This window comes from Anomalospiza imberbis, chromosome 6 (assembly GCF_031753505.1).
Source record: "Anomalospiza imberbis isolate Cuckoo-Finch-1a 21T00152 chromosome 6, ASM3175350v1, whole genome shotgun sequence".
NCBI classification, from domain to species: domain Eukaryota; kingdom Metazoa; phylum Chordata; class Aves; order Passeriformes; family Viduidae; genus Anomalospiza; species Anomalospiza imberbis.
The window spans coordinates 959581-1095657 of NC_089686.1; the positions used below are offsets into that span (position 1 = coordinate 959581).

A 136077-nucleotide genomic window follows, 5' to 3' on the forward strand; every position below is an offset into this window, starting at 1 on the left:
AGCCCAGCCTGGTGCTGCGGGGCCGGGGCACCGGCACCGCCCGGATCACCCCCGGTACCGGCACCGGCACCGCCCGGATCATCCCGGTACCGGCACCGCCACCGCCCGGATCATCCCGGTACCGCCCGGATCATCCCGGCACCAGCACCGGCACTGCCCGGATCATCCCGGTACCGCCCGGATCATCCCGGTACCGCCCGGATCATCCCGGCACCAGCATCGGCACTGCCCGGATCATCCCGGTACCGCCCGGATCATCCCGGTACCGGCACCGGCACCGTCCGGATCATCCGCGGTATCCGCACCGGCACCGCAAGGATCATCCCCGGCACCGCCCGGATCATCCCGGTACGAGCACCGGCACTGCCCGGCTCATGCCGGTACCAGCACCGGCACTGCCCGGATCATCCCGGTACCGGCACTGGTACCGGCACCGGCCGCATCCCTCCCGCACCGCCCGGACCAGGCTCCCGGCCCTGTCCCGGCACGGGCTGGGCGGGACACGGGGGCAGCTCCGGGCTCTGCCCAGTTTCCTTCCCCCGGGGATGGAGGAGCTGAAATCCCTTCTCCTGTCCGGGAAGGCTGGGAGAGCTGGGAATGCTCCTCTGGAGAGGAGAAGGCTCCAGGGAGAGCTCAGAGCCCCTTGCAGGGCCTGGAGGGGCTCCAGGAGAGCTGGAGAGGGACTGGGGACAAGGGAGGAGAGACAGGACCCAGGGAATGGGAGAAGGATGGATGGGAGATTGGGAATTGGAAATTGTTCCCGGGGAGGATGGGGAGGGGCTGGGCTGGAGTTCCCAGAGCAGCTGTGGCTGCCCCTGGATCCCTGGCAGTGCCCGAGGCCAGGTTGGACACTGGGGCGCCTTGGGACAGCGGGAGGTGTCCCTCTGAGGTCCTCCTGGAGCCTTCTGCAGGCTGAACAATCCCAATTCTCCCAGCCTTTCCACGGACATGTCCCATTTTCCAGAGCAATAATAAGAGTTAAAATCCCAGTGCTCTGATCCTCTGTGTGCTGGAGCTTGTCCATTAATAATAAATTAAAGCAGTGTGGGGGTAACAAACAGGATTTGAGCCTAAACAACCTGGAAAAGTGGGAGAGAAGGGGCAGCAGCCATGGAATGAGGAGATTCCATGAGAGGTGGGAGCAGCTCCAGAGGCTCCAGCACTGAGCACCAGACAAACCAGGATTCCCCAGGTTTATTTCATTAAACAGCTTCACATCCAATGGAATCATCACAACAATGCTTGGAGAGCACAAGAACAACACCCTGGGAACTGCCAGAGAATCCCCGCAGGGCTCGGCTCTCATCCTCTGGAACTCAAAGGCCACTTTTGTAGACAAAACAAAACCAGGATGTTGATGTTAAAAAAAATATATATAAATATTTACAGGTAAAACCACAAATCTACAGGGATCAGTTCTTACCCCCAACCAAAGCACTCTGGCCAAGCCTGAGTACAAAATTCCCTGTAGAATTATTAAATCCTGCTAAAAATCTGAGTTTTCCTTGGGTTTAAAACACAGCACACTACATAAGGCAAAAAAAAAAAAAAAAAAAGGAGAAAGAAAAAGGAATTCTCACGCAGTCCTTTCTGTTTCAGGTCAATGGAAAGAATTGAAGGCAATTTGGGATGTTCTCCATAGTTTCCTACAGTGAATGGGGATTTATGGATGGGAAGTTCACTGAAGCAATATTATCTCCCAGAAACAATATTTGTAACATGGACAAAAAATCCATCAGTTTCTGGGAGGAAAACATGCCTAGGAGGAGCTTGTAGATTATTGTCTCTGACAAAGCAGAAATTCTGAGCTGTATGGAGACAAATAAACTCATTTAACCCGTTGTAAAGTGCAATTTGAGAGACAAGGAACTGGAACTGGAACTGGATGAAAATTGGGAATTGTCACATCTTAGCTGCAGGTCCCTGGTTTTGCAGCTCCCAGCCAGGCATTCCCATGGGATTGCTGAGTTCCCACTCAGCTTTACCCTGATTGTCGTGCCTGGTCTCCCTCTGCCCAGGCACTGAAGGGACAGGACAGAAATGGGGATGGAGTGAATTTAAGGGACACGGTCCCAAAGCTGATCCCTCTCCAGGTAAGCAGCTCAGCATTAACAGCAGGAAAATTCTTTAGGCATTTCTCCTGCAGAGTAAAAAACAGTTTCTGCTGCTCTCTCCAGTGAGGCAATGTCACATCCACAGCACAGGGTCAATCTGGGACATCATTCACCTCCTCTGACCTCATTCCAGTGGAAGGATTCTCCATGGAAAGGGGTGGAACAGGGTGGTCTTTAAAGCCCCTTTCACCCCAAACCATTGTGGGGTTTTTCATTCCCACTGCCTGGAGAAAGGGAATGAAATATTTTGCAATTTTCAATGCTTTGACTTCCATAAATGGAAGATGTTGGTATAAGTAATCACCGTAATATGGATTTTTTTTTTGTTGTTGTTCTGATTTATAGGGTTTTTTTAATTATGTTTTTGTTGTTTATGGATTTTTTTTTGTTGTGATCCATCCATCCCTGGCAGTGCCCAAGGCCAGCTGGACATTGGGGCTTGGAGCAGCCTGGGACAGTGGGAGGTGTCCCTGCCATGGCAGGGGTGGCCCTGGGTGGGTTGTAGGTCCCTTCCAACCCAAACCATCCTGGGATTCCATGATTCCTTCTCCTCCCCACACACAAACATGGAAATACAGCCAAGGAGCCCCTCCTGTCCTGGAATAATGAAACCAGGCTTTTATTGCTGTCACTGGAATGAATCCCTGTGGGTCAAATTAACAATTCCAGCATTTTCAATGCAGTTTATCTTGTTTACATTTGAAGTCCTGCTCAGTTCCACCAAATCGGAAGGAGACCTGCAGGATTTTATGGTCTGTGCAATCACCTGGGATAGCTGAATGATGTTTTATGGTGACAACACTCTCCTGGAATGGTGAAATCTCAGTGGCTGGAATGGAAGAACTGGAGCAGCCCTGGCTGCAACCAGCTCTGCAGGAATTCAGGACAAATCCAGAGCACTCAACCCTCCCCATTTAGCAAAATCATAAAGAAACGGCTTTTAAAGCAGCTATTTCAAATATTATTGCACATTTCAAAATAACACTGTGTGGGCTTGGAAAACAAACACCAAACTTGTTAAAATAAAGGGAAAGGAAACTCTGGAGGCAAAAAATCCTTAGTACCAGGCCTGGCAATGGGCAGCCACCACAGAAATTTAAGGTAATTGAGATCAGAAGACAACCCAAAAAGTGCTAAATTAGTTAAATTCCATTTTAAAAGATGGTTATAACCCACAGCATCGCTTTCTGTCTCTCTGGCCCAGTTTTCACTGAGCCCAAGGCTGTGTGATTAACCCAGTGGGACGGTGGTTAACCCCAGGAGCTGCCCCTCGGCAGGACACACGTTTGGGATGAGCCCTGTCTGAACTCCCTGCACTGGTGTGAAAGGCAGAACTGCCTGAAGAACCCGAGCTGGGATCTCCCCGTTTGTGAGAATGGGAGCAATAACCATAACTCTGAAAACCCCCACTAAATACCCAACAGGGAGCTCGTTCCACAGGGGGTGAGACTGCAGAGCTACAGGGGCACGGGGGGATGGAGCAAAGAAGAAACCAAACCAGCGGAACAATCCAAACATGCTTTATGCACCGAAACCAGGAACAGCCCCGGGGGTACCCCTACATTTAGCACCATTGTGAGATGGGAACACTCAGAGGAAGCAATCACACAATCCTTGAAAAAAGGGGAACACGGACACGAGCGCGCTCGGGAGGATGGGACGGGCTGGCTTGGAGGCTTTGTTGGGGATCATGCTAGGAGTGCTGCTGCTGCTGTGATTTCTCCTCGCATTCCAACTGAAAGCACACGGCAGGATGAAGTCAGTTCATCTAGCACTCGTTTCTCCACCAGCAGAAAACAGAAGGGAAAAAGTTAAAAATGCAAATTCTCTTCGTCAGATCCAAAAATGTCCCGAGGAGGCAATAAATTTGCCTTGTAAATGTCTCCAAGGATCATCCCAGCCCTCCTACCAGGAAGCAGGTGACAAAGGAGAGTACAGGCAACATCCTATGGCATTTATTATGTACAAACCTTGAGATACAGAAACAAGGCAGCCCTTGAGTTACTGGTGATAAAAAACGCCGTGAAGCTCTGGCGCTTCCCCGTGCGCAGCCACAGCCCGGGGTCAGCCCCGCTGCGCTCGCCCCGCACGCTCACCCAGCTCCCCCAGCACGGGGAACGCCGCGCTCCACAGGAGGAAGAGACAAAAGCTCTAGAAAGGGTTGGATGGACGCACTTCCAGCTGGAGCCCAGCTCTCTCCCGAATCCACAGCCACGAGCAGGGCGCCAAACGCCGCCGGACACCGAGCTCCCGCCCTCCGCCGCCGCAGCAGCAAAGGGTCCCTGGGGAGGAGCGGCTCCCTGCTCGCTCCCGGCCAGGCCGAGCTGAAGGCGGAGCCGCGGCCGGGCAGCGGGCTCAGCTCCGGCCGGCCACGGCCGAGCGCTCAGCGGCCTCAGAGGGCCGTGAGGCCGAAGTTGCAGCGGCAGTACATCATCCCCGCCGAGTCCAGCCACGAGTCCGAGATGGGCTCGTACCTCTGCACCGTGTTCAGGTAGGAGGAGCCCGAGTGCCCCCCCACCACGTACAGGTGGTTATCGATCACCGCCGCCCCCACGCCTGCGGAGGAAAGGACCGACATCAAACCCTGTGGGAAGGCACCGGGGCTTTGTCCCCAGCTGGAGTCACCCCCCGCCACCCCCAGAGTCCTCACTGGCTAAAGAAAAGGGGTGTAAATGAGGAGTCCTCTCTGTTCGGGTCACACACCCCTTTTGTGCTGCTCTCACCCCCTTCCCTACAATAAACAACCTCCTGCTGTCCCCCTGCCCCATCAGGGAGGCTGTGGGACAGATCCACACAATGTCCTGAGCTGGAGGGACCCCAGGGATCATCCCAACCCTGTCCCTGCCCAGACCCCCAGCAACCCCACCCTGGGCATCCCTGGCAGCGCTGCCCAAGGGCTCCTGGAGCTCTGGCAGCCTCGGGGCCGTGTCCATTCCCTGGGGAGCCTGGGCAGTGCCAGCACCCTCTGGGGAAGAGCCTTTCCCTAAAATCCAGCCTGAGCCTGCCCAGCCCAGCCCCAGCTGCTCCCTGAGCCCTGGCCCTGGCCCAGGGAGCAGAGATGGGAGCTGCACCACAACCCTGCACCCCTGAGTCTCCACAGTGAGCACAGAACTGCTGCAACTCGTCACTGCTGAAACCACTGAAAAAACAGGAGGTAGAGTAGAATTACTACTTCCTATAATTTTTGTTACGGCTCAGCATTAATAAACCGAACTTGGAGAAATCAAGATCCTTTTACAGGGAGGTGAGGTGACCCTCACCACAGACGGAGTCCCTGCCACTCTCCCTTGCAGGCTTTACCAGCTCAGAGGTTCATCTCTGCCATGTCCCACCTGTCCTGGGCTCCTTCATGGGCCGGCACACCGTCCACTGGTTCTGGTGGGGGTCGTACCTCTCGATGCTGGACAGGTGGGACACCCCATTGTGTCCCCCCACCACGAAGATGAAGCCCAACATGACCCCCACCCCAAAGTTTATCCGTTTGTCAGCCATGGAGGCCACGGTCTCCCAGGAGTTCTTGCTTGGATCGTAGCGCTCCATGCTGCAAAGCAAACACAGCGGTGAGCCCGGGAGCTGGGGATGGGATTCACTCCTGGAGTGGCACAGACACAGCAGTGAGCTCAGGATGGGATTCACTCCTGGAGTGGCACAGACACAGCAGTGAGCTCAGGATGGGATTCACTCCTGGAGTGGCACAGACACAGCAGTGAGCTCAGGATGGGATTCACTCCTGGAGTGGCACAGACACAGCAGTGAGCTCAGGATGGGATTCACTCCTGGAGTGTCACAGACACAGCTGGCTCTGCCCAGGATCTCAGGGATGGGATTCACTCCTGGAGTGTCACAGGCACAGCTGGCTCTGCCAGGCAGAATTACCACACAGGAATAATGGAACACAGAGGAAAGGGCTGGAGCTGAGGGAAAATTCCACGGTGCAGTTGTTTGGTACAACCCAACAGCAGCACCCAGAAATTGTTATCACCTGGGAAGCATCACTCACATCCCAGGGCACCTCCACAACCAAAGCAGCCCAACAGTGTTGGCAAAATTCAGTTTTAACCTATTTTTATAATATATTCAGTCAAAGGTTGGGCTCAATGATCTTAAAAGACTTTTCCATCCCAAATGCCTCTGTTATATTTCTCCCTGACACAGCAACTGGTTCAGCCTCTCCTATGTCCTCCCTGTCCTGGATCTTCAGGTCACACCCTAAAACCAAAAGGTTCCTCAGAGCTGAAAGCTCCTTCAGGATGTCGGGTGCAATTTTTTAAAATAAGAATTTAAAATGTATATCACATAAATAACAATCATTAAGATAATATAATAATCTATTAAAATAAAAATGTTGTGGGAAACTGAACACAACGCAGAGCTGAAGTGTATTTCTTTGGCTACACAGCAAATCCAAAACTGCCTTAAGGTTGGCCTGAAAATAACATTCAGAGAGAAAAAGCACGTGGAGAGTGTATTTATATTCCTCAGGAGAAGCTGCAAAGAGGCTGCTGATCAAAACACTGAGGGCAGGAGAGGTTTCAGGATCAAAGGGAAATGAACTCTCATCGCTATTAATACTTTTGATCACTGTACAGATGGTCAGTCATTAACACACTCATGGCTCAGAGCTGTTCCTGCCCAAGCACGGAGGGGCAGGAAAAAGGGGAAGAGGAGATCAGCAGCAGCAGCACAGACTTTGGAAAAAGGGGTTCATTACCCAGTGTGAGCTTGATTTAATGCCAGAGCTTGGAGGAGCCTGGTGCTGCATGGCATGGCTTAGTACTCACCCCTCCAATCATAAATAAACCCAGGATTATTCACAGAATATGGAACACCCTGAGTTAGAAGGATCAGAGTCCAAGGATCCTTTTTCTAATAGAAAGAAGAACCTTTTCCTAATATCCAACCTAAACCTCCCCTGAGTCAGCCTCAAGTGAAAAAGTCAATGCAATTCATCACTACAGTGTCTGGTACCACCCTGCTGAACAACCACTGTGTCCCTTCCCAGGAACAAGAGTTTCATTCTTTTTTCAGCTCTTACACTTATAGTTTATTATTTTCCTTCCTGGAGGGACATTCAGCTGATTTGTTCCATTTTATTGATGGAAACTGATCCCTTTGGATAACTGGATGTCCCTGGACATCCAAAGGGAACAGAGGAGTTAAAGAACATGGTGGTACCAGGAAAACTCCTTGGGAATGCAAGGTCTGAAACAACCCCCGGAGTCAGACCAGCAACCCCCCTCCTCAATTCTGCTATGAGCAGTAACACTAATTCAAGATGCCACCAGAATTATGTATTTATTGTGTGTGTACTGAGCATGAGAATACTCCTGTTCACCTCAAATCAGGGCTGTCATGGTAAAACTCACCACCCACCCTCAGACTTTGCAGGCTTGTGCTCCAAGGCTCAGTAATATGCAGGCATGTCTTTGTTTTTACCTTTTTGGTAAAATTACCTTTTAGGTGATCTAAAAAAGGGCCCAAACAAGGTGGAACACACAAAGTGAAGCAAAAATAAAGATCTCCTGTTTGAATGATGGGACTGATGTGACAGAACAGGGATTAATGAGGCCCAGGATCTATTGGAGATTATTTAATTGGTTGCCCAGGGGGCTTGGTGGTGCCCAGGTGGGTCACCCCCAGCACGTACCTGTTCATGTGGGCAGGGGAAGGATTAAAAAAGCTGCCCAGGGTGTTTTGGGTCACCCCCAGCATGGACCTGTTCATGTGGGCAGGGGAAGGATAAATGAGCCTGCCCAGGGGGGTCACCCCCAGCATGTACCTGCTCATGTGGGCAGGGGAAGGATTGAAAAAGCTGCCCAGGGTGTTTTGGTGATGCCCAGGTGGGTCACCCCCAGCACATCCCTGCTCATGTGGGCAGGGGAAGGATGTAAAAGGCTGCCCAGGGGGCTTGCTGGTGCCCAGGTGGGCACAGGGTCACCCCCAGCACATACCTGCTGATGTGGGCAGGGAAGGATTAAAAAAACTGCCCAGGGGGTTTTCTGGTGCCCAGGTGGGTCACCCCCAGCACATCCCTGCTCATGTGGGCAGGGGAAGGATGTGAAAGGCTGCCTGTGGGGTTTGCTGGTGCCCAGGTGGGCACAGGTCACCCCCAGCACGTACCTGTTCATGTGGGCAGGCCCGTAGCCCCCGATGGCATAGATCATGCCGTCCAGCACGGCAGCAGCGAAGCAGCTCCGTGTCCTGCTCATGGGGGCCACCAGCTGCCACTCCTTGACCTTGGGGATGTACTTCTCCACGCTCCTCAGGTAGGACTGGCCGTCGTAGCCGCCCAGGGCGTAGAGCTCCCCGGCCAGCACGGCCACGCCCAGCGTGCTGCGGCTCTCGAACATCCTCTCCAGGGAGCTCCACGTGTTGGTGTCGGGGTCCCAGCACTCCACCGAGCTCTCGTGCTTCCTGTAGCTGATGCCCTGGCACACGTGGGTGGCGATGCCTCCCACCACGTACATCTTCTGCTCCAGCACGCACACCCCGAACTCGTAGCGGGGGATGCTCAGAGGGGCCAGCCCGATCCACGAGTCGTTCTGGGGGAAGTACATCTCCATGCTGCAGGGGGAAACAGGGAGCCAGTGAGCCAGAGAACAACTGGAACCGCTGACAGCGTGACCCAAAGGGGGGAGAAAACGCACCAAAATTAAAAACCTAACCAGCCACAGAAACGGGAGAGAGAAAAGCAAATTAGAGAGAGGGAAGCACACATCTGCATTTACAAATACACATTTAGAAACTACAGCTTGCAGTTTATAAATATGTATTTTACGTGCACTCTGTAATTTAAACAAAATGTCAACGTAGCACAAACTAACCTAAAAAATATGTCTTTAAAACAGCTTATTTCTTTTAAACAGCATTTTAAACCTTAAATGTAAATCTTAAATGTAAACCTTAAATGTAAATCTTAAATGTAAATCTTAAATGTAAACCTTAAATCTAAACCTTAAATCTAAACCTTAAAATACCCTTTTCTTTTAATTATACTCAGTGTGAGAACACGGTGGGTCTAGCTTGCCCCATATAAAGTGCAGCCAATCTACCTGAATAGTTTAATTAATAAATTAGCTAAATAATTAAGAGGCTGTCTGGTACAGAGGAAACGTGATCTGTTCAAAAACCATACAGGAGCGTGAGGCCCCCGGAGAGCTGACAGGCACCAAGAGCCCAGAAACAGGAGCTGCTGAAACACCAGAGAACAGAGATTAAATATATTCTAATAAATATATTCACCAAAAAATTGAAAATAATCCAAATTATACTGGTAGGCTATATTTTTATAATCACTGAAGAAGGTGGGAAAGAAGCAGAGCTGAAGAGTATCAGAGAATGACTTTAATCACTCAAACATTTTTTATGAAGCACTAATCTCCCTTTAATTTTTTAAGTCTATAAACCCAACAATTCCCAGCCCCAACATCTGGTTTAATATCAGTGACTATCACTGGGAAAATTAACTTTAAATGACTTTGATACCTCTGAACAGAGGGAAAAGAACACACAGCTCTCCCCAGGTTCTCACATGTGTTTCTCTCTGCAAGCACAGAACTGTCCCAGAACAGGAGATCCCAGAATATTATCCAGAATCCGGCTGTGGAACCAGTTCAGGCTGTCTGCCTGGGCACAGGGAACACTCCTGGGGCTGCTCAGGGCACCCTGAACATCAAAGCTCTGTCAGTGTAAGTATAAATGTATAAATGTATATTTGTGTATGAACAACCCACACACAGTTTAACCAGCAGCTCTGGGAATGTTAATCCCATGTTCTGAGCACACCCAGCCACACCAGCTTGGGGCATAAAGCTGTTTTTCTCTCTTTTTTCTTCCTTCTGCTCCCAGGAGGAGCCTCAGGGATGCTCTCCAGGAACGGAGGAGGTTCATTCTGGAATGCAGGTGAAGGAGGAAGGGCATCCACCTGTTCCTGCCAGCACAGACACCTGCCCAGCAGCTGGGATTAAAGCCATGATCACATCATGGCCCAGAACTCCTTCATGGAACCCCAGGATCCCTGGGGCTGGAAAAGAGCTCCAAGATCAGAGTCCCAGCTGTGCCCAATGCCCACCCTGTCCCCAGCCCAGAGCTCTGAGTGCCACCTCCAGGAATTCCTTGGGCACCTCCAGGGATGGGCACTCCAAACCTCCCTGGGCGGCCACTTCCATTTTTTCCTTGAAAGAATTCCTCCTGAAAATATCCTATAATCCCTCAGTGCAGACAAAGGCAGAACTCAGATCTGTCCCCCTCTGTGGCTGGATGGAAAAATCCAGCAATTCATTCCAAAATCTGGGAATGGCAGCCACCAAATAACAAGGGATAACTGCTGGGGAGACAACTCCTGCTCCCAGAGAGGAACTTTTTGTCCTAAATCACATCCCAGGATCAACAATGCAATGGAAATCTGGACTGAAACCCAACCTGGCATTACTGAAATATGTTTAGATTAGATTGGATATTTCATCAAAATCAGCCCCAAAATCTTATCAAAGTGAGCCCCAAGCTGTAACTCCCAGGTACAATTTTCCATGGGGAAATTCCTGCTGCTGTCCACCCTGAGCTCCCCTGGCCCAGCCTGAGGCTGTTCCCTCTCCTCCTGTCCCTGTTCCCTGGAGCAGAGCCCGACCCCCTGGCTGTCCCCTCCTGGCAGGAGTGGTAGGGAAAAGTCTCCCTGAGCCTCCTTTATTCTCCTTCACTCTGCTCTGATTAAGTCTATTTTAATTCCAAGGATTTTTTAATTATCAGGAAGCATATTTGTCAGATAGCAAGTTAATTTTTATGATTTGTTTGAAATAATGACAAATAAGGGGGGAAATTAAGTAAAATGAAAATACCTGGAAGGAAAAATAAGAACTGTACAAACTTAATTAACCACGTTATTAACTCAATCAACAGAACGGGAATTATTCCAGAGCTTTTTTGTTTGCACAAACAAAACTCTCTAACACTGCAAATTGCTCATGAAATAAAAAAGCATTTTGAACTTGGGGCTCATCCTTGTTAAAAAAGGAAAACCTGCTGGAGAGCTTTTATGGAGAAACTCAGGGCTCATCCATGTTAAAAAAAGAAAACCGGCTGAACAGTTTCTATGGAAGAACTTGGGGCTCATCCTTGTTAAAAAAAGAAAACCTGATGGACAGTTTCTATGGAAGAACTGGGGGCTCATCCCTGTTAAAAAAACATGCTGGAGAGTTTTTATGGAGCAACTTGGGGCTCATCCCTGTTAAAAAAAACTGTTGTAGAGTTTTTATGGAGAAACTTGGGGCTCGTCCTTGGTAAAAAAAGAAAACCTGCTGGACAGATTTTATGGAGAAAATGAACAACCACACTCTGCAAACTCTGGTGGGACTCCCAGATCTCTTCCAACCCCGGAGACTGGGGGGATCCCAGCTCCCAGTGCCCGTGTGCCCTGCCCGGGGGTGCCAGGCAGTGCCCCGGGGCCGCTCCTCACCTCTCCAGGCAGGCGAAGAGCCCGGCCTTGCCCCCCACGGCGCAGAGCACCTTGGGCGCGCAGCGGGGCCGCGTCAGCAGCATGGTCTGGTGGGACAGTCTGTGCTCGGGCATGAAGTGGTACTTGAGGGCCTCGTTGAGCAGGTGCTTGCAGGTGTGGTCGTCCCGGATCAGGTGGTTGGCCTCGTAGAGGCGCGTGAGGAACTTGACGCTGAGCAGGGGCAGGCGCACGCAGTGTAGCAGCTGCGCCAGGTACTTCTGGCGCTCCTGCACGTCGTACTTGATCCAGGACTCCAGGGCGTAGAACACCGTCTCCTCCGTCACCACGTTCAGGCAGTCGCTGGACACGATCTCGTCCAGCTCCGAGTGCGTCAGCTCGAAGAACTCCTCGGTCTGGCACACGTCCTCGAAGTTCTGGCAGATGAACTTGTTGGCGGCCAGGTAGAGCTCGTGGCAGCCGTAGGTCTCGGCGAAGCGCGAGATGCCGATGCAGTTGCCGGGGTCCAGCTGGCTCTCCAGGAAGGCGCAGCACTCCTTGACCACCAGCTTGACCTGCAGCAGGTTGGCGGCGGGCAGCAGCGACTCCACGGTGTCCTGCGAGATGAAGACGGTGCCGGTGTAGGCGTACTCCACGATGGCCTGCAGCGCCGCCTCGTCCACGCACTGGAACTCCACCTCGGCGTTCTCCTTCTCCGACAGGTTCCCGGTGAACATGGCCTTGAAGTAGGGGCTGATGCTGGCCAGCACCACCTTGTGCGCGTGGATCTTGGCCTCGCCCACGCGCAGCACGATGTCGCAGAGCTCCTGGTGCTGCCGCAGGAGGTTGAGGCCCTGCAGGAGCTGCTCCGAGTGCAGGGGGGTCAGCTTGGCCAGCAGGAACGGCGGCGACGACGGGTCCATCTGGGACAAACAGAGTTTGGGAGGTGTCACTTCACGTTTATGTAACTGAGACATGCCACACGTAACAGCTGAAAGGCATTCTTCCACCTTGGCTTTTGACTTAATAAGGTTCCTTACTTCCCAATTCCCTTTTCAACCCTTACCTGCTGCACCTCTTCATGCAAGTGAAATCCAGGACCTTCAAACGTTCACAAATAGTCTATGCTAGATTCGACTCTGAATTAAAAAAACCCACAACCATCACTTTTTTTTTGTTCTGGAGTAAAATATGATCTGATTGTTGGGGTGCCTGTGCAGGGCCTGGAGCTGGACTGACGGTTCCTGTGGATCCCTTCCCACTCCGTGATTCTACATCAAGGGTTTGAGAGAACCGAACGGTGGCTGAAATAGAAACAAACACAGATAACTAAAGAATACAACTAGCTTATTTGAGACGAAGTTCTAAAAGTTCTTAAACTCCTTTTGTGCAGTTCAGTTCCTGGGGAGCAGCCCAGTCCTGCTGTGCCTTTGTCTGGCCAGGCTCTGGCAGGGAGCAGCTTCCCATTCCCATTCCCTCTGCCAACCACCCCCACAGAGCCAGTGGGGCTGGAGCAGATTCCTGTGCTGTGGGTGCACAGAGGAACGCAGGAGCAACGGGAGATCCTCACACCACGCCAGGAAATCCCTGCTGGGACGGGCTCAGCCTCTGGAGAGCTCAGAGCTCCCCAGGAGAGCAGGGGGACAGGCTGAGCCCCCCGGAATCCTCAGCACCTCCCCAGCAGTGGCAGCTGCCCACGCTCCCCAGGAGTGCAGAATCCCCACTCCTCCACACAGCTCCTCTCCCCAAAGCCCCGAGCACATCGTGACAGCGGAGCCCGCGGGTAGCTGCCCTAATCACAGGTAGCTGCTCTAATTTCAGCTCCACGAGCACTGCCAGGGTGCAGCAGCTCTTTGTTCAGCCCCCAGCGCTGCACTGCTCAGAGGTGGAGGGTAGGAACGTGTCAGGATCCTGGGCCACAGGGAAAGAATCCCATTGTTCTCCAGGGAATGCTGCAGCCCCCCCACTCCTGAGCACAGCAGCTTTTCATTTGCTGCATGATCCGCAAGATCCTGCTCCTTTTAGCTTCACAATAAGTTCATCATTTGCACAGCTCCTTAAATGACACCTCACTTGCAGGTGAGCCCACTTAAAAGTGCTTAATTTGAAATAATCAAATGGGTTGCCAACGTTTAAATATAGAATACAATAGCAGTGACAGGGAAGGGAAGGGGCTGAAAAACCTCTTACCCACGAAGAGATAAATAAGCTCTCCTATTATCACTCTACACTGGAAAAAATAACTGAAAGAAACTAATTTAGGCGCACCGGCAAAAGGCAAGATCAGAGACAGCAGTATTTTCCCTGTCACAATTTTGGAGCACAAATTATATGTGGAAGAATTTAAAAATTTAAAATAATAAAAAAAAGAAGCTGTCCAGCAGCTAAAAGAATGTATTCCCCTTTTGTGCTTGTGTTCAGCTCCTAATTTGATCATACAAACACAGAAAAACAGGAAATACAAGGCACCACCACACGGAAAAAGGAATGGTACCAGTCCAGCTGCAAAACCTGCCAAAACACCCATAAATAACCAATAAATCAGCATTAAATCTTCGTGTACCACCCTGGTAGAACCCCTCACCCCCCTGCATGCCAGGCTCGCCCACACCGTGGATTTGCTGTTATTTCTTTTAGTGCTTAGCAAGAAGTCAGCGGCAGGAACATGAAGCAGCCGTGGAATTGCATCCCAGCCCAGCGATCCGTGCTCGGGACACCAAACGGGCACCCCCGGGCTGTCAGATCCTTCCAGCCTGTGCCTCAAACTTACCTCCAACAGCAGCAGGGACGGGAAATAAAGAGGAAAACCGGCGCAGCGAACAGCCGAGCTGCGGGAAGTGGGCGTGCTGAGAAGCAGCAGAAGAGCGGCGGGCCCGGCTCTGCCCTGCCCCGAGCGGGGACCGGGCGCGGTTTGGGACGGCAAATCCGACAAGCCGGCCAAGGCACGCAGAGCTGCAACTCCTGCCCTCCCCGCGCTGTGCCTCCCTCAGCCCGGCGCCGCGGCTCCGCGCTCGGCCGGGGAACGGCGCTCGGAGCGCGCAGGGCTGCGAACGGTGGCCCTGCCCAGGGTCCCGAGCCACCCCGGCTGCCTGCGCCTCCGCCGCTCCCCCCGCGCCGGGCCGGCCCCCCGCGCAGCCCGCCCGGGGACACGGCTCCGCCGGGAGGCGGCACCGCGGCTGTGCCCCGGCCGTGCCCCGGCAGTGCCCCGGCTGTGTCCCGGCCGTGCCCCGGCCGTCCCCGCTCTCACCTGTGCCGGGGTGCCCCAGGCCCGGCCCGGCCCGGCCGCGCCGCCGCCTCGTTCCGCCGCTCCGCCACCGCCCGTCCGTCACTTCCGGCCGCCCCGCCCCGCCCCGCGCGCCCCGCCAATCAACGGCCGTGGCGCCGCACACACCCACGGCCGCCGGTCACCCGGGCGGAACCACTCCGCGCACCGCGCGGGGGCCACGCCGCGGTTCCGCTTCCCCGGCGGTTCTGCTACAGCCCCGTCCCCGCCGCTCGCGCGACGCTGCTCTCCGCCTCTCCGCCTCTCCGCCACCGCGTCCCCGTCCCCGTCCCGCCCGCAGCGGCCTGAGGCGAAGCAGGGGAGGTACGCGTGTTCCCCCCGCTCGCCGCGGCGTGGTCGGCCCCGCGCCGGCGCGGCGCGCGGCGCCCCCTGGCGACGGCGGCGTTGCCGGGCGGGGCCTGAGGGCGGCCCATGGCCGCGGCCTCGGGCCATGGCGGAGCCGCCGCCCGGAGCCGCCGCTCCGCGGGGCCGCGGCCGGGCCTGGGAGCGCGGCGGCTCCGCGCAGGTCGGTGAGGACGGCACGGAGCCCTCCGGCCCCGCTCACAGCGCTTCGGCCACGGATCCCGCTGGCCCCGCTCTGAACGGTTCGGGCGCGGATGCCCCCGGCCCCGCTGAGGACGGGCCGGGCACGGAGCCCCCCGGCCATGCTCACAAGGGTTCGGGCACGGAGGCTCCCGGCCCGCAGGAAGACACGGAGCCCCCCGGCCCGCAGGAGGACGCGGCTGCCCCGCTGGGGCCGGAGCTGTCGCTGGTGCCGCCGGAGCTCCGCGCGCGGCTGCTGGACCGCCGGGACTACCGGGGCCGTGCCCGGGCCGTGGAGCAGCTGCGGCGGGCGCTGGAGAGCTGCAGCCCCGCCGCGCTGGGCGCCGCGCCCGCCGCCGCCCTGCTGGGGCTGATCGCGCTGCTGGACGCGCTGCTGCACGACCCCAACTTCGCGGTGGCGCGGGGGGCGCTGGAGGCGACCCGGCTGCTGGCGCTGCGCCTCGGCCGCCGCGTCCCCGCCGTGCTGGCCCCGCTGGTGTGCGCGGCCGCCCGGGCGCTCGGCGACGCGCAGCCGGCGATGCGGCGGGACGGCGGCCGGCTGCTGCTGCGGCTGATGGCGGCGGCCGGCCCGCGGCCCGTGCTGCGCCTGCTGCTGCAGGAGCGGCTGCTGCGGCACCGCAGCGCCCGGCTCCGCGAGGAGCTGCTCAACACGTGCATCGCCGCGCTGCTCGCCTACCCCGCCGCCGAGCTGGACCTGCCCCAGCTGGCGGCCGCCCTGGCGCCGGCGCTGCTGGACGCCAAGCGCAGGGTCCGGCACGCTGCCATGGAGGCGTTCGCCGCGCTGGCCTCGGCCCTGGGGCCCGGCAACGCCGGCGCGCTGCTCCGCGCCCTGGACGCGGTGGAGCTGCGGGCCGGCGGCGCGGGGGTGTTGCACGCCGTGCAGGCCCGGCTGGCCAGGAACGTGCTGCCCAGGCTGGGCGAGCAGGGGCTCGTGGAGTACGGCGTGCCCTTGCCCTCCTCCGGCCGCTGCCGCGGGCCCTGCCCGCCGCCCGGCGCCGACACCGAGTGGCTGCTGATGGGCAGCAGGAGCCGGAGCGCGCACGGCCGCTGCGGGCACGCCGCCTGCCGCGATGCCCTGCACGGCCCCGCCGGAGCCCAGCGCGGACTGAGCCCCAGGAGAGTCCTGAGCGCCGGCAGAGCGCTCAGAAACAAGCTGCCCTGGGAGAGCGAGCCGGCTGCGGACGGGGAAGGTGGCTCGGGGGTGAGGATGCCCGTCACGAAGGGTGTGGAGCAGGTATGTAACTCACTGGGTGCCTTTATCCTTGAGGCATTTCCAAAGGGAGGATGGAGAGTTGTCGGGGGCTTGTTAAGTGAGAGATGTTTGGGAGGTCTGGCTGCTGTTTCATGGATCTGTACACCCAGATTGCTCTGGGAAGGTAGGTTTGGGGATTCGTTATGTCAGATTCAACCAAGCAATTTAGCAGACTACTTATCACTTACAAAAAAAATGTATGAATCTTTTCTCGAGGTTAGCTGGACTACCTGAGACACTCCTTAGGTCTGACAGTAATGACATGACTCTGATACGTCAACAGTGACAGGTGATGAGCACAAAACTGGGGAAAACAGCCTTTATTTGTATGTTTGTGTTTAAAAGCGTGGGACTGACTGCAGAGAGTTTCCTGTTTGGGGGAAAACTGAGCAACTCCTTCAGCTCAGGCTCTGCAGGCAGAGCTGCGGGATGGGGCTGAGCCAGGGCTCTTTGGGATAAACCTGGTGGCTGCCAAGTGCATGTGTGGCTCTTGCTCCTTGGGCTAATCCAGCCAGGAAAAATGTAGGCCAGGCTGGAATAACCATGCTGGCTGAGTTTGGGTGTAATCACCTACTGACCACGTCTGCAGCTGGAAAGGAGAGGAACCTCTGGAAAACTGTCCAGGTTCTTTTTCCTTTGCCAGTGGTTGTGTGACGTGTTTTGGATACCACACATGGGAGTGTATCTTTGTGTGGTGGTTTTTCTGTTGTGTTTTGGGTGGTTTTTTTTAAGTGGACACTTTTGATTTATCAGAATTGATCTCCTGTGAGGGAGCTGAAGCAAACAGAGCTCCTCAGGAAATCAGAGGCTGTGCGGAGCAGATTCCTCAGTGCCACATTTGCGTACTTGGATTTTAATTCTCAGTTGCTTGGTAACTTGCTGCTGGGCTGGATGAGGTCATGGACAGTGAGTGCTCCTCTGCAGCCTGGCTGTGGGGCAGGCCCTTAACCAGATAAACTCAGTTCATGTTTCTGTACAGTCAAACCTTGAAGTTCATGCCTAGACTTGAATGCTCATCTCTTTCCTTGGTGCCTGTGTTACCTCTCCTGAGGCTCCTGAAGACATCTGGGTCTTCCTGAGCTGGTGAATCAGTTCCCTTGGGGTATCAGCAAACAGAGTCAGGACAACAAGATGTGTAGAAAACACCTCTGGAGCGAGAAGGGTTTCCTTTTTGGAACAGTTTTTCAGTATTAACTAATGCAGCTTGTAAAAAAGCCCAAAAAGACAGTGCCAGTGTTCTCTTGGGAGGTTGGGCCAAGCCCTGTGCTGCTGCTGTTTTTCTGCAGCTGTGAACAAAAAACAAGTTAATACAGGCACCAGCGCCTAGCTGGGGCTTGGAAAGGAGGAAAATTCCCTGCCTGGGACAGCCCCTCTCCAAGGAAGTCAGAGAGGGGCTCTGGAAATGGACCTTTTCTGAAAGGAATGAACCCCTTGTACATGTGGCTGTGTTTATCTCTGTAACGTGGGAGGAGTTTCCAGCCCTGCCGAGGGGGAGAGAAAGCAAGGAGCTTATGGGTTCTGTTCGGTTGGTGTGTAAAGTGCCTTTAGAGGTGGGGTAAATCACCGATTCCTGGAGTGGTTTGGGCTGGAAGGGACCTCAAAGCCCACCCAGGGCCACCCCTGCCATGGCAGGGACACCTCCCACTGTCCCAGGCTGCTCCCAGCCCCAGTGTCCAACCTGGCCTTGGGCACTGCCAGGGATCCAGGGGCAGCCACAGCTGCTCTGGGCACCTGTGCCAGGGCCTGCCCACCCTCCCAGCCAGGAATTCCTAAATCCCAATATCCCATCCATCCCTGCCCCCTGGCAGTGGGAACCCGATTGGGCACAGGATGAATTGGAGTCCTGTTGGCCAGGCCCCCGTTACTGTGAAGGAAACTTGAAACACTGGGGTGGTTTAATAGTGGAATATTTACCTGATTGTCGTAGTTGACACCTTTGCTGTTCCATCTTCACATCCTGATCCTTTGTCTCATCACATCTGACTGAAGCTCTCTGGGGCAGGGGACACTGTCCTGTGATGCTGGGGACCACAGGGAACAGCTGGAGCTGGGCCAGGAGGGATTTAGGTTGGATTTTAGGGAAAGGCTCTTCCCCCGAGGTGCTGGCACTGCCCAGGCTCCCCAGGGAATGGGCACGGCCCCGAGGCTGCCAGAGCTCCAGGAGCCTTTGGACAGCGCTGCCAGGGATGCCCAGGGTGGGGTTGTTGGGGGTCTGGGCAGGGACAGGGGCTGGGATGATCCCTGGGGTCCCTCCAGCTCAGGACATTGCGTGGATCTGTCTTGGATGCAAGGAGGTGAGTTGTGTTTTCAGTCTGGGAATGTAAACCTGGCTGGTGCTCCTGGACTGAAGACATTCCAGGAGCTGTGTGTCAAGCTGCTGTCCCTGGGCCATCCAGCAATCAGCATCTGTGTGGGGACTTAGCCCTGGATCTGCCCTTAGCTCCCTCAGTAAGGAAAATGCATTTTTCATGCATAAATCTCAGCCACTTGACTGGTTTCTGGACATGTCAAATATTAATTATTAATTCAGACATTCCTTTGAAATGAAATTGCTTAAAAATTAACTTTTGGAGTCATTCTGTGGCTGAAAGGATGCATGGAAGTAGCTTAATGTTTAAAGCTGTTTCCCTGCCAGATTTTTAGGGTCATGTTACAGGGTGATGGTCCAAGGCTGTGTCTAGACTTTCCTGATCAGATAAGGTGTGAGTAAAACATGTGTAAGTTAATATGTACTAAAAATAAAAGGTAGATAAGGCACATTGACCTCAGGGGTTTGTCTGGCAGCCTCTCTGCGGAGCTGTGGGTTCTCCATCCCTGCAGGTGTTCAAGGGCAGGTTGGAATATCGGATATTGCAGGGTGAGGTTACCCCTGGGACACACAGACCCTGCAGGCCCTTCCCTGCTGCTGGAGGTACCTTCTGGTGCCCAGAGGTTCCTTTTGGGGGAAACAAGAGCATTTGAACATTTCACTGGACATTTAAGCCCTTCCACAAAGTTCATGTGAACTGTGGGATCTCCCCTCACTTCGTGTGGAAATCTCATTTCCATACTGATCTGATTACTGGAGAACGTGATAGCTGGGCTTTGTGGAGTGTTCAAATGACCTGGGAAATCTGATTTATGGAACAAAACCTCTTTGTTTTCCAAGGATCAGAGGGACACAGAGGGTGACCAGTGTGTGGGATGAAGGTGTCCCTCTGGGACCTGAGCCCTGGTTTTTCTGGAGCTGGGAGAGGATTTTGGGGAGATATTGTTCTGTCTTTGTGTGGTGTTGGTCTCTTTCTGGGAGAACATTGCTGATGCTGCTGGTGATGGATTAGGAGCACCTTTGGTGTCTCCCAGTGGCACAGCTCCACGGGGAAGGGATGCAGGGAGGGAATGTTTGCTGTGATTCCAGCTTGGACACTGGGGCTTGGAGCAGTCTGGGGATGGGATGAGATGGGATTTAAGGTCCCTTTCCACCCAGATCATTCCAGGATTCCATCATAGGTCACTCTCGAGGGCTGTGCTTTGATAACCAAGTTACCAATTCCTGTGGTGGATGGATTCAGGTATTTTCCAGCATTTGTGGAATGTAAAGGAATCTGAATCCTTTTGAGAAATCCCTTTGCTAGGCTCTGTTATCTGCTCCAGGGAAACATCTGGCAGCTTTGGGTCTGCTGTATTTCCCACCACCAAGCCTGTGTTTAGTGAATTTGCAATGCTGCAATTATAATTTGGGTACAAGGAAGCAGAGTTTTCACTCCTGGAGCTGGGATGGGAGCAGCTGAGCAAAGCTGTACAGTCACGACAGTGTTGGAATTTACTCCTTCTGCATATGTTGCTTTATCTGTATGGAAAAATGGGATGAAAGTTTATCCTCTACCAGCTCCTAAGCAGAAAATTCCCTCTATCCCAGCTGAAACCTGGCTGTGGTGATTTGTACAAGGAATATTTGTTTATGGACTGAAGGATCTGTGAACGGGGTGATGTTTGGTGATTGCAGGAGTGGGAATGCCAAGGTCTCACATCTTTTATCCCAACTTGTAATAACCTGGAATAAACCGCTTCAGCATTTTCCTCCTCTTCTTTTCCTCCTGTGTCCCTCAGAAAGGAGAGGAGAGTAAATCCAGCTTGGGAATGATTTAAATCACTGATTTCACTAATTAAATCAGAATCTATTTAAAGCATGACCTTTTCTTTGTTAAATATAGGTGTTATTGAGATTTTCTCCCTACCTGTAGCCAGTTCTCAGTAGAAGCTGCTGGTGTTGCCAGGCACAGTTTTAGACTGGAGTGTGTGGTTTGCAAGAAACTGTTCCATTCTGGGATTTTGGGGTTCTCCTGTCTATTTAAACACTTCCCCATGTAAAGCACATAATTCAAATGGTCAATGTTTAATTTTTAAAATTTAATTTTTAAAATAGTTCAATTCTCCACCAGTTTATTTTGTTGGGTTTTTTCCCCTTTCAGTGTGAAAGGGCAAACCTTTAACCTGTATTTTAGTAAGACCTGCAAACCCGCTAAAATGCTTTCTAATGCTTAAAACATTTGAATATTGGGTAGGTGGGAAGGAAAGGCTTGTGTGGCAATGTTTGTAACTGTGCTGTTTGCACGGAGCAGGGCTGTGCTTTCATTTCACACACAGTTTTTTTTGCTTTCCCCCACAGCTGGCTGCAGCCAATGATTTCCTCCACTCCCCGAAGCTCCAGCCCTCGCAGGGGAGCCCAGGCAGTGATGAGCTGGTTTTCAGCAGGAGCAGAGCTTCCAGGACTTCATTCCAGCCCAGTGTGGAGCTGAACTTGGAGCACTCTGCCCTTGCTGCTGGTGAGTGGGGGCACAGGGACGTGCTGCAGTGCCAAGGCAAGGCAGATTTTAGTGTCTCAGTGCGGGAAATGCATCTGTAGAGAAGAAGCCCATCACAGTATGGGGGAGAGACGTGTTGTCCCAGTGGGGAGCAAAGATAGAAGTGGGTTTTTGATGGAATCCACAACAATGCCTGCCACCCTGAAGTTATCACAGAAAACCAGTCAGCCAATTTGCATAGATCAGTGGCCTCGAACAGAAAAAATTGAATGCTCTAAAAAAATTAGTAAGTGAACAACTACAAAAAGGCCACATCAAACCTACAAATAGTCCCTAGAATTCCCCAGTTTTTGTCATTCACAAGAAGACTTCTGATTCCTAGAGATTACTCCATGACCTAAAGAAGACCAATGAAATCATAGAGGACATGGGGCATTTGCAACCTGGACTTTCTTCTCTTTCAATGACTCCCAGAGACTGGCCTCTTGTTGTCTTGTACATTTCAGTAGCCAGAAGGATCTGGAAAGCCTGGGCAAGACCAGACCTGAGGGATTGTGTCCCCATGGCCCTGGGCTCTGTCCTTGTCCCCTTTGGGGAGTCCTGGCCTTGCCAAGTTTGCTCCCTCGCCGTGGTTGGGTTTTAAGGTGTTTGTTGCCTTTCATTGTCACATACTCAAAGAGGGGATTGTTCCAGGGGGGTCTTTTGCCCCCCTGCAATTCCCAGCTGGAGCAGTGCCCTGGAAGAGCAGCCAGTCCTTTTCCCTTTTTCCCTCTGAGCTGCTTTCTGAGGTTGCTTAGAGACTCTGGAATGAAGTACTTGGAGCGTATTTGAGTTTCACACTCAGAGCTACGCAGAGTCTGCATTCCCTAGAAAATATTACTGGATATTCTCTGTTGCACACCATGCGTGGAGTATTGATTTGGTTCTTTGTGTTCTCTTTTGGAAGGTGCTCTGGGCTCTCAGCAGCCCCAGATTTCAGGGAAATGTGGGACGCTTGGATACCCACAGGCACGTGGGAAGAGTGGCAGCGTGGGCTCTGATTTGCAGTTTTTGGGACTGAATAACTGTCAGCAGGACAAAGGTACGTGGCTTCTGCCAGTGGCCTAAGGTAGGACATGTCACTCTGGAGTTGTCTCTTTGTTCCTTTGCTTCCCTAAGAAAAGGAAACTGCTACTGAAAGGTTGTTCAGGCTCTGTCCAGATGGCTGCTCCTTCCTGTGTGAGTTAATTAGTGGTTGTTAATTCACAGCCCCACCTTTGATCTCTGACTGTGTCAGGGTGTTAGAGAAAAGCTGCTGCTGTGGAAGGATCACAGCAGTGTTTGATCTACTTGCATCACTCTGTTTTTTAAATATAGTTCTCCAAAACATGCCTGAGAAATCGATTCAAGGCTTAAACTCACATTTGGAGGGGAATGCAATTTGCAGAATGAAGTTGCTTGATTTGTCTGCTTGCTTGGACAAAACCTTCAGGCTCTGACTGCCTAGCAGTGCATTATTTAATGGGAAATTATTCATATGGTAGATGATTTCATTGGAAATTATTTTTATGGTGCATTATTTCACTGGAAATCGTGGTGTATTATTTCATGATAGATTCTTATTACAAGACCCAGTTACCACAAGCACTGTTCTCTTTTCCTTTGCTCAGTTTGTTCCAGCCTCAGTTTTTCCAGCAAGACCCAGAGAAGTTTTTGCACTCAGGCAGAGCCCACCATGTCCTTCCAAGGTCCCAGTGCCAGCCAGGGCACCTTCATCCTGCCCTCCTTCCCCCTGTCATCCCCCAGGAACAGCCCCAAGCACCTCTCTGCTCCTGCTGCCCCTGCAGGGAAGTCCCAGGAGGATCCCAGGAGCCTCTCCAGTTCCTGGCCTCTCAAAAGCTTCCAGGGGCTACCTAAGCCTGGTTGCCAGAAGCAGCTGCTCAGCCAAAAGCCAGGAGACAGCACAGGTGGGAATGTTCTCAATGTGATAAAAAGGGATTTGGGGGTTGTATTTTGAGGGCTTTTTCAGTGGTCAGAAAATCCACAGTGGCAGGTGGGAGGGAATTGGGCAGTGCCTCAGGTGCAGTTAGGAATGGAGGGATTTACTGATTTGTTTACTTATGGCTTCTCTTCAGAAGTGGAGCCTTTGCATTTGTCATGAAGCAAAAGATGCTACAGCTCTGCTTTTCTTAATGTCTCAGGGCAAGGTCTGTCTTCCAACTCAAATAAACCCCAAAATGGAGCACTTTTAGGGAAAGTCAGTACAGAAATTCCTGTTGCTGTTCAAACCCTAATTAAGCCATGTGCAAGAAAAGGGTTACTCAGTGCATTTTGCCTTTTTGCATCTTCATTTGAATCATGGAATCCCAGAATGGTTTGGGTTGGAAGAGATATTAAAACTCATCCAGTTCCAACCCCGTGGGTAAAAATACCTTTATTCTCTGTTTAGGTCAAGCTGCTTCCTAAGCACTCAGGAGGTTTCTGAAATAAAGCAACAGTTTCCACACAAGATTTTGCACTGATTAAAGAAATCTGTTTGAAATTTCATCTTCACTGAGACCCACATTTTTGTGCATATATAGGAAATTTCCAACTGAGTGCTTTGGGAATTTCCTGCCCCTGGAATGTGTCTCTGCCTTGTAGATGTATTTATTGCTTGCTTTATTATTGTATTTATTATTTGTTATTGTATTTATCACTTACCATCTGTTTTCCATATGCATTTTGATTTTTTCTGGTTCTTTGGAGTACCTTTGTTGTTAGAGCACCTTCCATGGAAGTTTGGGGATGAGTGTTTTTCTCTTAATTAAGAAAGTTAATTAATTTTTAAAGGGACTAAGGGCATGTGCATGGACTTTGGTGTCCCTTCCAGCTGAGGATATTTTGATGCTGTGTTAGTGTGCACATGCATGAAATGCTCATTTATACTTTCCTAAAGGAAGGAGACGCTAAAATAGGAATGAACTGATACCTGAGCCTGCACAGGTGTGTTTCTAACACTCATTCCGTGGCAGAAGGAGCTTTGTCGATCCAGAAGTGAGAGGTGAAGTTTGTCCTGGCGCTGTCCCTGACAGTCCCTGTGTGTTCCAGGGGACAGCCCGCTGGAGAAGCCTGCCCTGCAGCTGGAGAAGCCTGCCCTGCAGCTGGAGAAGCCTGCCCTGCAGCTGAGGGCCGCCCTGGGCAGAGCCCCGGGGCCGCAGGGGCTGCGGGGGGCCCGGCCCGTGCCCCCCATCCCGCGCCTGCCCAGCCCCCGGGAGCCCCCCGGCAGCAGGGAGGGCACGGAGCTGGCAGCGGGGCTGGCAGAGCTGCACCTGGAGCCCGAGGAGGTGGACCAAGAAGAGGTGGGTGAAATGGGATAAATGCACTTTTAACAGGGTTCCCATTCCCTGGAAGCGTTCAGGGGTTTGGAGCACCCTGGCGTAGTGGAAGGTGTCCCTGCCCGTGGGACAAGGTGAACTTCCATGTTCCTTCCATCCCAAGCCAGTCTGGGATTCTGTGACTTCCTGGCTTTGCCTTTCTGTCTGTACCTTCCACCCTCTGGTTCCCACTGGAAGGAACCTGAGGTGTGAAACAGAGGAGGAATTTCTAATGTGAAAAATATTCAGCAAAAAGAGGGGAGAATGCTGCAGCATGAAGCTCTAGTAATGACAGATTTTCCTGCTCATTTGAGTAGGATCTCTGATTGCTGGGCACTGCTTGCATGATTTAGAGGAGGTTTAGATGGGATATTGGGAAGGAATTCCTGGCTGGCAGGGTCTGGGATGAATTCCCAGAGCAGCTGTGGCTGCCCTGAATCCCTGGCAGTGCCCAAGGCCAGGCTGGACACCGGGGCTGGGAGCAGCCTGGGACAGTGGGAGTGTCCCTGCCATGGCAGGGGTGGGATGGGATGACCCTTAAGGTCCTTTCCAAGCCATTCCATGGTTCTGTTTTTAGTAAGTGCAGATTTGCTGGGAAAAGCCTGAGATCCCACTGTGTGTGCTGGCTGCCATCAAACCCTTCCTTTAATCCACTGAGCAGCACGGAGCAGTTGGTGTGTTCCAGCAGGAATCTGTCCCCGCAGAGGGAAGCTGGGGTACAGCCCTGCTGTGCAGCTGTGTTTGCTTGCAGGATAATTATTCTTGTGAAATAAACCAGGCAGCACTGACAGAAGCAGAGGACACAGCCTTAAGCTGTGCCAAGGGAAATACAGGTTGGGTATCAGGAAAGAGTGATGAAGCTCTGGAATGTTCTGCCCGGGGAGGTGGTGCAGTCACCATCCCTGGGTGTGTTTAACAAAGCCTGGATGTGGCACTGGCTGCCAGGGTTGAGCTGAGCTCTTGGGGCTGGGCTGGACTCGATGATCTGGAAGGTCTCTTCCAGCCCAGGGACTGTGTGTGAAAGCAGGAGGGGGATCATTGTAATTCCCCAAAAGCCGTGTGTGTGCTGATCACACTGCCGGGCAGGGCCTTGTGCAGCCCGTGGACTGAGCCGAACCCTCAGAAACAGACTTTATTTAGCTGAAGAAAGCCTTTTCCCTCTGCAGTGAGTGCCCCCTGTCATTTTTCCCCGCTGTCCAGATGCAGAATTCCCTGAGGTCCCTGCGGAACAGCGCGGCCAAGAAGAGGGCAAAGCTGAGCAGCAGCATCGCCGACCTGGAGAGCCCCGACTCGGCCGTGAAACTCGAATTTTCCGGAGACTGCCCCTCCCAGGGCTCCTCCCCCAGTGAGAGTGGAATTTCCAGCCAGGAATCCCTGGGCTCCCCCGTGGCCACGCTGCCCCCCAGGAGGAGAGTGATGTGAGTGTCGCTTGGTGTCACCTCAGCCTGGGAATCCCCACATAGCCTTACTTAAATCATGGTATTAACTGCTACATGTTTTATATAGGATTGCTTGCTTAATAGCCCGGTTTTTCTATGTGAATTATGTTCCTCTCTAAAAAGACAAGAGCTGCTAAATGACATTATTCTATTTTTTTCTGGCTTCTAACGTGAAGCTGCAGTAGGCCAGGGCAGGGAGGCAGTGCCAGGGGCAGTAAATATATGATAAATACATTCCCTGGCACTGCAGGAGCATTGCCAGAGCTGAACAGGGGAGTGAGAAGGACAAGAGTGAAGAGGGAGGATAAGGTTGGGTTACTACAGCCTGGAAATGGAATTGGGTTTGTTGAGAAGAGGAAGACAATGCAGATGTTTCTTATTGTGGATCAAGAGCTGGTTCCATTTATTCCTGAGAGATAATTGTGAATTTAAAATGCCTTCCCGGAGCTCTTCTAAATAGAAATTGGGTGGTGACAAATGCTGCTGTGATTGTAAAGGGCAGCAACCCAGTTGGTTATGAGCAGTATAAGCTATTGTTTAATGAAATAAAAAGTTTTGGGGAATTTTGCAAATTTTCCAGTCCAAAATCTCCTCTCTGCTCTAAGAGCCCATGATGAAGTTCTTGGTAGCTCTGCTCTGAAGATATTTTTGTGCGTACTAAAAGCATCTTTTATGGACTCACAGAATCCCAGCGTGGTTTGGGTTGGAAGGGACCTGAAAAATCACCTAATTCCAGCCCTGCCATGAGCAGGGAATCTTCCATATAACTGACATAGAACTGCATTAACAACAGAAAGCAAAACAGGGAACATAAAAACCAAATGGATTTGAGGCAGAAGGAGCCTGCAGTGATTCACAAACAGAAGGTTTTCAGTTGTGCAGCCCAGAACTAATTTATATTCACATCCCTTCCCCGTGTGCATTACTGCTGAATCACATTTTTAAAAATAATCTTTAAAATCCCACATTCAAATGCTGAAATCGTTCAGAAGTGAAGGGGAGCCCTGGGTGTGCTGGTTTGGGCTGAGCCACGCTCTGTACAGCATTGCCATGTCCATTATCCAGTGCTTGGTTTCACTGCATCCTCAGCCAGAGGAGTTCTGAGCCAGGCAGGAGGAGAGGGGACACCTGGCAGTCACCCTGAGTTGGGAGAAGTGACAGAGTCCATCCCAGGTGACACCGAAAGCCTTGGAATGCTCAGGAAAATGCCAGGGGTCAGCTCAGGGGGGTTGTGAGCACTGGCACAAACTGGCATTGCCTGTTCCCAAAATCTGTGGCTGGGCACCAGGAGTGGGGGTTTTGGGGTGTTTGCTTTGGGAAGGGTTTGGTTTGTCTGCTGATAAACTGCCATGGGTGATGGGATACAGGAGTTAGGGACATTCCTGGAGCATGGGGCCCACCTTGGAGCTTAAAAGAGTCTTTACTTGTGGGTGTTGCACTGGCTCTGGTTTCCATCTTTCATATCCAGAGAATCATTTGAAATTTTGAATCATTTAGAAGTTGTTCTTGTAGATAAGAGCATTTTCCTGGTGAATGTCTCTGCTGGCCACTGAGCTGTTCCCAGCTCATCCCTGTTGTGGCAGGAGGATTTGGTCACTCTCCTTGGCCAGGTTGGAACCAGCATCATCAATCCCAGGCCAAACAATTCTTTACTTTATGGGTGTATCCTAAATTTAGTCCTATTGCAAGGTTTCCTCATAAGGGTTTTCTTGAGGGTGTTCTTCATAATGGACCTGCTCAGCAAATAATTCCCACTGAATTCTGTTCCTGCTCAGTGTGAACATTTGTGGGAATACTGGAAATAGTTTTGCCATGGAGAAACTGAAATCTGTTCTTGTTTTTGGCCGGACTTTGACCGTTGTGTAGAATTGCACCTGTAAAATGTGTTTATCTGAACAGGTCAGACACTTTTCCAGCACTTGGCAGCAAATCCCATCCTGCAAAAGGATCTCCAGCAAGGCCCAGAGACACAGAGGGGGCAGAGCATCCCCCCAGCACAGGTATGTTCCTGTCAGTACTCACCTGAGGGACCAGTGTCCCTTGGTGTGGGCAGTGAGCCCACATCCCCCAGCCCTTAACAAAGGGAACTTCCAGCTGCTCTGGGGCCAAACTGGGATTTCAGGGTGCTCAGGTGAGGAGTTCCAGGCTTGCAAGCAGCTCATTTCCTGTGGGAATTGAGGTGAAGTGCTGTTGGTGTGTTTCACCCTCCCAGGGCAGTGCAGGTCCCTGAACTGTGGGGGATTGTTTGTGTTTAATCAGTTTTGGGTCTACTGGATGGAGGAAAGGAGCTGAGGGAGCTGTGTCCACGGGCTGTCCCTCCATCCTTGTCCCCAGTCCCTCTGCAGCTCTCCTGGAGCCCCTTCAGGCCCTGCAAGGGGCTCTGAGCTCTCCCTGGAGCCTTCTCCTCTCCAGGGGAACATTCCCAGCCAGGCTCCAGGCTCGTGTCAGTGGGATGTGAACACTCCTCATATGGGTGTTCAACAGATCCTGCTGGCTTCAGTGACCTGGCAGTAGCCTGGTTCAGGAAAGGGATCAGTTCAGATGTGGGGTGACATTTTAGGAGGGTGAAAGACATCCCAAAGCATAACCAACATGACTGACAGCGAATGCTCTCTGCTTTCAGGCCCTGCAGAGTCAGTGCCTGGTTTTGCACCGAAGAACAATCTGGGTTTCACATCTGAAGGTGTTGCTGTTGTTGGCAAAGGTACTACAGACCCCAAATCATCCCCTGTGCCTCTCTGAGTTATGAAATGAGGGAAAATGTGCCTTTGGAGAGTGAAAAAAGATCTGTACAATGTTTTAGATTGTTCACAATCCCCAGTTCAATAGGAACACAAAGAATTATGTTTGAAAGTGTTGCCGTTCCTGGATAGACAGTTCCAGTCGTGGCATCTCTAGAATGAGATGGCTTGATGTCCCTTCCATCCCAGAGCAGTCTGTGACCCCGTGTTCTGCCCTCCAGGTGTTGTTGGGAGCCCTCCTGCCCCAGCTCCCGGCCAGTCCGTGCCCTGTGTGGCCAATGGGGATGCCCAGGGTGCCAGGGAGGGGGCAGAGGCAGCCGCAGGGAGAAGCTTCCAGCAGGACAGCCCTTCCCATTGCCGTGCCCATGCAGGGAATGAAGGAGAGGTAAGAACTGCACGGCCTGGTGCCTTCTCACCCTGGGGGTGTGGGGGTGAAGCCTGCCCTGCTCTGTCACAGTCTCTGTGCTGGGGCTGCAGGAGCTGGATTGGAACGGCCAGAGCCCTCGAGCTGCTGCTCCTGATTTTCTTTTGGTGCCACCTGGATGGCAAATGGATGTGCCAGGAGCTTCCTGCCATGCTCAGGTCCCTGGAGAAGGGCTGCAGGAAGGAGTGGAGCTGGGAAATGCCCTCCCTGACTCCCACAGCACAAGCAGATGTGGAAGGAGGGATTGGCTGGTTGGATCAGGTCTGGTTTTCCCCAGGGATGAATTAATCCAGCTCCAATCAGAAGTTTTTCTTAAAAGCCTTCCTGAGTATTTGGCCATAATCTGGACTCTGAGGAGTGGTGCTATTTGTTAAAAACTATTTGCAAATGTAAATGGAGCAAGATTTGTCTGAGTGAAATGTGACACAAAGTCAAAAAACGTTGAAATGGAACTCTTTCTGCAAGCCTTGAAAATAACATTTGAAGAATACTAATACTTGAAGTTAATGATTAAGAGTGTCTTAATTTTCTGATTTCCCCTGAGCATGTGAACCCGTGGCAGGATCAGATGCAAATGAGTAAATTGATTAAATTTATTAAACTAAACTTAAATTTAACTGGATTAAATATATTTGCTGAGTTTTTCTGAGGCACAAAAGGTATCATAAACACAGGAGAGAGAAGGGTCAGATGAGAGAAAATCCTGCTTTTCCATGCTGACCTTGGCCAGCATCAGGAACTGGGGAATCAGGTCTGGGGTAACTTATGCATGGTTTTTTGTTTTGTTTTGTTGTTATTTTTTTGGGTTTTTTTGGTTTTTTTTTGTTTTTTTTTTTTTTGCAGATAAAAGTGACCTTGTCAAAATCTGCTCAGGAGAAGCTGAGGAGGAAGAGGAAAGAAGACAAAGAACACCATCATAAAGAGCAGCAGGAAGGCAAAGATGTGGAAGGGAAGGAAGAATTCCCTTGGGAAAGGATTAGACTGAGTATGAGTGAACCAGAGAAACTCACAGCAGAAAGTGAGGATGAGAGTTTGTCTTAAATGAATATTCCCTGTTCAATGTTGCTGAAATGGAAATTAGGGTGGGTAACACTGGGTTTTAACTTGGTTCTGATTGGTTTTATTGTAGTTTGGACATTTCCTTCTTTCCTAGGGTTTAATCTCTGTGGGGATTTATTGACATTGCCAAGAAATGGATCTTTGTCCTTAGAAAATGTGGCCTTGAACCCTTCCCTGAAAAGAACATCCAGTTTGAAGAGGTCAAAGTGTTCATCCTTGCTAGATTCTGGTAAGCTGGGACAGTAAACTCCTCAAATATTTGTGCAGTGGGACAGTTTCAAAATACAATTTATTTGTGCAGTGGACAATCCTGAGGTGCTCGGGAAGATCAGTACTGTGGGGCTGGAGGGGATTTAATTCCTCACTGGGAATTCAGTTGGTCATTTTTCGTCTAGAATCTGTTAGGGAGATTCATGAGACATCAGAGGGTTTTCATTTGATCAGGATCTGAAATGATACAATGCATTAACAGCAAACTGACTCCCTCCTGTCCCCAAAACCCCTTTTCTGGGTGCATTTTGGCATTGAATTACCTTTAAAATAACCAGTAGGAAAATGCTAAGAGTAGAAGCTTCTACTGAGGGTGCTCAAAGGTGGCCAGAATTTGTCTAGTGTCTCTTCAAGGTTTATGATGATATTAGCACACCATGCATCTGTTTTTACATTAAACAACCACTACCTTTGTGTTTGTGACTCTTAAAAGTGAAGGTTGTGTGCAAAATTGAATTTACATGAATGAAACTCTGACTGAGGCTGCCCCTGGATCCCTGGAAGTGTCCAAGGCCAGGGCTTGGCCTGGCATGGTGGTGATGCCAGAGGGGCCCCCGGAGCAGAGGCTGGGCAGAGTCCAAGGGTAAAGCAGGGATTTATTAAAAGCCCTCACAGGACACACCTTGGGCAGTGCAGGAGCCCAGCCAGGCTGCACCCAAGATGGAGCCTGGGTCAGGAGTTCCACACTTTTATAAGCTTTGGTCCCTTTCCACACTGGGGTTCACTGTCCAATTCCAGCTCCAGGCGCTGCAGTCCCACCCTCCCAGGTTGCTCTCCTCCAGTCCCTGCTGTTGGCACTTTCTGGGGCTGGAGCTGCAGCGGTGTCCTTGGTTCTGGGCTGGAAAAGGATTGCTGTGTGTGCCTGAGCTGTGAGGAGAGCGAGCTGCTGGCCTGTGTGTGGAGTTCAGAGTTATTTACCAGGGCAGGGCAGAGTCGGGGAACACGAGAGCTCAGACGGAAGGCATCAGTACCAGAGAGGTGGCCCTGCCCACGGGTGGGACTGCAGCTCCTTCCAGCCCAGAGCGCTCTGGGGCCGAGTGTCCTGTGCAAGCCCCGCTGCCTGGAGCCGCCCTTCCTGCCTCAGTCTGCAGAGCCACTGGTGCTGTGTCACTGTGCCCTGTCACTGCCACTGGTGCTGTGTCCCGTGTCACTGCCACTGGTGCTGTGTCCCGTGTCACTGACAGTGTGTCCCCTGTCACTGTCACTGATGGTGTGTCCCGTGTCACTGACAGTGTGTCCCCTGTCACTGTCACTGATGGTGTGTCCCGTGTCACTGACAGTGTGTCCCCTGTCACTGTCACTGGTGCTGTGTCCCGTGTCACTGACAGTGTGTCCCCTGTCACTGTCACTGGTGGTGTGTCCCATGTCACTGGTGCTGTGTCCTGTGTCACTGGTGCTGTGTCCCCTGTCACTGTCACTGATGGTGTGTCCCGTGTCACTGACAGTGTGTCCCCTGTCACTGTCACTGGTGGTGTGTCCCATGTCACTGGTGCTGTGTCCTGTGTCACTGGTGCTGTGTCCCCTGTCACTGTCACTGATGGTGTGTCCCGTGTCACTAACAGTGTGTCCCCTGTCACTGTCACTGGTGCTGTGTCCCCTGTCACTGGTGGTGTGTCCCCTGTCACTGGTGCTGTGTCCTGTGTCACTGGTGCTGTGTCCCCTGTCACTGTCACTGATGCTGTGTCCCGTGTCACTAACAGTGTGTCCCCTGTCACTGTCACTGGTGCTGTGTCCTGTGTCACTGGTGCTGTGTCCCCTGTCACTGTCACTGATGGTGTGTCCCGTGTCACTGACACTGACAGTGTGTCCCATGTCACTGGTGGTGTGTCCCATGTCACTGGTGCTGTGTCCCCTGTCACTGTCACTGATGGTGTGTCCCGTGTCACTAACAGTGTGTCCCCTGTCACTGTCACTGGTGCTGTGTCCTGTGTCAGTGGTGCTGTGTCCCCTGTCACTGTCACTGATGGTGTGTCCTGTGTCACTGACACTGACAGTGTGTCCCGTGTCACTGGTGGTGTGTCCCATGTCACTGGTGCTGTGTCCCCTGTCGCTGTCACTGACGGTGTGTCCCGTGTCCCTGATGGCGTGTCCCATGTCCCTGATGGCGTGTCCCTGTCCCTGACAGTGCGTCCCCTGTCCCTGTCCCTGACGGCGTGTCCCCTGTCCCTGACGGCGTGTCCATGTCCCTGACAGCGCGTCCATGTCCCTGACGGCGTGTCCCCTGTCCTGACGGCGTGTCCATGTCCCTGATGGCGTGTCCATGTCCCTGACAGCGCGTCCCCTGTCCCTGTCCCTGACGGCATGTCCCCTGTCCCTGACGGCGTGTCCATGTCCCTGTCCCTGACGGTGTGTCCCCTGTCCCTGACGGCGTGTCCATGTCCCTGTCCCTGACGGCGTGTCCCTGTCCCTGACGGCGTGTCCATGTCCCTGATGGTGTGTCCCCTGTCCCTGATGGCATGTCCATGTCCCTGATGGTGTGTCCCCTGTCCCTGACGGCGTGTCCCTGTCCCTGACGGCGCGTCCCCTGTCCCTGTCCCTGACGGCGCGTCCCTGTCCCTGACGGCGTGTCCCTGTCCCTGATGGCGTGTCCCTGTCCCTGACGGCGTGTCCCTGTCCCTGACGGCGTGTCCCTGACGGCTTGTCCCTGTCCCTGATGGCGCATCCCCTGTCCCTGACGGCGTGTCCATGTCCCTGATGGTGTGTCCCCTGTCCCTGACGGCGTGTCCCTGACGGCTTGTCCCTGTCCCTGACGGCGTGTCCTGTCCCCAGAGGAGCCGTGCCCGGTGCGGGGCCGCTGCCGGGAGCCGCCGGTGACGCAGAGCCCCGAGGTGCTGGACCCCGCCGAGCTGCTGCCCTTCCCCCGGCCCGAGCCCGCGCTGGCAGCGGCGCTGGCACTGCTGGCCGACCACGACTGGTGCGTGACAGCGACGGGGCTGGGCGGGGCGGGCACGGGCAGCACTGACGGGACCACAGGGCACAGCCGCAAGCTACGGCAGGGAAGGTACAGGCTGGATACTGGGAAAAATTCTTCACCGAAAGAATAACAAAGTGCTGGAACTGTCTTCCAGGGAGGTGGTGGAATCCCCATCTCTGGATGTCTTTAAAAAAGACTGGACGTGGCACTTGTCTATAGTCTATTGAGGTGTTAGGGCATGGGTTGGACTTGATGATCTTAGAGATCTCTTCCAGCCTCATTGTTCTGTGATTCTGAGAGCTTGCTGCAAAACACAGCAAAATGGCAAAAATGGCAAGGGGACTGAGTGAGAGAGGAGAAAAACGGGGGAGGGCGGGAAATGGGTTTGTAGAGAATTTTTAAAGTTCGACAGATGGTTTACATGGTACGTGTTTGTATGTGAACAAATACATACTATGTAAATGGTTTAAAAAGAAATGATGTTAAAAATAAACGCCTCTCAGTTCACCTATCTCTGGGTCAGAAAAGGACTAAATCCAACAGGGGGGTTCAGTCAAGTCTGAGATTAAATGAGCATCATAAATTGTGGCTGGGAACTGGGCTTTCAGAGGCTTGGAGAGTCTCACTTGAAGGGCTGGAGAGGCACCACCAACGCCTTCCTGGTGCTCTCTGCGGAATTATCAGCCCAGCCTTGGTGCTCTCTGTGGGATTAGCAGCTCCTTTAGGTGCTCTGTGTGGAATTAGCAGCTCATCCTTGATGCTTTGTGTGGAATACAAGCATCTCTTCGGTGCTCCCCGACTTGGGATGTGCTGACAGAGCTGCTGCCTTCAGTGTGGGGAGGGAAATAGATCCTTGAAGTGCCGCTGGTGCCAGCTGTGAGCAGAACTGTGGGACTCTGCTGAGGCTGCAGTGCTGGAACAGTCCCACAGGAAAGGACAGATTTGCTTGGAAAGAGTTTCCTGCATCATTTCTTGGCTGGCAGGGTGGGCAGGCCCTGGCACAGGTGCCCAGAGCAGCTGTGGCTGCCCCTGGATCCCTGGCAGTGCCCAAGGCCAGGCTGGACACTGGGACAGTGGGAGGTGTCCCTGCCATGGCAGGGGTGGCACTGGGTGAGCTCTGAGGTCCTTTTGAACCCAAACCATTCCGGGAGTATTTCTCATTGCTTTATTTTAGTATCTAATTTGTTTGCTATTTGATTCCTTAGAATTTCTGATTTCGTTGAATATTTTAATGAAACTTGACAAATGGATGGAATTTAAATATTATTTTTTCACACAGGGAGAAGAAAATTGAAGGTCTGAACTTTGTCAGGTGCTTGTCTGCCTACCATGCCCCTATTCTGACTGCAAAGCTCCACGAAACAACTCTGGCTGTGGCTCAAGAGGTTAAATTTTCCTATCAGAATATTCCACTGGCTCTCTGTGTGTATACATTATTTTACAGCTCTCTGAAGTCATTTATGCTCACCTCTGGTGAGTTTTCCTCAACTGGACTGTCTCAAGGGTGATTTGAGACTCAGAGGCTGAGAAAATGTAGATTTTAACTTTATAACATTTTTATGAGTGTGTATTTTAATTCTCACCCATTGTGAATCAAGTTAGAAATGTGTTTCTCGGTTGCTTGTAATGTTACTTAAAAATGACAAAGGACAAAGATGAATATTTATTTTAAAGTCTCTCTGATAAACATTATTCATTGTTTTTTGGGTTTTTCCTGTGTGCAGGTCAAGAATTTACGCTCAGGTGTTTCTCGAGCTGCTGTGGTCTGTTTAGGGGATTTGTTCACCCACCTGAAAAAGAGCATGGATCAAGAACTAGATAATGCAGTAAAAGTCCTTTTGCACAAAGCTGGGGAATCCAACACTTTTATAAGGGAAGAGGTAGACAAGGCACTGAAGGCCATGGTTAATAATGTGACTCCAGCACGTGCACTTTGTTCTCTTATAAATGGAGGGCAAAGGTAATTCCTATAAAGACTTTATAAAGAATATTGTGAATAGAATAAATTTATCAAATGTAGGCTTTTGAACATCAAATCAGAGTACAGTAGACAGAAATTTGAAAACCAGTAAATCAGCTGTGCTAAACCTCTACCCAGGGCAATGTTTGTTGGCATAAATTGAATTAAAGCCCCTCTGTTCCTTTCTGTGCATTGTGTAAGAGGTTGGCTGTTGATTTTGGAGCTTGGTGTATTTTCTGGCTGTTTTGCACCACTTCAGTGATTTTATTTGCTGTTACTGTATATTCTTGGGGAGCTGCCTTTTTGCTTTGCCTGGTAAAGCTGACATAATGTTCTTTCTTTTCCTCCTTTGCTCTGCAGTCAGTTCCTGCCTTGGCCAGTTTTCAGCATCCCTCTTTATTTAGAAAACTGATTTATAACTTACAGTTCTCTAGCTGCATCTATCTTGCTTGATTCCACCTCTCTAGGCTGAGCCTTTGTGTCTGCATTTTAATTTCCTTCTCAGTGCTGGTGGCCATTCTTTTCTGGAGTTAATTCCCTTCTTTCCCTGGCCCTGTTCAGTCTGTTTTCCTTTTCCATCCTCATTCACTGCTCACCACATCTGAGCTAGTGCACCCCCTGGTGCTTCCCCTCCTCTCTGCCACCCTTTGGTGACATTTCTCAGGCTCCATTTCCCTTCATGGCACATTTCAGGTGCTCCATTCAAAATCTCTCCGCAGATTTCCTGCACAGCTCCAATCCTCAGAGTTAGTCTTGACTGAAAATGTTCTCTTTTGTTTCCTGGGCAGCTGGTTGTTGGGAGATACATGGATTCTGTCTCCTGACAGCTCTACTGCAGTTTCCTGCTCTTTAAACTGGAAGGCAAAAATCAGCCTTGGGATTTCCATTCTTTATGAGTTGCTGGGATTCAGACTGACTTGGGATGGATGCCCCACCCCTGGAAGTGTCCAAGGCCAGGCTGGGGATAGGGGAAGGTGTCCCTGCCTATGGATTTATGGTCCCTCCCAACCCAAACCAGGCTGATTCCATGACTTTGTGAATTCAGGAGCAGCAGGCAGTAACTGCCCATGGCTTTCATTCAGCAGCAAGGGGAAGTGCCCTGTTTGGCTTCTCCCTTCTTGGCCTCAGAGACCCCTGGCCCTCCTGGTCAGAGCAGTCTCTGTCAGATGTCCCCACTTTCCCTGGCAGATTCAAACTCACCTGCTGAGGGGTTTTCTGTAGGGATTTGGCCCCTCCAGTTTGTGAGTTTCTATAGGTTTTCTGCTATCTAAGGCATCAGAATTAAGCTGAATACAGCCTTTGGGCACAGATTAATCTGTTCATAGCTCAGACTTTCCTAATTCATGGAGTACAGGATGTGTTTAGTGGGTAACACTTCAGGGCATGGCCTAAAGGTGTGGCTTTTCTAGGCCTGGCTTCAGGAAGCTCTGGCCACGTCAGCAGGAAAGCTCCTGGAGCACAGGGCAGCTCCAGCTCCAGAGGTTGTGACCAGCAGTATGGAACTATCTTTCAAAGGGGAAATTTGTGTCTCAGTAGGAAGTGAAAAAGATTGTTTGACACAACTGTAATTCCACAAGGGATGTTCTCTCTAAGTTGGGCTGAGTTGCTTAAATTCACCACAACATAATCCTTCAATTATGGTGTCACTTACAATTCATGAGACCTCTTAAAATGTACCTGGTTTCTGCTCAGCTCCTTTCAAGCCCTCTGTGCTCATGACTCTAATTTTGGCAACCCTGGCTGGACAGAAATACTGATTCTTCACCAGCTCCAAAGCTGGGTTTGACTTTACCAACAAGAATAATTCCAGTGGCAGGTGTCCCTGCCCATGGCAGGGGTTGGAACAAGATGAGTTTAAGGTCCCTTCCCAAACCAGTCTGGGATTTTGTGAGTAGATTCATGACCCAGGAGCATGATTCCAGGGATAGAGCTGAGAGTGATTTTACTTCAGGGATTTTAAAATCCCATTTCTTACCTGTATGCACCGTGTTTACCTCCAAGGTGTTGTGCGCTCACGAATGTTTTCCAGCTGTTTCCATGAGCAGGGGCTTGTTTGCTTCGTGGAGTGAGGTCTCTCAGCCTCTCAATTCTTGTTTTCCCCTTTAAAGTGCACCAGGAGTTACAAATTGTCCTCAAAGTAGCATTTTTAATCCAAATGTAAAATTGGAGACATTAGAGTTTGCAGGATTTTGTTCTTGAGCACAAGTGGGATCAGCAGGATTTAGATAAAAGGGTCATTTGCTGCACGAGTTTGAAGGCTGATTCTGGCTGTTTTCTCCTTTGCATCAGCACAGGTGTTTATTTTGTACAAAGCAGGGATCAGGAGACTCCTGCAGGATCTTTAGAAGCTGATTGAACACTGCTTTAGTCAATTTTACAGTGATAACAAGTGCCCAGGATGTGTCTCTGAGCACAGGGACTGGTTTTTCATAGGGCTCATTGAAAGAACACTCATATACTTTGCAAAGTAAAATGACTTGAAGGAAAACTAGAAGTGAAATTGTAAAATCCCCCTGCCTGTATCCAGCAAGAACAGTTGTAGTGGAAGGTGTCCCTGAACGGGCTGTGCCTGGAGGTGCCTCCAGCCCAGCCCCTCGGGATGCCGCGGTTGCAAGGCTTTGTCTGGCTGGCAGGGGGGTGGATGCTATGAGCAGCCGCTGCAGGGGCTGTCCCTCAGGCCTGTTTCCCTCCCCAGCCACCTGCACTCGGCCGTGAGGAGGTGCACAGCCCAGCACCTGGGGGACATCGTGGAGCGCATGGGCCCCGAGCGCGTCCTGGCCGGCGGCCGGCCCGTGGCCGAGCGGCTGCTCCCTGCCATTGCCAGGTTTGCCCAGGACAGCTCGCAGCAAACACGGTGAGTGCTCCCTGGGAACAGCCCCGTGCCTCTGGGGCTGTGCCCCGGGACGGGCTCGCCTCGGAGGGGAGAGACCCTGGGGAGCAGTAAGGGTTGGAAGAGGCCTGGAGCACGCCGGGCTAGTGGAAGTGTCCCTGCCCGGGGCACAGGTGGAAGGGGATGGGATTGAAGGTCCCTTCCAAACAAACCTTGGAGTGCAGCTGTTATCCCAGCACTGTTGGGATAGTGCCTGTGGCAGGAATCCCCTGGATACCTCCCACACACCCTGGCTGCAGGAGGAGAGGGGCTCACAGGATGTGCTGTGCTGGGCACAGAGGAGAGGCAGCCGCACAGGGAATGCTGGCTCTGGAATCCACACCTGGAGCTGATCCACGTCTCAGGCTGACAAGGCTGGACCACCCTGGTTACAGCCAGCAGAACTGGAAGGCTGTTCTCATTAATTTGGTCAGTTAATTAAAGTGATCCTTGAGCACATCCTCTGGGGGAGGATGGAAAGGGGAGTCAGCAATCTTAGAGTCATGGAACCTCTGAGGTTGGAAAAGGCCTCCAATAACAGTGACTGGGCATTCCAAACCTCCCTGGGCAGTGCCCAGGCCTGAGCACCCTTTCCATGGGGAAATTCCTGCTGGTGCCCACCCTGAGCTCCCCTGGCCCAGCCTGGGGCCGTTCCCTCTCCTCCTGTCCCTGTTCCCTGGAGCACAGCCCAACCCCCCGGCTGTCCCCTCCTGTCAGGAGCTGTGCAGAGCCACAAGGGCCCCCCTGAGCCTCCTTTTCTCCAGGCTGAGCCCCTTCCCAGCTCCCTCAGCCTCTCCTGGTGCTCCAGCCCCTTCCCAGCTCCATTCCCTCCCCTGGACACAATCTCCCTTTCCATTTTGGAATCACACACCCGGAATGACAAAGCCAGGGGACAAAGTGACAAAGGCAGTCCCTGTTCCTAGATGTCCTGGTGCTCTCCCTGCAGGTACTATGGGCGGAGGATGCTCTTCAGCATGATGGCCCATCCTGACTTGGATAAAACCCTGGAGAAGTTTGTGCCAGCCAAGGATTTGCCTTACATTAAGGAAACTGTTGGCAGCCTACGAGAGAAGGTGTGTGGGAAAGCTCTTGTGTAGCACCTGGGGCAGGTGGAGGTGTCCTGGGGGCTGTTGGGTGTAGACAATTCCCTGTGGTTGCCTTGTTCCATGAATTCCTGCTGTACCTTTGTGCAGGGCCTGGGGGAGATGCCCTTGGATACACCCTCAGCCAAAGGAAGGCGATCCCAGACTGGAAATGTTGGACATTTGAGGTCATCCTCTACTTGCAGAGATGCTCCCATCATCCCGGACAGGTAATGAGCTCCAGTGCTTCTCCTGTGAGGAACCTGGCCAAGGAGGGAGCCCAGAAACAGCCACACAGGGCTGGGGAAGTTAAACATCCCTCAAGGAAAAGGAAAGTCTCGACCTGTTCCAGAGAAACTCTTAAATAGACTAACCCGTTATATTAAAATGGTTTTGTGCATTTTGAAGTGAATTTGTCTACTGACCATCTATGAAATACACACAGTACACAGACCACCTGGAATTCACAGTGTGGAATCACAGAATCATGCAATGGTTTGGGTTGGAAGGGCCTCAAAGCCCACCCAGCAGCACCCTGCCATGGCAGGGACACCTCCCGCTGTCCCAGGCTGCTCCAAGCCCTGTCCAGCCAGGCCTGGGACACTTCAGGGGTCCAGGGGCAGCCACAGCTGCTCTGGGATGTAGATCCAATGGATCCATGTCAGCATCATCCCAGATGTTGCTGCTCAGACTCATGGAAAAACCATTCCTGGTTGGAGCCACAGCACAAATTACTCATTTGTACACAACTGAGGACACCAAGGACGTAGTTTGACCCTGACTGGGGATGCTGGAGGGTTTGGACTCTGACCACTTTTTAGGTTTTTTTAATCTTCTTACAGGTTTTATACCGACATTTTTTAGGTTTTGGATATACAGTAGCAATTTTTGGGCTCAGATAGATATGAACACAATGACATTATGGATAACCCCAGGACATTCCACCCCTTCTTCCATACCATCTGACTGATGCCCAAACGCGTACATTTGAACTTTGAACACACGTATCTATACATTACAAAACACACATATCTATACATTATATATATGTATATGTATATACACACACAAGTACAATTCTTTCACTGCCCCTCCAGGATATCCCAGGTAGTTCTGGTAGGACTGGAGCAGCCCGTGGTAGTTGCATCATGCAGTGGCAGTGACATTCAGCAGCCAGGGGTGCCCTGGCATTCCAACACTACGGGCTCCTCTCACCCCACTCAATCCCCCTGATGCACACAAGACATTTCTGCATCAGCCACCGGGTGCAGCCAGGCCCCTGAGCAGAGCCAGCCCCACGGATGGGATTGGCTTTGCTCCAGGCAGGATTAATCCACACAGTCTTTCCTACCATCCTGCACCTGTGTGCACCACAGGGCCTCCCCACAGTTCTCCTGAGACCCCAGACCACGGGGTTTGTCCCACTTGGCCTTGATGGCAGCTCACGTGTCATGGATGCAGTCATGGATTACCCGGGACACAGTGACCCCTTGGTGTCGTGCCCACGTAGATGTGGCACCTCTTCCCCAATGACCTGAGGCCCCACCAAGCTGGAAAGAACTCTCCCTTGTTTGCAGTGCAGATCTACCCATGACACTTCACTCTTGCAGCCTGGACCAGCTGTTTGTTGTTGTGAGGCTCCTCACTAGCCCAACTCAGGCACAGGATGGACGTTCACTGTCAGCCCCTCTACCTGGCCAGGGATGTTCTGTGCTGCCAATTGCCCTTTTCCCACCTTTCCAGCCACTCCCACAGAGCACCAGCCACCAGCCAGTGCAGAGGGAGAGTGTTGGCCACTTCCCTTGCTCAGGGATGTCCAGAGCCAGCTGGAGGCCTTCAGCTCTGCAGCCTGACTGGATCCACCTTGTCCTTCAGCAGCTGCCGTGACTCCCCATGGAGGGCTCCATACAGCTGCTTCCATTTCCTGCTGGTTCCATCAGTGGGGAGAGTGTGTCACCTCCCACCCTCTGCTGCCTGGTTCTGTGCTGGGGCCTCCTCAGCACTGTCACCTTCTCTTCCTTTGAGACAGCTTAGGGAGGTGGGCACTCCGAAATGAGCAACCCCTCCTTGATTCCAATCAATCCCTTCCTGCCAATAAGGAATGAGCTGAGTGAAAAAATAACACTTTATTAACAGAGTGCCAACAGGCAGGGGAAAAAATTGCAAATAACTGCTGGATAGCAAAGTGCTAAATCTCATGAACTCCCCAGGAAAAAGAAGAGACCCAAAATGCTGGAAATACCCATTGTTATCAGGGATGGCCTCGGGCTTTAGGACAGAGGGACAAGCTGGTGTCAGATCTCTCTTGGGAAGCCTCATGGAGCAGTTCCAGGAGCAGACAAAGGCCTGACAGCTCACCCAGGGTCAGCCTCCTCCCCACAGCAGGGCAGGGCCAAGCACCAGGGCTGGGGACACTCGGGGTTGTCTCTCCCTGCCTGGTGCTGCCCACAGTGATCTGGAGTGGGGCTGCTCTGCTCCTGCTGGGATTTCTCAGCTGTGGACAAGCACTCACAGAATTCATCCTTAAGTTAGACAGCTCAAACCCGCTCACTGCAGTCCCTCCAAGCTGAGGGAAAAACCGAAAATGAACAGGGAACCCAAAAAGGGAAGAGAAAAGAACCTCTGCCTGAGGTTGCTGATCAAGCAACTGCAAAGCCAACACCACACAGACAAACCCCACAAAGTGCCTGGGTGGGGAGATTTTACAAACCCCCAGGACAGCACCACACACACACACAGTGTCCCTGGCTGAGCTAGATCTGGAATACAAGAACACTGAGGATCACCCCAGGACATTTCATTATATCCTTTCTGGGAGGGTGGGCAGGCCCTGGCACAGAATTCCCACAGCAGCTGTGGCTGCCCCTGGATCCCTGGCAGTGCCCAAGGCCAGGCTGGACACTGGGGCTGGAGCAGCCCTGGGACAGTGGGAGGTGTCCCTGCCATGGCAGGCATGGTGGCACTGGGTGGGATTTGAGTCCCTTCCAACCCAAACCATTCCATGGTTTGTGATTGAATGAATTGAAAAAGAAGCATCCCCAAATTTAAAGCAAGCCAAAAACTGCAGTCAAGAAGACAGAGTTCAGAGGGCTGTGACTGCCGTGTCTCTTCAGGACCAGATTTCTTTAACACACCCTCCACAGTTCAAAATAATAACTGGTTCTACATTTACTGATAAGTTTTGATTGCTTATTCCATTCCCCATCCAAGGCTTGTGTTCAGGAATTAGGAGTGAGGCAATGACTGCCTGGATGGTCTGTAAATACCTGGACAGAGAGGTGATTCCACAGGTTTTAGAATTCTTTCCATGACTCTCTAATGAGATCAGGTGCCACAGAAAAGTTGTTTCTAAATATTCTAGGAAGAGCTGTTGGGTTTTCACCTCAGCATGGAGTGTTGCTGAGGTTACACCTAGTCTGGGGTCAGTCTTTAAAGTACTCTGGGAATAAAGAATTAAACTACAGTAAGTTTGGGGAGGTTGTGACCCATTGATGTAAGGGAAGTTCCCATCTGATCCTGGTCACAAAACCAGCTGCATTTGGAGCAAAGTGGATATTTGGGAACAACAATTACTATTAGGTGATTTGTTTTTAATTCACCACGTTTAAGGTGAAACTTTGTGTTTACTTCTGATACTTGCACTTAGATGGGAAGAGAACGTGTGGGATGAGCCTCCTGGTCTAACTCACAGAATAACATTTCCCTTTCCCACAGGGACAGCACGGAGGCCCACGAAGCCCCAAGGAGAGCAGCTCCTCGCAGTGCCCTGGAGAGTGAGGAATATGTCAGGGACATCGTGGGGCTGCTGAACGCCAACGATTTCCGGGAGCGCATCGGCGGCGTGCGGCAGCTGCTGCTGGACACGGAGAGCAGCCCGGCCCTGGTGCTCACCAACATCGTCAGGGTAACGCTGGGAAAGGCTGGGATCCAAAGGGCTCAGAGCCAGGTCAATGCCTCAGGTTTAGCTTTTCTATTTTCCCATTCTGTGCTGCTTTAGTGTGTGGGTCAGGGCTCCATATGAGGGGATGCTGAGCTCTCTGCACAGAGCAGGGAGACAAAATAATTCCTTCTCCAGCTGGGCACCAAGGACAAATGATCCAAACCTCAGCCCAGGAGCACAAACAACGTGGGCTGGAGAGAGAAAAACAAGCAGGATGGGACTGCATGGGCTAAAGCTGGAATGGGACAATGAACTGCAATGTGCCCATGGAGCAGAGCTGATCACAGTGAGAGCCCCCGGGAGCGCTCGTGCATTTTGGGACCATTTGGGTTCATCTTGGGTGCAGCCCTGGCTGGGCTCTGGTGCTGCCCAAGGTGGATCCATGGAGGAGATCCTTTGAATAAATCCCTGCTTTATTCTGTGACTCCATCCAGCCTCTGCTCCAGGGCAGCCTGCACAAGGCATCAGGGTCACCAAGTTTTCTGAGAAAAGTCTTGGATCCTCCTTGGAATAAGGATGATTGACAGAGAGCACTGAGGAGCAGGGGGGTCTCTGTGAGTCACTAAGGGAGGAAAGGAAGGGAACAGGAGGAAAAATGTGGAATTTTTCACTCAGGATACTTTTGAACCACTGCCCTGAGAAGCTGTGTCTGTCCCATCCCTGGAAGTGTCCAAGGCCAGGTTGGATGAGGCTTGGAGCAGCCTGGGATAGTGGAAAGTGTCCCTGATGATGGCAGGGGCTGGAATGGGATGGGCTTTAACATATGTTCCCATGGAAGCCAGTCTGTGATTCCATGATTTCTGGAATCCTTGTGCTGTTTGTCATGCCACTCTTGGGTAAATATCAAAATATGGAATAGTTGTGAAAAAAAGCAGAAAGGGTTAATGAAGAACTTTAAAACTGTCTCTGAAGTAGAGTTACAAGATTTTGTGTGGGAGAAGGTGAGGAAAGTAATATGCTGGATTTATTGTGCTGAAGCTCAGGATGAGGATCCTGTCCAGTAGGAAAGGAGGTTCTGTAGGAGAAAGAAACGTCCAGCAGCTGTAAATTAAAGACAGATAGAATGAAAGGAAACCCAAGCTTGTCCTCCTGCCTGTCTTTGTGTGGAATGATGGAATTCTGCTGTGGAACCTCCTGGTATCCAATCTGTGGATGGGTTTGAAACCTTTCAGATATTCCCCTTGCTGAACAGATCCATGTTCCCCAAAAAATACTGGCTCATAGGAAATCTGGGTCACAGTGAGAGCTACTGTGCCTGGAGTCCATTGCACTGCAGGGCTTCAGATCAGATTAATGCACGGGGTTAAAATAGCAAATCTGGCTTGACTTGCTCAAAAAATCATCCCAGGTATTTGCATATCCCAAAATCCCAGAATCGGGGTCAGAAGGGGCCTCACAGAACATCTATTTCCAAGCCCTGGAGATAGCAGAGCCATCATTTGCCAAGGTGGACAATTAAAGGGTAGCAATAAAGCAGGTGATGAGCTTTATTGATCCCCAGTTCCCTGAGTGCTGCTTGGGTGCTTTTCCAGATCTTTGATGCTTTCAAGCCTCGCTTACACGACTCCAACAGCAAAGTGAACCAGGTGGCTTTGGAGGCCATGCACAAGATGATTCCCCTGCTCAAAGACAATTTATCACCTGTGATCAACATGTTAATTCCTGCCATAGTGGACAACAACCTCAACTCCAAAAATCCAGGGATTTATGCAGCTGCCACAAACGTTATCCAGGCTCTATGTCAACACTTGGGTAAGCAATTTATTTTCTCTTAATTCGAAACTGTTTTAATTGTGGTGATTAAGTGGTAAATTGAAAGTGTTACTCTTTCCAAGAGTTTCACAGCGTTGCTACACTGTGTAAAACTCATTTGGTTTATTCTCACCACACAGGTCACCTTGATATTGCTCAGTAATGCTTTGGTTGTTTTTCCATAGCATTTTCTTATTTACCTGTTCCCATATTGTGTTTATTTCCAGAAAACTTCATTTCCACTTAAGAATGTAACGTGCTTTGCTCTTTGCCTTTAGACACCTCCCTGCTCCTGCAGCCATTCTGCACAAAAGCCCAGTTCCTGAGCGGGAAAGCAAAGCAGGACCTGACAGAAAAGCTGGCTGGTAAAGTGCTCTTTTCCTTTGCTTGTTTGGTTGGTTGGGTTCCCTTAATTAGGGAAATTAATTGCGAGGTGGAGGTGGGTCTGTACCTGCCCTTCTGCCTCAGGAGGTTGTGCAGCAGTTGTCACATTTCAGCTCTTTAATGGAAATTGGAGTTATTGCTGACAAAACAAAGGATTAGCATTAGCATTATGGTTATATAGTCAGATGGAAGATCTATAACTACCTGGGACTTATAAATATTTTTAAATATATGGAGAATTTCATTTAAATTTAAATACCTCATATATTTAAATACCTCAAGGATTAACATTTATAAATACCTTCAGCATATAATAATTTTAACGTGGCATTGTATTCCCTCTCCCAGTGCTCATTCCCTCATGCTCTTGCCAGGAATCCAGACTGGTTTGAGTTGGAAGGACTTTGAATGCCACCCAGTGCCCCCCTGCCATGGCAGGGACACCTCCCAGTGTCCCAGGTGCTCCAACCCCAGTGTCCAACCTGACCCTGGGCACTGCCAGGGATCCAGGGGCAGCCACAGCTGCTCTGAGAATTCCAGCCCAGCCCCTCCCCACCCTCCCAGCCAGGAATTCCTCGAGAAAAGCTGAATTTCCATGCTTTAAATGAACAAGGAATGTCTTTATGGGAAATATGCTTGAACCAAACATTTCCTTGGCTCGCTTTCAGAGTGGCTCTGTGTGAAATGGAACTCAATAACAAAATGGACAGGCTGTTCCTGAAATATCCCTAACTTTGTGCTTTCTGAGGCTGTAAAACAGCCTTTAAACAGCCCTGGGATTTTTGGAGTGGTTTGTATTACATATCAGAAGAGGCTGTTCTGGCAGAGAGGGAAACATTTGCTAATGAAACACTGAATTTATTCTTGAGAAAAATATTTCATCCTATGAACATATATATTTATTTTTATACATATTTTGTATATATTTGTGCAGGGCCAGGAGTTGGACTCCTAATCCCTGTGGGTCCCTTCCAGCTCAGGATATTCCATCGTTCTATGATTCTATGTTTACAGTATAAGGCTGCTTCTTTTTCTTAAATATCTACCGCTTGTTTGTGAGATAGAGGGGAAACTGGAAATACCAGACCTTACACGGTGAGAAATAAAGGTCTTTATGAGAATCCTAGCTGAAAAAAAACCCAAACTAAAATCCCCTTTATTTCTTTTATTTTTTTTTTTTAGCTTAATGGAAAAGTGTAATTATCAGCAGCACTGGTGCTACTGTGTAAACTCCTGGGACAGGATAAAAGGAGTGGTTGTGGGAAAATCTGGAATTTTTTATGGGAGCTGATGATGTTGCAACAGCAAACTCTTGTGCACAGCAGCAGTTTGAGGAGATGATTTAAGTGCTTTTGAACCCTTCTCAAAGGCAGGCGTCACATCAAAATTTTAATTTCAATGAATATTTTATCCTGACCCTGCTTGCTGCCTTGCAGAGCTGGTACCAGAGCTGTACCCTTCTCAAAGGCAGGGATCCCATTGAAATTGTAATTTAAATGAACATTTTATTGGAGAGCTGGTGCTGAAGCTGTAGCCCTCTCAAAGATCGGGATCCCATTGAAATTGTAATATAAATAAATATTTTATTGGAGAGCTGGTACCAGAGCTCTACCCTTCTCAAAGGCCAGGATCCCATTGAAATTGTAATTTAAATGAACATTTTATTGGAGAGCTGGTGCTGAAGCTGTACCCTTCTCAAAGGCCAGGATCCCATCAAAATTGTAATTTAAAAGATCATTTTATTGGAGAGCTGGTGCTGGAGCTGTACCCTTCTCAAAGCTGGGGATCACATCGAAATTGTAATTTAAATGAATATTTTCTTGCAGAGCTGGTGCTGGAGCTGTACCTCTCTCAAAGATCAGGATCCCATTGAATCTGTAATTTAAATTAATATTTTATTGAAGAGCTGGTGCTGGAGCTGTACCCCTCTCAAAGGCGGGGATCCCATCAAAATTGTAATTTAAATGAATATTTTCTTGCAGAGCTGGTGCTGGAGCAGTACCCGTCTCAATGCTGGGGATCCCATCGAAACTGTAATTTAAAAGAACATTATCCTGGAGAGCGGGTGCCGAGCTGTGCCCCTCTCAAAGGCGGGCTCCCATCGAAATTGTAATTTAATTTAAATGAACATTTTATTGCAGAGCTGGTACTGAGGCTGTACCCGTCTCAATGCTGGGGATCCCATCGAAACTGCAATTTAAAAGAACATTTTCCTGGAGAGCGGGTGCCGAGCTGTGCCCCTCTCAAAGGCGGGCTCCCATCGAAATTGTAATTTAATTTAAATGAACATTTTATTGCAGAGCTGGTACTGAGGCTGTACCCGTCTCAATTCTGGGGATCCCATTGAAACTGTAATTTAAAAGAACATTATCCTGGAGAGCGGGTGCCGAGCTGTGCCCCTCTCAAAGGCGGGCTCCCGTGGCGGTGGTGACTGAAATGCGTGTTTTGTCCTGGCAGAGCTGGTGCCGGAGCTGTACCCTCGGAAGCCCTGTGCCGTGGAGCAGAAGGTGCTGCCCGTGCTGTGGCACCTGCTGGGCAGCTCGGCCCGCGGCGGCTCCGTGCCCGGCCCCCGCACGGCCGCGGCCGGCCTGGCCCGGGCCCTGTGGGCACACATGGGCCCCGGCCTGCTCGCCCACGCCGCGGGCCAGCCCCCGCACATCAGGAAGAGCCTGGAGGAGCTTTTGGAGACGGGAACGTAAAAGCGTAAAGTCGCCGTCCCCGCAGGTGAAGCTCAGCGCCGCCTGAGCCGGGCACACGGACGGAGCTGCCAGGAACGGCCCCTGAGCTGGCCACGGTGCCAGAGGCAGCCGGGCTGGGCTGGGCTGGGCTGGGCTGGGCCGGGAGAGACCCCGGAGCCAGGCTGGGAGAGCCTGGGGAGCTGAACTGGGCCGGGAGAGACCCCGGAGCCAGGCTGGGAGAGCCTGGGGAGCTGAACTGGGCCGGGAGAGACCCCGGAGCCAGGCTGGGAGAGCCTGGGGAGCTGAACTGGGCCGGGAGAGACCCCGGAGCCAGGCTGGGAGAGCCTGGGGAGCTGAACTGGGCCGTGCTGGGAGAGCCTGGGGAGCTGAACTGGGCCGTGCTGGGAGAGCCTGGGGAGCTGAACTGGGCTTTGCTGGGCCAGCCTGGGGAGCTGAACTGGGCTTTGCTGGGCCAGCCTGGGGAGCTGAACTGGGCTGAACTGGGCCAGCCTGGGGAGCTGAACTGGGCCGTGCTGGGCCAGCCTGGGGAGCTGAACTGGGCTGTGCTGGGCCAGCCTGGGGAGCTGAACTGGGCTGAACTGGGCCAGCCTGGGGAGCTGAACTGGGCCGTGCTGGGAGAGCCTGGGGAGCTGAACTGGGCCGTGCTGGGCCAGCCTGCAGGACTGAACTGGGACACTGTGCGGGGCTGAACTGGGCCATGCTGGGAGAGCTGTGCTGGGCGCTGTGGGGCTGGCTCCCCTCACTGTCACCAGCATGGCCATGGAGGAGCCGCTCCAGCCCATCTGTGCTTCCCTCCAGAGGCTCCAGCCCAGGACCTGTCCCTGGACTGCCCATGAAGAACCACGGTCACATCAGCACTGCGCTTTACGTGGAGAAGTGGAAGAGAATCCTGGACACAGTGATGCGGTGCTGTTTGTGAAAAACGTGTATTTTTGTACCCCCACAGGCAGCGGTGCAGTATCTGTTGTCTCAGGGCTGGGCAGTGGGGAGAATGAACCCCAACCCTTCTCCTTCCCCTGCTGCGGGCTCTGGACACACTGGACATGGGACACAATGAGATATATAAATAAAGGGATTTATTTCTGTACAGGGATGTATTTATGCAAAGGGGTGGGAGGGAGGGGCTCGAGAGCTGCTCTGCTCGAAGGAACCTGGTGACAGCAGCTGAACGTGAGCCCAGGTGAGCCAAGGTGGGCAACAGGCCAAAGGCACCTGGTCTGGAGTGGGAAGAGTGTGGCAGCAGGGCCAGGGCAGTGGCTGTCCCCTGTGCTGGCACTGCTGAGGCACCTCCAGTCCTGGGATTGGCTCTGGGCCCCGCACTCTAAAAGGGACATGGAGCGTGTCCAGGGAAAGGAACGGAGCTGGGAAGGGGCTGGAGAATTCCTGAGGGAGCTGGGAAGGGGCTCAGCCTGGAGAAAAGGAGGCTCAGGGGGGACCTTGTGGCTCTGCACAGCTCCTGACAGGAGGGGACAGCCGGGGGGGTCGGGCTCTGCTCCAGGGAACAGGGACAGGAGGAGAGGGAATGGCCCCAGGCTGAGCCAGGGGAGCTCAGGGTGGACAGCAGCAGGAATTTCCCCATGGAAAGGCTGCTCAGGCCTGGGCACTGCCCAGGGAGGGTTGGAGTGCCCATCGCTGGAGGTGTCCCAGGAAGGGCTGGACGTGGTGTGGGTGACTTGGTTTAGTGGTTTAAGCGCTACAGTGGCAGTGCCGGGTGGGCAGCAGGATCTGGGTGAATGTCTCCAGATGGTTCTGGGATGCGTTTCCCTAGGGGGCTGTGTTCATTTCACTCCCTTTGCGGGGCTGTGTTGGCTCCCCGAGCGGGCGGTATGTGTTCCGTTCCCGTGCCGGGCCCCGTGCCGCTGCCCGCTCCCTCAGGGACCGCCGCCATTGGGCGGGAAGGGGCGGGCGCTGGGGGCGCACGCGCGGGGGCAGGCGGGCGGGCGCGCGCGCGGGCCGTGCGCAGTGCGCGTGCGCGGTGCGCGGTGCGCGGGGCCCGGGCGAGGCGGCGGCGGCGGCGGCGGCGGCGGCCCCGGCTGTGGCGGCCCCGGCAGGTACCGGCGAGCGGCGACGGGCCGCGGCCGCACGGCGCCAAGGGCAGGAGAGCGGGGCGCTCCGACAGCGGTCGGGAGCGGCCGGGCCGAGGGACAGCCGGGGCGGGAGGCCGAGGCGGGCGGGGGCTGGGCCGGGCCGGGCCGGGCCGCGTGCGGGGCCCTCCGAGCGCCGTGTCGGCCCCGTCGCGTTCCGCGGCCGCTGCCGGGCCTTGGGTCTGGCCGAGAGGTGAGCTGTGCCGTGGGGGTGTATCCCGGCGTCCCTGTGGTATCCTTGTATCCCTGCTTTCTGCGTTGAACGGCCGCCGGGCGAGTAACGGGCCCGCGCGGAGCCGCTCCGCGCCGCGCGGTTTGTGACGTTATTGCTCAGACTGGGCCCCGGAGAGGCCCTGATCCACAGGGAACGGCCGCAGGCTGGGCCAGGGCAGGCTCGGGCTGGACAGCAGCAGGAATTTCCCCATGGAAAGGCTGGCCAGGCCTTGGCAGGGCTGCCCAGGGAGCTTTGGAGTGCCCATGCCTGGAGGTGTCCCAGGAATTCCTGGACGTGGCACTCAGAGCTCTGGGCTGGCGGCGAGGTGGGGATCGGGCACAGCTGGGACTCGATGGCCTTGAAGGGCTTTTCCAGTAAACGGTTCCGTGATTCAAACCTAATGCCGGCACAGCCGCGCTGGGCCCGGGCAGCGCCGGCCCTGCCCCCGCCCGGGTGGTTCCAGCCGCGCCTTATCGGAGGTGTGAACGGATTGTTGTGGGCAGAGCTCCGATAAGGCTCCGCATTCCTGCCCCTCTGCAGTTTCCCTGCTTGTTTTCCATGAGTTCATTCACGTTTATGAGCGGCAGTTCTGCATACAGCAGCCTTTTGCTGGCAGCAGGCTGAGTAATACATGTTGGCATCAATTATTTAATACCAGTGTGTGTGTAGCTGTCTGATACTCTGATTCAGTTGTTTAGCCTGTGTGATGTCAAACCCTTTGGAATTAAGGTGAAAACCCCGGAATTGAGTTTCCCTGGTGTGCCCCATCCCTGGATTTTCGTGGCCTGTTGCATTGGCCGGTGGAAGCCATGGACTGCTGTCAGATTTTGCGATATGCCAGGGATCAGACTGGAAGGCGTTTGGCTGGAAGAGCTGTCAGACCGTCTTGGTTTCAGTTTGAAGCCACGTGTGCTGATCCTTGTGAGTTTTCGCAAGCTCAGACCTTGTGTGCCAGTCCTTACGGCTTCTCCCTCGTTCTTTTTTCCCTGCTAGTCTGAAGATGGCTGGATTTGATGAGCTGGGTATTTTTTTTTTTTTTAAGATGGAATATGTCTTCTGAATCAGCTAGAGGGAGAAAACATCTGTTAAACATCAGGATAAGTTTAGGTCATGAATTACTGCTTTTCTATGATGACAGAATCCATGGAATCATTAGGAATGATCATTAGGTCCAACCATTCTCCCGTGCAGCCATGTCCCCAAGTGCCACATCCACAGGGCTTTAAATCCCTCCAGGGATTTAAAAAAAATCCTCCCCAGGGATGGGGACTCCAGCACTGCCCAGGGCAGCTGTGCCAGGGCTGGACAGCTTTTCCATGAAGAAATTTCCCCAGTATCCAACATGAACCTCTCCTGGTGCGATTTGAAGCCATTTCCTCTCGCTAGTTCCTTCTGTCACTGTCATGTCAAGTTTTAGAGCTGTAAATAGCCTTTAAGCTATTTTTCCTCGTGCTGTGGCTGGAGTTTGTGTCACTCCCTCCTCTTACCACTGGATTTTAGAACCTGCACGAGGCAGTGCAGCAGCCTTTGAGTGATTCAGAGCTCTGCCTGTTGCGCTGGGAAAAGCACAGTGTTTACTCTTTGATACTTAGTGTATAACTTAATGTTACAAATGAGGGTTTTTTTCTCAAAATCATAGTCACAGAATGGTTTGGGCTGGAAGGCACTTCAAAGCCCATCCAGTTCCACCCCCTGCCATGAGCAGGGACACCCATCAGTACCCCAGGCTGCTCCAAGCCCGTGGCTGCCTGATGAGGCAGAGCAAAAATACTTTAAAAAGCAGTTATTGGAAAGCATGCAGGGTAGACCACATGGACTCTTGAACCTTGTGCCAAGGTTCCTTGGCTTGGTGAACTCCTGGGAAAACATGAGCTGTTATCATAGGAGTTGAAGCTGCTGAAGATAAGGGAGAGACATTTTTCCTTTCTGGCAAGAAGTTCACCCAGTATGTAGTGGTGTCTTCTCCATGTCCTTGTTGAAGTGAAAGCAGTGGTCTGGGTGTTGTCTCTTCAGGTTTTCGGTATGAAAGAACTCTGGAGACTTCTGGGGTGGGGACTTGTGCTTTCTTTTTGAAATCCCAAATGTATTTGCCACCTGCTCCGAGGAGAGCACAGGAGGAACTGGGAGTGCAGTGCAGCGTGTGAGGATGACAGCCCAACGCTGTCCTTCATGCCAGCTGGACTCACAGCTGGGAGCTGTTGTGTCCTGCAGGGTGGTGTTCCCTGGGATCCCTGAGCCGGCAGGGCCACGGAGCAGGCTCGGCTCAGTGCCCCTGCTCCGCCTCCGGGAGGGAAGGCCGGGATCAGCCGAGGCTGGGTGGCACCCAGCCAGGTCAGGCTGGCCTGGCGCTGGCACAGCAGGGCAGGGCCAGGCGGTGGCTCTTGGCAGGGACATCAGAAGAAGAGTGGGAGGAAGCAGGAGTCTGTCCCAAGGGCCAGGAGGAAGTGCCTGGCACTGGGTGTACCTGGGAGTGAGGGGCTGCAGGTCAGGGGTACCAGAGCGTTTCTGTGGCCCTCTGGTGCTGCTGGGGGTGTTTGGACATCACTAATGGGAACTGAGTCGGTGCTGACAGGAATTCTTGTCTTTGTTTTAGCCTGGTGTTGAGGGCACCCTTTAACACCTGTTTATTTCACTAAGAATTTGCTGACTTGTAGTAGGTAGGAAAATTTAATGAATTTAGGGACATGGGTCCAAGGTGGCCCTGGAACTGCTGGAAGAACTTGGACCTGATAGTCTCAGACACCTTTTCCAGCCTAAATGTTTCTATGGAATTCGAACATAATTCTTTATTTAAATAAACGTCCACCAGACTCCTACAGGAAAACTGTAATGATTCATTTTTATACCTCGGTAGCTCCCTGCAATAGATTTTTAGAAACCCACAATGATTTATGTGTGCAAATGTGGAAATCTGTGACTGCTGCTAATATTTTTTGTTGTTGAACAAGGCTGATGGGTGAGGCAGGTGCCGTCGGGGTTGTGGTGAAATACAGGGATGCCTGGAGCACCGGGGCCGCTCTGGGCTGCCGGCTGGCAGCCCGGGAGTACTGAGTGGTGCTGTTCCCGCAGGATCCAGTCGCACAGCGCTGCCATGGAGAACGCGGAGAGCACGGAGGAGGAGCAGCCGACTGTGGGCAATGAGAGCGCGGAGCCCGGCGCCGAGAGCGCGGCCGAGGAGCAGCACATGGACTTCAGCACCGAGATCATGAGTGTCACCGAGATGGAGCAGTCCCCGGACAGCTCCCCGGACCTCAACGAGGACAACACGCAGGAGAGCGAAATTCCAAACATTGAGAGCTTACAGACCACAGATATCGAGGCTGACTTCCCTCTGGATTTTGACAAGTTTTGGAAAGTGGTAGAGGACAATCCGCAGGATTTCACAGGATGGGTTTATCTACTGCAGTATGTAGAGCAGGAGGTTAGTACCTGCCACTTTCTCCTCGGTCTCCCCGAAATAAATAAACAACGAAAACTAAAGTCATGGAATTCCAGTGGCAAATGGGGAATGCACATCAGGCTGTCACTGATGCTGATTTAAGGCAGCTGTCCTTGCCACTGCTGTCATTTAATCATAAAATGCCAGGATGGTTTGGGTTGGAAGTGACCTTAAAAAGCTCGTCCAGTTCCACCCCACTGCCACGTTCAGGGGCACCTTCCAGTAGCCCGGGTTGTCAATGTCAAAATAGCAGCAGGCATCTCTAACACAGTGTTAATCATTGTATGTAAAATAACCTGAAGCTGTTGCTACGGGAAGCACTGATTGTGCTCTCTCTGTTTCCCACAGAACCACTTGCCAGCAGCCAGGAAAGCCTTTGACAGGTTTTTCTCACACTACCCCTACTGCTATGGGTACTGGAAGAAATACGCGGACCTGGAGAAGCGCCACGACAACATCAAGCAGTCAGACGAGGTACGTAGGGCCCGGGGCCAGCGCTGCCACCAGTCCCAAAGCCAACAATGACTGTCCCACTGCGAGTCATTGGGCTGCCAGTGCCTGCCCTGCACGGCCAGGGCTCGAGGGACGTGTTTGCACGTGTCACAGCTGTGGCATTTGGAGCTAATGTTCTCTCTCTTTGTTGGCAGGTGCGTTAAACCTCTACAGTTTGTCAAGCTTTGCAGTGCAAGCCTCTGTATTACACTGCAGCTTAACAAGTAGGGCAGGGCTTTTCTGTCACTTCCATTTATTACTCATTTTCAAAACAATAATAGTTGGTTTGCTGGTCACAATTGCTCCATCTTATTGCATTTTTGGTCAGACGCTGTCAATGATGCTCTAATGGGTCTGTGCCCTATGGTCTGTACCCCAAAGCCTGCCCACACAACCTGGTCAGAATGCAGGGACCGCTGCGCTTTGAAGATCAAGACTCTGCACGTGGAGATCAGAACATTGCCATGTTCTATCCAACCTCCACCCGAATGGTAATGGTAGATTATTTAAACAAAATTCCAGTACTTAGTATTTCTAAGGTTCACCGGATAACACAGTGTTGCCTCTCTCTTAGGACCCCATTAAGGATTTGAAGTACAGTTCATGTTCTCTTCATAGGTCTATCGCCGAGGGCTTCAGGCAATTCCTCTTAGTGTTGATCTTTGGATACATTATATAAACTTCCTAAAGGAGACCTTGGACCCTGCTGATCCTGAAACTAACAGTACCATCAGGGGGTGAGTTGGGAGCAGCCCGATGTCCATACACACCACTGGGATCAGGTTACTGTGTTTTTAAGACAAGGGGCAAATTCAGAAAAACCTGGTAAGGTAGTTCATAACAGTCCACTGTAAGGATTTTTAAATTAAGAGATGATGGAGCCAAATTCCGTAAGAAGGGGGAGACTAGGGGCAAAAGCTTGAGAGCTTCAGACTGGATGTTAAGAAATACTTAGTGCAGCATTTGGAATCCTGGAATTTAATTCCTTGGGGTTTCCAGGGTATGGCTAGGATGTGTCTGGCTGGCAGTGGACCTGGTTAAAGGGTTGGGCTAGAGTTTGATCTGAAGGCTTGATTGAACTGGAATTGAATCTGAATCAAGCTGCAGAATTGCTGCGCAGCTTTTGGATGTTACAGTGCTGCACTGGTGGGTTTGGAGTCTGTACAAGACAAAAGTGGTAAAGGTTGTGTATTTTCCTAATGCCTTGTGTTCCTGCCACTGGCTTTTGCTGTTGCCTGTATTTGTTCTGTTGTGGAAATGCTGGAGGAAAAAAATGAGAGTGAGCTTTTAGAATCTCTAGAGACCTTGCTGCAGATATCTGGAAAACACTTCGAAGAACGTAAATAATTAATATAAGTCTAGTTTCAAATAAATGAGGGTGCTCATAACGTTTAATAAGAGCCAGGACTTTCCTTCCTTGTTCTGTCCTGGCATCCAGAAACCAGTGTAAAACCTTTCCTTTTCCAGAGCCTATGAACATGCAGTGCTGGCGGCTGGGACAGATTTCCGTTCTGACAGACTCTGGGAAATGTATATAAACTGGGAAAATGACCAGGGAAACCTAAGGGAAGTTACATCCATCTATGACCGCATCCTGGGAATCCCAACGCAGCTCTACAGCCACCACTTCCAGAGGTAAAGGGAAAACAGGGAGTTAATGCCATGGGAGAGGTGCAAATACTCGGCACAAGAACTTGGAACAGTTCTATGTAGTTATTTACTTATATACTCAGGCTGTTGGACTGGTTGTTTAAAAGTACTGATGCACATTTGAGGGTTTTAGATAAATTCAGAGGTTTTGTTGTGGAATAAGGACAGGCCTTGGAAGTGTAGGGAAGAAGAGAGGATGTCTTTGAGAAATCAGGATGAGCAGTTTTAGACTTTAATACTCATGCAGTGCCCATGCATGGTGAAGCACCACTTTAACTGACTAAAGGGGAATCCTGGTTAAGTTTTAGGTTGTGGAATTCATCACTGGTAGGGAAACTTGAGCAGCAACCTCAGTTAAATTGCACACAGTCTTCCCCAGATCTCTTGGTGTGGGCAATAAATATTTCCTTTATAACTGATTTTGTCCTTTGCCATCTCTTTTCCATGACAAGGGTTCTGTCCCTTTGGCACATGGCACTTGTGAGGGTGATGGTGCTGGCAGTTCTGGGCGTGAGCTGGCAGCACTCAGTGTCTCTCAGGAGCCATGAAGCAGAGCAGAGCCCCCGGGATTTACAGTTGTGCCCTGTTGGGCAGCAGTGCAGTGTGAGACAGCCCCTTTGCAGTGCCTCTTTGTGGCTGTTAGGTTTAAAGAACACATCCAGAACAACCTGCCCCGAGACTTCCTGACCACGGAGCAGTTTGTGCAGCTGCGCCGGGAGCTGGCGGCTGCCAGCGGCCACAGCGGCGAGGACGGGGACGAGCTGCCCTGCGGCACCGAGGACATCACCGACCCCGCCAAGGTACCTGCACGGGCTGGGCACACAGTACCACCCTGTCCTTCCCTGGGGCTGGGCAGGGCTTCTTCCACTGCAGCCAGCTCCGTGTGCCCAGAGAGCTCCTGCACATCGGTGCCCTGTGGCACCGAGGACATCACTGACCCCACCAATGCACCTGCATGGGGTGGCACTGGCACCCTGTCCTTCCCTGGGGCTGGGCAGGGCTTCTTCCACTGCAGCCAGCTCCGTGTGCCCAGAGAGCTCCTGCACAGCAGTGCCCTGTGGCACCGAGGACATCACCGACCCCACCAATGCACCTGCATGGGGTGGCACTGGCACCCTGTCCTTCCCTGGAGCAGGGGTTCCACTGCACCCACTTGAGCTGTGCCCAGAGAGCTCCTGCACATCACTGCCCAGCGGCTCGTGTGCTAACAGCACAGCCTTTCCAGTGCCGGCAGAGCTGGTAATGAAATGAGTTAGAAAATGAAAGGAGCAGTGTACAAAACCTTAGGAACAAATAATAATTATTCCAGGTCAGCAGATTGGGATCTGTGGTCTAAGAAAGCTCCTCATCAGCAGTGGCCTGGGCAGGTTCAGACTGTTACAGGCCTAGGAAAGCCTGGAGCTGTCCAAAGGAATTGCTGATGGTGAAAACAGAGACACACTGAAACCAGGGCTGACTTGGATCCAAATCCATCCTTAATCTCCAATCAGCTTTAGCATAGGATAAAAACCAGTTCAGCTGTGTGTGCTAAGGCCCAGGGCTGCATCAGGCAGTGTCCCAGCCCTCCCCTGGCTGCTCAGGGAGAATCCATGCATGTCACTGGCACAGGAAGCACTTACAAAGGTGATACCATGTCTGCTTGTGTTATATTTTCTAACATTCCGTTCTAGCTAATCACTGAGATAGAGAACATGAGGCACAGAATCATTGAGATCCATCAGGAGATATTTAACCACAACGAGCATGAAGTCAGTAAGAGGTGGACGTTTGAGGAAGCGGTAAGTGGGGTTTGTGTGAGGCAGCACCAGCAAGTGGTTTGGGAACAGGACTGGGAGCTGGGAATTCTGTGAAACAGCCTTGACTTAAACTGCTGGGAGGGGATTGAACAGAGACTCAAAATTGGAACAGTTTCACTTCTCTGCCATTTTTCTTGTGAGGAGGCACCTGGCACCTGGTGGTGCAAAGATCTCAGAGCAGTGTTTGGAGAGAGGCAAGGTGCTGTAATGTTTGCTAAGCCAGTGAGTCCTGGGAGTTAGTGCTGCTCATGCCCTGGGGTGATGCAGAGGCATGAGGGGATGGAGGGGATTCCCCTTGAAAGGTAAGCCTGTGCTCAGAGGAGAATGAAATTCCTGTGGATTTGTATTGTAACATTACACACTTAATCAGGTAGCTTTTGTTTTGGACCTCCTATGTGTAATGTATTAAAAGTAATTAATTAAGCTAACGATTTGACCACTGCAAATATACAGCTTTTGCTGTAGAATTAGGTTGGATTCCATTTGAAAAAACGGGAGGTTTTCATTCTCAGTCTTGATATTTTTCTTCCTGGCAAACATGGTCCTTGTTTTAAATTTACTTCTTACTCTAAAGAGTCCATTGTGTTACCCAGCTGGGACAGATTTTCAGAGACTCTTTACTGGGTTGGGTGATGGCAGAACTGGTGGGTGACTGACTGCACTGGGTGGGACTGGGCCAGGTGCCTGGACAGCCCAGGAGCTCGCAAGCAGAGTGGGGAGCCATTGTCAGGGAGCTCTGTGCCAGTGACCTGTGGCAGGAGGGAGCAGAGCAGGCAGAGTGTCCCAGATTCCTGCCTTGGGAAGCCTTAAGCTGCCAGTCTGTGGGACTTGGGAGAGCACTGCAACTGTGGGCATTGGAAAGGAAAGTGTGGGAAACAGTGTCCCCTTGCTGCTGGCCACAGTGTGCTCTTGTTGCCACCAGTGTCTGCTCTGGAGCACCGAGGGGCTGGGGCTGGGAGGAGCTGGACCTGCAGAGTTCAGCTCTCCATAAAGGACAGCACAGATCCCACCCAGGGCTGGGGATTCCTTAGAGCTGTTTCCAGCAGGAATGGGACTGTGAGCTGGGCAAAATGGCCACAGAGTGTTAGGTTCCACACCAGAGATCAGTGAGGAGCCTGAAGGGAGGGATTGGCTTTAAATTTCAGGTGGCTTTGAAGAATTGGATTCTCCTTAATTACTGTAAGTTCTTCATCCATTTGTATGGGTTTGGATCTGAGAGGGAGTTGTAGCACAGGAGAGAGATAATCAAATGCAATAATGATGGTGAGGAAAAGCAAAGGATTTCTGCCAGGATGCCAGACAAAGCAATTTAAATTTAAACAGAGCAATGTTTAATTTTCTGTGCTGAGCTCTGTCCCACCCAGCCCCTCTTGCAGCCACCAATGACAAGACAGTGGTGCTAAATTTGTGGTCTTACTATAACCAGATTGAGGTAAATACTTGATAGGAAGTCCAGTTCAGTTCTCTGTCTTTCCTTGTCATGATTCTCAGCCAAATTCTGAGTTGAATTTGTGGGCTGGGTGTCCCACAGTGGGCACGTCACTTGTGTGGATGGGTGTGGGCAATGTCCAGTGTGTCCATAGTGTCACTGACACTGGCCTGCCTTGGGTCCTCCCCCAGCATCTCTAAACACTTGCACTCCAAAAGCTCTCTAGGAAAGGAGGTTTCTAGCCTGGAATGTCACTGCAGTAAATCCCTTGATCCATACCTGGATAACCCTGGATTGAGTAGATGAGGTGGTGTCACTGAGCCCTGATCACTGAAATGGCAGGAGCTGAGTGTTGGCTGTGTGGCTGTTGATTGTTTGACCCCCCTTGGTGGTGTGTTTGTAATCACCAGTTGCATCCTGTGACTCTTGCAGATCAAGAGGCCTTACTTTCATGTAAAACCTCTGGAGAAAATTCAGCTGAAAAACTGGAAAGAGTACTTAGAGTTTGAGATAGAGAATGGCACTCACGAGCGAGTCGTGGTCCTCTTTGAGAGATGTGTCATTTCATGTGCCCTCTATGAGGACTTCTGGATCAAGGTAAGGGAGGCAGCTCACGGCTCTGCTGGTGCACACCTTGACCTGGTGACTAACCCTTGTACCCTGTGGAACGTTGTTCATCTATAACTATATCTGTTGCATTAGGAGATGGTCTGCTTGCAACCAGATTTGACTGCTGCATTTGCCAACTGCGTTGCCTCTCTACGTCCTTCCTTACAGAAACTAGTCTAGTGGTTCCATAAAGGTGCTGAATGGGTTTAAACAAAAGAATTTTATCGTTCTGGCATGTTCTTGGAGACAAATACAAGCTTTAACCTGGCTGGTCTCTGCTCTGTTTCCAACCCTAGTATGCCAAATACATGGAGAACCACAGCATCGAGGGCGTGAGGCACGTGTACAGCAGGGCCTGCACCATCCACCTGCCCAAGAAGCCCATGGTGCACATGCTGTGGGCAGCCTTCGAGGAGCAGCAGGGTAAGGGCAGCCCTGCCTCTCAGGGGGGGTTCTGCTGGGGAGCTCTGGAATCTGCCCTGTCCTAAAGCACCTCCCTGCTGTTGCAGGCAACATTGATGAAGCCAGAAGGATCCTGAAGACGTTTGAGGAGTGCATCCTGGGGCTGGCCATGATCCGCCTGCGCAGGGTCAGCCTGGAGCGCCGGCACGGCAACATGGAGGAGGCAGAGCAGCTGCTGGAAGATGCTGTCAGGAATGCCAAGTCCATCAGTGAAGCCTCCTTCTATGCCATCAAACTCGCCCGGCACCTCTTCAAAGTGCAGAAAAACCTGCCAAAGGCAAGAAAAGTGCTGTCAGAAGCCATAGAACTGGACAAAGTATGTGTTCCCTCTCGGCTGTCTTACCCAAAACTCAAACCACCCTGGTGTCTTTCTCTCTTTCTGAAGCATTTTGTAAAACATGGCAACAGTGATGACAGGAGTTGTAACTGGATGTAATGTCCCATTACTGCATGGAGACAACAGTCCCTCTAAACTGACGTTGCCAAGGTCCCAGCTTGGGGATCTGGAAGCTTGCACCCTTTTCCCATCAGAAGCACGATGTGCTTTGCACCTTCATTTTAATTTTTAGAATCTTAAACATTCTCAGTGTGTTCAGTGTTACTGCTGTGGGGACAGGGTGTGGTGGTTTGGTGTCAGCACAGGAATACCTGGCACTCAGATGCTGCCAGCAAAGTGCAGCACCTGGGTTTGTGGTGTTGGTCACTTCTGGTGTGTTAGTGCAACAAACCAGCCCAGGGAGAGGAAAATCCCTTTATTGCCTGTCACTGTGTGTGTTCATGGTGTGAATTGTGGTGTGTAACAGATTAAATACCTGCTGTGAGGGTCAGGTGTGCACCTCCTAATGCCTGTTCTGCACAGGAAAACACCAAACTGTACCTGAACCTGCTGGAGATGGAGTACAATGGTGACCTCAAGCAGAACGAGGAGAACATCCTGAGCTGCTTTGACAAGGCCGTCCATGGGGCCTTGTCCATCAAAATGAGGATCACGTTCTCACAGAGAAAAGTGGAATTCCTGGAAGATTTTGGGTCTGATGTGAACAAGTAAGATGTCCTGTGGGCAGTGGCCAAACTGGGGTCACTGGGAGAGTGCTGGGAAAAGGGTGGGGTCAGTGGCTTCTGTAAAATTATTTCCTTTGTGCCATCAACTCCTTGTAAGGAACAGCTGCTTTTCTAAACCAATCTCCTGGTGTTAAACAGGAATAGATTGTTATACAGGAATCTCTTTTCAGATAATTGCTCCTTTTATCTGAAGTGCCCAGCACTTCACTGAGCAGAGCTCTGCTGCCTGCCAGGTTTTCTGTGGTTGGTTTCCCCTTGCTAAGCCCTGTGAAGGGAGGTGCTCCCCGGGGGAATGGGACAGGTCTGTGGCACGGGTGTCCTTTGAGACTCTGTTCCCTGGGAGCTGCTGCTTGTTTCCAAAACTGCACTGGTCAGATTTTTCAGTGTTCAGCACTATCAACAACTGTGCACTTATGTGGGAGGATACACCAGAAATGCAAGTTTTAAATTCAATGCTACAATATATTTTTCCTCTTAATTGTCTATTGTTTTTATTTACATTTTGCAGCTAAATAACCCGGAAGGATTAATGACAAGTCAGTTTTTCTGCTTTGTATGTTTAACAATAGCTGTCCTTAAATTCTGCTGCCTCTGCATGGCAGCCAGTCCGTGCAAGTTTGGGATCTGAGTCAGATCAAACAGAAGGAATTTTGCAGTTCCCAAATAATCCCAGAGCACAGAATGAGTACGAGGAACTCTTTTCACCCAGAGCACACTGTCAGAAACTGCAGGTTTTGTGAGATGCTGCAGATGAGGGGGTATTTCAACATTTGTGAGAATTTTAGCCAGCACTCTCCTGTGCTGCATTAACCACACTTGTTTTTCCCTGCTGGAAGAGCAAAGGCTGTAGGTGCTGCTTTGAGATTGGAATAATTTCCAGTGTTTAAACACTGATTCCTACATCTCTGTGCTGCTGTGGGTGGCATCACCAGCAGGCTCTGAAGGAGCAGCTGAATCACAAACCACTTATAGAAAACTTCTTTATAAAGGAGCTTGATAAAAATGCATGAAGTGTGAGGGAAGTTGAGCAGGTTGGGAACTGGAGCTGTTGTGAATGGAACTGAGCTGGCTTTCCCCTGTTGGTGGTGGGTCACTCATTAGAATGTATTACTTTGCAGTTTGCTGTATTGTTAGAGTTCCCAGTAGGCATTGCTCAGGTGTTGCAAATACTGGCAAGGTTTGACTGGCTGTGCTCTCCCCAGGCTCCTGGATGCCTACGACGAGCACCAGGCGCTGCTGAAGGAGCAGGAGACGCTGAAGCGGCGGGCGGAGAACGGGTACGGACTGAGCCCAGCTGCCCTGGGCAGGGCAGGGAGCAGCCTCACTCTGGGGGGTTCTTTAGTCTGTCCGTGGAGGTGTTTGTCAGCTTTGAGGCCACTGATGTGAGAACAGAATCACTTTATTTTAGTCCTTTGAAGTGTGTACTAAATAGAGCTGTGCTGCTTTAAATAATCATAGAATTGCTTGCATTGGAAGGGACCTTAAAGCCCTGAAACCTGCCATGGACAGGGGCACCTTCCATAGGCTGCTCAGAGCTCCATCCCTGCTGGCCTTGGACACTTCCAGGGATGGAAACAATTTTGGAAAATAAGTTTTTGAGTTGTTGAGTTGAGCTGAGCCGAAGAGTGCTGGTAACATGACTCAGTCTCTCAACAGAAACGTGCCTTTGCTGTGTCAGTTTGGGCACCAGGTTTAAACCCAGCCTGTTCTGAGGCACAACCCAAAGTGTCCTTCCCTGACCCCAATTCCCTCACCCCGCTGGACCAGGGCACCCCGCTGAGCACAGTCTGACCTGCCCAGCATGCCTGCAAGGTGCCAGACCAAGGCTGTGTTCCCTTGCAGCTCGGAGGAGCCGGACGAGAAGAAGCTGCTGACGGAAGAGGCGGGGCTGGCGTCGGCGCAGCTCATGGACGGGGACATGCAGGTCAACCAGGCCGCCTACAACTACAACGCCTGGTACCAGGTACGGCCACCCGGGGCAGCCTGCAAGCTTCCTCCTCCTCCCGGGAGACAGAACGCAGCTCCTTGGCCTGCTGCCACCTCTGGGCCTGCTCCAAGTGCTCAGAGTTCCTGTGTGGAGCGAGGAGCACCTCGGTGGCTGTCCTGCAACGCAGGGAGGGGACAGGGGGAGGGCAGCAGGGTTGTGGTGTGTGGAACTGTTCTGCCCAGAGTGGCCTTGGGGTGCCCCTATCCTATGTGCCTGGATAGTGACTGTCTCCAGGCAGTAATTCCTGTAGTGCCTTGGAATGGGTTCTGCTGGTACACAGCACCAGCAAAATCAGCTTTTCCTCTGGGGTTCTTCCTCCAGGGAATTTTAGCTTGGGATAGAATTGTTGAGGTTGGAAAAGCCCTCTAAGACCATCCAGTCCAGCACCGACAAGGCCCCCACTGACCCATGTCCCTACTGCCGCATCCATGTGTTTTTAAATCCGTGGATGTTTTGAAGTGGTTTTATGGAAAGTGTTGTTCAGGCCGTGCAGAGCCCCCAGAGCTGGAGTGCAGTGGTACAACTGGGGCACAGCTCCTGGGCAGCCCTGCTTGAGATTGTCTGCAGCCAGGTCGGGAATTCTTTCCAAAATCAGGCAGTGGGAGGAGTCTCATCCAGCACAGACTGTCCAGTGCTAGGTCAGGAAAAATGCCCTGAGTTTCACACACAGCACTGCAGGAATGGCAGCCTTGAAGCTGGGCCAGGGAGCTCAGGCTGGAGATCAGGGGAAGGTGGAATAAGCACTGCCCAGGCTCTCCAGGGAATGGGCTCGGCCCCGAGGCTGCCAGAGCTCCAGGAGCACAGGGATGCCCAGGGTGGGGTTGCTGGGGGTCTGGGCAGGGCCGGGGGCTGCACTGGATGATCCCTGGGGTCCCTCCCAGCTCGGGATACTTTGATTCTGTTGTGATCAGGATCTGTCCTGTGGCAGCACCCTGTGCTACCTCCACCCCTGCCTTTCCTGGGCTGTTCCAGCAGGAATGGCAGCGCTGTCCTGCATTCCCAGGGCTGCTGTGCTGGCCCAGCTGGGCACAGTGGGGCTGGGGGAGCTGCGTGGGCTGTCCCCCCAGCAGGGACATGGTGGCTGATGCTGCTGCTGTGTTTGGTTCCAGTACAACTACCAGAACGCCTGGAATTACGGACAGTATTACCACACAACCTGATCCCCGGAGGGAGTGGAGTTCACTGTGCTGCAGTTTCAACAAAGATGGAATTAAAAAAAAAATTATATTTTTCTAATTTTGGGCTGTGAAGGAACTGTTGTGCCACCTGCTTTTGGTCCTCTGCATGTGAACCGAGCTGCTGCTCACAGGGTATGTGTGAAGCAAGATTCGTGTGCTGGTAACTGATAAATGGTCTCTGTACAATTCTCATTTACCATAAATGATTTTTTAAATTCCCTGCACTGATTTATGGAGTATCAGAAGAATTCTCGTTGGTCTCATGATTCCATAATTGAGCGGTTGAAGCTGTGGGGGTTTGAGTTGGTTTTGCCACAGAGCTGCTCTGCTGCCTGGCCCTGGCCCAGGCTGGAGCCAAGGTTTGTCCCACTCCCAGCCCAACTGCCAGGGAGCTGTGTTGGGACTGGGGGCCTTGGCAGAGCTGCCACACGGGTTCTGTAGTGTGGGAGGGGGCAGGGATTAAACCACCTTCATTCTTTTTTAAAAGCACAAACTGTGTTTGGGATGAGTTTTGTATTTAGAGTTTTTCATGTACACGGTGTGAGCAAAACTTTTTTTCATTTTGATCAAAGTGATCATTCCCATTTTTGTAATAAAAGCGAGGAATTCCGTAGTGCTCTGAGCTTTCTTGGACTGCCTCATTCGAGCCCAGAGGGAGAAGAGAATGCCTGAATGAAGCTCTGGTGGTGTTCACAGGAGGGGCTGTGGCACAGGGACACCTGGGAACACCTGTGGAACACCTGGATCTCTGCCAGCAGAGCTGCTGTCAAATAAATGGAGCGGGAATGCTGTGGGATTGGGCTCCACAGGAGGGCAGGAGGCCTGGCTGGGTGTGGGGCCATGGGTCTTTGGAGTGGGAATGCTGTGGCATTGGGCTCCACAGGAGGGCAGGAGGCCTGGCTGGGTGTGGGGCCATGGGTCTTTGGAGTGGGAATGCTGTGGCATTGGGCTCCACAGGAGGGCAGGAGCCCTGGCTGGGTGTGGGGCCATGGGTCTTTGGAGTGGGAATGCTGTGGCATTGGGCTCCACAGGAGGGCAGGAGCCCTGGCTGGGTGTGGGGCCTGGGTCTTTGGAGTGGGAATGCTGTGGCATTGGGCTCCACAGGAGGGAAGGAGGCCTGGCTGGGTGTGGGGCCATGGGTCTTTGGAGTGGGAATGCTGTGGGATTGGGCTCCACAGGAGGGAAGGAGGCCTGGCTGGGTGTGGGGCCATGGGTCTTTGGAGTGGGAATGCTGTGGGATTGGGCTCCACAGGAGGGAAGGAGGCCTGGCTGGGTGTGGGCCCTGCTGCTCTGGGGGCTCTGCAGTGCCCGGCCGAGGAGCAGGGGGAGCACAGACACAAAGAAGGGAGGCACTGGCAGGTACAAACTCTGCTTTAGTGGTGGGGCTGTCACTACAGCAGCGGGGCAGGGACAACACTCGGCACTCATCTCCACAAAGGCACCGCTGTAACCGGAGCCAGGAGTTACAGACACGCCAGCAGGAAGCTCGCTCTGGCAGAAATGGATTCCCGGCAGCACAGGGAATTCTTCATTCAATATCCACCAGCTCCACTTCAAAGAAGAGTTTTGCGTTTGGTGGGATCCTGTAGGCAAACGTTAAGGAAACGGAAAGGAAACAGCCCCTGCAGCGACCCCTCCCTGGGCAGGGAGTCCCCAGCTGCTCCCCAGCCTCCCCCCTGCCCCTGGGATGGCTCTGGCTGGACACCCCGGATCCAGCAAGGAGCTGTCAGGAGGCAGGGACGGCTCCATGGACACACCTTCATTAGCACACCCGGCTCCTCATCGCCCTGAGCTGCCCCAGCCTTGTCTGCAGGTGTGGGGCAGTGCTGGGGAGGTTACACTGTCCAGGCAGCCCTTCAGATCACAGGATTCCAGCACAGGAGAACAGTCCCTTCCCCTTCTCCAGAAGGGTTGGGAAGAAGAAACAGGGCTGCACGGAACAGTGTGGGATCGCTCCTCCACCCCCTACTTCAGCTGTACCCCAGAACCAAGTGTAGCTCTGTCCCTGCTCCTGTTTCCCTACACCGGTTAGGATCCCCATCAGGCAGAAGCAATTGGAAGCAGCTGCAATAGGTGGAAAACAGCAGCGTGTTCCCCCTGCATGACTTTTTCTCCAAAAGAAAAGGGCAATTGCACCGCTAGGAAGTGCCCTGAACTCCCTGAGCCTGCTGTGAGTAACAAGGGACCCCCTCTCCTGTATCCCTGTCCACAGAGCACCTCCTTGCCCCCAGCATTCCCAGGCTCCCTGAGGAGTCAGAGGTGATGGAAGGATACTTGGCATCGGGCTGCCCCTTCTTGCCATAGGCCCACTCGGGCTCGATCTCCAGCTGGGCCTTCTCTCCTTTGCTCATGGTCAGCAGGGCCTCATCCCACTGCAACGACAGAGCAGCTCCAGCCAGAGATGGGACAGCGCAGCAGGGAACGCGGCCACTGCGCTTCCCAGCTTTTTCTGTGGCTCCAGGAATGCCACACAGCCCCAGGCGTCCTCCCCAGCCCTGTGGAACGCTCCGAGGGGTGTTCCCTGCTCCCACACCAGCCCCACAGAGCAGCTCCGTGCTCCCGTGCAATGGGAACACGCATCCCATCAGCATTCCCAGCTTCAGAATTCCCTTCCCAGGGAGGGCCCAGGGGTTGGTGCTGTCCCCACCGAGGGAAGGCTCTGGCACCCACAAACCCGGGATAAACACAGGGATAAACCTGGGCCACTGCTGCTCCTGCAGCGCTGCCCCTGCCCACGGACACAGCCCCTTCCCAGCTCCAGCCCCATCCCACATCAGGACTTCCTGCTGCCCAGCCTGGAGAAAAGGAGGCTCAGGGGGGACCTTGTGGCTCTGCACAGCTCCTGACAGGAGGGGACAGCCGGGGGGTTGGGCTGTGCTCCAGGGAACAGGGACAGGAGGAGAGGGAACGGCCCCAGGCTGGGCCAGGGGAGGGGCAGGGTGGACAGCAGCAGGAATTTCCCCTTGGAAAGGTCTGGCACAGAATAAAGCCCAGGGAATGCAAGCAGGGATGGATGGAGCCCGGGGATGCCATCAGTCTCAGCTGCTGTGAGACACTGACAGGGCTGATCCCAGGGAACAGAGCCTGTGCTCCATGCACTGCCTGAGGAGGGAAGGACTGAGGATGGATGTTCCATCCTCTCAGTGCAATCCCTTGCAGTCTGCCCCCACGAGAAACAGAGCCCAAAACCTGCACCCAGTCATAAACCACAGAACAAAACTGCCCAGGGACTCGGAGAGAGCCCTGAACACTTTACTTACACCTCGGATCACTTTTCCTACACCAACTTTGAAACTCAAGGGCTTGGCTGCTTTTTTCTTCTTTGAACCTGGAAAAGAGCTTTATGTTCATTTTCACACATGCACACTCCACACTTCTGTAGAAAGCTGCCATTACAATCATGCTTCATATAAATAGCTGCTCCTCTAATAGTATTTTTAGCCCAATATCAGATTTTCAATTAATCAGATTTCAATTAATGCTGTGCACTAAAAACATCCTTAACTGTCCAAGCTGCACCAAAGCATCTTTCAAACCCCAAAGACTCATTCCTGAATCACTCAAGTTGACTGTACAAGTCATGGACATATTAAGGAACCAAGAAAATTCAACAGGGAACATACAAGTATGAGGAATTACAGACAGTATTCCAGTGACTGGAACACTGTTCCTGAGTGTGGGACATCACTGCTGGGAAAGCCTTTCCAGTCGGTACTGCACAATTCCATACCCCTCAACCCTCTGATCTGTCACAAAACACCAGCAGGGAATATTGCACACCAGGGTATTCGAACCCCTCTCATTCCAGTGCCTCCGTATTTAAAGATTCACCACAGGATGGCCCCAAGATGTGTTTGTTTACAGAAATTCAGGACACTGCTGGTGCCAGAGTTCCCTAGGCACCATCTCCCCTTTGGGTTGACTCCCCGCAGTCCACATTCCCTGGGGCCTGGAATGCCAGAAGCCAGGGCTGGCAGGATGCAGCCCTGTCACTTGACACCAGCCAGTCCTAAAATACTGCCCTTGCTAGCTCATGGAAAATCAGGATCAGGGAGCTGCAGGGCAGCTCAGCACCACCATGATAAAGCTGTTTGCCGGGAATGCTCCCAGACACACCTTCCAGGGGAAAACCCCTGCCCACATCTGCTGGAGGAGCCCAGGGCATTCCCTCTAGGAGCATTTGCAACCAACCCCAAGAGTTTATGTGCACATTTCTGTATCCATAACCTTACTTGATTGAATATTGGTATCGAAGACTGTCCCATCCTGCAGCTTTCCTGTGTACCAGCAGTGGACAGTGTCTCCCTTCTTTGGGAAGTTGGTTTTATCACCCTTCTTTAAAATGGATTTGGTGTACTTTGGTGGCCCCTAAGGTTATAAAAAGAGAGTTATGACTGGTGGGTTAAATAGTCTCAGATATCCAAGACTGGATATCTGAGACTCCAAGACTGGATTGGAGTCTCAGATATCCTGGAGATTGTTCCAAGACTGGAACAATCACTGAGTTTAAGGCACCCAAGAAGACATTGTTAGTGAATAATGTGTTCATGTTACTGCAGGGCTGCAACATTTGGGGGAAATGCAGCTTAAGGTTAAGGTGGGGCGTGAACACCAGATTTCTTGCTGTAACCAGGTTTTTGAAGACTTAGGATCACACAATCTCCTGAGCTGGAAGGGACCCACAAGGATCGTGGAGTCCAGCCCCTGTCCCTGCCCAGACCCCCAGCAGCCCCACCCTGGGCATCCCTGGCAGCGCTGTCCAAAGGCTCCTGGAGCTCTGGCAGCCTCGGGGCCGTGCCCGTTCCCTGGGGAGCCTGGGCAGTGCCAGCACCTCTGGGGAAGAGCCTTTCCCTGAAATCCCCCTAACCCTCACCCCGAGACAAGCCACCCGTATAATTTGGTTTTCCAGGCGAAACACGCGAGTCGAGGGCATCACACCAACCTCCTCCACAGCCTCCTCAGCCTTCGCCGCCTTCCCCTTGGCCTCCTCCGCCTTGGCCGGCTTCGCCTTCTCCGCCGCCTTCTCGGCGCCGTCCGTGCCCTTGAAGCGCTGCGAGGGGAAGGATGAGGAGCCGCATCCCTCGGCCCAGCCCTGCCCGAGCCCAGCTCCATCCCCACGCCCTCACCTGCGTGTGGAAGAGCTGCGTGTAAGCCGCGATCAGCTGCTCCTTATTCGCCGTCTTCGCCACGTTCTTCACCTGCCCCAGCAGCTTGTGCTCCGCCAGGAACTGCGGGACACGCGCGCGAGGCGCCGTGAGGGGAAGGCCAAACCCAAACCTCCCCGCACACCTCCGAGTTACTGCCGACGATCCCACGGCATTACCGCCTGCGCCGCGTGCTCCTGCAGGAATTTGATGATCTCCTTCTTGGCCAGCGCCTCGCTCCGCAGCTCCTCGGCGCTCCAGGGCTGCGCCGGGCCCGCGGCCGCCGCCATCTTCCCACCCGCCTCCCGCTCCTCCTCCGGAGAGGAGGGCTGGGAGCCGCCCGCCAGGGAGAGGGCCGGGCCGGGAGAGGGCCGGGCGAGAAGGGGAGGCTCCCGCGGCGGCGTCCCGACCGTCCGGACCGTCCCGACCGTCCCCTCAGCCTCGGCCGAGCTGCCAGCGGGGTTCGGGGAGGGGCGCCGAGGGAGGGACAAAATGGCGCCGCCCCGGGGCGCGCCCTGAGCGAGGGCAGCGGCGGCAGCAGCGGGACCTGCCGCGGGCTTGGCGGGCGCCTCGGGGCGAGGGGAGGGCCGGGGCCCGGTCGAGGGGAGGGCCGGGGCTGGGGCCGGGTGGAAGGGAGGGCCGGGAGGCGGCTCCCGTCCCTGCCGGCGGCGGTTTCAAGCGGCGGCTGAGAGGCAGCGCTAAGATGGCGGCGCGCGGGGCAGGATGAGCGGCGGCCGGCAGCGCACTTTGCCGCAGGTGTGGCGGGCGCCCGAGGCCACAGCCGAGCGGAGGGACGCGGGCGGGGACAGCGATGACGAGCTGCTGCTGGCGGCCGCGGCCGCGGCCGACCCCGGCCCGCTGCAGGGCTTCAGCGAGGCGGCGGGCTCCATCTGGATCTACCCCACCAACCTGCCCGTGCGCCCGTACCAGGAGCGCATGGCCGGCGCCGCGCTGCTGGCCAACACCCTCGTGTGCCTGCCCACGGGGCTGGGCAAGACTTTCGTGGCCGCCGTGGTCATGTACAACTTCTACCGCTGGTTCCCCTCGGGCAAGGTGCTGTTCCTGGCCCCCACCAAGCCGCTGGTGGCTCAGCAGATGGAGGCGTGCGGCCGCGTCATGGGCATCCCGTGCCGGGACATGGCGGAGATGACAGGTACGGCTGCTGCCCGCTCGGCGTGAGGAGCCACGGCGCCGGGGACATGCAGCGAGAGAGCTGCCCGAAGGGCCGGCTGCCGGCCTGGCCCGCCTGTGTAAAGGGCGAAGCGCTGCGCTGCAGCCCTGTGGGTCACTGCACGCACGGAGTGCTCTGTGATGCTTGAGCCAAAGAATAATGGCTCTTTTAACGCACCCTAGAGCTGTTTCCGCCCCTCCTTCTCCTCCCCCGGTCACTTTCCTCGTCACTTTCCTCGTCACTTTCCTCGTCACTTTCCATTCACATTTATATGAAGTTTTGCAGCCCCCCTGAGCTGCAGTTTAGTCCTCGCTGCGGTAGCAGCCTTGAGGACTGCACCCATAACCTGTTTTTAGGCCCAGATCTTTCCCGGAGGTGTTTTTTAAATGGTGCTTAGGGCAGTGGGCGTCTTGAGCTTCCCAGCCCTGATTTCCGTGGTTCTGGATTTAATTTTTTATTGCAAGAAATAAAATTGCTCTTCCTTGTCATTATATTGCACCACGAGAAATACAGGTTGGATATCAGGAAAAGGTTTTTCACGGAAAGAGTGATGAAGCTCTGGAATGTTCTGCCTGGGGAGGTGGTGCAGTCACCATCCCTGGGTGTGTTTAACAAAGCCTGGATGTGGCACTGGCTGCCAGGGTTGGGTTGAGCTGCTGGGGCTGGGCTGGACTCCATGGTCTCGGAGGTCTCTCCCAGCCCAGGGACTCTGTGAATATTCTGTGTTCAGTGAGGGTGGGCAGGTGGGTGCCCAGAGCAGCTGTCCTGGATCCCTGGCAGTGCCAGGCTGGACACTGGGGCTGGGAGCACCTGGCACAGTGGGAGGTGTCCCTGCCCATCCAGGGGTGGGATGGGATGGGCTGTGAGGTCCCTTCCGACCCAAACCATTCCATGATTTTGTGTGTCTGCCAGCCCTGTCACTGTCAGATCACGGGCCATACCTTGTTCTCAGCAGAACAGTTCCCTAACGTTGTTTCTTTAATTTCCAGGAGGCACCCAGGCTCTGGGCCGGCGGGAGCTGTGGAACACCAAGAGAGTCTTTTTCCTCACACCTCAGATAATGGTCAATGACCTCTCCCGTGGCACCTGTCCCGCTGTGGAGATCAAATGTCTGGTTATTGATGAAGCCCACAAAGCCCTTGGCAATCATGCCTACTGCCAGGTAGGGCTGGAGCCACCCCACTCTTCTCCCCCAGTTACAAAAACCTTCCCCAAAATTGCTTCCAGGATCTCCATACAGCATCACTGTGGGGAGATTGTCCTTGAGGTCCCTAACTTTGTTTGAAAGACATCCAACATGCCTGTGTGTAGTTATTGCCTTGTTTGTTAGTGATACCTGTAAGGTATTTTTGCAAGGCCTCCATTAAATTGTAATTTTGGTTTAAAAATAGTTTTGGCTGGGAAATGTTAAAAAAACCCAATGTTTTTAGAAGGTTCTTTAGTCAGTTCAAGATTTCTTTTTAAATTCGGGGTTTGTGTTGCTTAGCCAAGAGTTTGTTGCATTATCATGGGTTAATCTCCTGAGAGCTATAGGTGACCTAAAAGTTACTGATACACTGGGGAAATTTATTGGATATTTGTGGAGTTCAGATTACACAGGATTAATCATCCGTTAATTATATTTTTTAGAGTTTTTCTTCAGACTCACTTTTTGACAGCCTACCCTAGTTAATGGGCTGTCAATACTTTTGTTAAATCAAGTGAGGAATAATTTCATAATTTTTCCAGGTTGTTCTTGGTACATTTCCAGGATGCCCCAGGATCCCTGGCAGTGCCCAAGGCCAGGCTGGACACTGGGGCTGGAGCAGCCTGGGACAGTGGGAGGTGTCCCTGCCATGGCAGGGGTGGCACTGGATGATCTTCAGGGTCCCTTCCAACCCAAACCGTTCTGTGATTCAGTATTTTTGGGGTGTTTTGTTAAGCCTTTCCTACTCAGTGGGTATTTTCATTGATGTAGTTGGTAAAAGGAACTAATCTCTTTTAAGGGTATTAATGGATCTTTCCTGTCCTTAGGTTGTGAGGGAACTGAGCAAATACACAAATCAATTCCGGGTCCTGGCCCTGAGTGCCACCCCAGGCAGTGACACCAAGGTGAGCCAAAGCTGCTTGTATGATGTAAATAACAAAGGTTGGGTGGAAGCTCTTTTCTTTTGCCTGAAGCCTCTGCAGGGTCCTGAGGAATTCCACATCAAGACTGAATCCCTTTACAAACCATTACTTGATGAGGCTTGGTGTTTCTCATGCCATTAACCATATATTATTTATTTGTGAGGGTGGGCAGGCCCTGGCACAGGTGCCCGGAGCAGCTGTGGCTGCCCCTGGATCCCTGGCAGTGCCCAAGGCCAGGATGCACACTGGGGCTGGGAGCAGCCTGGGGCAGTGGGAGGTGTCCCTGGATGGGATTTAAGGTTCCTTTCCAATCCCCAAGTCTGGAATTCTATTTCCTGACCTTTCTTTTCAATTTTCATTGTAGATAGTGGGTGCCTCTTCCTAACAATTTTTTGTAACCCCTGTTAAAACATGGAAATAGTTACTTTGTTTTTGTGGCTTTACCAGGCTGTGCAACAAGTTATCTCCAACTTGCTGATTGCTCAGATAGAGGTGTGTGCTGAAGATTCTCCAGAAATTCAGCCTTATTCTCATGAGAGACAAGTGGAAAAAATTGTAGTTCCACTTGGGGAAGAACTGGTAGAAATTCAGAACACTTACATCAAGGTGAGTGACTGCATTTCCTTTTTGGTCAGTGGCCAGTGACAGGAAATGTTTTATTATCTCTGTCTAGACTTGCAGTGTTTATAAAGGCAACACTTTATTCTGTAATTAACTTTGATTATAGGGTAAAATAAGCACCGTGGTTTCAGCTCCAGCAGCTGCAGTTTCATTTTGCACCAGTGACACCTTTTACCTTGCAGTAACTTGAAAAGCTCAGGTAGAAAACTTGGAATTGAATTTTCCTCACCCTCTTTCTGGAGTCTCTGCAGAATTGACACCAGTCCTAAACTGAGGTTTCTGCATTTGGCTGAACTCAGTATTAAGATCTTGGGAATGCCTTGAGGAATCTGTTTGGACTGGAAGATTTTCTTTGATTAAGAATGTTCTTTAGAGCTTTAAGTCATCTGTGAGTGTAATTAGTTCTCCTGGAAGGTTTTTTTTCTTTATTAGTTCATTTGGCCTATTAATTTATTTATTGGTCTATTACTATGATGATGACATCTTTTTTCTTTTTCACCAAACTTTAATGCCCAAATATAAGAGATTTTGGGGGGCCAGAGCTGTTTGTCAGTCAGTTCTGACTTAGTGATCTGTGCCTTCCCAGTAAGATACTTGTTGGCAAATGATGTTACACAAAATACCACTCTGGAAAGTTTAAAATATCTGCTCTTTTTTTTTTGTTTAGAGGATAAGAAGTTAGGATTAAGTTATATATCCAACTGTTGGCCTCAGAGCATATGTTTTTTTTTAAAAAGCCTGGGTGTGGCACTGGGTGCCAGGGTTGGGTTGAGCTGTTGGGGCTGGGTTGGACTCAATGATCTTGAAGGTCTCTTCCAAGCTGGTGATTCTGTGTCTATTCTGTCAATCTGGTTAAAATTAATTGATTTTGGTGTAGCTTTGTGAAGAGCACTGGAAGGCAAACTTGTGAGAGCATCAGCTGTTTTCAGCCCAGTTACCTGAGAGTGTTTAAATGAGGAACTTCCACTGATAAAGGGAAACTTTAAAGTAGTTTTGCATGACTGCAGGTGCCTCTGAAGGCTCTGTTGAGTGCAGGGCTTTGTTTTGGGGTGTTTCACTTGGGGTTTAAGCTGTGGTGAGCACCTTGGTTTGGCTCCACCAGCCTTGCCTGAGCTGCCCTGTGGCTGCAGAGCTTTGTTTCCTTCCTCTGGTCTGGATTTGCATTTCAAGTGCTGCTGCTTTCCTGGAGAGCACGACTTCTAGGAACACCCAGGGCTGCAGGGGAGGTTTGCAGCGTGTGCCAAGGCCAAGCCTCAGTTCTGGAGGCCTCAGCACTTGGGGAAGTGGCTCCTGGACCTCAGCTGCTGGGACTTGAGGTGACCATTGCAAATTTGGGGCTTAAATGGCTTTTGTAAAATCGGAGCAGCATCCCAAGGCAGGCGAGCAAAAGCACCTGTGTGTGCTGCAAGAACGAGAGCCAGGTGTCCTGTGCACAGTAAAATCATTCTTTAATTGTGCCAAACAGTAAACAAGACAACATTTCAGTGTGAGCAAAGGACAGTGTCAGACAGCACAGCACAACAATGCCAGAGGAACTCTGTGGAGATGTCTTTACATACCGTAAGCAAGGCCCTGAGTATCACAATAGCTGGAATCAACTTTTTAGGCACTAACTCTGGTTTGGAAAATACACAGTATGCAGGACAACACTTATCTGTTAAGGCTACATCATTTAATCGTCCAAAAATAGGGGTGAATGCTGATTTGTTATCTCCTTTCATCAGTGGAAAGCTAATAACTTCACATTAAAACTGAAAATCCACGAGTGGCTCCCAAAGTAGAACCACGGATGGATAACAAAATACCTGTTTGAGGCAATCTTGCCTGACACGATGTCATCAGATCTGAGTAACAGTGATGTTTGCTTGGCATTCACTGGTGTAACAACTAAATAAACTGTATTTTGTGTCAGCTAAATGCTGGAGCTGTTGGTCCCTGTGCTCCTGAGGGCCAGTGACAGCTGTTGGTACCAAGCCATAAAGTGTATCTCCAAACTGGAGCTGAAGAAGTTTGTTTTTTTGGGTTTTTTTGTTTTGTTTTGTTTTGTTTTCCAGCAGCAGAAGCCATCTAACAGAAGTCAAAATAAAGAAATACTATCTTGGGATTCACAGTTTGCCATGAAGAGCAGGGAATGCTGGGCTGCAGGTGGGAGGTCAGCACACTCAGACAGATCTGCTCGTGCTTCAGGGATGTTTCTAGAACGTCACCCACGGGGAGCTGAGGCACAGGAGGGGTGGGCAGGGACATTAGACACAGCAGATGCTTTTGCAGGAGAGGTTTAAAATGTGAATTATGTACAAACTGGTGCTCTGTGGTGAGAGGATTTCACTGCTTCCAGGAGCTATCCAACATGTGTTGCACCAAAGCATAATGAGAATTTTCCTCACTGGCAAAAGCAAACAGATGGCAGAAATTTCTTTAATTTGCCATAAAATCTTGTCAGAGATGAAAATTACTTTTATGTGCTCTTACAAAAATCTAGGGGAGGATATGAGAACAAAACCTTTCATTTAATGCCTCCCTGGGCCCTCTATTCAACTCAGTTTTAAAAATATTTTCACTGGTTTTCTGTAATTAAAAGCTTTTAGTTTAATACTGGCTGGCATTTTAAATTTTCCTTCTCCCAGGCTGTGACACTGTATTTAATTTTAGTTTATTTGGGTTTTTTTTCCCCTCTCCATAAAGACTCTTGGTTTTTTTGTGTTAAAACCAAGGCTTTTGTGTCTCTTTTTTATGTTCCGTTTCCTTTTCCCCCTCTCCTTGCTGCTTCCCAAGGAATCTCTGTGCCCAGCAGGCACCAGAGGGCACCTTGGTCCTGCTTCAGCCAGGGCCACTCTGATCCTGCTGCTCAGGGAGAGGTTTTGGGTTGGGCACAGAGCCCTCCCTCCCTGTGGGACCAGGAGGCTTCGGGTTCTTTCAGAAGTCCTCCACCAATCCATTTTTGGAGTTGTTTTTTCACCCTGCTGTGAGTTAGCAGCCACTGGCTCTGCTTGCTGGTCTGTGTGTTGGAATTAAAGAGCACAGGGGTTCTGTTGGAACCCTAAATCCTGTAACCAATAAATAATGCTGGTGATGTGCTCAGTGAATTTTACATAAAAATACATTTACTTCTATTAAGAATAAACTCTACCATCCTGTCAGTAAGGGGAGACATTAAAGGGAGGGATTTTGGAGAGCAAAATTGCTTGCTACCCTGACTCTAAAGTGCAGCAGGTGCTCTTGGGCTGTGTGGAACAGTGGGAATGCTGCTCCCACACCTTCTGGGGGCTCTGGAATGTGGGAGCTCAGCCTCTGCAGCCAGCCAGGCTGGCAGCTGAGGGCTTGTCACAGGGGTGAAGGGCAAAGCAAACGACAAATTGATATTAGGAAGAAAAAACTCTCATGGTGAGGGTGTTCAGCCCCCAGAGGGGCTGTGGGCTCCCCGTGCCTGGGGATGCTCAGACCCAGCTGTGCTGCCTGGAGCAGCAGCCCTGCTCTCAGCAGAGGTGTCTGCCCCAGGTCACTCCCAGCTGAGATGTTCTCTGTGGATATTTGTGTCATTTATGCCATTAACAGCCAGAAGTACTGAACAATTTACTCCAGCTGCAGTGCTTTAGCACCCAGCAAAGCTGTGAGAATGAACTGCTCAGAGAACTGCAGTTAAAAATAACCAGTGTCTCCTTAGGCATGCCAGAGCCAGTCATGGGATTCCCGGGGGGGGGTGTGATGAGGATAACCTGTAGCTTTGCTGTCACCATGTGCATGAGCAGTAGGACTGTGGTGCCTTTTTGGTCTCTCTCCAGACTCAGGGTGCTTTGGTTGGGAGCTTTCTGAGGTAAGCTTTGGGGGACTCTGTGCCACAGCTGTCAGCATTGGCCTGTTCTTACTCCACGCTCCAATCCCAGGGGGCTAAACCTGGTAGCTCTCCTCAGGAACTGAGACCTGGACATTCTTTCTCTGCCTGTGTGAGGTGGGTTTGGTGTGTCACACTGAAAGCCCCCGCGGGGTCTTTGTGCAGTGCCAGGGCTCCAGGATGTCCCCAGGGACCATCCCGAGCCACAGGCAGGCTAGGGATGCCAATAAGTGCATGAGGGAAGAGGTTTCTGCCTCCCTTAGCTGGTCAATAAGATAGATGAGGTGAACGAACTCTTCAAGTGCTAAAGCCCTCCATTAAATGCGTGTGAGAGCCGTCAGAGTGGCCATGGGGATCTGTGGCTGGGGAGCTGAGCTGGGCTGCTTGTTCCCAACCCAGCTGAGAGCCCCGTTGCTGACCTGTGAGGGGGACACCTGAGCTGCCCGGGTTCACCCGGGAGAGGGAGGAGGCTCCGTGGGGCAGCGGCAGCAGGAGCTCAGGGCCGCTGCAGGAACCAGATCTCGTTGTGGCGGTCGGCGGCCGCCGGGTTGGTGTAGCCGGCGATGATGAACGTGTCCCGCAGGCACAGCTCGGGGCTCTCCAGGATGGCTGCCAGCAGGTTGATCTCTCTCATGATGGAGTCTTCGTTGGTGATCCCTCGGAAGCTCCTGCAGCGGTCAGTTCGGATCAGTTAGGGCCGGATCCACAGCTCCCCGACACAGTGGGGGGTGGCTCTGCACCCAGGGAACAGCGACCGGACAAAAGGGGACAGCCCTACGCTGCACCAGGGGAGGCTTAGGCTGGACACGAGGAAGAAGTTCCTCACAGAAAGAGTGTTTGGGCATTGCGAAGGGCTGCCCAGGGAGGTGGTGGAATCGCCATCTCTGGAGGTGTTTAAGAAAAGCCTGGGTATGCCAGTAGGTGCCGTGGTCTGGGTGATGAGGTGGTGTTAGGCCATAGCTTGGACTCAATGATCTCAAAGGTCTTTTCCAACCTAGTTCATTCTGTGATTCATTTCAAACCCACTGTTTTTTCCAGAGCCACTGTGTTCATTTTAAACCCACTGTTTTTCCAGAAATGCCTTCTGAATTACTTGGTTGTGTTTCACCAATGTCCTGACTGTGACTGATCCCAAACCATTTTTTCTTAAAGTTTTCTGTGCCATGTCAGACACTTTGTTCCTGACTACACAGATTAGTCTGAGGGTGTTTTATCACACATTTACGAATTCATCATTTTACCAAGTAATTGATATAAATATAGAATAACCTGAGCTGGGAGGGGCCCACAGGGATGGTGGAATCCAGTCATGGCCCTGCCCAGACCCCCAGCAGCCCCACCCTGGGCATCCCTGGCAGCGCTGTCCAAAGGCTCCTGGAGCTCTGGCAGCCTCGGGGCCGTGCCCATTCCCTGGGGAGCCTGGGCAGTGCCCAAACCCTTTCCCTGTTATAAATTTGTAACCTTTATTTCCTGACCATGCCATTCATAACATAGGCAGCTCTTGCACCTCCTGAAAATGAAGTTTTGCCATTTGCTACTTTTACAAGGTCTAAAATTTATAACGTGGCCAGATTGAGAGCTGGACGTTTCTCCTGTGTTTAGCAGAGGGGAATTAAAGCATTTCTCACCTGCTGTAGACAATGGTGGCAGGCCACTCCTCGATGATGATGTCCGAGTCGAAGGGGTGTGGGGGCTCGTCCTGCAGCACCTCGGGCAGGTAATAGGCCACTGTCACCGCCTGTGTCATCGCCGACTGCGCCTCGTCGGTGTGCACGATGGTCACGATGGGCACGGTGATCCCCAGGTACAGCCCTGCCCACGCACCGGGTGAGAGCGTTCAGGAGACGCAGTGGAAGCTTTGCACGCTGTGCCTGCCTGCTGGGTTTGTGCTGAGTTGTTTCAGTGAGCTCCGGGGGTTAATGAAGGGATTTCACTGGGATGCTTTAGGCAGCGTGGGGTGTGCTCCGAGCTGGAAGTAGCAGTGAGTGCCCAGAGCAGCTGTGGCTGCCCCTGGATCCCTGGAAGTGTCCCAGACCAGCTGGACACTGGGGCTAGGGGCAGCCTGGGACACTGGAAGGTGTCCCTGCCGTGGCAGGGCTAGAACAGGAAGCTCTTTAAGGTCCTTTCCCACCCAAACCTTCTGTGACTCCGTGATTTCCCTGTGCTTTGTAGTTTGTGTGTGTGTGCAAATGTTTGTGCATTTGTGTCCAAAACGCAGCATTTGGTGAGCTCTCCCCTCTTCATGGAGGGCAGGGAGTTTGCGGAAGTCTTTTCCCCCTCCTAAAAGAGTTGTGTTTATCTTCGAACTGACCTTGTGTCATGGTTTAAATATATGGGAACAACATTGCAGGCAAGAGAAGGGGCTGCTCTTTGAGTGAATTCATTGAGGGTTTGCTGTTGTTAAAAACGTTGCAGTAGTTTTTTGCACTGTTGTGTGTTTGGACTGCAGGAGGCAGAGGGAATTTCCCTTCTGAACAGTTTGATAACAACCCTGCTGGAGCTAAAATTACTTTTAAACCACATTAAAGTGTTAAAAGAATGGGGAAGTTACCGGGGGAAGGAAAAGCTTTTGTGATCAATGTTTGTATTTTCTTGGAAAGATACTTAAGGGCTGAGTCAATTGTAGTACAGAGCACTGAGCATGGCAAAACTTGATAGTAACTGGAGGATGAAAAATATGAGAACTGATGTCTGGAAGTAAAAACCAGATTAAATTGGATTGGACACCAGGTGCACATTTTACTGGCAGGCACAGGCTCTCAAGGACATGGTGGATTTGCCATTATTTTGTGCTAAAACTGGATTATCTTTCTGGAAAACATGCTTCAACCACAAATTTGCCATGTCCATTGGGACGAGGACAATTTAATATCTTGAACTAAAGGGAAGGAGGCAGAAAACTCTGCTCTCTTTTGGTATCACACTCTGCCAGGTGATTTCAGTGCTGCTGTGAAAATGAAACCCTGAAAATCCTGTAGCAAATGCCAGATTTACAGCAGAGAGCTTGGAGCAGCCTGGGACAGTGGGAGGTGTCCCTGCCACGGCAGGGGTGGCACTGGGTGGGATTTAAGCTCCTTCCAACCCAAACCATTCCAGGATTTCTATGATTTTTCTGGAAAGGCTGTATCACGGAAAAACATCCCTATAGGGTGTGTATTTGGGAATAGCTGTTCAAAGCATCTGCCTAGTTAGGAGAGAGGGCAGAAATACAATTTCCTAGCTGCTGTGGGATGGAGGTGTCCATTACCTGAGGAGTTCTGCTCACAGATGTACCTCATGAGCTTCATGAAGCCAAGGCAGATGCTCTGCTCGTACTGCTTCTCTTTCATTTTGATACAAGCCCACTTGGCTTTCCCATACTGCCTCTTCTCATAGAGCAGATCTCCCAGCTGCAAACACACAGAGGAGAATTTGGGGCTGTAGTTTATCATCTAAAAACATCAGCCAAACAAATAAATACAAGTTGAGCACAAGAACTGCATCTTTTCAGCTCTCAGTGACATGACCTTGAAAGAAACATGAATTTTAATCCTTCCTCCTATAAACCAAGGAATACACTGCTGATTTTGGATCAAAACTGACTGCAGCAGATTTCTAGGTAGTTCTCCTTTAAAATAAGGATCTGTCATCTTTTGGACTGACACTATTAAATATTTAGTTGCAATTAACACTGAATAACCTTATTTTTTAGCTGCAGTCGTTACAGTAATACTGTAACATTAAAAAATGCTTTCAACATAAACAGTCAGGAGTCCCAAACTTCATTTAAACGCACTTGAGTGTGTTTAAATGAAGCACACTCAAATGATGGTATTTATAAGTATGAATTATTTAAATCTGTTTAAAAGAAATATGGCTAAAAGGTCCTCATAAATGGTTGCTAAAGGTTTTCGTGGTTTTGAATTTAAGGTTAAACATTTGTTTGCACATTTCCTGAGCTGGAAGCAATTCGCTGTACATTAATTTCAGTTTTTTATTAGAGGATAAGATGGGTTTATAAATTGCTGCTTTGTTTCATAATGATCCATGATACAGGAGTACGTTTTTGGTTTTAAAGTCAGAACTTCATCTCTTTCAAGTACGCTTTGCTAAGGTTTTATCAGCATGACTGTAAAGGAGCAAATGCACCAATTTAAGTGAAGAAAATGGGCATTTTATTTCAAATGGCAAAGTAAGAGGGGTTTTTCTTAAATTAATTATGTCTCAAAGGCTGTAATTCCTGGCCATCTTCTGGCTTGCCTGATAGTTTCTATCTCACAAGATAGAAAATTACACATGTACAAGGGATGAGGTGTTCCAAATGAGAGGGAGTGGCACAGTTACAATGCTTTGCACTCGATGTTCAGAATCCCAGTCAGTCAAAAGCCCTTTCTAAGGAGCCCCATTTCTGGGAGCCAGGAATGCCAGCCCTGTGCAGCGGGGAGGGGCAGCAGTACCTTCTCCTTGCGCTGGATCAGGGTGAAGGGGATGCTCTGCCTCTCCTGGGGGTTGTTATTCCGGGTCAGCTGCTGGATGGGCTCTGCCATGTCTGCAACAGAACCACACAGTTCCCACGTGAGACTGCAGGCTGCAGAAACGAGACTGAAAAGTGCTTCATGCCCTTGGGGTCTTTGTCACTGCTTTTGTTTGCTCTTCTCTAGGCCAGGAAAAAGCTTTTCCTAGGAGACATTACCTGGGTTCTGCCCCCGTGCTGTTAGGAACAGGCTTCCCTCTCCCATTCCCTAGATTTCCAGCTACCCAAGTGTCCATGGACAGGTTTTGGCTGGGCCCCATTTCCTGGCCCTGTGCAGGGGACATTCCCAATTCAGCAACTCTTGTGCTGTTGGATTCAGGTGTACCCACATGAAGGAAATTAGGTTGGCTGCTCTTGTTGGCAGGCTCAAGGAAATAGTGCTGTGGGAATGAATTTCCAAAGGATGTTTAATGTGCAAAGGTGCAGTTATAACTGTGGTTGCCCTGACATCAATTCTAGCTGAAGGTCACGGATAAATTCTGCTTAGGAGTTGATCCCTGACAGACAGGCTTGGAAACTGTGGATCCAAGGTCAGTCTTAGGCATTGAACTTCTCTCTTCCACAAGAGCTGGTCCCTTGCCTTCCAGAGCTGAAGTGATGAAGGCATTTGTGTACTTAGAGGATTAGAAATGCGATTTTATGTGCAGTGTTTGACAGTCTGGATGTGAATTCCTGCCCTGCTGCCCCATGGTGTGTACTGGACATGCAGGAAAAAGAGGAGTTTCAGCTCCCAGAGCCCTTTTTGGGGAGTTTGAGGTGCCTCAGGGTCTCAGGGGAAGAGGCAGGATAATGGGGGAAGAGAGTATTATCCATGTTTGAAAGGAGAGGAGAAATAAGATGCAGGAGAATTAACTTGGCCGAGGTCACTCAGTAAATCTGTAGCTGAGCTGGGAATCAAACCTCCATCTCCTGGCATCCAGTCCAGGGGTTTAGCTTTAAGACTATTTGGAATAGTAGAGATCCTTAAACAAATGGGAGGGGAAAAAGCTACATTGTAGTTAAGTGTAAACATTTTTTTCTTTGCAGTATATCACTGGGAAATATTTAAAATGTAACTAATAACTTACATATAAATAGATCTCTTTGGAGGCTGAGGGAAAAATAAAAGTGGATCAGAGCTCAGCACTGAGTTTTCCAAGAATTAGGAAAGCTTTCAGGACTCCAGAAAAGTTAACTCTATTTTTAGATTTCTTTATCAATTAGTGCAAAATGTTTTTTTGCATTCCATATTAATGCAGAGGATGAGGATTACAACTGATTGAAGTCCAGTGGGAAGTTCTGTCCTTCAGTTTATGAATCTGTGCTTTGTGTTGTCCAAGTCTGGAGATCCCCACCTGCACAGGGCCGGGCAGGCAGCAGAGGGACAAGGACAGTTGTGTTTTCTCAAGGCATGGTTTCAGTGATCAGCCAGTGCAGCCCCTGTCCCTGCCCAGACCCCCCAAAATCCCACCCTGGGCATGCCTGAGGGTGCTGTCCAAACCCTCCTGGAGCTCTGGCAGCCTCGGGGCTGTGCCCATTCCCTGGGGAGCTGTTCCAGTGCTGATTCCACTCTCTGGGGGAAGAACCTTTCCTAAAATTCACCCTAAACACTCCCTGGCTGTTCCCTGGGTCCTGTCCCTGTCCCAGAGAGGCAGGGACATGGGCTGCTCCTTGTCACAGGGGGTTCCTCCTTCTGGAAAACCCCCTCCTCCTTCAGCCCTGGACAGGACCTTGTGTTACTGTAAAACCTTGTATTAGTCTAAATTTTAGTAGCATGTGCTGAGTGCCACAGAGCAAAGCTGTAATACTGCATAAGTGTGTAACTAAAACCTGGTCACACACTGCCTTTGACATATTCCTTGGATTTTGTATCCCTCCTCATGGAATTTAGGGATTCCACTGCCAGGCACCAGACCAGCAGGTAATTCTGTGGGAAGGTCCCTGGTTTTCTGCTGCTCTCAGGAGTGTTCAATAGAGACCTTCTGTGCCCTGGGGATCCCGGAGCTGTCAGATTCCAGCATTGCAGACACAAGCCCGTGGCTGCTGGAGTGAGTACAGACACTCTGGGATGGCACTGGGCATCCAGAGACCCCTCCAGGGGCAGGGAGCTCTCTTCAGACCGATCTTACCCTTCTTTTAGCACATTAATTATCATTGAAGCTTTACAGAGTTAAGATGAGACTTCAAGGTGTGGCTGGAAAAGGCTGGACTCTCTTTGCTGTGTTGGAATATAGAAAGAGTTTTTAAAGAACAGTAACTTAATACTGGTAGTGTCCAGTGCAGCCTGGGCAAGGTTTGGCTCTCCCCACCTCGGGGAAGGTGAGTTACCTGCACAGCAGAGATGCTGCAGGTCTCTGCTCCTCTGGCCAGGACAGGGCAGAGTTAAAGTCTGACCGAGCTGAGCCTCTGGTGACTCTGCTGCTTGTTAGGAGTTCTCTGACTCATCGGTCTTTCAGATTCTCCAGTCTTTCTTAAATTTGAAAACAACCGATTTCTGACTAAGATGAGCCTGGGAGCCTCGCTGTCACAAGCAGATCAATCCTTTACTTGTTTACTCTGTGCCATTTTTAAACACGGCTCTCCTTCCTTAAAGAACTATATAGGGGATATTTTTAGGAAGAACGCTTTTGCCGCTAGTCACTTTAGTATTTAATTAGCTCTGAAAACTTGCACTGATTGTTTTTAGTGCGAATAGATCACTTTACTAGGTCTGAAATCTCGCACTGACTGTTTTTAGTGCGAATGGGTCCCTTAATTAGGTCTGAAAAGTTGCACTGACTGTTTTTAGTGCGAAGAGGTCTCTTAATTAGGTCTGAAAACTCGAGCTGATTGTTTTCAGTGCTAATAGATCCACCCCAGCGCTGCTGCAGCCGCTTCCCTGCGTTATGGGAAGCTGTGCATCGCCCTGAGTGAAGCTTTAGCTGCTTCAGAGCCGGACTCCGGTGGCTCAGACTCACGCAGGACTTGGCTGGGTGTTCATTGCCGCGTCCCGCAGCCCCAGCCCGTTCCCGGGGCCATCCCTAGTCCCGGCCTTACCTCGGGGCACGTCCACCTGGTGCCCCCGGCCGACGTTCTGCCAGTAGCTCAGCAGCCGCTCCTGCTCCTCGTCGTCCATGCGCTCGGCCGCCTCCTCCTCCAGGCTGCTGCCGTGGCTGTGGTACGCCGAGTCGGGGCTCTCCTCGGCCAGCCCGTCCAGCTCCTCCAGCGTGATCGCGGCCGGGCCGCCGGGCCCCGCGCCGCCCATGCGGCACCCGCCCGTCTCCATCCCCGCTCCGCGCCGCGCCGCCGCCGCGGGGCTTATCAAGGGACCGGGACCGGGGGCGGGGGCACCGCGGGCACCGCCTCTGCCCGCCCGGCGCCGGGCACGGACGGGGCACCGCGGGCACCGCCTCTGCCCGCCCGGCGCCGGGCACGCACGGGGCACCGCGGACACCGCCTCTGCCCGCCCGGCGCCGGGCATGGACGGGGCACCGCGGGCACCGCCTCTGCCCGCCCGGCGCCGGGCACGGCACCGGGCACGGCACCGGGCACCGCGGGCACCGCGGGCACCGCCTCTGCCCGCCCAGCACCGGGCACGGCACCGGGCACGCACGGGGCACCGCCTCTGCCCGCCACGGCACCGGGCACGGACGGGGCACCGCGGGCACCGCCTCTGCCCGGCACGGCACCGGGCACGGCACCGGGCACCGCGGGCACCGCCTCTGCCCGCCCGGCGCCGGGCACGCCACTGGCCATGGATGGATGGATGGAGCCAGGGATGGAGGGATGAGGGACCCGCCTCTGCCCGCCCGGCGCCGGGCACGGCACCTAGGCATGCATGGATGGATAAAGCCAGGGATGGAGGGATGAGGGACCCGCCTCTGCCTGCCCAGCGCCAGGCAGGGATGGATGGAACCAGGGATGGGGGACCCGGGCAGGGATGGATGGATCCAGGATGGATGCCCGCTCCTGGTACCTTCACCCCGTGCTGCAGGGACCGAGCAGAGCAGAGCTTAGACAAGTTTGTGTTCTGGCTGTTTTCCCACTCATTCCCTCTCTCCCAGCTGTTCTCTTTGTCGTGTTTTCCCCACTGCTCTTCATGTTCCATTAGTCATTCTTTATTGTGATTTTATTTTGCTGCCTTCAAACCACACTTTAAAGACAGATCTTTCATTTTATTTAGGAGATCTCTGAGGTCTTGCCAAAATATTAGGAGTGCAAAAACTCTGGGATATTTTGTTACTGAAGCCCAACTTCGGAAGTTTTCAGCTGTGTAATTTTGCAGTTGCTGAGACAAGCATTTGAACGAGGGAGATGAGCAGCCCTGTTATGGGGTGGATATGGCAATTAAAGCAGGATCTGGATTTGAATCAGGAGTTTGTCTGGACTCTGTTGTCTTTTATTCCAGATTTAACATGGAATGGTTGCTCTGGCCCTTTTTGTGCAGGCAGGAAAGGGAATCCTGGGGCATTTAGGGGTTTAGAATAATAGGAAAATAGTCCTCTCCTGTGCACTGTTGGTGCTTCCAGGGAAAGCTGGAGGTTGGGGATGTGACTGCTGCGATGCTTCATCTGCCCCCTCCTTTTTCCCTTTTTCTGGGCACTCCCTTTCCCCCAGCTCAGCTTTGGCTCCCCAGCCCCAGGGGCTGAGCTGGCTGTGAAAATGAGCCCTGAATTGCCTCAGAAGCTGAGATGTGCCAGTCCTGATGTGCTCCTGGCAGGGCAGACCCAAATCCTGCTGTGCCTTGGAAGTGCTCCTTGGGGAATTCCCAGCCGGAGGCGCAGCTGCCGCTGGGAATGTCCTGAGAGGGTTTTTGGGGTGCAGGGCTTGCAGGGAGTGAAGCACAGGCCACTGAGGGGGGTTTGGGCTCTGGGCTGCGGGCTGTGAACCAGCACCAGAGGCTCTGGAATTCTCTGGGAAGGCAATTCCTGGAGCAAGGCTGGAGCTGGTGCTTGCTTAAGCCTCTGGGTGGGTGCTGATCCGATTTCACGGGCAGCTGCCCCAGGGCACCACGGGCTCCCTCACTGCAGGGAATTCTCTGGCAGTGGCCACATTTCCCTCTCAGACCTGGCTGAACCCTCAGTCCCTAAGGGGAGGCACAGTGGGAACCCATCCCTGCCCCAGGTAAATCCCACGTCACACACTCCAGTGCTGGGGATGAGGAATTTTCCACTGAATTTTGGCAGCTGGGTTATCAGTACCAAGGGAGGGCATCATGGCTTTTGGAGATTTCTTCCAGGAACTGGCATTCCTGTTTGAGGCAATGTGTGGAAGTTCTTTTTCTGCCCATTCTGCATAAATAATTAATGGAAAACAGTCCAAACTCTTTTGCTTACACATTATGAGAATTAATAGTTGCTTAAATGAAATTATTTTTAAGTATGAAGCGTCTTTTCTGGAGATGAGAGAAAAGGCAAAGAAAAACCAATCAGCAGAAAAAGAGTTTAAAATCACAGCTAAATTTCTCTATATATGTGAAATGCCACAGAATATTGACTATGAGAAAGAGGCTGGGAGGAGTTTAAAATCCTGTTGTAAAAATCCATCTGTACAAATTACTCTGTGTGTATTTAATTTGTCTTTGATTCCTGATGAGCTTGGTAATTACTGCATTTGATAGAGTGCTGAAGATGCGATGGGCTGTGTCTGGATGGATAACAGAGGAACTTGTTGCTACTGCAGGTGAAAAAAGCTGATTTTTTGTTGTATTTGTTGTGGTTTTTTCCCCAAACTTGCTAATTTTGTGTATGACTGCTGGCTAATAAACAGCCACTCTTGGAGAAAACACAGTTTTGATAGTGCTGTGTTCTCTGTGCATTCCTGGCAGGTTCTGTCTCTGAATGAAACAGAAAAACTGATATTCAGCTTTTAAAAATTTCAGATCAAAACCATCCTCAGTGGATGGGTGCTCCTTTCTGTCTGACAGTCACTTACTGAGTGGTGGGTTGATGTAGAAAAGCCACTTCTCTTTTAACATTTCTCAATAAAAAGTAAAATTGTCCATGGTGAAATTAGTCGAAAAGTAAAAACTGGAGGTCTTGTTTTATAACCTTTAGGAAAGGAAAAATGCTGTAACAGGAGAAAATTCAGCTGTTAGAAAAAGACAAAGTATTGGATTTTTTGGCTTCCAGGGAAGAATCCAGTGGATTTTCAGTGTGTCTCATGTCCCTGGAAGACTGGGAAGGGTGTCAATGAGTTAATATAAATGTAAACAAAACTTTGGTGCTGAGATCATTACTGGGCTGAGCAGTATTGGGTTTGGAGAGTGACAGGATCAGCTAAAATCCACCCTACCCTGCTGTGCCCTGCTGCTTTCCTTCCTTCATTGGCCAGGTGAGAAAACGTCAGGAAGGAATTGCCCAAAATGCACTTTTCTGCCTGGTTCAGAGTTTGTTTGATATGACTCTGAAGTTTTACGAGAGAATAACTGAAACTCAGTGCCAGTCAGAGCTCCAGAGCCTCCCCAGCTGGCAGACACTAAACGTGATTTTCTCCTGGAAGTTACTTTTGGGAATACTGGCTGCTGCATGGACACTCTCCAAGGTATCGCACTGGGGGAACCCAAGCCTTCCTGGTTTCAGGGCTGAAACAGAGCAGGGAATGCTCTGGATCATCCTCTGCCCTTCCCTGGAGCAGTGGCAGGCTCTGGCTGCGTTCACACTCCCTGCAGGACCTCTGCCCTGGGTCAGCCTGGCCGCAGCCCTGCTGTGGGTTCGTGGGGTGGGAACCCCTCCTGAGCCCCGTCTGCAGCAGGGCCTGGTGGGCAGAGCCTCCTCTTGCCCTGCACTGCCTTCCTTTGCTCTCTTCCTCGGGAATGTGAGGATCTGGAGCAGCTCAGTGTCCGTGAGGTGCACGGCCAGCACAGATCTGGATTTCTCCTGGAGCTGTTGGTTGTTGCCTGCTGCTGGTTTGGGGGATCCCCTTAGGACGGAGCAGGGGGTTGGGGTGTGGTGGTGCCTCACTGGCACTGCCTGGGCTCCTTTCCTTCACACCAGCTCAGCCCCAGCACGCTGGGAAGGGATCCCTGGATAGCCAAGGCCAGGTTGGACACCGGGGCTTGGAGCAGCCTGGGTCAGGGGAAGGTGTCCCTGCCATGGCAGGGGTGGCATGGATGAGATTTAAGGTCCCTCCAACCCAAACCAGTCTGGGATTCTCTGCTGAGCACTGACAGTGCTGGAGCCAGGGGGTTTGGAGGAAGGTGCAGCTCTCCTTCAGCCCAGTGTGGCTCTGTAAAACCCAGTCTAAAATCCCTCCCAGGGGAGGCTGGGAACACTTGGGGAGCTCCTGAGGAGGGGATGCACCTTTGGAGTCCCTGTTTGTGGAGGTCCTGTCTGCTTGGCAGCAGGTTTCTGCCACCCCTCCTTCTCCACTGGGGAAAAAAAAGCCACTCTAACAGTTATTTATGGGTGTTTTTAGTGTTTTAGTGTTTTCTGCACTAAAATAATTAGGTCAGGGCATTAGTTTAGAGCCTTTGTTTTTTATTGTGCCAACAGAAAACAGATTAGGAGCAGTTTTTAGTGAGGTGTAGCTGGCACAAGAACAGCTCTTTGCCCTGTACACAAACTCCTGTCAGAGCTCCAAAACAGGTTCTAAGCTCATCATGGGCTCCAAGAGCTCGTTGCGGTTTGCTGTGGGAGATACCTCAGGACAGAGGGAGTCTTTGTGCTCTTGGCAGGTTCAGTGCAGGATGGGATAACTCTGCCGGTTGTCTTTTATCTGCTGGCTGTAAATCTGTCAGCTCTGAGCTCCAGCCACTGAGCTGGAGAAAGCCACGAGTGCTCCTGAGCAATTAATTGGAATTAATTCTAGGGCTGTGTTTGGGTAACACGACACTGAAGTGTTTTGGAAAGGCTGAGGGGACTTTTCCAGAAGTATTATCTTTTTAATTAAAAATGAAGGTATGGAGGCAAGATAAGTGTAATCAGTGAGCAGTGCCTGCTGCTGAGGCTCTCCTAAGTAGGTTGTGTTTACTGTTCCCTGGGAGTTCTGAAGCTCCAGGTGACTGCATCCTGCTGCCTTTCATAACAGCACCAGGGTTGTTATGCAGAGGGTGATTAAATCAGACAGGGGTGTACATTGGGCAAACAGGGACAATATCATTTTCTCATATGTCAGAAACTAGGTCAAGGGATGAAACAGAAAAGTACAGGTAATGGAAATTGCTTTTTAGAAGAGAAATCTCTGCAGCAAGTATAGGAAATGATAAACCAGTGCTGAAATATCAGATTCAGTGGCCATTACTTTTTAATGAAAATATTAATTTCTTTTCAAAAGGAGCATTTGTGAAAAGCCTGAATCTGTTTCCACTACTTGAGACATAGTTTAAACTTCATCTTTAGCATTTCAAGTGTGCTCATGTCCAGCTGTTTAGGGTTTGATGAGAGGGTAATGAGCTATTCCCATGGTATCTATTTAAATAAAAAGCACTGAGTTCTTCCTTCATGGTCAGCATTTTGGTTTATTTGGTAAATGCCTTTTCCTGTAAGCTGGCACAGACACCTCTGTCTCTGTCCTTTTAAAGGGACTCATGAGGTACAGCCTGAATTGAAAACCAGCAGAACAGTAACAAACTCTCTGATAAAACACCAAGTTTTGAATTTTAAACCCTTAAAACTGAACTGCATTTTTAATTGTTCTCACTAATATGAGAAATGAACTCTTTGTGCATTCAGCCTTCCCAGTGGCTTGGTGAATGGTTTTGGCTGTATTTTAAGAAAAAAACATTTGATTTCCTCATTTATTTCCCCCCTTTCCTCCAGAAATTCCTGGCACTACTGTAGCCTCCAGTTGGTGTTTGCTTGTTGGTGGTGTTAGAGGTGTTAGTGGTTTATTTGGCTTAATTAATCCATGAGCCTTAATTAGAAGGAATGCCTGGGGATGGTGTGTCCTGCCTTGCTTTCCCTGGGAGCTGTGAGGCCGTGACCCAGCTCCCCTGTGGATAAAGGAGACCTGGGAGGTCTTGGGAAGGCCTTGGAGTGTCCCAGGTGCCCCAGGTGACATGGAGCAGGCAGGGAGGGGCTGTCCCAGGCCTGGCTCCCATCCCATGGCCCAGGGTAAGGTCAGGGAATGGTTTAGCTTGGAAGGGACTTGAATCCCATCCAGTGCCGTGGCAGGGACACCTCCCACTGCCCCAGGCTGCTCCAAGCCCAGTGTCCAGCCTGGCCTTGGGCACTGCCAGGGATCCAAGGGCAGCCCCAGCTGCTCTGGGAATTCCAGCCCAGCCTCTCCCAGGGAAGAGGAGCAGCCCAAGATGCCCCAAAGCACTCAGAATCCTGGCTCCATGTCTGTGAGTTCCCTTTATCTGCTGTAAGCTGCTTATCCTGCTGGCTGCAGTGTGCAGTCTGGAGTGACCTGTGGCCATGGATGGGCAGGTGGAAATTCCCCAGCACGGCTGCCTCACTTCAGCTGGGGCTGCCACAACTCTCCCTTCGCCCTTCCAAACTTCTCCTTGTGTTTTTGGTTCTTTGGGGGATTAATGCTGCTGGCATTGATGATGGCAGTTACTCCCACTCCATTCCTTAGGATTTTAGATTAGAGTTAGATTAGGTATCGGGAAGGAATTCCTGGCTGGGAGAGTGTGGAGGGGCTGGGCTGGAATTCCCAGAGCAGCTGTGGCTGCCCCTGGATCCCTGGCAGAGCCCAAGGCCAGGCTGGACACTGGGATTTGAAGCCACGTGGGACAGTGGGAGGTGTCCCTGCCATGGCAGGGGTGGGATGGATGGGATGGGATTTAAGGTCCCTTCCAGCCCCCAGCATTCTGTGATTCTGTTTTCATTTTAATGCCACACAGCTTCTGCACACAGAGTAAGAAGATAAAAGAAGGCCTATAAATAAACAATATGATAAACTAATTTATAAACTAAACTATGGGAATTTTCAAAGCAAGCAGACAGAAGTTAAACTGAGCTGCCCCTATGCTGCCAGAGCATTAGCAGCCTGTGCAATGTTAAGGATATTTGTGCATCCTGACAGCACCTGGGAACCCAGCACAGGAGCAGTGCCTGGAGTAACAAACAAATGGAATGTTGTTACTCAGGGATGAGCACAGGCTGAGTTCTACACGTGGCTTTCTTTACCTGTCGGGACATTTTCTCCCCACCAACTCCACTGCTGGGATCAGTGTTGGAAGCCTGACTTAGGCCTGGCTTTATTGGTTTAGTTGGATGTTTTTCAGTGATCTGAAGGGACACTAAAGGGATTAAGCATTTGTTACACTATAGCCCTCTTAGGGCAGGGCAGCTGGGCTGCTGCTGGAGTGCCTGGGACACTTGGGAAACACAGTGTGCATGGAAGTAGCACTGGGAAACTGTGTCAGCTTTGGAGAAGCCTGTTCTTGTGCGCTGGGTTTTTTTTTGGGGCCCTTGGGGGGACCACAGGTTGTAAACAGTGTTTGTAGGACAAATCTGATTACTGCAATTATGGCAGAGTTAGTGCTCAGGCCAAACTAAGTCTGTGGAAAAATCCTGACCACCTAAGGCTGGGAAGCAAAGAGGAAAAACAGGATTAAGATGCATTAGTGCAGGTTATTGTCCTTGCTGCAGCGAGGTGGAAAGCAGGTACATGTGATGTTTGAAAACAAGCTGTGTTTTGGGGTGGGTTCTGCAGGAAACGGGACACGCTGCTGTGCCTGTGCCCCTTCCTCTCTGCTCGTGTCTCCCAACTCCCATCCCTTCCACACAGCCCCTGGACATGTTGGCCGGTCCTTCACCCACTTTAGTCTTCTCCGAGGTGAATCCGAGCACTCCTGGGATCAAGGTGCCACTGGGGTGTGAGCAGTGAGAGGGGAGCTGCAGCCCCTGTTCCATACCTGCTGTCCATCCTATTCCTCTCCCTCTCTGCTGGCTCAGCCCTTGTCCCATTCCGGATCCCAGAGGGATTTTCCCCTCCTCAGTTCCTGGGTGGATCCAGGGTTATCCTGGGGCAGGAGGGTATGGGAAGGGACCCCCAAGGTTCATGGAGTCCAACTCCTGACTCTGCACAGGACACCCAACAATCCCCCTCTGTGCCTGAGAGCCTTTTCAAAGTGCTCTGGCAGGAATTTGGGGAATTAACCTACAAACAACCTGATTATGGAGAACCTTCCACTGAGGCAGAGCACCCGGTACAGTAACACAGCACTCGGAATTCAGCACAGCTCGCTTCGAAAAGTCCCGTGTCTCAAATGAAACCAACGAGCTGCTCATGTTCTGTTGTGTAGGATCTGTACAAATAAAATCGTTTCAAAGGGCTCACCCCCCCTTCACCTCTCCTGGGTTTTGGTTGCAGGTGCTGGAAGCATTTGCTGGGCGCCTGATTAAGGTGGGAGTTTTATCCAGGAGGGATATTCCCAGCCTGACCAAGTACCAGATCATCCTGGCAAGGGATCAGTACAGGAAGAACCCCTCTGCACAGCATGCAGTAAGTTCTTTATTTATTTCATGCTATTAAAGTAGTGAATAAATAGGAATAATCCATCATTACAATATTTCCGGAGACATTTTAAGTAGATTTCTGTTTTTAGCCATGGAATAAAATAGAATCACAGCACAGTTTGGGATGGAAGGGATCTTTAAGATAATTTATGAAATCTGAAAAATATTTCTAATTGTTCCACATTTCTGGATGCCGGTATAGAAGACTTAAGGAAAAGATCGAGCACTCCATGTAAGTGAAATTGCTTTGAGAACTTACATTGTAATCACTGAAAGCCAAGTTTTCATTTTCCCCTCAAAGGTATATTCCTGCTCCTGTTTTTTGGTAAATCCTCATGGAAAGGTCAAATTTTGTAAACTTAAAGAAAATTGCCTGAAAAAAGACCATGTGCCTCAAAAAGAGCAATGGGAAATCTCCTTCAGTGTAAGCAAGGCAACTTTCCTGACTTAATTCCATAGCATGAGTGGATGTGCCAGAAATCCCTGGTTTCCCCAAATGCTGAAGGTTCAGCTGCCAGAGTCTGAGGGTTGATGAGCTAATTTTGGGAGATAATAGAGTATTTTGGAGAGTATTTTGGAGGTGGAAGAGGATTGCCTTCACTGAGCATTGTGCAGTCTGTCCCCTGGGGGCCCTGATGGACAAACTGCTCCCTGGGCATCACTTCGGGGTTTGCTCTGCTCCTCAGGTGTCACTCTGGTTTCGGACAGGAATTGCAGTGGGATTCCTGCTCCTCAGCCACTTCCTAACTCCATCAGAGTCTGCTTTTCTCCCCCAGGGAATCCATCAAGGCATCATTGAAGGAGACTTTGCCCTTTGTATCAGTCTGTACCACGGGTATGAGCTGCTTCTGCAGATGGGAATCCGCTCCTTGTTCATCTACCTGTGGGGAATCATGGATGGATCCAAAGGTGAAATCTCCTCAGGAGCATCATTCCTTTCAGGTCCACTCTTCTCCTTTCATTTACCTCACTGTATGGCTGGTTTGGCACAAAACACCTTGAGGAATGAGGAGCTGCAGATGGATTTGGTGTTTTGTTCCACTTATTCACAGAATTCCCACAATTACCAAGTTGGAAGGGACCTTCAAGATCATGGAGTCCAACCCAGCCCCAACAGCTCAGCTCAACCCTGGCAGCCAGTGCCACATCCAGGCTTTGTTAAACACACCCAGGGATGGTGACTGCACCACCTCCCCGGGCAGAACATTCCAGAGCTTTATCACTCTTTCTGTAAAAGCTTTTTCCTGATATCCAACCTGAATTTCCCTTGGTGCAGCTCGAGGCTGTGTCCTCTGGTTCTGTCAGTTCCTGGAGGCAGAGCCCAGCCCCAGCTGGCCACAGCCACCTTTCAGGAGCTGTGGGGAGTGCTGAGGTCACCCCTGAGTCTCCTTTTCTCCAGGCTGAGCACCCCCAGCTCCCTCAGCTGTTCCTCACAGGGTTTGTGTTCCCAGCCCCTCTCCAGCCCCGTTGTCCCCTCTGGATGCGCTCGAGCGTCCCAAGGTCCTTCCCGAACTGAGGGGCCAGAGCTGGGCACAGTGAGGTTTGTTAAAGGCAGAGTCTGTTTGGGAAAGCAGATGGAATCTGAGGTGTTCCAACTCTCTCCAAAGGGTTGTCCCGCACCAAGAGCGAGCTGGGGCGCAACGAGGACTTCATGGGGCTCTACCAGCGGCTTCAGGACATGTTCTCAGACACTGCTATGACTCCTGACAGTGGAGGTGTTTGCAAGAGCACAACAGGTCAGGATTCCCCACTCAGGGGCAGAATATTCCTGTTTAAAAGTTGTGCTGCACTGGCTGCTGCTCTTTATTCCAGATTGAATTCCCAATGTTCTGTCTCTCCCTCCCTCTCACTCTTCCCTTGGTGGTTTTAGCTACTTTAAAGGAAGTTTTCTATGTTTGAAGTTTTTTATTTGCTCTACAATGAAAGTTAAAATACAGCTGTTTCTCACTCTTCCCTTGGTGGTTTTAGCTACTTTCAAGGAAGTTTTCTATGTTTGAAGTTTTTTATTTGCTCTAAAATTAAAGTTAAAATACAGCTGTTTCATTGTGAGTCTTTTCCAGTGTGACTCTACCAAAAGTAACACCACTTTCTCAAAAACTGGGTTTAACAAATGTTCTTCTGTCAGCAGTTTTGTTTTGTTTAGAACCAATGTCAGGATTTGACTTAGGTAATTACAGTGGGAGGGATTGAAGTTCACTGAACCTTCCTGCTTGCTGCAGGTTTATTTACATCTTTCATTACTTTATTTCCTTTCCAGAATTGGAAAAGAAAAAGGAATTTGTCTACAGCCATCCAAAATTAAAGAAATTGGAGGAAATTGTAATAGAACACTTCAGATCCTGGAAACAGGGATGTTCTGGTGAGTACCAACAGCTCAGGAACATCTGGGAATGGAAACAAGGAATATCCTTCTGATTGATTTCCTCATTTGTGCTGCTTTACTGCTTTGATTGTTTTTGCATCTTCCCCTCTAGAAGAACTTCACCATAAGATTTTGATAAGATAAAACTTCCTATAAATTCTCATTACTAATTTGATATAAACTGCTCTAACAGCTGAGTAAAACAGGGATAGGAAACTCATTCCTGGGGCTACCACCTTTCCTGCTGGTCCTGTCCCAGTTTGTCCTGGTAGCCCCTCTTCTGTCCCTTCTGCAGAGTTCCATGAACACATTTAAGGACCTTAAGGATGAAAGTTCTGATATCCAGCCTGAGGATAAGAATTAACAACTCTGAGGCATCAATTTGAAGTTCAGACCCTTCAGTTACAATCTCCTGTCCCTCATTCTTTTTCATCTTGATGAAGACATCGTTCAGATCTCTCTGGTTTTGGGATGTTTCAGTTTCTTGATTCCAGCCTTTAAAATATTACATGAGTAATAATAACATTTGTTTTGCACCTTGTTCACTTTTTATCTTACCTGTTTGGATCTTCGTGCTCTGTGAAGTTCTGATAATTTCTGACCTGTCCTTGCCTCTTTGTTTTTGTGGGTTGTTTTCTCTCTCGGATGCCCTGTTCTCAGCAAACCTTTGAAATGACTGATGTTTTCTGGTAGGCAACTTTGTTTCCCAGTTGTGTGTTTGTAACTTTAGGATAGTCCCAAAGCATTTAATGTATTCCTTTTTCCCCTTCCCATTCGGAGTTCTTTCGGTCCTCCCAACCTCCCTCCTTTTGCCTCCACTTAAAAAACCCTGCATTTGATATGGAAAGGGGGGAATTCATGCCCAAAGTCATCAGCCATACCTGGAACAGCACCAGCCCTTTCTGTTCCATTCATTGCCCCTGCATCCCTGGCAGTGCCCAAGGCTAGTTGGACACTGGGGCTTGGAGCAACCTGGGACACTGGGAGGTGTCCCTGCCATGGTAGGGGTGGCACTGGGTGGGATTTAAGGTCCTGCCCGACCCAAACCAGTCTGGGATTCTGGGATTATGGTTCTGCTGCCCTGAGGGTCCTGAAATGGAGATGACAGCATCATCCAACCCCAGCTTTTCAAAGTGACTTTAGTAAGGGTGCCTCAGATAAAGACATTCTCATTCTCACATTCTGCAAAATTATAGCATGCTTTGGTCCAAAGAGGAATTTTTCAAGGAGGTGGATCTTGGAGCATTGTCTGCCCATTTTCTCTTCCCATTAAGTGAGACAAGAGCTGTGAATGTGTAACTTGTGGGGGTGCCCCATCCTTTTTTACAGATCATTCTACTAAAATCTGACATTCTCAAATCCAGCAGATGAAGACCAGAGTGAAGGCTCAGCTGGGGACACAAGGGTGATGATCTTCTCCTCATTCCGGGACAGCGTGCAGGAGATCGCTGAGATGCTGGCCCGGCTCAGCCCGGCCGTGCGGGCCATGACCTTCGTGGGACACTCCTCGGGCAAGAGCACCAAAGGCTTCACCCAGAAGGAGCAGCTGGAGGTGAGGTCTCGGGGTCTGGGTGTAGGGATGACCCCAAGAGTGTAAAAGTCCTCGTTTCCCAGCCCGTGCAGCCAAAGGAGGAGTCTGAATGCGCAGGATCAGCTTCTCAAGGATGTTTATTTTCCCTTATCTAGAACATTCTCTCTCTCTGCTGAGCTCTGTTCAGCAGGTCGGCCATGGCATTCTGTCTGCCCTCAGGGCGGTGTTCACATTTTATACCAAAAACTCCGTGTGCCATGTTTACAATGACGTGCCAATGTCTGTCATTGGTGTTGGACAGTGTGTCTGTGCCTTAAACCAACAGAAAAGTGTCACCATCACAGCAAGACATGGAGGGCAAGGAGAAGGAGAAGAAGGTCAGGACACGCCCAAATCCCTCCATCTTGTACCCCTGAACCCCATTCTAAAAACCCCAAAATTCCACTTTTTCACACTGTGTTAACTCAACTACCACACTACTCAAACCCTTGTGGCTTGTAATTCCTCACACAAAGCTGGCAGTTTTTTCCATGGGCTGAAATGGAAGCCACAGGTGTTTTTGACTTGGTGCCAAGGTCTGCGAGCCCCCTGCCAGGGTCTGGAGACAGCCAGGGCAGCCAGAGGGATGTGCTGGGTTCTGACAATGAGGGAAGAGGAGGCTTGGACTAGGAATTAAAGCATTAATTGTGTAAATGACTCCAGGAGTATGAACTGTGTCGCAGTGGCTGAGCTGTAAGTGTCGTTGGTAAATCCCTGTGCAGTCCAGTGGTTTCCAGACTATCCAAAATGATACTTACTGAACAAAATAGACCAATAATTCATATCTCTTTATTATATATAAATATAATTATTATAATTTATATTATTTATATTCTATTAACAACTGCTAAATTTAGATGTCAAAAATCTGGAGAAATATGTGAATACATGCTGTAGGAATTTTATTTTTCTTCTAGGTAGGAAAGATAAGATCTAGCATTAAATTATGATCTAGCAAAGCTAAAAAAAAGACAAGTCCTGAAATATTTAATTGCTAAGTTGGGAGGATCAGTTTTACAAGAATACTGTGCTTGGAGGAAGAATAAGGTGGGCTTTTTTTCCTTTATTTTAGAGTTAAAGACTTGAAATACCTGTGTTGGTCACACTGGGGTGTGGTGTTTGATCACAAGGTAGCAGCTGGAAAAGTCAAATAGACAAAATTTTTCGTTTTAGAATTGTCTTGGTTTGAAAAGCCAGGTGTGGGCTAAGGATGGCAGGAGCCTCCCCTGAAATGGAAAATGTAAATGCCCTCCCTAGGAATTGTTATAATTTTGAAATTAAGGGGCTCTCAGGCAAAGATATGGGAGCAGGAATAACTGTTCTTTATTAGGGGAATTAAAAATACAAACACAATAGTACAAAAAAGAAATCAAACCCCTGCCAGAGTCAGAGCAGCCCTGGCAGCCTGTGGGTCAGGGTGGTGGCAGCAGTCCCATCCCATGGTGGCTCAGCCCTCCTGCAGTGCCAGCTGTGCTTCTGCTGGAGCAGGGATCCTGCACAAGGGGGGAGTTTTCCTCTGAAGCTCCAGGGCTGCTGGAGATGGGCCTGGGCTTGCTCTGGGAATGCAGTGGGGAAGAAAGCTGCTCCTCTGGGAATGCAGTGGGGAAGAAAGCTGCTCCTCTGGGAATGCAGTGGGCAAAGGCTGCTGTGGTGTGCCAAGGTCAGATTGGATCCAGGTAGGAATGCTTGGCTCCTCCCCTGGGTGGAGCATCTCCCCATGGGTGATGGAATTTTCTCAGCCATGCAGGGACACTCACTGGCCATGAACAGCAGAGATCTCCTGGAGGGAGGATTGGCTGTGGGAGAGACAAAGAAACCTGCCCAGAGAGCAGCAGAGACCTGCCCCAGCTCTCACAGGTCTTACATCCCAGGACAAGAATACAAATCGGTTTTCGCGGCCGAGCTGCTCAATCCCACTCCTGCTGTCCCTGCAGGTGGTGCGGCGTTTCCGGGAGGGGGGGTACAACACCCTGGTGTCCACCTGCGTGGGCGAGGAGGGGCTGGACATCGGCGAGGTGGATCTGATCGTGTGCTTCGACGCGCAGCGCAGCCCCGTGCGCCTGGTGCAGCGCATGGGCCGCACCGGCCGCCGGCGCCACGGCCGCATCGTGGTCATCCTGGCCCAGGGCCGCGAGGAGAGGGTGAGTGAGGGGGGCACGGCCAGGGAATCAGGGACTGCCTCACCCTCAGGGAGCATCCCAGCACAGACCCCCAGCAGCCCCACCCTGGGCATCCCTGGCAGCGCTGTCCAAAGGCTCCTGGAGCTCTGGCAGCCTTGGGGCCGTGCCCATTCCCTGGGGAGCCTGGGCAGTGCCAGCACCTCTGGGGAAGAACCTTTCCCTGAAATCCAGCCTGAGCCTGCCTGGCCCAGCCCCAGCCGTTTCCTGGGTGCTGTCCCTGTGCCCAGGACAAGAGGTGGGAGCTGTCCCTTGGGACAAAGCTGCAGCCCCCAGGGAGTCTCTGCTCAGCCTCCTCATTCTGTTACAGGAAACTTCCGCACAGAACCCCAGAGTGGTTTGGGTTGGATGGGACCTGAAAGATCCTCCAGTTCTGCCTCCTGCCATGGCAGGGACACCTCCCAGTGTCCCAGGCTGCTCCCAGCCCCAGTGTCCAACCTGGCCTTGGGCACTGCCAGGGATCCAGGGGCTGCCACAGCTGCTCTGGCAATTCCAGCCCAGCCAGGAATTCCCAATTCCCAATCTCCCATCCATCCTTGCCCTCTGGCAGTGGGAGCCATTCCCTGTGTCCTGTCCCTCCATCCCTTGTCCCCAGTCCCTCTCCAGCTCTCCTGAAGCCCCTCCAGGCCCTGCAAGGGGCTCTGAGTTCTCCCTGGAGCCTTCTCCTCTCCAGGGGAATGAACATTCCCAGCTCTCCCAGCCTGTCACGTCCCCAAATATTCAACTGAAACTCAGAGATTCCAGGGCTTTCCAAGGGTGCAGAGGAAGGTGTGGGGCAGGGGCTGGAGCTGGGAGGGGACACTGGGAGTGCTGGTGATGACACTGGGTGTTCAGACTGGTGCTTACTGGGCTGGTGACGCCACTGGCACTCAGAGCTGGCTTTAGTGGCCGCACTCTTGCGTGTGAGGATGAAGAGATCGGCTTAGGTGCAAATCCACTTTGGCTGGGTTCCTGCAGCCCAGCACTCAGGCAGAGCATTAATAATCATCTCTGAGTACAGACTGTCCCTCAGGACATCCATGTCCCACTGGAAATGTGCTGGGGGCTGGGGGATCCCACCACAGCATCCCACAGCCCTGCAGGGCCCTGGCTGGCCCTTGCAATGGGACAGGGCAGGATTTGGGCAGGACAGGCTGGGCACTCCCTGCTGCCATCACCAGTGAAAGGGGCTGCAAACCAATATGTCCAAGATCTGTGTAAATCCATTGTAAACCCGAAATTTCAGATTCTTGGTATTATTTCATTTATTCCAGTCAGTGCTGTAGATCTGGTTGGGATTTGTGGGTGGCAGGGATTTAATTCTTAATAAGAATGCAAAGAATCCTCCCTGAGGGGAAATAAGTTTCTCTTTTGAAGGGATGAGAGTTAAAAATTATAAACCTGAGTAGAGCTTGTAAATAGATATTTTCTTGTGCTGCTTACGGAGGCTGGTTACTATTGAAAGCTCTGCTCTGTAATGGGATATAAAATAGTCCCTTAAATTCCTTGGAGCTTCACTTAAGTAGTTGGATTACTTTGTTGTCCAGATTTTCTCAGATATCTTTGAAGCAGAACTTCCCCCCAGGTAGAACAGTCATTGTATACATTTTTTTTTTTTTTTTGAGGTCAGGAAACAAGTTTAATTGCAAACCAACATTGTCTTGGTGGTTTGTTTGGTTTTTCTTGAGGGTGTCCTTTGGGGTTGTTATTGGGGTTTTTAAGTTTAGCAGAACTGGAAAGAGACTCAGTGTGGAGGTTCTTCCCCATCACTTAATTTGCAGCTAAATAATTAATATCCATGTATTAATTTATGGGAATTTGGGGGTTTGGGGTTTTTTTTCTGTGTGGTTTTTTTCCCTTTGTTTTAGTTTGGGGATTTTTTTTTTTTTGCTTGGTTTAGCTTTGGGGTTGTTTTTAATCAAACCACTTCAGCTCAATGACAAAGCTTTTGAAGAAGTTTTATTGGGAGAAAGGGGTCAGTGCATGTCTGGGAGTGTGACGTTGGCAGGAATTTCCGTGAGCTCAGTGTTTATTCCGTGGCTCCCACATGCTCCCAGGTCAGCCTCTCCACGTGGCAGCTCCCGTGTGTCCCAGGCCCCTGGAGCTGCTGGGATGGGGCTGGGGATGTCCCCTGGAGCTGCTCAGCCCAGGGAAGCACAGGGGAGGGGAAAGCCAGTGAAGTCACAGCTCTGTGATGCTGCCAATTTGGTAACACCAAGTTTTTCTGCCATAAGAACACTGGGATTTGACTGTTCTAGGATTAAAACGTTATTTTTTGGAATGTCTGAGGGGTTTATCAAAGCTGGCTGTGAGCCTCTTCTGGTTTTATTCAGGGAATTTATTTATTTATTTATTTGTTTGTTTGTGCTCCCTGAAATCATCTCTGTCAGGTGGCAGCTGCCTCCCTGTGACACTCAGGGGCTCACAGGGGCTCGGGGAGGAGCAGAGCACAAAACCTCCTTGGGGGAGGCACTTCCAGAGGGAGGCCCCAGTTTCTCTCCTCACATTCCCCAGCTTTGCCGTGGTTTCTCCATTGCACAATAAAATGGAGTGTAATTAAAAGGACTCAGAGCACTCATGACATCAACAAATCATCTTAGGCCTTTTTTTCGCTTGAGCTCCTTTCCCTGTTTCTGATGTAATCTAATTTACATCATCCCTGTATCAGTGACAGCTTGTAACTTCCCCCAGGCAAGGGCTGTGCTCCTTTCTCACTCTCCAGTGCTGTGCCTGCTTCTGGCCCATCAAAAATCCCCAAACCAAACAACAGCTTGCTGAGGGAACAGAAAATAATGAGAAACCCCACAGACACGGAGGTGTTCTTCTAGTTTTGATCGAATGCTGTGAAAAAAACAATCAATAGCAGATGATTTATCTATTTACCTTCTCTTTCAGACCTACAACCAAAGCCAGTGTAACAAAAGGAGCATCCACAAAGCCATTTCAGGGAACAAAACCCTTCGTTTCTACCAGCACAGCCCACGGATGGTTCCGGAAGGCATCAATCCCAAAGTGCACAAAATGTTTATCACTGCTGAAAAACAGGAGCAGAGCACCTCAAGTATGCTTTCCAAAGAGAGGAGATCCAGTTCCCTGCAGCACAAATCTGCTCTCTTTGCCTGTGTCACTGGTAAGAGGATTATGGTGTTTCCAGCACTTCCAACCCTCCCTCCCGGGGCTTGGCGCTCGCAGGGTCACTCTGTCAGCTCCGACACTGCCCGGGGCTTTTCCTGGGCATCCTCACAGCTCTGCCCCTGCACATCCAGATCCTGAGTCAGGCCTTGGTTCATCTTCCTCCACGGAACCACTCACTGTAGGTCAGAAACTCCAGCTGCACACAGAGGAGGCAAATGTTCATCTCAAAATCCCAAAATCTCAGACTCAATTGGATTGGGGAGACTTTAAATTCCCATGGGCAGGGACACCTTCCCCTATCCCAGACTGCTCCAAGCCCTGTCCAACCTTGGACACTCCCAGTGATGGGGCAGCCACAGCTTCTCTGGGCTTTGTGGCTTTGTAAATGAGAATAAACCAGAAATGCCTGAAAACCAAAGGATTTTGATGTGAGGAAAAGGAGAAGTCAAGGGTAGGATATTTATGAATTGTGCAGGCCCTCTTGGAGGAAAATTAGGAAAATTCTCTTGGTGACTTTTCAGCTGATACAGTTCAATGGCATGGGAATGCTCAGGAAACTGAACACAATCCTATGATAGGAAAAAAGAGCTACTTTTATAAATCCCTGGGAATTTTCCTGCTCTATCTCTTTATTAGTGCTTTCTGTAAACACCAACAGCAACTTCTTGAAAGAAGAAACTCGAAGCCTTGGGAAAGTTCCTATTTCTGATTAAACAGACACAGCTGCTGGAAAACAATCAGAGCCCAACATGGAATGAAAAGAATAATTTTGGAGCATTTGTTGGTCTGTCCTAGAAAAGAGAAACGAGCAGGGAGGGCATAAAGGAAAATATAATACTGGGAATGCTCCTGCTGTGGGCTGGAATTACCCAGTGCCTTCTGTGTGAGCCACGTGGGCAGGGCTGGGGGCTCTGGGTCCCCAAAGGGGCCAGGGCTGAGTCCCCAAAGGTGGCCAGGGTTGAGTCCCCAGAGTGACCAGGGCTGATGCCAGAGGTGACCAGGGCTGAGTAGCCAAAGGTGGCCAAGGTTGAGTAGCTAAGGGTGATCAGGGTTGAGTAGCCAGAAGGTAACCAGGGCTGAGTCCCCAAGGTGGCCAGGGCTGAGTTGGCAGAGGGTGGCCAGGATTGAGTAACCAGAGGTGGCCAGGCCAGGGCTGAGTCCCCAAGGTGGCCAGGGCTGAGTTGGCAGAGGAGGGCCAGGATTGAGTAGCCAGAGGTGGCCAGGGCTGAGTTGGCAGAGGGTGGCCAGGATTGAGTAGCCAGAGGTGGCCAGGGCTGAGTTGGCAGAGGGTGGCCAGGATTGAGTAGCCAGAGGTGGCCAGGGCTGAGTTGGCAGAGGGTGGCCAGGATTGAGTAGCCAGAGGTGGCCAGGCCAGGGCTGAGTCCCCAGGGTGGCCAGGGCTCCGTGCCCCTCCAGCCAGCCAGGGCTGCCCTGTGCAGGTCACTGAGCAGCCCCCTTGTGTGGAATCCCCCCTGTTGCTGGGTGAACCAGGGCTGCTCCTGATTTTGGTGGCCCTCAGGATAAAGCTCCAAAAGAGGACAAAGGGAGGAGTTGACTTTTTCGCATTTTCTCTTCACTTCAGTGCCCGTTTCCACGATAAAAAAGGGTAAAGCTGGCAGCAGTGGGTGAGCTGGGTGTGTTCTTATCTCTGCTCTCACTTTGTTGTTGAGGTCCAGTTCATCCTCAGGTTTCTCCATGGCAGAAACAGAGCTGTCATGGGCTGAGTTATCACAGGAATGTCAAGCATTCTCCTTGTTTTCTTGTCAAAATAAATACAATTATGGAATCATTGAGGTTGGAAAACTCTGAGTCCATTGAGTCCAAGCCTTCCCCAGCAGGGCCCAGGCCACCACTGCCCCATGTCCCCAAGTGCCACATGCACAGGGCTGTAAATCCCTCCAGGGATGGGGACTCCAGCCCTGCCCCAGGCAGTTCCAAGGCCTGACCACCCTTTCCATGAAGAAATTCCTCCCCATGTCCAGCCTGAACCTTCCCTGGCACAGCTTGAGGCCGTTTCCTCTGGTCCTGACACTCATTACCTGAAAAAATACACATTTCCTGTTCTTCTTAATTTGATCCAATTTCTATTAATTTTACACCCCACTTTCACTTCAAAACCTCTTCCATAACTTTTGTCTGTCAGCCCCACAAGAATCCAATGTCTTGTGCTGCCCCATCATCAACTGTGTCCTTCAGTTTCCAGAGCTCTCCTTCAAAAAGTGCCGCAAAAAAATCCCTTTACTTCATAAACCTCTTATATAACTTCTTGTATTTTAATATTCTTTTTTCTCTCTTATTTTTGGGTTTCTTTGGGTTTTTTTTTTAAGAGTTTGCTGAAGTGAGGAACATGTTAATATTGTTGCTCCTGGGAGCTGAATCTTATTTCAAGCTACCAGTAATTCCTTTTGCTTTTTGCTTTTGTCCAGACGAAACCTAATTTTCTTAATTCTTCTGCTGGTTCTCCACAATTCTTCTACTCCCTCATTTCAGAGGGATCAATTTTGAGTTGTTAATAACTGTAGCTTTTGTTTGATTTTATAATTTCATGTTATTTTTATAATTGCTGGTTTTATCCTAATGATAATTGGTTTGGACTCACTTTTTAAGATTACCAACACCTGCTTTAGGGTTTAAACACCTGCTCTGTGGGGTTTTCATGCCTTTCCAGTTGCCTGTGGCTAATTCTTGCTCTCTTCCCACTTCAAAAGCAATGAAAATTTGTTGGTTCTGGAGAAAAACAAGGAAAATAACATTGATGATTTGAGTGCTGTTTGTGTCTGGTAGGGCCTGGCATCCCTAACTCAGAATGTTCTGGAGGCTAATTTCCCATGGGACAGCACCAGCTGCTTCCCATGGAGGGGAGAGGCTGTGCCAGGGACTGCAGGACGTGCTGATTCCCAAGCCTGCATCCAAACAGCCTTATCAGCCTCCCTGAGGATGGGAATGTTCTCCCTGTACTCCATCCTCTGATGGCAGCACTCATGTTTGTCCAGGTCCCTCTTTCTTTGTGTTTGGGAAATGTTCTGGTCGGCCACAATCCTCCCCGTGCTCCCCAGAAGGGAGCCCAGAGCTCTGGGAATCATCTGTTCCCAGGTTCTGCAGCTGCTCCAGGGCTCCTTGCCTGGCAGGGTTGCACCATGGCTCAGCTGGGCTGGTATCACGGGATCATCTCGTCTCTGTCCCACGGAGCTGGAACACAGCTCTGAAGTCATTGTTGTTCCCAGCCTGCCCTGGTGGGGCTGGGTGGAACAGATCCTCAGGAGCAGGGAATGGGCACAGCCTGAGGCTGCCAGAGCTCCAGGAGCCTTTGGACAGCGCTGCCAGGGATGCCCAGGCTGGGATTGCTGGGGGGTCTGGGACAGGGGTTAGGCTGGGTGGTCTTTGTGGGTCCCTTCCCACTCAGGATATTCCTGATTCTGTGATCCCTGTGGGTCCCTTTGATGCCTTGTGAAGGCTGCCCTAGAGCAGAGGCTGGATGGAGTTAAAGAATAAAGCAGGGATTTATTGAAAGGATTATTGTAAATGCAGGTGAAGCCGGCGGGAAGGAATGCTGATGTGTGACTCCAGCTCAGAAGCTGAATGATTTCTCTATTATAACTGTGCTATAACACATTAATATACTGTTTGAAGGAGATACTAAAACTACAAACCTGCTTTTCCTAACTACCATATCTAACTCCTCACAACTCGTGCCCCTCTCTGAGAGTGCAGCCACAGGTGGGGTGGATTGGCCATCAGCTCAAACAATCCTCACCAGAATCCAACCAAGCAATCACCCCAGGGGAACAATTCTCCAAGCACATTCCACATGGGGAAAACAAGGAGCAGCAATAGAAACTGTTTTCTCTTTCTTCTCTCTGTGCTCCTCTATGAAAAAATCCTGATGGAGAGAAGAATGTGCCTGCCACAAAGGATCTCTTCCATGGATCCACCCTGGGCAGCACCAGAGCCCAACCAGGGCTGCACCCAAGATGAACCCAAATGGTCCCAAAATGCACGAGCGCTCCCGGGGGCTCTCACTGGGATCAGCTCTGCTCCATGGGCACATTGCAGTTCATTGTCCCATTCCAGCTTTAGCCCGTGCAGTCCCATCCTGCTTGTTTTTCTCTCTCCAGCCCACGTTGTTTGTGCTCCTGGGCCTGAGGTTTGGATCATTTGTCCTTGGTGCCCAGCTGGAGCAGGAATTGTTTTGTCTCCCTGCTCTGTGCAGAGAGCTCACCATCCCCTGATATGGACCCCAGACCCACACACCAAAGCAGCACAGAATGGGAAAATATAAAAGCTCAAACCTGAGGCATCACCTTCCCACTCAACATTCCATGATTCTGTGATCCCTGTGGGTCCCTTCCCACTCAATATTCCATGATTCCAAATTCTTCTCTGAGAATTGCTCTTCATTTCCTTTTCCTTTGGGTCTCTTTTTTCCTGCTCTGCCAGGTCCTTGGACTGGGTGCTGTGCTCTTCAGGAATGTGACCTCCACACTCGAGTGAGAAATAGTCCATAGCAGTGCTCATCTTCTGGGATGTTTTAGTGATGGCCTTAAGAACGTCAGTGTTGGTTCATTTTCCAGGTTTTCCTGAACAGGACGTGAGCAGGACTGGACTCAGGGTTTGCTCTGTGCAGACACAGCCCCTGGCAGCTGGAACTCGAGAGGATTGAGAGATCCAGGCTGATTCCTCTTCTGTGGCATTAATTCCCAGAAGAGCCTGGGCTGCAGATTCACCCCAGATCCTGGCAAATTACCTTCATTATTTTTCTCCCAGCTTCACACATCTGGCCTGAAAACAATCACATTCTCAACTCTGATTCTTTGGAATCACTTCCCACCCAAGGCTGTTTAAGGGATTTGGCATTATTTGGGATAGTGATTTATATCTGTCATTCTCTATTTTTACATGATGCCCTCCCCAGAACCAGCTGTTTAATGATATTTATTCATATAAAACATGAACACTCTTTGGATGCTTGTCCCTGGATCCAGATTCTCTTGGTTGTGGCTCAGAGATGTTTTTTTGTGCCTGTTACCACACCAAGTCCTTTTATTCTGTGCATCCCTTTCCCTACAGCAGGTAACGTTTTCCTGTTGTTGTTTTTCCCCCCACAGGCCAAAAGCAAATGAACTCCCACGAGAGCTGGTCCTTGTCACCTGAGGAGTTTGAAATATGGGACAGACTTTACAGGATTAAGGAAAGTGATGGGATAAAGGAACCAGTGTTGCCTCGAGTTCCGTTTGAAACCCTAGAAAACCTGGAGGAAACACCAGTGAGTTCCATGCAGTGCTTCCTTGGACACGAGGCCTGAAGGATGCTGGAAATACCAGAGTTAACTCTGGATTTGAAGGAACTCCGTTACAAAAATGCCTTTTTGAGATTTACATGTGGGTTTTTGAGGTTAAAAATTTAGAAATTGGATGTTTGAAATGGGTCTTTGAGGTTGGGTCTGTAAGTAAGAAGTTAGGTCTGTAATTGAAAGTTGGGTTGATAAATTAAAAATATATTAGGAAGTCTCAGTTCTGAGACATTAAGTTCTGCTCCTGTTTTTAAGAATTTCATACAGGATGCTTTATTCACAGAGTCCCAGGAAGGTTTGGGTTTAAAGGGATCTTAAACCCATCTCATTCCACCCACTGCCCTGGGCAGGGACATCTGGGCACCTTCCCCTAGCCCAGGTTGCTCCTGATGTTTTTATTTTAGACCAGACTTAAACCTGCGTGATAATGTTTAAATCCTTCTCTGCATTTCTGTATTCATTGTCCCTGCCAGAGGAGTTTTACTAAACAATTCCCTGCTGAAAATGTTTAAATCCTTCTCTGCATTTCTGTATTCATTGTCCCTGCCAGAGGAGTTTTACTAAACAATTCCCTGCTGAAAATGTTTAAATCCTTCTCTGCATTTCTGTATTCATTGTCCCTGCCAGAGAAGCTTTGCTCACCAATTCCCTGCTGAAAATCTCCTTTCCCATCCCAGTTTCCCCTGCAGAAGCCCGAGGAGGGGGCAGCTCGGGAGCTCTCCCTGTGTGAGTGGAGCGTTTGGCAGAATCAGCCTCTTCCCACATCCCTGGTGGATCACTCGGATCGTTGTCACCTCTTCATCAGTGCCATGGAAATGATGGAGCTGATGAGGCACCAGCAGGTAATAAACGTGCCCAGGGACCGAGTGCACAGTTAGAATAGTCTAAAAATAATGAAATTTAAAAACCCCAGTGATTGTGAGAATAATTATGTGTATTTAATCTTGTTTCAAAATCTCTCTCGCTGCTATGCTGTGATTCCTAATCTTTTCCACAGAAACTGTTTAAAAAAAGGGGAAAACCCCCCCACCCTTAAATCAGTCTTTTCTTAATGGATTTCAGTATCAATTTGTGACAGAATGGCATTAAATACAGGAGCTCCAGGTGCCAAGGAGCAAAACCACCACGAGGGATATCACTATTCCAGGAACTGGGAAGAGTTTGGTATCATGTGTACATCAAAAGCATCCCAGAAAAGTCATGCAGGAACACATGGCCTGTTTTAGGGGATTTGGTTTAGGCTTTTTTAATTTGCTTTTTTGAACTAAAAAGCCAATTGTTCTTAAGAATTAAGGGATAAGAGGAGCTAAGCCAAACAAACATGGATGGAACTGTTTGGGAGATGGGAGTTTTGTTTTCTGTCAGGGATGGATACAGAAATCCTTCTGGAAGGCACAAGGAAGTGGGTGCAGAGGTGGGTGGAGGCTTCAGTGGTTCACCACCTTATTTTTCCCTCCAGCTGAGCTCCCCAGATGTTGCCTTTCAGCAGGTGGAGGTTTTCTAGGTCACCAGAAGCTGTTGCTAAGCTGCCAGAGTTTCCTGAATAATGCCAGGGCTAGTCAAGGAGGAGAATGGAGCCATTGCAGTTGTGCTCCTTGGGTGTGAAAGGGAGGCTGTGATCAGACCTGCCCAGCTCAGAAAAGCTTCTCCATCCCACCAGAGACATTCCTGACTCCTCTGATGTCAGATTAGACCTTTTTCTGACCCAGAGACGGGGCGACTGAGAGGTGTTTTAAAAAATTTTATTCCGTTTTCAGTCTCATGAGAAGATGTTATAATTCATGCTATCATAATCAGAAGCTAACTATTTTTTAATTACAATACACTGTTAAGTGTTTCTTGGCATATCAGCTTTAGCTACACTATATTGTAAATGCCCTAAAGCTAATTACTATTTGTGGGTCTTACTACAATGCATCTTTCATAGCTCTATTTCTCTAAAGTATTAAGTCTTATTTGTAAGGTCATCTTTTGAATTGTGTTTCTAATTTAACTTTTTTTTTTCAATGTCTGTCTTATTCTATGGCATTTTTAAGTCAGTATTTCTTATTTCAAGGTTTGTATACAGATGTACACTATGTGAGCCTTCTGTCAGCCTTTGAGAATTTTTTACAAATCTATTTCCCACACTCTGACAGTCCCTGTCCCCAGTGGGGTCAGGGACACACTGCAGAGGGAGAGGGCAGGGATGGCCACAGGAAGGATGTCACAGAGTCACTGGGTTGGAAGAGACCTTAAAAATCATTGAGTCCAACCCAGCCCCAACAGCTCAGCTCAGCCCTGGCAGCCAGTGCCACATCCAGGCTTTGTTAAACACACCCAGGGATGGTGACTGCACCACCTCCCCGGGCAGAACATTCCAGAGCTTTATCACCCTTTCTTGTTCCTAAGATCCAACCTGAATTTCCCTTGGGGCAGCTTGAGATGTCAGGAGGAGGGAAATGGTTCCAGAATTAGCAGGTGCCCCTGAGCCTCCTTTTGTCCAGGCTGAGCCCCCTCAGCTCCCCTTGTGCCCCAGGGGGTGAGCTCCAGCTGGGCTGGTCTCCAGCCTTCTCCATTTGTGTAAGCAGGCAGAGGTGTAGGGCTGGAGCTTCCTCATTCGGAGGAGGAATCCTCACAGGGTGTCCCTGGTGTCCCCAGGGTGCCCCAGGAGCACAGGAGGTGACACAAGGTGACACTCATCCTTTGGAGCCTCCCAGGGAGAAACAAAGCACTGGCAGGGCTGGAGTCAGCACTGACACCAGGGTTTTAAACTTCAGAGCTTCTTGGGCTCTGTCTTACACTGAACCAACTGGTGCCGGTCCAGGGACACCAAAACTGTTCCACAAAAAGGGAAAACACAGCTTTGTCCTGATCTGATCAGATCAGGCAGCTCTGACACTGAGCTCTTGTCTGAGAGTTTCAGTAACGTTCCCTGAAGTCATCCTTGCCTTCCCTGGGAGGCACTGACAGCATTCCCAAGGCTGGGGATGTTCCCACTGGAATTCAAAATGTTCACCTGGAGGAGAGAAAGGTCCTGGGAATCCTCAGAGCCCCTTGCAGGGCCTGAAGGGGCTCCAGGAGAGCTGCAGAGGGACTGGGGACAAGGGCTGGAGGGACAGGACCCAGGGAATGGCTCCCACTGCCAGAGGGCAGGGATGGATGGGAGATTGGGAATTGGGAATTCCTGGCTGGGCTGGAATTCCCAGAGCAGCTGTGGCTGCCCCTGCATCCCTGGCAGTGCCCAAGGCCAGGCTGGACACTGGGGCTGGGAGCAGCCTGGGACAGTGGGAGGTGTCCCGGCCATGGCAGGGGTGGCACTGGATGAGCTTTAAGGTCCTTTCCAACCCTTCCATGATTCTCTGGTGGAAGGGTTTGCCTGGATGTGCTGTGCATCCAGGTTCCTGCTATAAATATTCCATGGCTGATTACACCCAGCTGATCTGGTGACGTTCATTTACGGTGCTTAATTACCAGAGGGGTTTAACACCAATACAAGTCAAAGCTCTTTCCTTAAATACCCGGGAGAGGGAACCCCAAACCACAGTTTTATTGATGATTTTCATACTGGAGGATAAAACATAAAATCAGGCAAATCATTATTTTACAGTGAATTACCAAATGATCTGGAAATTTCTGCCCAATTATTTCTTGGGCAGAATTTCATTCAGAGATTTGCCATGACAGTACAAGCCAGCACAAGAGGTATTTTATGGTTTTTTTGGGTGTTTTCTGTTAGAGCAGAAATTCACTGATGTGTGGCTTTACTTTCCTTGTACTCATTCAGTGATTCAAGAAATTTGTATTTTATATTATTATTTATATTTTGTATAATAGCTTCAAAAAAGTAATTTTAAACCTTTTTTTTTTAATAGATTAAGTGATAATGGTTGGCAAGCAAATTTATTATATTTATATGCTCTTAAAATCTTAGAGAAGAAGTTGGCCCAGTCAAAAACAAATAAAAAAGTCAAAGAAGCCCCGGATGTGGCCCCAGGAAAAGGCACATCCAGCAAAGCCTTTAATGCCCCAGGGGCTTTATTGCTACAGCAACGCCTGTGGGGCAGATGGGGGATTTACTCCCAGGGGGATTTTTGGTGCAAGATGGGAACAAATCAAGTTTTCCTTCTGCAAAATGATTCCATCCCTTTGAAGCATTTTTTGCAAATTAAAGTGTGCTGTTTGGAAATAAGGCTGGGCAGAGTGATCCTTGTAGGGGGATGATATTTGTCCAGGTTTCTCAGGGAACAGGGAAGTGCCAGTGCTTTGTTTTTCCTTGGGAGAGGAGGAATGCTTCGTTTTAGTGTCCAGAGTGGGAGGGTCACTCTAGAGCTTTCCCATTTCCAAGCTGGCAGTGGGAACTCACAGCTTTTCACAAGAAAAACAAAATAAATCCCCAAATCCTTGGGATTGTCTCAGTTTTTCACCCTCTGACTCCACTCACCTTGGGAGGGGAACATCTCCTAACCCTGGGATGACCCTGGAGCTGCTGGCTCTGGAATCAGCTGTCATTTGTCATCTAGCTGGGGCTGCCTCAGGGGATCCTCCAGATGAACTCCCTGCCAGCAGGGAAAATGATCCCAGCACACTCTGCAATCCCAGTGAACCTGAAAAGGCTTCCCAAGCTTTTGGAGTTTTAAATCAGATGTGTTTTGGTGGAAAATTTGGTGTTTTCAGCCAGCTGGACCTTTTTGCTCAGGAACCCCTGAATAAAAAGTTAAAAATGGTTCAAGTAAGGACAATGAAATGGTTTTATCTGGGTTTTTTAGGCCCTCATTGCCTGTAAATTCTCTCTGATTAAGATTCTCTTCTGATACGTGTCAAAACTTCTGATTCCAGAGAACGTGAAAGGGTTTGGGCTGGTTTTGAAGGGTGAGATGCCAGGGAGCCCCAAAATCTCAGCTCTCCAATTCAAGTAGTTCCTTTGAATTGCTTCTTCTGATCTCGTTGCCAAATTTTCCGAGTCCGAGCATTCCCTGAGACCAGGGCTGGGTTGTTTAGACCTGGAACTGCAGGTGCTTGGTGCTTTTCCTGGGGCTGGGGTTGTGCTTCTAGTGAGAACAGAGGAGTCATAGTGATTTGGGAGTGGGACTGGATGGTCCAACCCCAACCATTCCATGAGTCCCTGCCCTCAGCTTCCAGCTCTGCTGTGCCAGTGCTAAACACAAAGAGAGCAGGGGCAGGGCATGTTCTCAGTAAATGGGATTGTTAGTATGGAATCCTGGAATGGTTTGGGTTGGAGGGACCCTAAATCCCATGCAGTGCCACGGCAGGGACACCTTCCACTCTCCCAGGCTGCTCCAATCCTGTCCAGCCTGGCCTTGGACACTTCTACAGCTGCTCTGGGCACCCTGATTTATTTCCTGATGTTCCTGAACGTCCACCTCTTCAGCCTCTTTACTGATCCTGCTCCCATATTTGCCAGGGCACATACCCTGGATTTTGTGACCATCTTTCTTTGTAGGGATCTTAGGCTGTTTTTATTGGGTTGCAGAAAGCAAAACCCAAGAGAATGAGCAGATCCATCAATAATGTGATGCCATTAGGGAGACAATGATCTCAGTTTGGCCAAAGGAAATTGGGGTCTCTGTGTCCCTCAGGCTTCTTCCATGACTCAGCTAAACACATGTTTAAAGATCATCTCATGTAATACACTTAAACCTCCAAAACCAAGATTTTGACAGTGCTTCTTCCCCTGAGGTGTGTTCTGGAAAGGGAGCAATCATGGAACAGGGATTGATTCCAGTTCCTGGAAGGGGTGATGAGTAAAGGCTGTTCTGAGCTCAGGGAGGGGAGCAGAGCACACGCAGGGCACCAGAACTTTGGGCAGTGATCACCACTGCTGCAGCAAAGAGCAGTTTTGGTAAAGGATGGAAAAGATGGCCACAAAAAAACTCCTGGAATCGCAGAAAAGTATGGGTTGGAAAGGAGCTTAAAGCTGTTGTGGGGCCCTGGAGGAGAGCGGGCTGGGGAGGGCCGGGGGGTTTGGGTGAGGAGCAGCATCTGCTTGGCCAGAGCACACCAAAGCGGGCAGTTCTGCAAGGTTTCACTCTGGCTTCCACTTAACTGTGTTAATGGTCAAAAATCCACACTGAAGCTGTCCACGGATCTGTCCTGAATTTTCAAAGAGCAGCATCCCCAGGGTTTCATCAGGGTGGTGAATCTTGCTAGAAAATGTGCATCCAAAGCTGCTCAGGAGGAGAGGGGGTAATTGCAATTTTGGTACTTGATGCCTTAAATTTAAATACTGGGAACCAGAATAGGTATAATTACACATCCATTTACATATCAAAACCGAACCTGTTAATATTGAATATGAATATAATTACATAATAGTATAATTTATAATATTATAATTCAATAAAATAAATCATTTGATAAATTATATAATGTATAATATTATAATAACAATAATAGAAAATACTATCGTAGTTATTATAATAATTATATAGTTATATAGCTATATATAGCTATATTATAACTATATAATATAATATAAATAATTAATAATCATATAATTGATTAATATGTAATTAATACTACATAATATAAAATAAATATTATATAGAATATATAAAGTCTATATAATACAATATACATTATATAATATATATAGTATTAAATATAATATAATATATAATATTTAGAGTAATAAATTGCTATAATTTTATATTTCATATTAAAATGTTACCTTTCTGTTCCTGTTTTCTCTGCTAAAATATATTTTGTTTTTTGAAGTGAATCAGTGACTCCAGGCAGGGTCATTGATTGAGTACAATAAGCTCAGAGCTGTTTTCCTGCTCCTGACCTATTTTCTGAGGAGCTGGTACACCCTGGAGCCCTGGGCTAGAGGGGAGTTGAGCGGGTATTTAAGGTTCCACCCTTGTGCACGTTCAGGCCAAAGGGTGCTAATCCCAAATGTGCCCTTTCACTCTCTCTGCACGGGGTGGCCTGGCTGGGACACGGCGTTTTCTTCAGGAGAAAGTCTCTGGGAAGTGGAGCAGTTACACAAGCCCTGAGCCCAAAGCAGGTCACCCCGCTCTGCCCTAGATGCTAAATTTGGCTCTGGGCTGTCCCTGGCCCCAGCAGCACTGCCAGGCTCCAGCGGGGCTGAGCTCCACTCACAGCACTCAGGGGCTGTGGGGACATTCCTGGGAAAACTCCTCTCTGGTCCTGCTGCCTGTGCTGGGATCCCACAATCCCAGAAAGGTTTGGGTGGGAAGGGACCTTCATCCCATCCCATCCCATCCCATCCCATCCCATCCCATCCCATCCCATCCCATCCCATCCCATCCCATCCCATCCCATCCACCCCTGCCATGGCAGGGACACCTCCCACTGTCCCACGGTGTCCAAGCCCCAATGTCCAGCCTGGCCATGGCACTGCCAGGGATCCAGGGGCAGCCCCAGCTGCTCTGGGAATCTTCATTAGTTTGGGGTTTGTAGGTTTTAGGGGTTGCATGTGAGCGGGTCTGGGTCTGTAGGTTTTGGGGGTTGTGTTTTAGATGGGTTTTGGGGTTGTGGTTTGTGTTTTGGGTTTGGAGGCTTTGGAGGTCGTATTTTCATTGGGTTTGGGTTTGTAGATTTTGGGAGTTTTAGTTTGATTGGGCTTTGGTTTGGAGGGTTTAGGGGTTGTAGTTTTATTTTGGGTTTGTAGGTTTTGGGTGTTGGAGTTTGGCTCTGGTGTGTAGGTTTTGGGGGTTGTATTTTGATTGGCTTTGGGTTTGTAGGTTTTGGAGGCTGTAGTTTAATGGGTTTGTGGTTTGTAGGTTTGAGGTTTGTAGTTTGATGGGTTTGGGGTTTGGGGTTTGTAGTTTGATGGGTTTGGGGTTTGTGAACTTTGAGGATTGTAAGTTGGTTTTGAGTTTGTGGGGTTTGGGGTTTGAAGCTTGGTTAGTTTTGGGTTTGGGGGTTGTAGTTTGATTTGGTTTGGTTTGTAGGTTTTGGGGTTGATTGATGAGTTTGAGTTATGCAGATTTTGGGGTTGTACTTTGAACAGTTTTGGGTTTGTAGGTTTTGGGGTTGCACTTTGGTTGATTTTGGGTTGCAGGATAATATTAGGCCAATCCTGATCAGGGCTGCACTCTCACCCTCTCTGTGTGGGGTGGGCAGGGGCAGCACCTCCTCCCATTTCACTCATGTTCAGTGATTTGGCAGCTAATTAATCCCTAATCCATTTAATTTCTGTCTTGTTTGTGTAACGCTGGAATGCTTGAATTGAGCCCTTGTGCAGGGGGCAGTTGTTCCTGAGATAAACCCAAACAGGCAAAACAGATAAACCCTTATCAGCCCCGTTATTGTCACTCCAGTGCTCCTCTGCTCAGGTGACACCAGCACTCAACCAGGTTTGTTGTTCCTCTTGGATTTCAGACAAAGAGTTCCAAGTCTTGAGTCTGTGTTCTGACCAGGCGTGAGGAACAGGAATTATTGACAACCTGCCACATCAAATCATCCTAAAACCCTCTTGTGACAGTTCTTTTCCTTGCTGTTTTTATTAAGCCTTCTCCTAAGGCAGCTTTAGTTAAAAAATCCAGACTTGGAGTTTCTTTGGATATCTTTACAAATGGATGGTTTAAGCATCAACATCTGTGTGAAACTGGTGTTGAAATGATGATGATTAATGACAAAATCTGTTAATAGTGCACAGTTTGCTTTGCCTGCTGTAGCCAGAGAGGATCCCCAGCCCTGTCAGGGATCAGTCTTCAAATTCCCGGAAGGTGGCTTTGGATCCTGCTTCCAGAAATATCTTCAGACAAGCCAATCTCTAGTTATAAAGTCATTTTTCTCACCCTCTATAAAGGTACCTCGTGTAATTTCAGGGATCAAGGAATCCAGGGATTCATCTGCCTGACCTGCCAAAAAATTATTGTTCTGTTCAGATCCTCCATGTCCAGGTGCTTTTCCCAAGTGCATGTTTAACAGAGCTGGTTGCCTTTTGAACAGCAGATTTGTTGACATCCATGAAAGATTAATTCAGAGTCTGTGGGAAGTTCTGCAGGAGAACAAAACCTTTGTCCCTGTTTGGAGCCCAGCTGTGAGCAGCCCTGGCTGTGTCTGTGGTAACCTCTGCCCTGTGTCCCCAGGGAGACTGCAGCTATGAACGGGAGCTCCAGCCTCACCTACGGATGGAAGATGTGAATATTGCAGGGAACAAAAGGAATCTCTCCATGGCCGACCCGCCCTGGGATCAGAGAGGTGGCTGCTCCAGGAAAGACCTGGCAAAATCCAAAGCAAAACCATTCCCGCCCGATGCAGGTGATAACGGGAGTGAGCTCTTTACCACCTTTAAAATAACCAAACCCAAGGCTCCCAGAAGAGCTCCTGGACTCAGTGAGGATGTGCCTGTGTTGCCTCAGGATCCTCCTGCCCCTCCCTCGGGAGCAGGGCTTGCTGTGGCTGCACACTGTCACCCGGGCGCTGACAAGGACGAGGGGCTGGAGGTGACATTTGACTTAAATGCATTTATTGACCTGTGTGACAACAGTGACAGCCCTGAAACCCCTGCCAGTCCAGCAGCACAGGAAAGCAGCCCTGCAGGTAAAGCCTGTGGGGCCCTGGGGAGGATCCACAGGGACTCGGGATACGAGACCTCCCCCGTGGCCTCGGACCTGTTTTATCTCCCTGAATCCTGCAGGGATTCCTTCACACTCCTGGGGCCACCCCAGGAGCCCCCAGAGCTGGAGCAAACTTTTTCCCAGGTGCAAAGGCTTCTGTCACAGTCCCCTCCCTCTGGGGATGAACTGGAGGGTTTGGAGATCATGATGAGAGATGAAGGAGCAGGATCTCCTTCCCCAAAAGTTCTCCCCGATGGTCACTCAGAGGCACTGCAGGACAGCGTCTCTCCTGTGTCCCCGAAAACTGATCCTTCACTGCTGCTCCTGGAGGATCCCCAAGTGACAGTTCCCAGGGAATTCTGTGCCTCAAGAAGTCCCTGTTTGTCCAAAACTGTGTCATCTACCAAGGCTGCTGCTGTTGAAGAGGAGCAGCTCTGGGATGACAGCTTTGATGGCTTGTTGGACAGTGAGGAATTCCCTGAAATCCCAGACAACTCTCCCAGCAGGGACCACGCCCTGACAAACAGCCCTTCAAAGGAGCCTTTCCTGCCCAAGGACACAGCAGAGGCTGCCCTTGACGTTCCTGGTGAGGAGCAGAGTCTCCATTTGTTTGAGGATGAGGCTGGTGAGGACACGGACGAGGGCAGCCCCATGAGCACTGAGCCTCCAGCCAGGGCAGGTCCAGCTGGGACCATCCCTGGGACAGAGGGAGAGCCAGGCCGGGAATTCCCGTGTGTGAGCCCCACCCAGCCCTGCAGGGAATCCACGGCAACATCAGGAGTGGCCCTGGAGAAGGATGATCCCTACGACTGCTCCCAGGACCTGTTCTCCGTGACCTTCGACCTGGGCTTCTCCATCGAGGACAGCGGGGATGAAACCTCTGAGGAGAGCAGGAACGCTGCTAACCCCACCCTGAACGGGGCCCTGCGCAGTGCCCCAGGGGCTGGATCCGCTGAGGATGCAAAAATATCCCCGAGTGATGGCTCCAGGCTGGAAACCTCACCGGGGTGGGACTGCAGAAGGCTTGAGAGAAGGGACATGTCCACACCGCTGTCATGCCAGAGCAGGGGCAGGAGTGGCAGGGAAGGGACCGAGGGTGCTCCCGCTGCAGGGCCTGTCCTCAAGTCAGGAGGCAGCAGAAGGGGAAGGGAACCCCCTGAGCCTTTGCCTTCAGCACTTCTGACCCCAACAAGCAGGAAGGGTGTGAATATGAAAGCTGTCGAAAGAATTACTATGAAAGTCTTCTCGAGTGCCGGGGAGCAAGATCCAGAGGTGTCTCCTGTAGATCAAGTCAAAGAAAGCCCATGGAGGCAGAACTCTGGGAGGTCAGCCATGGATTCCCCTTCAGGAAGGACAGAAAGCCTGGAAGACTCCAAACTCTGTGGATCCCGTGGGTCTCCTGCTGCAGGTAGGGAATTTACTGGGACAGGAGTTAGACCTTCATGGTTAGGAAACAGGATCCAGGGTCTTTTGGATCCTCACTTTGGTGTTATGGCTGAGGTGGGAAGGTTGAAAGGACGAGGAATAATGGCTGTGATGCTGGAAGCTGGGTCAATGAGGGGACATTCCCTGTGTCCTGTCCCTCCATGCCTTGTCCCCAGTCCCTCTCCAGCTCTCCTGGAGACCCTTCAGGCCCTGCAAGGGGCTCTGAGCTCTCCCTGGAGCCTTCTCCTCTCCAGGTGAGCATTCCCAGCTCTCCCAGCCTGGCTCCAGCCCTGGAGCAGCTCCCTGGCCTCTCTGGCAGTGACTCGGTGCTGTCACAGGGATTTGTGTCACAAAGTGCTGCCACAACTCTGGCTCTTGCTCAACTTTTAATGGTTTCTTCTCTTGGTGTCCTGCTTCTCTTCCCCTTTTCTGCCTCTGCTGCCTGGGGTAATCACTTCCCCCTGGGGCTCTTCAGGGAAGCAGGATTTATTGTCCATCCCAGCTGGAGATTATCTCTTTTGATTAACAAGGCTGAAGAGAACAATATTTGCCCTGTAGATCAATAAATAATCTCCTTTGGAGGTGCTTTTCTGAGAGAGGCAGGGTTTGATTGCTAAGCTATAACAAAATTGTGTTAGGAACTGTGTGCAATTCTGGTGATTGTTGTTTATTCTGTTTTCTGCAGGACCCAGCAGTGACAGCGAGGAAGAGATCATTTTCCAGAGAAAAAACAGGATAAAAAAGAATGTTTTGAAGTCTCCTGATGTGAGTCTTAGAGAAAAAAATAGACAAGAGAAGCAAAATGGCAATTTAAACAGCAAAACACAAAAGCTCTGTGCACGGATGTTTGTTCTGTTCCCACAGGGGATGGAGGAGAGCGACCTGGAGTCTCCAGCTCGGGTCACCAGGAAACGCCGGCGCCCTCTGAACGTGGTCAGCAATGGAGAGAAATAATGGGACCTCATTCCTGCTTCCCTTCAGTTCCTCCCCAGGGTCTCCACAGATCACGGGATCCCACAATGGTTTGGGTTGGAGGGGCCTCAAATCCCACCCAGTGCCAGCCCTGCCATGGCAGGGACACCTCCCAGTGTCCCAACGTCCCCAAGTCCCAGTGTCCAACCTGGCCTTGGCCACTGCCAGAACTGGGGCTTTGATGACTTTGGAGTTGCTGTTTGGCACTGAAACATTGCAACAGCCAGGAAAGGTGAAATAACCTGCCTGCCACAGAGCTTTGACCCAAAAAAGGCAAATTCATGGCACGTTTGAGCTGATTTTTCTTCCAAATCCCATTTTCCTGCCCTGTCACTGGGGTGGTATTGTAAAAGCAGGTGAAGCCGGCGGGAGGGAATGCTGATGTGTGACTCCAGCTCAGAAGCTGAATGATTTCTCTATTATAACTGTGCTATAACACATTAATATACTGTTTAAAGGAGATACTAAAACTACAAACCTGCTTTTCCTAACTGCCATATCTAACTCCTCACAACTCGTGGCCCTCTCTGAGAGTGCAGCCACAGGTGGGTTGGATTGGCCATCAGCTCAAACAATCCTCACCAGAATCCAACCAAGCAATCACCCCAGGTGAACAATTCTCCAGAATCCAACCAAGCAATCACCCCAGGGGAACAATTCTCCAAACACATTCCACATGGGACAAACAAGGAGCAGAAATAGAAATTGTTTATCTTTCTTCTCTCTGTGCTCCTCTATGAAAAATCCTGATGGAGAGAAGGATGTGCCTGCCGCAGGAGGTGTCCCTGCCCATGGCAGGGGTGGCACTGGAGCAGCTTTAGGGTCCCTTCCCAGGCAGGCCAGGCTGGGGTTCAGTGACTCTGGGAGTGTCTCCTGCTGTGCCCCTGCTCAGTGCCTGTGTTCCCTGCTGCAGTCAGACACATCCAGTGAGGACAGCGGGGATTTCCAGCGGGGCAGGAGCAGCCCCAGAGCCCGGGACAGGCCCCAGCCAGGAGCAGCCAAACGAGCCAGGAGCTGGGTGGCAGCCAAGGTGGGTGGCACTGCGTGCCTCTGGGGACACCGAGCTCAGCTCTGGAATTGCAGCTGGAATGTGGGGCTGGGGCTCTGCTCTCCCACAGCAGCTCCTGGCAGACGCTGGAGCTGGAGTTTGGGAAGGCTGGGGAAAGCTGCAGCCTCACCTGCAGGGCCTGGGGGCAGAGGGGTCTGCAGGGCTGGGTTACAGCTGTGAAACCAGGGAGCAGCTTGGAGGGCAACTCCAGGGATACCCTGAGAGCAGCTCAGGGTCCTGTCCAGAAGAGGATGATGATGATAATAATAATAATAGAATAACACAAATTATAGTAAAAGATATATGCTATGATATATGCTATGATATATGCTATGATATATGCTATGATATATGCTATGATATATGCTATTATATTATATTATATTATATTATATTATATTATATTAATTATATTATAATTATATTCCCTGTGAATCCCTTCCAGATCAGGATATTCTGGGATTGTATATTATTTTATAATAATATAACATATTTATATATTTTAACAACATATAACAAAATACTAATATGATAACAGCAATATCTATAAAATTATTATTATTATTATTATTATTATTATTATTATTATTATTATTATTATTATCTCATCATCATCATCAGGATTGGGCTGCTTGCTCATATGAGTGATCCCCACTAATGGCCTCAGCCCTGCACATTGAAGGCAGCAGTGGTCCCTCCACCCCAAGTGTTAATTCTCAGCTCAGTATTTAACACTTCAGCAGGGATGGAGGCAGGAGAGGAGGCAGCACCAGACTTACTGAAGCTAAAAAGCTCTTAAAAATTCACGGCTGTGGCTGCACTGGGCAGAAATTGCCATAATCAGGGCTCCAGGGCACCACATGTTGGACATTTTGTCAGTTTTTAACAATAATCTTCATTATTAAGACTTCCCTTATGGTATCAGTGTTTTATGTTCTGGAGCACAAGGACTGAGGTGGAGTAAAATCCATCTTCAGTTGGATTTAAGCATTCTTTTTTTTTTCATGTGAGACCAAAAGGAAGAGCAGTGTGTGTGCTTAGGAAATTCCACTCTGCCTTCACACTCACCTTCCCTGAGCACCCCAGAGATGGACAGGGCAGAGATCCAGCGCCCCAGGAGATCCCAGCCATGGAAATGCCCCAGTCCAGAGCTGGGCAGGGCTGGGAGCAGCTCCCAGTGCCCAGAGCTGCGCGCTGGGAGCACAGAGGGTGACAAACCCGAGGGACCGAGGCTCTGATGCAGGAAATCATGCCAGGAGCTGGGAGCTGGCTGCTCCCAAGGGTGCTCTGCACCGATGGGCGCTGGTGCCAGGGAGCTTTGTCCTCACACTGTGACTCCAGCGTCTTCCACGTAATCCAAACTGTTTGGGAAAAGGGGCTATTAATGATTCCTGTCATTTGGGATCGTGGTGTAAACAAAGAATTAAAAGCTTTAGGAGAGTGTGAAAATCAGGGATGCAGCACAAGATGCCTGAGAGTTCCAGGAACTAAACTCAGATTTACAGCTCTGTGCTTCTTATGCCAGGTGTTTTGAAGGCAAACAAACCATTCTCTTGGAGTCATGGAGACACATAATTATTTTGGGGCTAATTTGATGTTTTACTTTAGTACTTTATAGCTGAAATTACAGGAGAAAAATGAACTTAATATAAAGTATCTCAGACAAAACACCTTCCTGAGTTAATTTGTCTTGTTTCTGTGTATGACCTTGGGAATGTTTTGTTGCCTGGTTTTGATGGAATTTGGGATCAAGTCTCCTGCACTGCAGTCACAAGGGAAGTGCCTCATCTTCCCTGGACTGAGCTGCACCATCTGGGGGATTCATTGTTTGAGGAGTCCTAAATCCTGAGCAGAAAAGGGCAAACCAGGATGGGGTCTGTGTCTGAAATTCCCGCTGCACTTGGGTTTGGAGGAATCCAGAATCAACCTGGATTTTTGGAAGCACACGAAATGAGTAAACCTGGATTTGTAAGTTCCAAAGTGACCCGCTGTGTGTGCTGGGCCCTCTGCCTGTGCCATTCCCTGCCCCAGCAATGCATCCCCTTCCTTCCCAAGGCGGATCCCGGCCGTTCTCTGTGGGGTGGCTCGGGCAGAGCTCCCAGGGCAGTGCTGGTTAATTAGAGGCAGGTGCTGATTGCCCAGGTGTGTGCAGGGTGCAGGCAGGCAGTTCCTGGAGGAGGAGGCCGAGCTGTCCCAGCTGGATGCTGAGGGGATCTCGTCGGACGAGAGCGACGGCAGCGCGGAGGAGCTGAGCCCGTCCCTGGCCCGGTTCCTCAATGATGAAGGGGAGCCCACGCAGGCCCTCAACGGTGAGAGGAGAATTCCCAGAGCATCCCAGAGCCAGGGCATCCCCGGGGTGAGACCCAGGAGCAGTGACATCCTCACCCAGGCTAGGAGCTGCTCCTGCCACAGCATCCAGGGCTTTGCCAGCCTGGAAAACCTCCTGCATCCTGAGGGAATGGCTGGAGCTGGGCCAGGGAGGCTGAGGCTGGAGATCAGGAAAAGCTTCCCCAGAGGTGCTGGCATTGCCCAGGCTCCCCAGGGAATGGGCACGGCCCCGAGGCTGCCAGAGCTCCAGGAGCCTTTGGACAGCGCTGCCAGGGATGCCCAGGGTGGGGCTGTTGGGGGTCTGGGCAGGGACAGGGGTTGGGATGATCCCTGGGGGTCCCTCCAGCTCAGGATATTCTGGGATTGAATTAACAGCTTTCATGACACAGGCTGGGTACACTTGGAATCTCAGGATGGTTTGGGTTGGAATGGACCTTAAATCCCATCCATCCCACCCCTGCCATGGCAGGGACACCTCCCACTGTCCCAGGCTGCTCCAGCCCCAGTGTCCAACCTGGCCTTGGGCACTGCCAGGGATCCAAGGGCAGCCACAGCTGCTCTGGCAATTCCAGCCCAGCCAGGAATTCCCAATTCCCAATCTCCCATCCATCCCTGCCCTCCTTCATCTTAAAGCCTTAGGCCTGGGCTTTGGGATTTCCAGAGACGGCTGGAGGATTGCAGATTTCAGTTTTGGGAAATACAGGTTTTTGGGAAACCATAACGGAATACGGAAAACACAGCGTAACAAGTGTGAGTTAAAAATTCTAATCCTGAGTTCTTCTATCTCTTGTTGGTTTCAGACAGTGAGATGAGGGGAGTTTACCTGAGCTCCGTGCGCAGCCCCGCCCTCGGCAGCCGGTACAAAATGGTCCATCGGGAATTCAACCCCTCGGCCATCTTCTCCCAGGTGGGAAGGGCAGGGGCTCCTCTCCTTGGGGAGTTCCCCTTGTGGGACCACAGTGAGGGTCTTGGCCTGCTTTGAAGAGCAGTTACAGCCTTTTTTGGTAAAGTACAAGTTCCAACACAAAACTTCAGCCTGGAGAAGGGCAGGATCCAAGAAAACCTCAGAGCCCCTTGCAGGGCCTGAAGGGGCTCCAGGAGAGCTGCAGAGGGACTGGGGACAAGGGATGGAGGGACAGGACCCAGGGAATGGCTCCCACTGCCAGAGGGCAGGGATGGATGGGAGATTGGGAACTGGGAATTCCTGGCTGGGCTGGAATTGCCAGAGCAGCTGTGGCAGCCCCTGGATCCCTGGCAGTGCCCAAGGCCAGGCTGGACACTGGGGCTGGAGCAGCCTGGGACAGTGGGAGGTGTCCCTGCCATGGCAGGGGTGGCCCTGGGTGGGATTGAAGCCCCTCAGCCCCAGTGTCCATGTGTGGGGAGGGCTGGATAAGCCAAGGCCCTTTCTGGCGAGGAGCAGCAGAACCATTGCAGCTTTCCAAAACTCCCTGGCTCTGTTTTCCCCCAGATTCCCGAGCAAGACGTGGCTTATGCTGAGGACAGTTTCTGTGTTGGGGATGAGGAGGAGGAGGCTCAGAGTGGCTGCAGTGAGGAGGAAGTGTGTGTGAATTTTGACCTGCTCATCGCTGAGGGCAGCAGCAGCAGGAAGCCGTACCTGACCCGCCGCAGGAAGAGGCTGAACCAGGCCAGGCTGGCAGGGAACGCTCCTGCCCCGGGCCACAAGAAGAAACCTTCCCGAATTATTGTCCTGAGTGACTCCAGCGAGGAGGAGACGGGAGCCAGCAGGGAGAAGCCCCTGGAAGCAGGGCAGGGCCAGGGGCAGCTCCCCAGGGCCCTGCCCTCCGCCCCCTCTGCACAGCGCAGGAGCGGGGCTGGGGAAGCCACAGCCCCTCAGGCTGGGGGGCAGGACACAGAGAGGCTGCTGGGCCTGGAAGCTTCAGGGTCTGGGATGCTGGATCCCCCCCCAGAGCAGCCGGGCAGGAGCACGCCCGTCCCCCCAGCTGGCTCTGGCTGCAGGAGCACGGGTCTGCAGGCTGCTGGTCAGGTCAGTGCTCAGGGAAAGCAGGGAGCTTCCCTGTGGGAGAGAATTCCTGTGCCAGGGCTGTTCTGAGGGCTGTCAGCAGCAGGAGTCAGGGAATCATGGAATGGTTTGGGTTGGAAGGGACCTTAAAGCCCTTCCCACTGCACCCCTGCCATGGCAGGGGCACCTTCCACAGACCAGGTTGCTCCATCCTGGCCTTGGACACTTCCAGGACCATCTCCCTTTCCTTGCTGCTAGAAGCTTTGTACTCCCAGGGTAACCTGCAGTATTTTAGGACTGAACAAATTAAAACTGGGGTTAGGTTCTCCCTTGGTCTGACAGTCATGGAGGATCATGGAACAGCAGTGATTCCTTGGGTTTGTGTTAGAAAATCCTGGTTCCCTGTCTGAATTCAGGGCTTTCAGCACCTCCCTGAGGTTGGGTTCCTGATCTCTCACACTTCCCAGCCTGATCTCTGTCCTTTACAAGATCCAGGTCTTGTTGAACTTCTTAGTGAAAGCTGCTGCTTTTGTCATCCAAACTCTGGGATAATCAGCTCAGCTCAGTGGGGAGACTGATACAGGGATTAAAGTGTCAATCTGAAAGTGTTGATACTGCAAAACATCCTTTCATTGATTTGAGATAAAACCCCCATAATCTGTGCTTTTCACCACTCACAGGTGTACAGCTCTTTGAAGAAGACCCACGGGAGCAGCTCAGGCTCGGTGTGTCCTGCTGTCCCAAACCCTTCCTCAGCCACGGCTGGGATCTCCCGAGTTCCCGGGGAGCACAGCCCCTCCCTGGCTGGGATCTCCCGAGTTCCCGGGGAGCACAGCCCCTCCCTGGCTGGGATCTCCCGAGTTCCCGGGGAGCACAGCCCTTCCCTGTGCATCCTGGCGGACAGCCGGGAGATCTGCTCGGGGCCGGAGGTGCTCTCGTGCCTGCGGGCCGTGCACGGGCTCCGGGTGCAGGTCTGCTCCCTGGGCACCAGCGACTACATCGTCAGCAACCGCCTGGCCGTGGACAGGGTGCTCCAGTCGGAGCTGCAGAGCCCTGGGAACAGGAATAAACTCAGCCAGAGGCTGCAGCGCCTGCAGGGCATCTTCGAGAGGATCTGTGTGGTTGTGGAGACAGACAGGGTCAGGCCAGGTGGGTGCTGCCAGAATGCCCTGCTCTGAGGGACACCGGGAATGGCTTCCCACTGCCAGAGGGCAGGGATGGATGGGATGTTGGGAATTGGGAATTCCTGGCTGGGAGGGTGGGGAGGGGCTGGGCTGGAATTGCCAGAGCAGCTGTGGCTGCCCCTGGATCCCTGGCAGTGCCCAAGGCCAGGTTGGACACTGGGGCTGGGAGCAGCCTGGGACAGTGGGAGGTGTCCCTGCCATGGCAGGGGTGGGATGGGATGGGATTTAAGGTCCTGCCCAACCCAAACCATTGTGGGATTCCATGTCAGGAACAAGCACAGTTTTATCCATGCACAGACATTTGTTTTAATCCAAAAATCCAAACTCTGCAATGAAATGATTCCACTAGACAGTAACAGGGTCTTGCTTTCCTGTACTTCCACTCCTCAGGAGAAACATCCCGGTGTTTCCAGAGGACTCAGTACTACGATGGAGTGCTCTCAGCCTTGATCCAGGCTGGAATAAGGATCCTCTTCAGCTCCTGCCAGGAGGAAACTGCTGCTTTGCTGAAGGAGCTGGCTCTGCTGGAGCACAGGAAGGACGCTGCCATCCAGGTGCCAACGGAGCCGGAGGGGCACCAGCGGGACATCCTCAACTTCTACCTGAGCATTCCCAACCTCAGCTACGGAGCTGCCCTCAACCTCTGCCACTCCTTCGGCTCCATCACAGCTGTGGCCAACAGGTAACGCCAGCACAGGGCCTGGCAGGGGCTCCAGGGCCCTGCCTTCCACTCCTCCTCCTTCCCTAGAGCCAGGGAGAGCCTTCCTGCACCTTTCCTGCCGGGACAGCTGCCCAGGGAATCCCTTCCTGCTGGGATCACATCTCAGGGAATCCCTTCCTGCACCTTTCCTGCTGGGATCACAGCTCAGGGAATCCCTTCCTGCACCTTTCCTGCCGGGATCGCTGCTCAGGGAATCCCTTCCTGCACCTTTCCTGCTGGGATCACTGCTCAGGGAATCCCTTCCTGCACCTTTCCTGCCGGGATCACTGCTCAGGGAATCCCTTCCTGCACCTTTCCTGCCGGGATCGCTGCTCAGGAAGAGCCTTCTCCACCCTCTCCCAGGAGCTGTCCCGTCCCATCTCTGCTCTTCGCACATTCCTGTCTCCCGTTGAACAGGCCAGGGCACTGACACGGGCTCTGCTTCCACCCTCCCTCCTGCTGCCCCACGCTCTCTTTCCCTCTGACATTCCCTGTTTTCACTGCTCAGGTGTGCTGCCAGCCCTCGGGCACCTGTGCGGAGGTGACCGCAGCAGCTCCGGGTGCTGCCCCATCCCGGGCAGTGCATCCCGGGCTGCCGGTGCTGCCCCATCCCGGGCTCCCGGTGCTGCCCCATCCCGAGCAGTGCATCCCGGGCTCCCGGTGCTGCCCCATCCCGGGCAGTGCATCCCGGGCAGTGCATCCCGGGCTCCCGGTGCTGCCCCATCCCGGGCTCCCGGTGCTGCTCCATCCCGGGCAGTGCGTCCCGGGCAGTGCATCCCGGGCTCCCGGTGCTGCTTCATCCCGGGCAGTGCATCCCGGGCTCCAGGGGCTCCCGGTGCTGCTCCATCCCGGGCTCCACGGCTCCTCCGTTCCCTCTCTTGCAGCTCGGTGCCCGCGCTGGCGGCGGGGGCGCGGCTGAGCCGGCCCCAGGCCGAGGAGCTCCATCGGTTCCTGCGCCACGAGTTCGACCTGCAGCTGCTGCCTCAGCCCCTGCCCGCCAAGGGGAAGAGCTGAGCTCGGCACTCCGGGCCCTGCACTGCACTTTACCCCGTCGGGATGGGATGTAAATGGTGTAAATAAACACTTGTCAAACCTCATGGTGTGGGAGCTGCACCGCGCCAGCTGGCAGTGCCCCGTGTGTCCCCGGGGTCCCCGGGCCGGGGGGGAGCACAGCTCTGGGGCAGGGCTGGGGGTGATCACCCCCAATTCCTGTAAAAACCACAAGAATGGCTCGAGTACTGCGGCAAAGCTTTGGGGAGTGACGGCGAGGAGCCATCACTGCGGCACTGAGCCCCGCGTTTCCAGGTTAAAGCGGGAATTGCCAGGTGTCCCGTGTTCCCGGGACAGGGTGGGGTTCTGGGGGGCCCCGGGCCAGCGCGGCCCCCGTCCCTTGGTGCCTCTGCCCGGGCTCAGGTGCCCGATCCCTCCCCAGCCCCGCAGCCGCACCAGCCGGAAAAGGTGGGGATCTGCCGCCACCAGCTGGAAAAGGATCGGGATCGCCATTCCCGTCCCTTCGGGCAGCAGCACTTCCCAGGAAGAGGCTGGGACAGGGAGAAATCCATCCCTGGAGCAGGAGCTGTCCTGGGCAGCCGGGGTCAGCCACTCGCACCAGAGAGTGCCCCGCTCAGGTGAGACCCCACCTGCAGAGCTGCCCCAGCCCTGGAGTGAGCCCAGAGGAACCCACGGAGCTGCTCCAGGGCTGGAGCCCCTCTGGAGCCAGGCTGGGAGAGCTGGGAATGCTCCCCTGGAGAGGAGAAGGCTCCAGGGAGAGCTCAGAGCCCCTTGCAGGGCCTGAAGGGGCTCCAGGCGAGCTGGAGAGGGACTGGGGACAAGGGATGGAGGGACAGGACCCAGGGAATGGCTCCCACTGCCAGAGGGCAGGGATGGATGGGAGATTGGGAATTGGGAATTCCTGGCTGGGCTGGAATTCCCAGAGCAGCTGTGGCTGCCCCTGGATCCCTGGCAGTGCCCAAGGCCAGGTTGGACACTGGGGCTGGAGCAGCCTGGGACAGTGGGAGGGGTCCCTGCCATGGCAGGGGTGGCACTGGGTGGGATTTAAGGTCTCTTCCCACCCAAAGCATTCCATGATTCCAAACCAAGAGGATGAAGCCTTGCAGGCACCATTCTAAGCTGGACAGCTCCTGGATTCTGCTGCCCCACAACAACTCTGAGTAGTCTGTGAGAAAAAAGCTTCTTCTTGTTTATTACATTAAGGAAATGTAAAAATTCAAGCTGTCCCTAGAGTAAATTAAAAAGCAATTTTGGTCCCTTCCGGCCTGCTCTTGAATTTATTATACTGCCAGATCCCAGATGATATTTTAGCTTAAAATATATCAGAACTTGGCCGTCATTGGTATCTATGTACATTTCTCCTTCCCAGGAGGAGCCTGGACAAGGAAATGCCACTTTGTACACATGGAAAAGCCAAGCATTGCTGGCAGGGCGGGAACAGAGTTAAAACACATAAAACCAGAGCAGCTCTTCCAGACTGAAATCATTCCAGCATTCCCTCCCAGAGGGGCAGCAGAACCCCCGTGCTCTGAACAGCAAGTGAACAACACATCCACAGAATTCATCAGATGGGAAAGTAGAAGGTGCTGAACGCATCCACAAAGTCCATCAGACAGAAAAGTAGGAGTCCTCCTGCTCCTCACCCGATGAGTCTGGAGTCTCAGCCATGAAGAGCTTCCCCACCACTGGGGCTGGGGTCACTCCTGCAATAAAAACAGGGATCAACAGGGGATGTCCCAGTGGGAGACAGGGGCAGAGAAGGTTCAGAGAGCAGATGGCTGATGGGACACAGCCCATGGTGGTAGAGAAGGAAGGGAAGGAGCTGGAAATGAGGAGGAGGAGCCAGGAATACTCACTCTTAGTTCTGCAGGAAGGTGGTGTCTCAAGTGCAGCTCTGGCCTGAGGGAGGGAAGGAAGGAAAGAGGCTCAGCCAGGGCTGGCATCAGCTCAGGGTCCCCATTTCCCAGAATTTCCACAACTGCTTTCCCTGAACCACAGGCACAAGCTGCTCCCAGGATCACAGGGTTTTATGGAAAAGCCAAAGGAGCTGCAGAGCCTGGGAGAGTGGAGGAATTGATACCTAAATTCAGGGTTACAAGGTACTTATGGTCACTGTTAGGAGTTGGACTGGATGATCCTCGTGGGGCCCTTATGGGTACCTCAGGATATCCTATGGTTATTGTTCCTTTTCCCACTGTTCAGAAGATTTTAACAAGAAACTAAAGATCACGGAATTCCAAACTAATTCCAAATCCTGACTAAAAGCAACCGAGTTAATCCTGACAGTGAAGAGCTCCCTTCTCACAAAGGAACTTCTCTCCACAGCAGCAGATACCAAACCCAGGGAGGGTTCCCATTTTCCATGCAGAGCACACAGGGGGCTGTGATCCTGGGATTCTGTCTCCTCTGGCCAAGCTGTGCCTGGCTTAGGTGGCAGTGGGCAGTGAAAGCGGCATTACCGACTTCTTCTTGACCTTGTCCCAGGTGCCTCTGCTGCCCTGCATGTTCTTCTGCATGCGGAACACGTGCCGGTCGTAGTCGTTCCTGGGACACAAGGGAGCAGGGCTCAGCGGGGCCGGGGTGCTGCCATGGAACCCTCTGCATGCAGCCACGGACCCCACACAGCTCCAGCTCCCACAGGGAACAAGCAGGGCTGGATCGCGGGCTGCAAATCCCAGTGCAGGATTACACCAAGCCTCATCCCCTTCCCAGGCCCAGCCCACGTCCACGGGACAAAACCCCGCTGGCTCCGGGTTCCCAGATGGTTCCGGTCATTCGTGCAGAGCCTGGAGCCTTGGGTGAACAGGGCAGGACTGGAGGCTCTGCTGAGGCCCCAAGCCAGGGCCATTCCCAGGGCTGGGAGCAGGAGCTGAGCAGCTCCAGCAGCACTCGGGGCTGCAGGGAAGAGCGTTCCCCAGGCAAACCGAGGCTGCAGGAGTGGCTGGAAGTGAGCTGCTGTCCCAGCTCCAAAGCCATCTTTCTCAGAAACAGAAAGGGATCTTGGGGCAATGCCAAGGCTCGCAGAGGGCTGGTGGGGGAGCTCCTACCTGTTGATGGGGACCAGCATTCCCGGGCTGATGTGCTCACACTGCGGGGTTTTCACAGGGGGAAAGAGGCCTGAGGAGGGGGTGAGCGGGAGCTCTGAGAGAGCAAAATCCTTGGCGTCCCCGTCCTGGCTCCCTCGCAGTGCTGGCAGCTGCAGAGCCACCTCAGAGCTGTCAGTCACCTGAGCCTGGAGTGCCCCTCTCCCTGCTTCCAGCAGTCCCTCCATTCCTCCCTGCCCTGGATCTGACTGCCCCTGTCCCCTCGTGCCCAGAACTGGACACGACCCTGCACCCCCACCTTGGTCCGAGTGCCCCTCCAGATCCTGCCCAGCATTTGGCTGAGGGGTTTTGGTGCTGCCACACCCTCAAAACGTCATTTCTGGTTACAATCCCAAGCTCCAAGCTGCCCAGGACTGCTCAGAAGGACGATTACTCAGGTGGTGCTGTCACCATGCTGAGGCCCCTCCCAGCCCGTCCAGCCTTCTCACTGCCACCAGCCAAGGGCTGCTGCAGCACGTGAAGGAACGGAGCTTCTTCCCACAGGTCCCCAGGATTTTATTGGTGGACCTGGAGCAGCCCTGTGGCCCACCCAGCAGGAGAGAAGTCCCAGAGGTGCTGTTGTCCCAGGTTTACCTGGACCCTCCTGTTCTGGAAGGGCGTCGCGGTGAAGACGTCGTCGTGGTTGTCCTTGGGCAGCTGCTCCAGGAACTCCCTCATCTGCTGCTTCCGCTTGAGGGTGCCCACCTTGGCAGTGATCACTGGCTCCTTCTTATCTGCAGGATCCAAACAGGAGTTGTCTGAGACAGCAGCTATGGGGTTAAAATTCACTGCCTGCAGGCAGTGCCACAGCCCAGTCCGTCCTCTGGTGAAATCTCTTACAGCTTCTTTAGGATCCTTTTGAGATCTCACACAATTGTTGCTTTCCAAAGCAGTTTCCTCACTCCACCTTCAGGGGAGGGTCACTGCAGAGCCTCCAGAGCCACTGCAGGGTCACACACCAGGTTCACTGTGACTGTGACAGAAGTGTGCTCACGCGTGCCTTGCAGAGAGCAAACCCACAGGTGTGTCCCCGTGCCACGAGGCAGCAAGGCTCAAAGGCTCTGCTGCTCAGGGACATTTTCACTGAAGCCAGGCTCAGGAACGCTCAGCTCAACTTGTATCCATGGCAAACCTTAATCCAATCCAGCCCCCAAATGAAGCTGCAGTGTGGGGATGGCAAACACCAGAGAATGGGACTGAGCTGTGCTGACTCCACGCTGCCCTTGGGCATCCAAGAACCCAAATCCCATCTGGACAGAGCTCTGCAAGGAGCTTGTGACCTGCTGGGCCTCAAGGATCCTCTCAGGATGTCAAAAGCTCTTTCCCCTGAGGGGTGAAGGCCAGAGAAAGTCTTCCCCTCATGCCAACAACTGGAAAACTCCACGAGAAGAGAAAGGTTCTTTCCTTTCTCTTTCTGTCACCTCAGTCATTCATGACATCCTCCAACCTCCACACCGAAAGGTGACCTGGCGCACAGTCACACCCTGATGTGCTCTTGTGGATTTATCCCATGGGAGCAGAATTGGTGGGGCTGGAAAAGCCCTCCCAGCCCATCCAGTCCAACCCTTCCTCAGCACTGCCCCATGTCCCCAGGTGCCACATGCACAGGGCTTAAATCCCCCCTCCAAAGCTCCCTGGGCAGCCCCTGCCCAGGCCTGAGCACCCTTTCCATGGGGAAATTCCTGCTGCTGTCCACCCTGAGCTCCCCTGGCCCAGCCTGGGGCCGTTCCCTCTCCTCCTGTCCCTGTTCCCTGGAGCAGAGCCCGACCCCCCCGGCTGTCCCCTCCTGTCAGGAGCTGTGCAGAGCCACAAGGTCCCCCCTGAGCCTCCTTTTCTCCAGGCTCAGCCCCTTCCCAGCTCCCTCAGGAATTCTCTCCCTTCCCAGCTCCGTTCCCTTCCCTGGACACACTCCAGCCCTCAGTGTCTGAATCCAAATTATTTACCACCCACACAACGCCCAGATAGACGATGCTGGTACCTTTCTTCTCAGATTTTCCTGACGTGGTTCTCCTGGGCTGCTGTTTGGTGCCTTTCCCCTCCTGCTCCTCCAGGTACTTCCCCTGGCACTCCTGGGCCGAGCGGGACCCCACGGCCATGGCCACCTCCTGCCAGAAGCCGCTCCTGTGCTTCGGGAACGCCGCGATGGCCCTGCAGGGACAGCACGGGCACAGTGTCACCAGGCAGGGCACCTGTGGGGCACAGCCCTGGACATGGATTGAGGCAATCTGGGCTCTGGCTCTGTGGGCTCTGGCCTCTTCTTGCCCACAGCAGCTGAGGCTGCCCCTGGATCCCTGGCAGTGCCCAGGTGCTGGACACTGGGGCTTGGAGCAGCCTGGGACAGTGGGAGGTGTCCCTGCCATGGCAGGGGTGGCACTGGGTGAGATTTAAAGTCCTCCCACCCATTCTGTAATCCTGTGGTGTCTTTTCTTCAGAACAGGCACATTTATTTAAACACCTTCCACTGACAGATGCGTCACAAGGTAAATTTCCTGCTCACTTGTGCAGGTCCCCTCGGACCTGAGCTCCTGCTCATCTAAAAGAGCTAAACCCAAACCTGGCCATTTTACACTCAGTGTCTATTAAGTATTGCCCAGTGGTTTAAGTAATTGGATGATGGATTAATTAAACACCCTTGAAGTTAACCTGCCCTTACCAAACCTGCTCACAAAACCCCATCATATTTAACCTGTTACTACAATATGGGGAGGGAACCTGCTCCCTTTCACCCGTGGCCTTCACCATATTATACCGATGTTTTGTTTGTGAAGAAAATTAGTAGGGAATAATAACTGTAATTATTATTAGGGAATAAAAATAAGGAAATAAGAAATTAAATAGGGAATATTTCTAATAGGGAATTAAACCAGAAAGGAAACCTGGGAAATCATTAATCTGAAAACCCCTAGTCTAGACCATTCAACCCCTTCTGATGCCTGAGGGAAACTTTTCCTCTGAATACAGAATGAGCCCATACCTGTGAAGGTTCTGTAATTCCTTCTCAGACCAACCATCAGCTGCCCTTGGGAAAAGTTCCAGAGATGTCTGTCCTTTTGCCTCTCTCAGTTTTGCTGCTGAAGCCCTGGCACCGTTGGAGACTCCATGGCTTATTTTCTTCTGGGGTACTCTGCCATTCCTGTCCTTGCTATGAATTTCCTCCTTCCTGGTTTCGGGCTCGGTGTCGGAATCGACCAGCCTGGGAGGGTTGGTTCTGCCCTGTGCCCTCCTGGCCTGAGCAGGCAGGAGGGAAGCACTGGACTCAGAGGATGCTTTCCCTTCAGAACGGGACTCAGACTCGTCACTGGACTCGGTCCCACTCAGCCTCACCAGCACATTCCGGGAGGGCTTTCCTGTCCTTTGGCCACGGGACTTGTTTGCATCATCCCAGGAACCTCTGGAGCCAGAGCAAGGTTTCCGGCTCTGAGACTCTGGTTTTGATATAGGTTTCTTTTTCCTCCTGATCAGCAGTGCAGTGTCCTCACTGGACTGCTCCTGCTCATCCTCTGAGGGTTCCTGGGCGAGGAGAATCCTCTCCTTCCCCGGGAGGTGCTGCTTGGCTGACCTGAGGCAGTTCCTGTAGCCCTGCTCGTACATGCTCAGCCCTCCAGAGCCTGCTGCTCTCTTTGCTGCCTCCAGGACTCTGCTGCTGCGTTTGTTCAGCCCGTTGGTGTTTAAGGAAGCCCCCCTGGCAGGGAGCTGGGATTTTGTTTTTGTGCCCCTGATTCCAGGATCATTCTCCTCATCCGAAAGGAAGCGCCTGCCCTTCCTGCTGCCAGCAGATCTGGGGTCTCCTCTGGAAGTGGCTCCTCTCTCGCTGCTTTTCTCTGGAAGACAGGGAGCCAGAGCCCGTCAGGAGGTGCAGGGTGGGTCCTGCTGTGCTTGCAGCACAGGGATCTGCACCCCATCCAGAGCTTTACCTGCCAAACTACAAACTCAGAGCTGCTCTCAAGGGCTCTCTGAAACTCTACTGACTGAGCAGGCACATCCCCAAAGCTCTGCTCTGCTCCAGAGAGCTTTTCTGCAGGAAACATTGCAGCTGCTTTAAGAGAGAAACTTCTGCACATTCTTCTCAGGCTTCTAGCACCACCCAAATTCTACCAGAACCATATTTTTATTAAAAATTCTGTTAATAGATTTTTTGCCAACATTTCATTTCTTCCATCCACCTTAAAAAGCAAAGCCAGGCCTCCAGGTCACTGGATTGGTGAACTCCAAAAAGTCCAAATCCCTTCATTTCAATTTCCAGAATGAAATCTCTATGTTCCTGTTAATAATTAACAAAGTGAGTTACAAACATAGTTCTTGTTTGGAGCTGTGAAACTCCACATGAATGCTACTCTGATGACTCTTCAGAGAAAAAGCCGTTGATCATTAAAATATTTGAATCATTTCTTTGCATTTACAGACCCAACCCTACTGCTCCAGCACCCACTCAATTCCACCCATTCCGTCACTAACTTGAAAATAGAAAAACAAAATAGTTTTTACCTTTACTTTTGCTTTTTGGCATTTCCTCTGTTGTCTTCATGCCTTCTTTTGGTTTACTCTTCTTGGAGATGGGACTGGTCTTTCTTTTGGCTTTTTCACTACTAAGCATCTTCAAAATAAAACAATTGATTCTAAAACTAATTAAATCTCCTTTTCTCCAGGCTGAGCCCCCTTCCCAGCTCCCTCAGCTGCTCCTGGGGCTCCAGCCCCTTCCCAGCTCTGTTCCCTTCCCTGGAAATGCTCCAACCCCTCAGAGTCTCTCTTGCAGTGAAAGGCCCAGAACTGACCCCAGGACTTGAGGTGGGACCTCACTAAATTCCTGTCTGATACAATTATCTTCCAAAACACCCTCAATTTTTCCCCCAGAAAGAACTCCCCATTA

The 136077-nt window shown here is 51.5% G+C and overlaps 8 protein-coding genes and 1 non-coding gene across 18 annotated transcripts in view; 5 read left to right on the plus strand and 4 right to left on the minus strand.

Annotated features, from left to right (window-relative positions):
- Nucleotides 1–3618: 3618 nt before the first annotated feature.
- KLHL28 (kelch like family member 28) lies at nt 3619–14883 on the minus strand. 2 transcript variants are annotated; one of them, XM_068192042.1, is made up of 5 exons: nt 14789–14883; nt 11566–12464; nt 8235–8678; nt 5447–5655; nt 3619–4670 (listed from the first exon to the last, which is right to left on the minus strand). In XM_068192042.1, the coding sequence occupies exons 2-5, from the start codon at nt 12462–12464 to the stop codon at nt 4507–4509; spliced, it is 1716 nt and encodes a 571-aa protein (XP_068048143.1). In that variant the 5' UTR covers nt 14789–14883; the 3' UTR covers nt 3619–4506. The 2 variants fall into 2 exon arrangements, with proteins under 2 accessions (XP_068048143.1, XP_068048145.1); XM_068192044.1 differs by lacking the exon at nt 14789–14883 and adding an exon at nt 12608–12787.
- Nucleotides 14884–15150: 267 nt separating this feature from the next.
- Nucleotides 15151–48296, plus strand: TOGARAM1 (TOG array regulator of axonemal microtubules 1). Of its 2 annotated transcripts, XM_068192036.1 has the most exons (22): nt 15151–16601; nt 20096–20170; nt 21268–21424; nt 22350–22484; nt 23053–23349; nt 24473–24723; nt 25939–26156; nt 28077–28177; nt 28801–28881; nt 29140–29303; nt 30186–30372; nt 30496–30630; nt 33441–33585; nt 34865–34970; nt 35310–35545; nt 38241–38399; nt 39361–39487; nt 39608–39726; nt 43211–43400; nt 44969–45188; nt 45467–45553; nt 46755–46983. In XM_068192036.1, exons 1-22 carry the CDS (start codon nt 15255–15257, stop codon nt 46757–46759), a joined length of 4542 nt encoding a protein of 1513 aa, XP_068048137.1. In that variant the 5' UTR covers nt 15151–15254; the 3' UTR covers nt 46760–46983. The 2 variants fall into 2 exon arrangements, with proteins under 2 accessions (XP_068048137.1, XP_068048138.1); XM_068192037.1 differs by lacking the exons at nt 20096–20170; nt 46755–46983 and adding an exon at nt 48030–48296 and having other exon boundaries at nt 15154–16601; nt 30186–30360.
- A 1896-nt stretch (nt 48297–50192) lies between these two features.
- PRPF39 (pre-mRNA processing factor 39) lies at nt 50193–65286 on the plus strand. 4 transcript variants are annotated; one of them, XM_068192038.1, is made up of 14 exons: nt 50193–50322; nt 53639–53990; nt 54357–54482; nt 55119–55237; nt 55968–56135; nt 56794–56950; nt 57821–57928; nt 59808–59972; nt 60281–60407; nt 60494–60762; nt 61306–61490; nt 62711–62785; nt 63351–63471; nt 64605–65286. In XM_068192038.1, the coding sequence occupies exons 2-14, from the start codon at nt 53661–53663 to the stop codon at nt 64653–64655; spliced, it is 2001 nt and encodes a 666-aa protein (XP_068048139.1). In that variant the 5' UTR covers nt 50193–50322; nt 53639–53660; the 3' UTR covers nt 64656–65286. The 4 variants fall into 4 exon arrangements, with proteins under 4 accessions (XP_068048139.1, XP_068048142.1, XP_068048141.1 ...); XM_068192041.1 differs by lacking the exons at nt 50193–50322; nt 53639–53990 and adding an exon at nt 54829–54991 and having other exon boundaries at nt 54379–54482; XM_068192040.1 differs by lacking the exons at nt 50193–50322; nt 53639–53990; nt 54357–54482 and adding exons at nt 54489–54724; nt 54829–54991.
- LOC137476715 (small nucleolar RNA SNORD127) lies at nt 60846–60931 on the plus strand. Its single transcript, XR_011000550.1, has one exon. It is a non-coding gene; the product is annotated as a small nucleolar RNA SNORD127 (small nucleolar RNA).
- Nucleotides 65287–66028: 742 nt separating the features above from the next.
- Nucleotides 66029–70188, minus strand: FKBP3 (FKBP prolyl isomerase 3). Its single transcript, XM_068192045.1, has 7 exons — nt 69997–70188; nt 69800–69901; nt 69616–69723; nt 68906–69041; nt 67934–68001; nt 66948–67045; nt 66029–66256 (listed from the first exon to the last, which is right to left on the minus strand). The coding sequence occupies exons 1-7, from the start codon at nt 70105–70107 to the stop codon at nt 66202–66204; spliced, it is 678 nt and encodes a 225-aa protein (XP_068048146.1). The 5' UTR covers nt 70108–70188; the 3' UTR covers nt 66029–66201.
- Nucleotides 70189–70462: 274 nt separating this feature from the next.
- Nucleotides 70463–120851, plus strand: FANCM (FA complementation group M). Of its 5 annotated transcripts, XR_010999683.1 has the most exons (16): nt 70471–70970; nt 71978–72150; nt 73002–73079; nt 73545–73703; nt 93287–93418; nt 94209–94341; nt 95040–95168; nt 95690–95791; nt 97159–97346; nt 99299–99505; nt 102416–102650; nt 107761–107918; nt 108623–108787; nt 119589–119668; nt 119768–119836; nt 120789–120851. XR_010999683.1 is itself a non-coding variant. In XM_068192031.1 (14 exons), exons 1-14 carry the CDS (start codon nt 70541–70543, stop codon nt 119159–119161), a joined length of 4440 nt encoding a protein of 1479 aa, XP_068048132.1. In that variant the 5' UTR covers nt 70463–70540; the 3' UTR covers nt 119162–119176. The 5 variants fall into 5 exon arrangements, 4 of the variants coding, with proteins under 4 accessions (XP_068048132.1, XP_068048131.1, XP_068048133.1 ...); XM_068192031.1 differs by lacking the exons at nt 119589–119668; nt 119768–119836; nt 120789–120851 and adding an exon at nt 117008–119176 and having other exon boundaries at nt 70463–70970; nt 97162–97346; XM_068192030.1 differs by lacking the exons at nt 119589–119668; nt 119768–119836; nt 120789–120851 and adding an exon at nt 117008–119176 and having other exon boundaries at nt 70464–70970.
- On the minus strand, nt 75150–85329 carry LOC137475077 (heme-binding protein 2-like). Its single transcript, XM_068192035.1, has 5 exons — nt 85079–85329; nt 81987–82078; nt 80798–80939; nt 79179–79362; nt 75150–78218 (listed from the first exon to the last, which is right to left on the minus strand). Exons 1-5 carry the CDS (start codon nt 85305–85307, stop codon nt 78047–78049), a joined length of 819 nt encoding a protein of 272 aa, XP_068048136.1. The 5' UTR covers nt 85308–85329; the 3' UTR covers nt 75150–78046.
- Nucleotides 120852–122218: 1367 nt separating the features above from the next.
- On the plus strand, nt 122219–128213 carry LOC137476491 (Fanconi anemia group M protein-like). The gene is made up of 7 exons (XM_068194850.1): nt 122219–122274; nt 123066–123232; nt 124052–124158; nt 124720–125256; nt 125913–126381; nt 126807–127098; nt 128001–128213. The coding sequence occupies exons 1-7, from the start codon at nt 122219–122221 to the stop codon at nt 128128–128130; spliced, it is 1758 nt and encodes a 585-aa protein (XP_068050951.1). The 3' UTR covers nt 128131–128213.
- Nucleotides 128214–129299: 1086 nt separating this feature from the next.
- Nucleotides 129300–136077, minus strand: part of MIS18BP1 (MIS18 binding protein 1) — a 13288-nt gene continuing 6510 nt past the window's right edge. The window contains exons 9-16 of the mRNA XM_068192046.1: nt 135696–135804; nt 134185–135031; nt 133189–133358; nt 131805–131944; nt 131175–131323; nt 130587–130671; nt 129984–130026; nt 129300–129830 (exon numbers count right to left, since the gene is read on the minus strand). Coding sequence (XP_068048147.1) covers nt 129736–129830; nt 129984–130026; nt 130587–130671; nt 131175–131323; nt 131805–131944; nt 133189–133358; nt 134185–135031; nt 135696–135804 — 1638 coding nt within the window. The 3' untranslated portion in view covers nt 129300–129735. The remainder of the gene's footprint in view (nt 129831–129983; nt 130027–130586; nt 130672–131174; nt 131324–131804; nt 131945–133188; nt 133359–134184; nt 135032–135695; nt 135805–136077) is intronic.

Bases quoted from the DNA above. Each gene is read 5' to 3' on its own strand.
- KLHL28 (XM_068192042.1), bottom strand. From the start codon at position 12,464: ATGGACCCGTCGTCGCCGCCGTTCCTGCTGGCCAAGCTGACCCCCCTG. The intron at 5,656-8,234 runs GTACGTGCTGGG...TTTGCTTTGCAG, and splicing joins GGGCCTGCCCACATGAACAG to CATGGAGCGCTACGATCCAA. The intron at 4,671-5,446 runs GTGGGACATGGC...TTTCCTCCGCAG, and splicing joins CATGAAGGAGCCCAGGACAG to GCGTGGGGGCGGCGGTGATC.
- TOGARAM1 (XM_068192037.1), top strand. From the start codon at position 15,255: ATGGCGGAGCCGCCGCCCGGAGCCGCCGCTCCGCGGGGCCGCGGCCGG. The intron at 22,485-23,052 runs GTACGTGGCTTC...TCCTTTGCTCAG, and splicing joins TAACTGTCAGCAGGACAAAG to TTTGTTCCAGCCTCAGTTTT. The intron at 28,882-29,139 runs GTACTACAGACC...TCTGCCCTCCAG, and splicing joins TGTTGCTGTTGTTGGCAAAG to GTGTTGTTGGGAGCCCTCCT.
- PRPF39 (XM_068192038.1), top strand. From the start codon at position 53,661: ATGGAGAACGCGGAGAGCACGGAGGAGGAGCAGCCGACTGTGGGCAAT. The intron at 53,991-54,356 runs GTTAGTACCTGC...TGTTTCCCACAG, and splicing joins TGCAGTATGTAGAGCAGGAG to AACCACTTGCCAGCAGCCAG. The intron at 54,483-55,118 runs GTACGTAGGGCC...TTCTCTTCATAG, and splicing joins ACATCAAGCAGTCAGACGAG to GTCTATCGCCGAGGGCTTCA.
- FKBP3 (XM_068192045.1), bottom strand. From the start codon at position 70,107: ATGGCGGCGGCCGCGGGCCCGGCGCAGCCCTGGAGCGCCGAGGAGCTG. The intron at 69,042-69,615 runs GTTGGTGTGATG...TTATAACCTTAG, and splicing joins CTGAGGAGGCTGTGGAGGAG to GGGCCACCAAAGTACACCAA. The intron at 67,046-67,933 runs GTAAGTAAAGTG...CTGTCGTTGCAG, and splicing joins TAGGAAAAGTGATCCGAGGT to TGGGATGAGGCCCTGCTGAC.
- FANCM (XM_068192030.1), top strand. From the start codon at position 70,541: ATGAGCGGCGGCCGGCAGCGCACTTTGCCGCAGGTGTGGCGGGCGCCC. The intron at 73,080-73,544 runs GTGAGCCAAAGC...TGGCTTTACCAG, and splicing joins CCCCAGGCAGTGACACCAAG to GCTGTGCAACAAGTTATCTC. The intron at 93,419-94,208 runs GTAAGTTCTTTA...TTTCTCCCCCAG, and splicing joins ACCCCTCTGCACAGCATGCA to GGAATCCATCAAGGCATCAT.
- LOC137475077 (XM_068192035.1), bottom strand. From the start codon at position 85,307: ATGGAGACGGGCGGGTGCCGCATGGGCGGCGCGGGGCCCGGCGGCCCG. The intron at 82,079-85,078 runs GTAAGGCCGGGA...GTTCTGTTGCAG, and splicing joins CCAGGTGGACGTGCCCCGAG to ACATGGCAGAGCCCATCCAG. The intron at 79,363-80,797 runs GTAATGGACACC...GTGCGTGGGCAG, and splicing joins CTGTGAGCAGAACTCCTCAG to GGCTGTACCTGGGGATCACC.
- LOC137476491 (XM_068194850.1), top strand. From the start codon at position 122,219: ATGGGCGCTGGTGCCAGGGAGCTTTGTCCTCACACTGTGACTCCAGCG. The intron at 126,382-126,806 runs GTGGGTGCTGCC...TCCACTCCTCAG, and splicing joins GACAGACAGGGTCAGGCCAG to GAGAAACATCCCGGTGTTTC. The intron at 127,099-128,000 runs GTAACGCCAGCA...CCTCTCTTGCAG, and splicing joins ATCACAGCTGTGGCCAACAG to CTCGGTGCCCGCGCTGGCGG.